Raw genomic sequence first — 142,682 nt, 5'->3', positions numbered from 1 at the left:
GAATTCTGGCTGCTATATGAGGAATAAGTGGGCAACGAAGGGCGTCACTGCACTAACCTAGGAGAGTGATCTGGACTAGCATGGTGGTGGAAGACATAAAGAGAAGTGGAAATGTTTGAGAACATTTAAAGAGTAACAATTTTATTGATTTGGCTTCTGTTTATGGGTATGAGAGAGTAGCTTTTGGCAGACAAAGGCTCCTATAGAGAACAAGAAAAGCCTGATGAAACATGATAAAAGGATTAGTTTAAAGGCACCAGAGACCTATTAAAATACTGAGGACTTGAGGCGCCAACATGCAGGAAAGAAGAGAGCCATGATAGGGTCTGGTAGCACTGCAGACACCTCCAGGTGCAGGGAAGGAGGCTGAGAATTGAGGCTTTATCTAGATGGCCATGGCTGTGGGTCAAACACCCAGCAGAGATTTCCACAGTTTCACAGGGCTCAGGAGACAAACTTGGTGACCTAAGGAGCCGAGATTCCAATGCGAAGTGAGAGGTGGAAGACTGTGTCTGTCACACTGCTGGCTTGCCATGCAAGACCAATATTGAATTATGAAGCTGTATGTAGTAAAAAGGTAAGGAGCTAAGAAGAAAGCCTTTTGAAAATACAACAAGCAAAATAAATAAAAGGCATCCATACCAGAAAGGAAGAAGCACAGCTATCTTTATTTGCAGGCAACACTTTCTGTGTAGGAAATCTGATAGAATCTACCCAAAAGATCTATTAGGACTAATAAGGGAGTTTAGAGTTTAGCAAGGTTGCAGGGTACAGAGAGGGAGAGATTACAAAGAGGCTTGAGGAACTTTCTGAGAGTGATGAATACACTCACTAATGTTGATTGTGGCGATGATTTCACAGGTGTATGCTTATACCAACATTTATCAAATTTTATACTTTAAATACATGTGCGTGAATGATGTCTGGGTAAAGCTCTTTAAATAAAAAGAAACTAGGAGGGAAAGAAGAGAGCTGATAGGTTGGAAAAAATAGAGGAGTCAACATCTGAAGGCCCCAAAGAGGTTGAAAAAGGATCACAGTAGGGAGTCTGTGGTCAGAAAGTGGCATACTTGAGTCACTGATTCTTGAGATGGGACAATATTAAGAGATGACAAAGCCTAGGGTGTCACTGACTGGGAGCAGATAGTAGGGTAGAGGAAGCTTCAAGCATATTCTGTCTCTGTTGCCTGAACATGGTTCCACTCCCACCTCTACTATTTGACTGGCTAACTCCTACTTATTCTCTATGTCTCAGCATTTATGTCTCGTCACCAAGGATGCTTCCTCTGACATGTGCACCCCCTTCTGAGGTCACTAACACACTCTTGTAGCATTCTTGTACTACTTGCCCTTCCTTAGCACTTAACCCACTGATCATACACACACCACACATACCACACACGTGAACGCACACACCACACATACCACACACATAAACACACACCACACATACCACACACATGAACACACACCACACATACCACACACGTGAACGCACACACCACATACTGCACATGAACACACACCACACATACCACACACATGAACGCACACACCACACATGAATGCAAACATCCCACAAAGCTCCGTGAGAGCAGGAACCCATACCATTGTGTCCCTAGCATCTGCCAAAAGGCACAGCAGGGCATAGTTGCTGAGCATTGAATGTATAACAGGATAGCAAATGAGATTGTGCCTGTTTTTCACAGATCTTTAGTTCAAATCTGAGGACAAGAGGTGCTAAGTCCCTGTATGATTTACATTTTCAATGGAAACACTAAACATTGTTTGCTATATAAATGAATCAAAGATGGCCTCTGTGTATTGGCCCCTATGTTGTTTATTTCTTCACTGCAGACTGAGACCTGTTAGCTGAAAAGCTTACTGGTGCCCAACTCATATTTTTACATGCCTGATTATTATTACTATTATTGTTATTCTTTTAGATGGATTCTCACTCTGTCACCCAAGCTGGAGTGCAGTGGCATGGTCTTGGCTCACTTCAACCTCCACCTCCCGGGCTCAAGCGATTCTACTGCCTCAGCTTCCCGAGTAGCTGAAATTACAGGCGTGCACCACCATGCCTGGCTAATTTTTTGTATTTTAGTAGAGATGGTGTTTCACCATGTTGCCCGTGGTGGTCTCGACCTCCCGATATAAGGCAATCAGCCTGCTTCGGCCTCCCAGAGTGCTGGGATTACAGGCGTGAGCCATCGTGCCCAGCTTGGTTATTTTTAAAACATCCCAAATAAGCAGATTTTTAGCCATTTAAAGCCTACCTGCTTTGCACACCCAGAGGCTCTCCAATGTGGTACCGAGTGACCTCACCTAAACACATAACCTCTCTCTTGGTTCCTCGTGCCTTGTGAGTCCCTTTGCCTTCCCTCCCTTCCAGGTAGTGGCCTCTTAGCCCATTGGTAAACCCCTTGATGGTCCTGTGTTGTGAGGACTTTCCATCTTATGCAACCATGTCCAAGTGCCACCCAATAAAGCTTGTTGTGTTACTGTCCCTTATGGTCATATTTTTTTTCCTTTTTTTTTTTTTTTTTTTCCAAATCCTAACCACTAGACCACCAGGCATGGTCATATCTTTTTCCTTGATCAGCCTTTAAATCTCTTGAACAAACTCCCTGAATTTACTAAAAGATGGCAAAACCCATTCAGCAAACACCATCACATCAAGGCTATTGAAGAGATTAAGCATGTCAAAAGTTATTTTTAAAGGGAACTTGTAGGAGCAAAGAGTGCTTTCGTTTTCCCCTACCCTGCCTAGGAGGGAGGATAAGAAGGTGCCCCCTCTAACGCCAAATCAAATGTGTTAGTTCAGGCCCTCCAGGAAGTCAAGATGGAGTTAGAAGTGCAAAAAATTTATCAAGATGAAGGGGAGAGGACACAAAAAGAGGCAGGAAGAACCTTCAGACCACAGGGCAGGTGTAACACAAGTGGAAAGACAGGGAGAAGGAAGAAGGATTGGAAGGAAGACTCTCAGACAGTGGTGGAGCTTTCAGAATCCTTGGCCAGTGTCATGGGGAGCTCTGATGCAAAGATGGCCCATAGAGGAGTTCCACACTAAGCAAAAATGGTCCTAGTACCCTGCTGTGCTAAGCCTCTGATGGGGAGCAGCCTGGGACTAGCATGGTCTCGGCTTAAATGCTGCCCTGGACCCTGAAGGCATTGTGCCTGGATGCTGTCAACTAACTGCACTCCTCATAACAGAACTGTCTTAAAGCGACACCCAAGCAGTACACTTCCATAGCTGCCCCAGGCCATCCTTTGTGCCACACAGATGCACTACTCCATACTTGCTCGGGGAGCAGTTCCTCCTTGGCTCCTGTGGGCCACTCTTTCTGAGGGTAAACTTAGAAGAGAAAAGTTGGTGGGGCAAAGTACAAGCCCTATCAGTGCAGTTGGTCCTGCAACTGCAACAGGTATTCATGATTACCCTCTTCCACTATCCATTCTAGGATTCCCTCACTCTCAACTATAACCTCTGCAGTTTTGGCAGCTTTCCTTCACCCCTGAGTTATCTGAGTCCCTCGTATCCATATCCTTCTTAGGCCATTCACACTGTACTTGATCACTTACAGCCACAATGAGGCACGGTAGTACCAGAAGTCACCGGAGAAGATCATGCGAGTCCCCAACATATTCCTGTCTGCCTCTACTATATAATAACAGCAGTCTTACCTCTTTCTTGATAAGTGCCTATTAGTCCCACCAACATGATGATTCTTCCTGCTTGCTGGTGTCTGGACTGAAGGAACCCCAAAATACCAGGTAGCAGTGGTAGCTATAAGTACAAATGAAACCCAGGCTGTATTTCCTGATAAGAGTACAAAGAACCAGAACCTCTACCCTGCAAAGCCTAGAGGTGAGGGGATGGGAAGCACAATGTTGGCCCCTGAGTAGGTCACTGGGAAAGATGGAAAGTGAGGCCACTTTGGCTTCTTCCCTATGGCTTCCAGACCCGTGTATTCTTCCTACTGGGGACACAGTGCCACATGGACATCTCTGAGTCGTGCATATGCTGCATCCTGGAGGATGGCGCCTCATCCTTGTAAGGTATTGCCTCTAAGCATGTGCTTCAGCTATACCTCCAGAAGGCTGTTCCAATACTTTATCAAGGTAGCAGCTTCTGGGTGGCACAGTGTGATACCAGACTATCCCATGTTCATGGGCTCATGCACATACCTCCTTTGCTCTGAAGTGTGTCCCTTGGTAGGACACCCTCTTGTGTGGGATTCCAGGTCTGCAGGTCATGCACTCTGAAAGCCCCTGGATAGTGGTGTTGGCTGAAGTTCCGCCAGGAGGAAAGGAAACCCATACTCAAAATAGGTTTCTATGTTTGTAAGAAAGAGCAGATGTCTCTTCTAAAAGATAAGGGACCCAACACGGAGAAATGGTGCCATACTGGGGTCTCAGAATTGGCCTCCTTTGCTGAAAGACTGGCCCTTCAGAACCAGCAGCAGCAATAAAGGCCTGGCAAGTGGGATTCCATGCTTCTGGGTCTGCAAGCTTCTCCATCTCTCACACTCTCTCCATCTGTTTATGTGCCAATTGTTTCAGTTCTGGACTGGCTGATGGTGAAGGGTGGCTCATGTCCAACTTGCTGAGCCATTTTGTCTGCTTAACTGTTCAGATCCTCTTCCATTGTTGGTGCTTTCTGGGGGACACTTGTATGTGATGTAAAAATTTCCCTTCATGCTCACTCTCATTTGTCTATCAATGTGTGCCTACCCCAGACCTCCTTGTCTTTAGTATTTTAGTCCTTTCCTTTTTAGGCCTTTGCCTAGGCCATTGACCACTGGTCAGAAATCTGCATATTCCTACCCTGGGCCACTTCTTCCACGCAAAGTGAATGACAAGGTGCACACCTTAAAGCTCCACGCATCAGAAAGATTTTCCATCCCCACTGTCTTTCAGGGCTGTCCCTAGGTGGGTGTGGCTGGAATGTAGCTGCTGTCCATTTTAAGCTCACACCCAAGGAGGAGGAAAAGGCCTGAATATTGCTTATGAAAGCCAAGCCACTACCAGGAAAGGAGGGAAGGCAAAGGGACTCACAGGGCACAAGGAACCAAGAGAGAGCTTATGTGTTTAGGTGAGGTCACTCGGTACCACATTGCAATATTCAGGCCTTTTCCTCCTCCTTCATCTAATCACATGAGATCACACCAGTGCCTCTCCCTTAGCTCACACCTATGGCAGTGTGATAACCATTGCTTCCATTGCTCACTCACACTTCTTTGCCTGTCTAGATGAAGTATTTCCATCCTACAGTGGATTGCCGGAGGGTCATCTGACTTTCACTTGATGGGCTGACAGGACCCAGCTTATAAGGGGAAATTCCAGATTTACAGTCACTTGGTGTCCCATGGTCAAGTGTTGTCTCTTCCAGGGCCCAAAGGTACACCAAAAGCTGTTTCTAAAAAGGTGTATGATTCTCTGATGTGGATGCCATGGCCCTGTTCCAGAACCATAGGAGTGGCGATCTTCCCATGGGGACTGGCCTGAAACCCCGCCCTGCCTCCTTTTTCACCACTGACACCTCTGACACTGCAGGGTCTGTCAGATGAGATGGTCCAAGAGTTGCTTGCACTGCAGCCAGGACCTGCTGCAGATCCCTCTCTTGCTCCCAGCCTCTCTCAAATCTCAGCCTTCTGTGTCACCCAGTGTGTGAACTGGAGAAGTTATCCTATGGGTGGAATGTTTCCTCCCCCAAACCCAAAGAAGTCTACCAGGTGCACCACTTTTTTCTTTGTGGTGGGGGATTCAAGAGGCAGTGATTTGCCTTTTCCTTTGGAGGGGACATCCTGGAATGCCTCTGACCACTGCACTCCTAAAATCTTCACAGATGTAGCAGATCTATGAATCCCCATAGGGCTTGTTGCCCACCCTCCAGAGTGCATGTGTTTCACCGAGGCATCCCAGTGTGTAGGCTGCCTGTTACTCTTCCTGCCCAATCAGAATGAGGATGTCAGTGTAACAGATCCATGTGCCATGCCATTCTATGCACTGTCTAGATGATCCAAATCTCTTTAGACTGTATTATGACAGAGGATAGATATGACACAGGGCAGAAGAGTTAACATGGTCCTGAGACAAAATGTAAATAGAGATTTTTGTTTGTCCATGTGATCGTGAAATGCTTCTATGTCAGTCCATTTTCCGTTGCTTATAATAGAACACCTGAAACTGGGTAATTATAAAGAAAAAAAAGTTCTTACAGTTGTGGAGGCTGAGAAGTCCAAGATAAAGGGGCAGCATCTGGTGAGGGCCTTCTTGATGGTGGGGACTCTCTGAAGAGTCATGAAATGGCACAATACATCACATGGCGAGAAGGCTGCGTGTGCTCAGGTCTCCCTGTCTCTCTTCTTCCTATAAAGACACCAGTATCACTCCCATGAGATGCCATTAATCCATTAATCAATTATTAGATTAATCTATTCGTAAGGGCAAGGAGGAGACAAACATTCAAACAGCAGCGTCTTATCCTCTTTCCTTGATTGGCTGAAATGGAAACGAATGCCTTCATCAAATCAATGGCCACATACTATGTACCCAAGGCCTTATAAATCTATTTGAGCAATGATACTATGTCTGGCACAGAGCATCTGTAACTGGGATTACTGCTTGATGAAGCATGAGGTAGGATACACTCATTCTCCAGAATCCATCCAATTTCTACAGGGTACAGAACTGGCAGATTAAATGGAGATATGATGGGGACCACCATACCTGTTAATACATCCTAGAGGTCTTCAAAGTGGCTCTAATTTCCATTATTCCTCCCTTGAAAATGTTTTTAACCTACAGGGTTTCAGGAGTGGGGATGCAGTTTCATGGGCTTCCATTTGGCTTTTCCCAATGTTAAGGTCACGTTCAGAAGCAGATAGATTCCCCACTCAAAAATTGGCTAGAATGTTAAGACTGATGACACCACATATACACCAAGAGGGCAAGAAAAGTTTCACTACTTATATAATTGAGGGTTTTTGGGAGAGGGGAGCAGTCATCTCCAGCAATTCCAAAATGGCTTCTGGAAGCAAAGGAAGGAGAGTGGCCTAGGTTTTCACTATGGTTTGAATTTACTTCATGCAGCAAAGAAGGGGGCATGCAGGCTTTTTTGCCAGCTTGCTCAGAGGTAGGTCACAATGGTAAAAGGAAAGGTCGGTTTCTAGGGAGAATAAAGGCTGAGGCAGGTGCTTCTCCAAGCACTGATGCTGTTCTGGGAAAGGGAGGCTCTTAGTTACTTGAAAGTTAAACCTTAAAGTGGCCTGTGCTCTGACTGGCCTTCAGTCAGGAAGGGGTTATGTTAGAAGGAATAGAAAGCATGGCCAAAAGGCAGAACCACTGTGAAAAGAGAGATGACATTGGGCCTCTTCAGGTGCTTGGCAACCATGGTAGCACAGAAACTGCTTAACTTAGTACAAGGAGACCAGGAAGATACTCTGGACATAGACCAGACTGGGCAACAGAGCAAGACTGTGTCTAAAAAAGACCCAAAAATGACAACAGGGAAGTCATGACTGTGCTGTCACTGCCTGTGTAATAATTGAGCTTTCGTTGAATACTGAGGGCCTGTCCAGGCAGGAGTAGGAATGCTAGATTTCCAAATATACTAAGTATTTTGGGTGCCATCATAAGCATCAAGGAGGCAGGAGATGGTATACCATACTGGACAGTTTAGGAAAAATTTTGAGTATCAAAATCCGTCAGCCACCTATCCTTCACCTTTGGACTCACTGCCAGAGCAACACAGCCAGCAGGCTCGCTAAGTGTTGACAGAAGGAAGACTCAGAAACTGGAAGCGATAGAGTGTAATGAAAGCAGCGCGGGTCCCAGAATTAACAAGCCTGGTTCTGCAATTCTGTAGCCACAGCAATTCCCACCAATCTCTTGTTCTTGGTTTCTGCCTCTAAACAGAAAGAGGCTCCATGACCTTTAGGGCTAGGGAAAGTAAGGCTCCACTGCCCTACAGGATGTCAGGATAACTCCACCCCAGAGGCCATGGCCGCCAGGGCTCCCTGAGAAACAACCTCAGGCCGCAGGAGCCCCGTTCGGCCCCTCGCTCCCTCCCGCCGGCGATGGTCCACGCCCGCGGTCACCCCAAGGCCCTTACTCTGGCCTCAGCTGTAGACCTTGAGGGAGGGAAAGGGCAGCCGGCGCCTCCAACCCGTTCGTGATCCTCGCGCGCCCTCTGGCGGCCAGCGGGGACATGGCCTCACAAGAATCCCTGCCAGAGCCGAGCTCGCCCCTGGGCGGCCATTTCGCTTTGTGGTGGGTCCCATTTTCCCGGCGGGCACTGCGACGGACTGTGACTGTGGTTCCGGGTGTGGTGGTGCACGCCTGTGGTCCTAGCTACTTGGGAGGCTGAGGCGGGAGAATCGCTTGAGCCCAGAAGATCTACGTTGCAGGGAGATATGATAGCGCCACCACACTCCACCCTGGGCAACAGAGCGAGAGCGTTTCTAAAGAGAATAAAAAGACAGCAGGAAACAACGACCGTGCGGTTGTGGCTGCAGGAAATGGCGGCGTGCCCAGGCGCACTCATCACGGTGGCGCGCTCAACAAGGTGCACAGGCGGGCACGCGTCGCATAGCCTGGTGGCGATTTCACATTCGGACAGGCGAAACGTCCCGCTCCCGCTCCCCAGACCCTGGAGAAGGTGAGGAGTGCCGCTTTGCTCCACCCCTTTTCCTTATCCATCTCTTCTGTCTTCCCAAAGAGATGGTGAAGCTCTGGCACTGTAGTCCACACATGGGATAAACATGAGAAACTGAGGAACTATTAAAAAGATGTCTATGCTGGAGCTTCCATCCAGGCCTGCAACCCTGCCCGCTGTTCCATGTCTTATGCACTTCATTCTGGGAGCCTCTGTGCATGCCCTCGGGAGCCAGTCACACACTGCCCGCACACAGCAGTGTTCTGTCCACTGGCATCATCCAGCGTGTTCAGCTTGGCTTCTTTCCTCAACCCCATAAGCCACTGATTCTGGATTGGAACCACTGTTGCAAATAGGTCATTCTCTACACTCCCTGACCGACTATGCCCAGACCATATCCCAGTGACCACAATAGAGTCAGTATTCCAGGCCACCGTTTTCCCCAGCTCCCATTTTATTCCAAAGAGACGTTCCCCCCGGTTTCCCACAGCAAAGGCGAGAACAGCTGGAACACTGAATGTAATATATTGAATAGAAACACATACCGAAACCATTGAAGAGAAGGGAACCACAACACAGAGAGAAACTGCAAACAGCCACGACAGGCCACAGATCCCGGGCCTCTCCTCCTTGGGTTCCTGGCAAGGTGCCTTGTCTTCCCCCGCTCCTGCTTCAGGCCCTGCGGCCACCTCCCTCCTTCCCCAGGACCCCAGGTCTGCCTCTTGCCAGGACGGTGGACTCTGGCAGTATCCACTGGCTTCAGGAAGCCCCTTCTCAAGCCCATTTGCTGGGGCAGGGCCCTGCATTATGGCTCTCACAGGATCGTCACAGGACACTGGAAGACACAGCAGGGAAGACCCCACCAGGTCAAGGAAACTGAGTCACAAATAACAACAGGGGTGGAACACCAAAGCACAAAGCTCCCTGGGGAGCCTCAGGCAGGGCAGCCCCTCTCTGTCAGTGGTCCAGTTCTTCCTGCCACAGTCACGGTCACCATCGTGGTCATGAGGTGAGCGTTTGCCGTGTCCTGTCACCTCCTTCCCACCATCTCTCAGGAATGTCCTGGGGGCCTCCGGGGAGAAGCTGTTCAGAGAAGAACACACACAGCTCCATGAGTACAAGCAGCCCCTGGCCTAGGTCTACACTGGAAAAGCAGAGGTGGTGCTCACAACGAGAGACAGACAGCAGGGACCACAGTGTGGGCTTGCAGGAAGCTCACAGCACGTGTCCTGGGCCCAGAGGCGGCCGCCCAGGTAGGCGCACAGCACACAACATTTTGCAGGAATGACACCTAGCAGTGATCACTATGGGGCCTACACAGGTGAGGGTGGGATTCCTGGAACAGGGGACAGCCTGCCCTGGGAATGGCAAGTGGGGGAACCCCTCTTGGGAGACCCAGGCAGCTGGAACCCTTGAGAGGGCCTCTTTCCCCCTGTCATCTCTCATCCCAGGACAAGGGGTGGGGGACAGACATCTTCAAGTGCACCCACCCAGGCCATGGCTGGCCTCTCAGGGATCCCTCTAGGCCGGCCCCCCGGGAGGTGGCAAGATTTGGGGCTGGGGCTGGGTGCCGCACTGGGTGCACTGGAGGGGCGCCTTCCCCCATCCCATTTAGTATCAAACATGGTCATCTGAGTCACCGGGAAGCACTGGTGACGCTGGCCAGGGCTCTGTGGAGGGAGGTGGGGGCCCCAATCCCAATGTGAGATGAGGGACCGGCCCTGACCTGGCCTCCCTCCTGCCTCTAGGGCACTGCTGCCCTAGAGGAGAGGCGGCCACGGGGCCCTCAGAGTGTATTTGCCAGGGGAGGATTTGGGCTGCCCCGCCTCCCCCCACCCCATCCTCATTTTCCAACTCCTCCAGGATGGACTTAAACCCCCCTGGGAGGGCTTGTCAGCCTCCTGGCCTCCCGCGTGGACAAGACCCTCTGGCTCACAGACAGGACCTCCTCGGGCCATGTTGGCTGCACTGCCCATCCAGGCTGGAGAGGGGCCACAGGGGCCTCGGGGGGGCCTGTCAGCCCTAGGCCTTTAAGGCCTGCAGGGGCATTTTCATCTTCCTCAGTGGCAGAGGCACCCCTGGCGGCGTCTTTGGTGGCAGAATCAGCCTGAGCAGCATCTTCTGTTCCGGGACCAGCCTCGCTGGCATCCCCACGGGCTGGGGAGGCCTGGGCGACATCTCCTCGGGCAGGGGCCATCTGGGAGGCAGCTGGGTCTTCACTCTCCACTGGGGCCTCTGGCCAGGCTGCACCCTGCTGGCTCCTCGCTGGGGAGGCCGCCCACACCTCCATCTCCCGGATGAGCCGAAGCAGCCCCAGGAAGCCGGGCGGCCTCCTATCCAGCTGCATCCCCCTCAGGGTATCCTGGAGAGCCTCGCTGGGGCGGGCCCGAGACAGCACCTGCCGCAGTCGAAAGCGGTTGGCCAGGGCATGGTGGACGGCCCCCTTCTCCACCGCCCTCTGCAGCAGGCCTTCCAGACGCACCACGAAGGCGAACAGCCCCTCCTGGGGCCCCTGCGTGCAGGTCAGGAACTTCAGCCAAGAAGTCATTCGAGTGTCCCGGTCCGTAAACACCTGCCCCAGCGCCGCCAGGCAGTCCCGCGCAGACAAGTTGGGATCTTCCTCCAGGAGGCCACTCACGACATCCAGGGCCGGGCCGCCCAAGCTCTCCAGCAGCCACCTCCTCCTGTCCCTTTCCAACTCGTGGTACCACAGCTGCAGCATGTCTTTGGCGTGCTCCAGCCAGCTCTCAAAGGACTCTTCCACACAGCCTGGCTGCTCCCTCCCGGAAAAGGGTCTCAGTTCCCGGGAGGCCCTGTTTTCCTGCACAGCCTGCAGGGCGCAGCCCCAGGGCTGGACCCAGGCTCTTGCCATATTTGTCCCTCCTGCCTCACCCGCAGCTCCTGTGTCACCTGTGCTTCCCTCATATGACTCTCTTGCCTCTTCTGCAACTCTCAATTCATCTTCAGCTCTTCCGTCACCTGCGCCTCCTGCCTCGCCTGCGCCTCATGCCTCACCTGCACCTCTGGCCATTGCTTGTCCCTGGGGCCGTGCAGAAAAACTGGCCAAATCCTGAAACTCAACGTCAGTAGCCTGGGACAGGGAGATCACACTCCAGGGTTCCCCTTTGCCTGGTATTTGGCAGGGAATCAAGCTTCGGTTTCAACTCTCAGCGAAATTCACCAAGGCTGCCCTGGCCCGGAGATCCTTTCTGGAGATCTTGCCAAGTACTGGGTGCCTGCCCAGGGCCAAGAGGGCAGCCCACCCGGCCTCCTGGAACTCATGTTCCTCGCAGTCATCAGGGATACCCAGGATGAACAGGGAGCAATATGCATTCACACCCATCCACCTGCACCAGTCCCAAAGCATCGCCAGAGCCATCACAGAGGACTTGAAGGAGAGAGCTTGATCAGACAGGAGTCTGTGATGACTGCTGCAGTCTCTGATGCAGCCTGTGCCTGTGCGTGCAAAGGGGAGAGAGGGATGTTGCTGCCAGTCAGTCCACCCCCACCACACAGCCAGACACCAGCCACTTCCCAATGCAGGGCCTGAAGTGTCTCCCCTGCCGAACGTCACAGCCCATGCTCCCCCACCTCCACTGCTGCAGCTCAGAACCCTTCACTGCGCCCCTCACCTCCACAGCAGGAAGCACCTCGTTCACCTTGGTGAACAGCTCCCAATTGTGGAACTTACAGCTGGAGCCCCTCCAACAGTCATCTGCAACCCTGTAGCTGGATGCGCCCACCTCTTTTTCCCAGCACTTGACCAGGAGCCCCCTCCCTAATCTCATCCTCCCTGCAACCTGGCAACCGCCTCCCAAACCTCCCACACCAGCAGTCCCCTTCCCCCACAGCCAGAGCCCCTCTCTCCCATTGTTCCCTTCTGCATCCAGAGCCTCCCTGCAGCCAGGAGCTCACCCCACCCAGACTCCTGCAGCAAGGAGGCCCTCCTCCCCTCCTCAGGCTCCAGACCAGTACCCCCCTCTCACGCTTACTGCCTGTAAGGACAGCAATCTGGCTCTTGCCCGTGGTGCCCTTTGCCACTCTGGGGTCCCACTGGTGCCTGCTCACTGTCTGTGGACACTGCAACCAACCGCGAGGAAGTGCTGCCTTCAGGCTCCTGAGTCCACTTCGGAGACTGCCTCGAGACCCTGGAACAGGAGGGTGGAAGATCACACCTCAGCAGCGCAGCCAGGGCTGCACTGCACAGGGATATCTCAGGCCGGCTGTGCTAAGGACACATGGGCTTCCAACTTCTCCCAGAAGCCTCAAATAGATGACAGAGAAAAACCTCAGAGTCTCTGTGGGAGGCAAATAGCTAGACAGGAGGAGGCATCCGTGTTGCCCTGGGAATGGGACCTGCATGGTAAAGGCTTGATGTGCCAAGGCTTTGAGCCTCCACAAGCAACAGGCCCAACCATTGACCTTCTACCATCAAAATGGCCTAGTGGAAGTGTGGAGGTGTGGAGAGAGAAAGGCGACTGGAAACTGGCAGAAAGAAAGCTCATGCTTAGGGGCAGGGTCTGGAAGCTGGGAGTTAGCGGACAGCCGGGTACCAGGACTCCAGACTAGGTCCCCCAAATCACTACATTCACAGGCCTACCTCCTCATTCCAGGAACCTCCACATAACTCTGAGGCTACAAAGTCAGCCTTCACTACCTAGAGAGCCATTGCATTGGAAAGAGTGTGAATGGCTTTTGGAAGCAGGCAAAGCCGCTTCACCTTGCAGCTGGGTGGCTTTGCACAAACCAGTGAACATCTCTGTTTCTCATCTGTAAATGAACAAGAACATTTTTCTTGCGGTGGAGCTTTACCTTCCATTAGACATACAGTAAGCCTTCAGTACATGACCACAAGGACGCAGGAATGAAAAGGGTATTGGAGGCAGGTTGTTGAAGCCAGCCCAGTAGTCGCAGGTCTGAGCTCTGGGAAAAAGCAGGATATCGGTGGGAACATTGGAACTGTTTTCCAAGGGAACACAAGGATTGGCCAATGTGACAGTATGACTTTCTGTTTCTGCAGGCTTTGGTCAAGAGAGGCGTTTGGGGAGCTCAGCCAGTCTTTGTCATGTCTAGGACTGGATGTCCTTCTGGCCAGCAGCCTTGGGAGTTTCCTGAGAGTGGACCATAGTTCATCCTTGAGTACTGCTGCACTGGCCACCAATGTGAACCGTAAGAGCAGGAGGGGCAGAAGCAGACCACATCTAACCTTCCTTGCAAAGTGTAGGTGAGGGACTTGCCCATGAACTCTTGTAGTAGATTTATTTTTTAATGTCCCTGGTTCTCCACTGTTCCCTGTATCAACACCATTTGTAATATGATTTCAAAACTCCTTCCATCACAAGGTAGTGTCAGTTTCTCCACCTCTGGAATCTAGGCTGGCCTAGAGACTTGCTTTGAAAAATAGAACATGAGAGAAGTGATGAGATGCCAATTACCGTTGATCGTGGGTCACATTTTCCTGTTGCTTTGCATGTTCTGGATTTTTTAAAGTTGTATGCCAGGCATTGTGCTTAAAAGAACCATAGGGATTAGAGTACACTCTTTCGTTGGTTAGGTACTATAGTTTCCCTGAGGTATATAAATTCAATCCAATCAGAATTCCAACTGGACCATGGCTTGCATACATCTTTAGTTAGTATTAGCTTAGTTAGTATCAGGTTTCAAACACCCTGAAGGTAGGATTTGTGTTAAAAGCTACTTCCTCCAGTTGCTAGAGTCAAGCAGAATTTAGGAGTCTAAATAGAAGATTGATATTCTCTTTCTCTCTCCCTCCCTCCCTTCCCCCCCATTCTGTCTCACCCTACCCTGCCATATGACTTCTGTCACCATGCACTCAGGAAAAAACAAAAACAAAAAACACTCATTGGGAGACTCCATTGATGGGGAGAACTAGCTATGCATTTGGGTCTCCTACAGATTCCAATCTGTCTATCCAGACCACACAGTCATTAACTATCTTTATCCCAGCAATTATTGCGCCTATGGCTGGCATAATCCCCTGCCTTGTAAGCCCATTCTTTTTTTTTTTGTTTTATTTATTTTTATTTTTTTATTGCATTTTAGGTTTTGGGGTGCATGTGAAGAACATGCACATGTACATGTGAAGATTGTTGCATAGGTACGCAGATGGCAGTGTGATTTGCTGCCTTCCTCCCCTTCACCTATATCTGGCATTTCTCCCCATGCTCTCTCTCCCCACCTCCCCACCCCCCACTGTCCCTCCCCTATTTCCCCCCAACAGACCCCAGTGTGTAGTGCTCCCCTCCCTGTGTCCATGTGTTCTCATTGTTCAACACCCAGGCCTATGAGTGAGAACATGTGGTGTTTGATTTTCTGCTCTTGTGTCAGTTTGCTGAGAATGATGGTTTCCAGGTTCATCCATGTCCCTACAAAGGACATGAACTCATCATTTTTGATGGTAAGCCCATTCTTACAAGAGAGAACAATGGACATTGATATGCGCTTGTCTCTCTCTGAAATTTAGTTAACTTGACTTCAGGCTGGGCACGGTGGCTCATGCCTGTGGCTCAGCACTTTGGGAGGCTGAGGCGGGTAGATCACTTGAGTCCAGGAGTTTGAGACCAGCCTGGGCAGCATGGCAAAAACCATCACTACAAAAAACCCCAAAATTATCCAAGCGTGGTGGCGTGCACCTGTAGTCCCACTACTCAGGAGGCTGAGGTGGGAAGATCCTTTGAGCCAGGGAGGCGGAGGTTGCAGTGAGCTGAGACTGTACCACTTCACTCCTGGTTAGGTGACAGAGTGAGACAGTGTCTCAATATATATCAGGTTTCTGACCATCTGATTTTTTTATAGTTGTTACAGTGATATTAATGGTCTGTCACGAGCTACATCCTAACCAGAACAAGTCTACTCTAGACCCACAAAGAAGTGGAGTTCTTGTTTCTGAGACATTTTAAGTGATCTCTTTTAACCCTAGAAACTACCTAAGGTAGTAGGGGTAATCGGTGCATTTGAAATTTTGACATGAGAGGGAAAATGACCCTAGTGGATTTGTAATTACCCTAAGTTCCATGTCTTTAAAACTAGGGATGTTCGTATTGGTGGCTTACTTTTGCTCCCTGACTTTACAAATAACAAGTAGACACAGTTAAGTGCCAGGTTTGTCAATGGGAAAGATGTATAGTCGTGGTTCACTGGACATTTTTCTGAGATGTATATTTGGTTATCACCTATTTGAATAGTAAAAAGTCCTCCTTTCCTCACCTCATCCCAACTGTGATATTAACAACAAAAATCTGAGTTATGATGTAGAATGCCAGAACAATGGGATATTGTACAGTTAGGCTTGAGGACCTAATTTTGGTTCACTGGACAAGGTGTATATGCAATTGAGTGTTCAGTAACAAAATTTATCCTAAAACACAGAGGAATTTTGTATCTATATTTATTACCCTAATTGTCCACAATCCTGGAGATGCCACGTGATGACAGACCAGCAGGACTGCACGTATTTATGCTCACAGAAACATTTTCTGTTCTGTCTGCAGTGCTATCACAGCTTACGTGGTGGCACCTGGGGAAAAGTAACAAAAGCAGCTGACAGAAATAAGGGACATAGTGGATAGTGATATAACAGGGGTAGGTGGTAGGAACTCAGTATAGTTTGCACATGGTAAATACTACATACAAACTCCTAAGAACTGGAACTTCATTACACCAGCCCCCAGGATGAAATACTTCATGGCTCTCCCTCTGTGGGAAGTAGGGGTACTATGACTCATTTGACTACTGATATTGCACCCACTGAGACATGTGGTAAAAGTGCAGCTCAGCTCAGGCTGAGCAAGGCAGAGCCATTCCTGAAAGCCCAAAGCAGTCAAAAGGGTATCAACAGTCATCATTCCCCACTGGCTGCTTCCATCAGCATATGCACTGAGCTTGCCTGGAGGACAGAAGACCTGCAACCCTTTCCTCCCCTTTCTTGATAGTGTCCTTAGATGCACAAAAGGGTTTTTTTTTTTTTTTTAAGTTCAATTTATCTATTCTTTCTTTTGGTTGCTTGTGCTTCTGGTGTCATGTCTAAGAAACCATTGCCTAATCCAAGATCATGAAGATCAACATCTATGTTTTCTTCTAAGAGGGCTGTACCTTGAGCCCTTGGATTTAGGTGCTTATTTCATTTTGAGTTTATATAAGATGTGAAGTGGGGGTCTGAATTAATTATTTTACAAGTGGAAAATAATTAATTTAATTATAAGTTTTGATGGAATCAATTAACTTAATTATAAATTTTAATAAAATTAAAAATAATTAATTTAATTTTGTCTTAGCAACATTCGGTGACAAGATTATTTTCCATAGAATGCTTTTTGGTGTCCTTGTCGAAAAAATTACTTGACCATATATATATGATTTTATTTATACACTCTAAATTCTATTACATTGATACCAGTACCATAGACTCTTTTTTCTTTTTCTTTCCTTTTTTTCTCTTTTTTTCTTTCTTTTTCTTTTCTTTTTTTCTTTTTTTGAGACAGGTTTTTCACTCTGTTGCCCAGGCTGAAGTACACTGATAGTCACAACTCACTGCAGCCTTGACCTCTTGGGCTCAACCCATCCTCCTGCCTCAGCCAACTGAGTGGCTGAGAACATAGGCCAAGTCACCAGGTCCAGCGATTTCCCCCCGACTCCTTTTTTTTTTTTTTTTTTTTTTGGTAGAAATGATGCCTCTCTATGTTTCCTAGGCTGGTATCAAACTCCTGGCCTTAAGTAATCTTCCAGTCTCAGCCTCCCGAACTGCTGGGATTACAAGCATGAGCCACCACACCTAGCCCCAAACATATGTAGCCTCTCTGTACCATGTAAAAACAAGAAGGAAAAATAATATAAATATAAATTTATGCATAGTAATAATGTTTCAATATTTTAACTTAGATATAATCTAGCTATTTAATGAATATCTATTAATTTAGCATAGCATAAAGTTATGAGTTATCCCCTAAAAATTGGAAACTGTTTTTAACCATATTATAGAACATAATTATTGTTGAAATAAAAGTTATCATCAGAATAATGACTCAGTGAAACTCAAATTTATATTTTGTGCAATCTTAAATATCTAATAGGTATGATATTAACCTTTTGACTGGAAGCCTATATAAGCTTGGGAAGAACATGCCCAGCTAAGATAAATACTTAATGCTGTTAACTCAGAGACATCGCTGTTTTTATTAAAGCAGTTATCTATTTACACCTGTATCTATATCTATTTAGACACAGGGTTTTTCTCTGTCATCCAGGTTGGGCTCCAGCAATCCTCCCACCTCAGCCTTTTGAGCAGCTAGGACTACAGGTGCATAACACCATTTCCGGCTGATTTTTAAATTTTTGGTAGAAACAGGATATTGCTATGTTGCCAAGGCTGATCTCAAACTCCTGGCTTCAAGTAACCCTCCTGTTTTGGCCTCTGAAAGTGCTAGGATTACACGCATGAGCCACTGGGTCTGGCCTTAAATGAACTCTTCCCCTTTTACCAAAGATTTACTAAATGATGTGATGTTGAGTTTATAAAACATTTGGGTTAATTTCTAAATTCTTGAGAGTTTTAGTTTAATTTATATAAGTGCCTCCTTATCTCTAGGATACCTATAATGGAACTCCTTTAAAGGATTTATAAGTTAATTTGGTAATACCATCTATAGTGAGGAAAATATCACATATACATACATACATGTACACATAAACATACAGACAGATACAAATACAGATCTTATGGCTTTAATTCTAAATTTTCATCCAGGAGCCAGGCATAAACACAAAAATACAAAACTCGCTGTTTAAGTTTGTTTAATTGGCTTTCATCTTTGACACACCTTTAAATTTCGATGAAGATTTTGTTTTTGGTAGATGGGACAAGTCGGGGTTGCCTGCTCAATAAGAAGGCCAAAGCATCTCACTAATATTTGTAGAAGAGATTTGTAAGATTTTCTTTTGCTCCAATGTATAATCCAATAGAAGCTATAGACTAAATTTTGGTTGAGGGACCAAAGAGACACCAAATGGATGTCTGGGTGTCTTAAAAACTCATCTGAGTAGATATAATATCCATAGTGGTCCCAATGAGCTTTTTCATCCTTGAATGGTTAATTTTCAGGTCCCTCAGCCCGTAGAGAGCCCTCAGTGGGGGAAGGGGGCCTGAAGCTCTAGTGACTATAGGCAGTTAAGAGGCCTGAGTGGGAATGAAAGGCCTGCTGAAGAGTGGACAGAGGGATGCAGGAGGTAGAGGTGTTGAAGGGGACAGATGAAAAAATTCAGGGAGCTGAAGGGAAGGTTCAAGGTGATGACAAGGAGGGAGGAGGGAAGAGGGAGGGGGACGGTGACAGGAAGTGGGAAATCTTAAATGGGCTGGTCTGGGGAGACCCCAAATTCTCAAAGAGATCATTGGAGTTCCAAATTGGCTGTAAAATTTTGCCATTTATGGAGCTAGTGAACTGAGTCAGTGCCTTTATGGCTAAGCATGTAAACAGTGGGGAAGAAAGGAGAAAAAGCGCGTGACACAGTAAGAATTACCCGTGGAATTAACAAATAGTTAAACAAAAGAGAAGAAAAACTTGTAAATAACTGGAAAGTAGTCCCACTTACTTAATTTTTCACACTCCCTGGGTCTGAGATTGAAGAGAACACCCCACACAGTCCTTGAGTTCAGAAGCCTGAGGATCCCTTCCCCAATTTCTGAGTTCTAAGAGCCATTGGACCCACCACCACCCTTCTTGATTTCCAGGTTGAGAGAGACAAGGGAACCCTCTCATTGGATCTCTGGGTTCAGAGAGCCAAGGGAACCCCTCTGAATCTCTGGGTTGAAGAGTGGAGGGAATCCCCTTGCATAGTTTTCAGGTATCAGGTAGGTGATGAAATTCCCACAAAATGCCCATGTTGGGGGAGCCTAGGAATAACAGAAGATGCCTCATGGAAGGTGCAAAGAAAAGATTTGCCAGAATAAAACTCTTTAGTACCATGTTACAAGGGACAAGTATCTGGTCACTGATACATAAGAACATGCGACTCACCACCATGAATCTCAATTTCCCCAGTCAGGAAAGGAGACAAAGAGTCTGAGAAGTTGGTGTGGATATCCTGGTGAAGACAAGAATAGTCAGCCTGCCATCAGAGATGCTGCACCATTAACTAATACATAAAAATAAATCCCTCTGGATATATACCCAGAAGTTGAATTGCTGGGTCATATGGCCATTATATTTCCAATTTTCTGAGGAACCTCCATACTTATTTCATAACGGCTACACCAATCTACGTCCCCATCAACAGTGTACAGGAATTTCCTTTTCTCCACATCCTTACCAACACATGTGGTCTTTTGACTTTTTGGTAATAGCTATCCTAACAGATGTAAGGTGATATCTCACAGTGTTTTTGATTGGCATTTCCCTGATGATAGTGATGCTGAGCACCCTTTCATGTGCCTCCTGGCCATTTGTATGTCTTCTATGGAAAAAATGTCTATTGGGTCCTTTGTGCATTTTATAACTGGATTATTTGGTTTTTGCTATTGAATTATAGAGCTGCTTATATATTTTAGATAGTAACTCCTCATCTGATATATGGCTTACAAATATTTTCTCCAATTCTGTAGTCTGCCTTTTCATGTTGTTGTTTCCTTTGCTGTGTAGAAGCTTTTTATTTTGATGTAGTCACACTGATTTATTTTTGCTTTTGTTGCCTGAGCTTTTGGTGTCATATTCAAACTATAAGTGTCAAGACCAATGTCAAGGAGCTTTCCCCCTGTGTTTTAAGGAATTTTGTGGTATCAGGGCTTATATTTAAGTAATCCATTTTGAATTAATTATGGTGTATGGTGTAAGGGTAGTGTCTAATTTCTCTTTTTTTATGCATGTGGATATACATGTTTCCATAAAAATGATTTAAAAGTTTATATTTTTGTTATCAAACTGAATTGGGGCCCACTCGCTTGGCACAGTTAGACCAGATAGCCACAGCAAGATTTGTAGTGGTGGAAATGAAGGTGTTTATTTGCAGGGCACTAAGCAAAGATGATCAGGCAGCTAATGCTCAAATCCAGGCCTCCCCAGTGGCTTGCAGGTAAGGGCTTTCAAAGGCAGAAGCAAATTTCACAAAAGCAGAAGTTACAGGCCAATTCATAGATTAATACATGGTAGTTACACATTGGTTTTGGCCTAAAAGGATGCGATATCTTTAAGTGAGGGGATATCTTGAAGTGAGGACTTACAGCCCATAAATAGATTCAGAGATATTCTGATTTGCATTTGGTTAAGGAAGAGAAACTTTGTTTAAAATTTTGGGGTCAGCAGAAAAAATGTTACCTCTGGCTCATGGATGTAACTCCTCCAGGCCCCTCATGAAAAAATTCGGAACAAAGAGCAGTGGTCAGAGTTCAGTCCTCAGCTCTACCTTTTCTGAAGTTTGCATGCCAGAGCATCCATTTGGTGGTGGTGGGGGGGTCCAAGTTTCTGAAAAGCAACTCAGAGACATATGTTGAGATATTATCTTTAGTTTCTACAAGGGAACAAAACACCCTGTGATTCTAGCTTCCTCGGCTATTGTGGGAGTTTTTTGTACGTTTTTGTTTTGTTTTGTTTTTTTCTTTCCTTTCCAACCTTTAAGTTCAGGGGGCACATGTGCACGTTTGTTACATAGGTAAACTGTGTGTCATGGCGGTTTGGCGTACAGATTGTTTTGTCACGCAGGTAATGAGCACAGTACTCAGCAGGTAGTTTTTCACCTGTCACCCTCCTACCCTCCACCCTCAAGTAGGTCCCAGTGTCTATTGTCCCCTTTCTTGTGTCCATGTGTACTCAATGCTTACCTCCCACTTAGAAGTGAGAACATGTGGTATTTCGTTTTCCCTTCCTGCATCAATTCACTTAGGATAATAGCATCCAGTCCATCCATGTTGCTACAAAGAACATTATTTCATTCATTTTTATGGCTGCATAGTATTCTGTGGTGTATATGTACCATGTTTTATTTACGCAGTCTACAGTTGATGGGCATTTAGATTGATTCTGTGTCTTTGCTATTGTGAATGGCACTGTAGAGAACATACACGTGCGGTTGTCTTACAGTAAAACTATTTATATTTCTTTGGATATATACCCAGTAATGGGGTTGCTGGGTCAAAGGGTAGTTTGGTTTTAAGTTCTTCAAGGAATCTCTAAACTGCTTTCCACAGTGGCTGACCTAATTTACACTTCCACCAGCAGTGTAGCCCATTATGATTGGTGTGAGAAGGTATCTCATTGTGGTTTGGATTTGCATTTCTCTAATGATCAGTGATATTGAGAATTTTATCATATGTTTGTTGGCCACTTGTATGTCTTTTTTTGAGAAGTGTCTTTTCATGTCTTTTGCCTGCTTTTTAATGGGATTCTTTGGGTTTTTTCTTATTGATTTAAGTTCCTTACAGATTCTGGATATTAGACCTTTGTCAGATGCATAGTTTCCAAATATTTTCTCCCATTCTGTAGATTGCCTGTTTACTCTCTTGATAGTTTCTTTTGTGGTGCAGAAGCTCTTTAATTACATTCTACTTGTCTATTTTTGGCTTTGTTGCAGTTGCTTTTCTGACTTCATCATGAAACATTTGCCAATGCCTATGTCTAGAATTGTATTTCCCAGATTTTATTCTACAGTTTTCATAGTTTAAGTCTTACATTTAAGTTTTAATTCATCTTGAGTTGATTTTTGTATATGGTGAAAGAAATGGATCTTGTTTGCCTTCTGCATATGGCTAGCCAATTATTCCAGCATGATTTATTGAATAGGGAGTCCTTTCCTCATTGCTTGCTTTTCTTAACTTTGTTGAAGATAAGATGGTTGTAATTGTGCAGCTTTATTTCTGGGGTCCCTATCCTGTTTCATTTGTGCAAGTGCCTGTTTCATATCAGTATCACACAGTTTTGGTAAATGTAGTACAGTTTGAAGTCGGGTAGTGTGATGCCTCCGGTTTTGTTCGTTTTGCTTTTTTTCTAATCTGAGAAAAATGACACTAATAGTTTGATAGAAATCACATTGAATCTGCAAATTTCTTTGAACAGTATGGTCATTTTAATGATATTGATTCTTCCTGTTCATGAAGATGAAATGTTTTTCCATTTGTTTGTGTCATCTCTGATTTTTTTGAGCAATGTTTTGTAATTTTCCTTGTAGAGATCTTTTACCTCCCTGATTAGCTGTATTTTATTCATTTTGTGGCAGTTGTGAATGGGATTGCATTCTTGATTTGGCTCTCAGCTTGGATGTTATTGGTGTATAGAAATATTACTGATTATTGTATCCTGAAACTTTGCTGAAGTAGTTTATCACATCTAGGAGCCTTTGTGCAGAGACTATGAGATTTTCTTGGCTTAAAATTATATCACTTGCGAAGAGAGATAGTTTGACCTCCTCTCTTCCTATTTGGATGCCTTTTATTTACTTCTCTTGCCCGATTGTTCTGGCTAGGACTTCCAGTCCTATGTTGAACAATAGTGATGAGAGTGGGCATTCTTGTCTCGTTCCAGTTCTCAAAGGGAATGCTTTTGGCTTGTCCCCAGAGATCACATGTTGAAAAATGTCCTTGGGAGCTCAACTTTGTAACACGTGGCAGTACCTTCTCTTGGTCTCTGCCATCCAGGGAACAGGAATTTTGGGGTTCACATCAATTAGCCTTAAACGAGCAGTTAAAAACTTTTACAATCTCAAAATTGACGGTTCTATGCTCCTTCTGGGAAGGGCAGTGGGAACTGCTCAGTGCTGTAGCTCAGCAGCTAAGGTTTTGTCATATTATAATGGCTACCCGGATTCAATTCCTGCCTTAGGGAATGAGTCCTTTCTGGTTGATATCTGTGGAAGCTTTACTATTTGTTAATTCTCTTCCTCTCCAAGAAGTGTCTTGAATTTTCCTTTCTCTGGGCCAGAAATACTGGTCATTTGGCCCGGCTAAAGTTGGGTAATAAGAAACTTAAAATAACTTTTTAAAAAGAGCACTATGGTTAAAAGTCAGCTTAATTGAAAGCGGATATTCAAGCTCTAACAGCCTGGACTCCGTGGGAAAAACAGAGGAAGTGCCACAGACATTGTTTTGGGAAAAACCTCCTCTGTTTTCCTTATAAATCCCAAGGAATTGAAAGCAGATAGATCCTTTCCAAAATCTAAGGTTCTGCTCTGTTTAGCATTGCATTATCTTTTTAACTTTTGGAGGTATTGGAAATTACTTCACATTATGAGAGAGCTTTGCTATGTAATAACTAGGTAGGAAATAAACTTTTATGGATGGCTAATGGCAGTTATGAGGCGATATCTGGCTCTTGGTATGTTTGGATCAGAAAAGCATCCTCCTGGCTACCTGGAAGGTATGAAGCTATCCCCCAACTGACAGATAAGACTCCCCGGGAGATGGACTGATTCCCTTTTTATGGGAATCAGGATCAGGTATAAAAATGGGACCCTTAATTTTGGAGAATCTGTTTTGCCTTTCAGCTGTGCCTACTTAATGGGCCCTCCAAACTGCATCTTTTAAAGGAAACTTAAGAAACTGGCAAACAAAAAATCTTACAATTACTGGATATTCTTCTGGCTGTGTATTTATATGTGTTGTCTGTGTGATGTTTATATATGAAAGAGCTTTAATTAATTGGTTTAAAAATAGTAAGTGCTTAAATAAAATATTTTGTCAGAAAAATGAAATGCATAATGCCTTTTAGTTCACATTACTTTAATAATCTTTAGGAAATAAAAACAGTTTTACAAGAAAGGTGTATAAGGAAGGTGAAATGTGTTTTTGGTAAAAGAGTATAAGAATGCATGAGAATGTGGATTTTTTTTTAAGTTAGATAGGAAAAAGATGTAGATTTGAGCAAGTTCTGGAAGGTTTGTAAAAAATTAACCTTGTAAAATAAATTCTGTGTGTGAACATATTGGCTAATGTTAAAGGGTATTCAGTTTTTCTGTAAATTGAATATTGGAATAAAAGCACAACAGGTTTTTCTTAAAGCACTAATCTCTTTAACAAAAAATTGTAAAGGATTTATAAGAATCTTACTTTATGGTCAGACATTAAAATTGGATAGATTTGTCTGTAAGGTTTTTTTGAGAATTGGGTTTGATATCAATAGTGCACTAATGCAAAGAGTGAAATGTGGCTTTCTCTCTTGAACAGGATTTTCGTGTTTTATTAAAAAATAATGAAAGATTTTGTTTGCCTTTTAAATAAACTACTGGAAAAGAAGGGAAAGAAAAGGGACATTGTTTGGAAAGCTAGATCTTCCCTCTTCATGAGTGAGGGATTTTGCCTTTTCGAAAATTTTTTAGTTATTATTTTGGTGAAATGAATGACTTATGGTGACCTGGGATTCTATTTTGTGATATCTAGTGTTTTATTTTTCTAACCTAATTAATCTTTTAGATATTAGGTCATCTAAAGGCCAAAAGTGACATTTGGCTTATCTGGTATAAAAGTCATACAGGAAGTATTGTCAAATATGAAATAGTGTTTGGCTTTCTTTGGGCAGTGTTTCTATAGATATATTATTGGTGTGTATTCCAAAATTATAGGAAACTCCTATAATTCTGATATAACTTAGTGTATGTTATTAGTAGTTATACTTGTTATGTAAAGTTGTTGTATACCATAGAGGTGACCAAAATTTTTTGCCAATTGTGGCTTTAATAGAGGCTGTCCTAAAATTTTGTCATCCACAGACAATTGTTATCTTGTTTTAATACTCTTCAGAAGATGGTTTTATAATCAACTATAGGACTAACAGGTGTTGTTAAATGCAGGTTTTCTGATAACTTTGGCGAGTGTGAAGTTCAGATAGAAGGAAAATTTTCAGGACTCATGGACAGCTGAAGTGTTCATGAATATCAAACAGGACAGGAGTTAACTGCATGGATTGAGCTAATATAAGACTGAAGTAATCTTCTTGGCTTTTTACTTAAAACATTGCTGATCCTTTGTTTAGTTTTCCAGAGTCAAGGAAACTTTTGAGCTATTTACAGCTTTTAGCAATTAAGTAAAGTATACACCTATGAACAAAATTTGGGGCATATTTGATTCTTTCTACCTGATTTCTCCAAAATCTGTAAACTAATTGTGAGTATTCTAAACTTATGGCAATATAGTTATTTGCATAAGTGCAATAAGAATCTGTTTTCTTCAGTGAGCCGAGATTGTGCCGCTGCACTCCAGCCTAAAAAAAAAAAGAATCTGTTTTCTTTTGCAACAGAACACAAAAAGAACACAATTGGAGAAACTGGTTATTTTACCAAGACTTTGACTAGAATAGTGTGATTTATTTTAAGGAGCAAAACTTGACTTATAGAGACAATAAAAGTCTCTTAGGAAAACTTTCCTCATACCTTGCCTATACTGTCCCTGTACAGGGTTCCTGACCCGTGGTAAGTAATGAATATCACTTTCTGACAGGCTCAGGAACCCCAAGTTATCTTAGGACCTCAAGAGGAGAGGAATTTACCCAACTCATAGGTATTTGAGGGTATAAACTCATGGCTGAGCTTGGCTTTTAAAAAAAAAGTCTTATCTGAGATTCTTTCCATGGAACAGAGTTCCATCAAAGCTAATTTTAAAAGACCTTATGTGAAGAATAATTTTTCTTGTTGCACTTCATATGAATGATCAGGCCAAGTATAATAAAGTAAATCGGTCTTACCATTATTTGTTTTTAATAAAAATGGGAGACTAGAGATAGAAAAATTATGTTTCAAAAACTGTGGCACCCATATTATTAGATTCTAGGTGCATCAATTGTTTTGGGGCTTTTCTTCTGCAATTTAGACTAACCCTGCTTATTCCTGTGAACCAACCAGTGACCTCTGACTGCTATTCAGAAGAAACAAGAGGGATGGGTAATGTAAAAATCTGGATCAATATTCTAATTCTGGGCATATATTGGGATCAGCTAGCAACCCCATATCAACTCGGTTCCAACAATTGCCCAGTTGATGGAAAGCCTTTTCTAATTTAATTTACTTGAGATAATTTTACTCATTTTGCTTTACTGTTGTGGAATATATTGCTGTTGTACTCTTTGTTCAGGAATGCAGGACACGCTTACTGAATGTTTTCATAAATTGAACACATTAATCTTCCAGATATCACCTTGTGATATATTGGATATATAAATATATTGTGATTTATAAATACATAAATATTTATAACTCAAGAGTTATAAATGGCCTTCACCATACCAACATTTTCTAACTGAGCTCCTCTCTACCCTGAATGCAAGAAACCCAATAGTTAGGTAGGAATACCATCTCCCCTGTTCAGCATAAAGAAGCTACAAAAGACATATCTTCATCCATCTGCAACCCTCAGGATTAAGGGTTTTCTTGTAAAATGAAGGAAGGAAACGTCAGAGGCATTTGAACCAGAGCAACTCCATCTTGAATAGGGACTGGATAAAATGAGGCTGAGACCTACTGGGCTTCATTCCCAGATGGTTAAGGCATTCTAAGTCACAGGATGAGATAGGTCAGCACAAGTTACAGGTCATAAAGACCTTGCTGATGAAACAGATTGCAGTAAAGAAGCTAGCCCAAACCTACCAAAAACAAAATGGTGACTGTGGGAGTTCAGTCAGGGTGGTGGGAAAAATTTTAAAGGAAAAATTATACAGATAGTTATAGGAAATAGTCACAAAACTTCTTGGAAGGCCAGGGGTGGGGGTTGCATAGCCTCAGTAAAAGGTTTGGCTGAAGGCAGCCTAATCCTCTTTATCTTGATAGCAGAAAAGCAAATAACAGGAATATAGAGAAGTTTATCCAAATAACTTGTTTACTCATGTGGTCCTAAAACTAACTTTTGATCATTCGTGGGCAGGATGGCTTTCTTGGGGGGAAGGGCGACCAGGTTAATTACCCTCTAGTGATGTTGATTCAATGCCTTTGTCATTGAATGTGTGCTGAATAAATGCTGGGAGGGCCAGTGAGTCATGGCCACAGTGGCTGCTACAACTCTGTTAGTGACCTGGTCTGCTCTTTCACTGAATACTGGTGTCTGAGTACATTATTCATCCGTCGTGCAGTTAGGGTCTGTGGGCCAGACCCTGGCAGGTGATGAGAGTGACCTCTGGTTGTCCTCACTGCTACACTCCTACTGGCACCATGACAGTTTATAAACGCCATGGCAACGTCAGGAAGTTACCCTATATGGTCTAAAAAGGGAAGGTGTGAATAATTCACCCCCCCTTGTTTAGTATACAATCAAGAAATAACCATAAAAATGGGCAACCAGCAGCCCTCAAGGCTTCTCTGCCTGTGGAGTAGCCATTCTTTTTTTCTTTTACTTTTCTAATAAACTTGCCTTCATTTAAGAAAAAAAAAAAGAAAGAAGAAATTAAACAGTTGGTTAATTATAGTGAAATCAATAGGCTTAGAACAGTTCATAACCTTAGAGTATAGAGCAAATCCCACACCCCTCCACAAAGGAGTTAGGAGGAAGCAGGGAACTGAAGATGCAGGGTCCTCAGTTGCTACCTTTGCCCTATAGGTTACCCAAGAGGGCCTTTTATTATATTCTATGATAAAATTGGGAACAGCTGTAAAGTTAGTTGCAGGCATGATTAAAGGTTTAGTATGGTCATGAAACCAAAACAGTTTGGGATGACATACAAAACAGTTAGTTAAATTTACTGAAAAGACCAGATATTAGGAAAATCTAACCATGGAATTATCTCTCTATGTGAGTGGAAGGGTCAAAGAAGCAATGACATAAACCAAAATCATGTTTATTGGTTCCTAGAGGGGCAATTAGAATGATACAGCAAGTAACACATACACCTAATTCTATCCAGTCTCCAAATTGAAATTCTTGTGTATCCTTTTTGGTGAAATAAGGATTCCTAGATTGCTGACAAATTACTACAATTCAGCTAACAAACAAAACATAATCCACATAGGTTTAAAATGAACAAGAAGTTTGATTCCTGATTACACATTTTCAGGTGAAGTGGTTAAAATATTTTGGCCATAAGCATAATGAGCTGAGCAAATTAGAAATCAAGAAAATGCTCAAACATATGCAATATGTAAGTATAAAGAGCCAGGAATCAGTCACTACTTATCTGTGGATTTTTAAAGAATTTTTAATTTGAGGCTGGATCCTGGCTCACAGGAGCAGCTGGAGCTAGCAAGAGCTGGGTCTTCAAGGGTCAGGTTAGCTGGGTCTTGCAGCTCTGCAGCTGGATCAAGAATGGGGGCTTTATTCAAGAGTGATGAATCCATGACTTAACTCCCTTTAATTTCACAGAAGAGTGTGTTATTAGCAAAACTTGTAAGGTCCTACTCACCATGGTTTAAGTTGGTAGATGGGATGAGCATTTCTACAAATTTTGAGGAGCGCCCAGTTTCATGCGTCAGTCTGATAGAGGCAAATTCATGGGTGGCATCCGTATTAGGCCATTCTTGCTCTGCTATTAACAACTGAGACTGGGTAATTTATAAAAAAGGTTTAATTGGCTCAGGGTTCTGAAGGCTGTACAGGCAGCTTGGCACAGTATCTTCTTGGAGAGGCCTCAGGGAACTTTTACTCATGGAAGAAGACAAAGCAGGAACAAGTACATCAAATGGCAAAAGCAGAAGCAAGATAGGGGAGCAAGGGAGAGGAGCAAGGGAGGTGCCACACACTTTTAAACAACCAGATAGTGCAAAAGTTCCCTATCACAAGGACAGTACCAATGGCCATGGTGTTAAACCATTCATGAGAAAACCACCCTCATGATCCAATCACCTCCCACCAGGCCCCACCTCTGACAGTGGGGATTAAAATTCAACATGAGATTTGGGTGAGGACACAGACCCAGATAATATCAGCATTTAAAGTTAGATCCAAAGGTTGTACATACTTGACAGTGTCCAACTCTGATTTTTAAATTTTATTTTATTTATTTTTTTACTGTATTTGGGCTCTGGAGTACATGTGCACGTCCTGCATCCTGTAGGATTGTTGCATAGGTACATACATGCCATGGTGGTTTGCTGTCTCCATCCCCCTCCCCCTACGTCTTCTACATCAGGCATTTCTCTCGGTGTTATCCCTCCCCCTCCTCTCCACCTCCCACTATCCCCCTCCCCTCCCCTCCACCACCCCACCTCGCCCAGTGAGTGTTGTTCCCTTCCCTGTGCCCAAGTGTTCCCATTGTTCATCACCCACCTATGAGTGAAAACATATGGTGTTTGGTTTTCTGTTCTTGTATCAGTTTGCTGAGAATGATGGTTTCTAGGTTCATCCATGTCTCTACAAAGGACACAAACTCATCATTTTTTATGGCTGCATAGTATTCCATGATGTATATGTGCCACATTTTTTTTTTTTGTTCAGTCTATCATCGATTGGCATTTGGGTTGGTTCCAGGTCTTTGCTATTGTAAACAGTGCGGCAGTGAACATACATGTGCATGTGTCTTTATGATAGAACAATTTATAATCCTTTGGGTATATACCGAGAAATGGGATTGCTGGGTCAACTGGAATTTCTATTTCTAGATCCTTGAGGAGTCGCCACACTGTTTTCCACAATGGTTGAACTAATTTACACTCCCACCAACAACTCTGATTTTTCAATCACTTACCTGTTTGCCTAATGGTTCAGAATATAGAAAGGGTCTCCCATATAAGATTTCATAAGCGCTTAATTGAAGCCTGCTTCTAGGGCCTACTCTAATCCTGAGCAGTGCAACTGGCAATACCTTGTCCCATGTCAGATTTGTTTCCTGACAAATTTTTGCAACAGTATTTTTAGGTGTGGTTCACCTTTTCAGTCTTTCCAATGGACTGTGGTTGCCAAGAGGCATGTAATTTAATTTCCAGCCATTTGGACATCTCCTAGGTTATCTTGGCAATAAAGACTGTTATTGCTCTGGATGGTGAATGGCAACCCACATCTGAGGATAATTTCCTCCATTAAGATCCTTACTACTTCTGAAGCCCTCTCAGTGTGGCAAGAAAAGCCTTCCGCCTATCCAATAAATGTGTCCATTATTACTAACAAGTATCTAAAATTCCCTTTGGCTCTTGGCATTACAATGAAATCTATTTGCCAACTTTCTGCTAGTCCATCACTTCTTGCATGTATTCCCTTTGGTGTGGATGAATCTGATTTTGGATTATTCCTGGCACAGATTACACATTTCTATATGACCTTCTGTGCAATACTTTGCATAAGACCTATGATGCCATTCTGAATTCACTTAAGTGTGGCATCCCTTCCATAGTGGGTGCTCCAGTGAACCAAATTAATTATTTTTCCATTGAAATCTCAAGGATCAGGGCTGGGCAAGGTAGTTAACGCCTGTAATCCCAGCACTTTGGGAGGCCAAGGCAGGAGGATCGCTTGAGACCAGCCTGGGCAACGTGGCCTTGGGAGATCATCCCTCGAAGAAGTATGCTGTGGATGTGGGACATGGAATCAAAGGAGACTGTTTTGAAGTTTTAAGAATCAATGACTGCCCTGCTGAGTTTCAGACTTGGGTGGCTCCTGTAGCACCTTTCTTTTGGAATGGAAATGTTTACCCACTGCTTGTACATGCATTGTATCTTGGAAGTAAATAACTCATTTTGATTTTATAGACTCATAGGTGGAAAGAACTCATTTCCAGATAAGATTTTGGACTGGGGACTTGGGACTTTTGAGTTAATGTAACCACCCAACAGGTTCACCTTGCCTGCTGCCTAGATACAGCTGATTTATTAAGACAGGGGAAATGCAATGAAGAAAGAGTAATTCACACAGAGCCAGCAGCAAGGGAGACTAGAGTTTTATTATTACTCAAATCAGTTTCCCTGAGCATTAGGGGGTCAAAATTTTTAAAGATAATTTGGTGGATAGGGGCTTGGGAAGTAGGAAGTGCTGACTGGTCAGGCTGGAGATGGAATCATGGTGGGTTGAAGTGAGTTTTTCTTGCTGTTTTCTATTCCTGGATGGGATGACGGAACTGTTTGAGCCAGATTACTGGCCTGGGTGGTGTCAGCTGATCCATCGAGTGCAGGGTCTGCAAAATACTTCAAGCACTGATCTTAGATTTTACAATAGAGATGTTATCCCTAGGAGCAATTTGGGGAGGTTCTGACTCTAGTAGCCAGAGGCTACATGTCCCCTAAACTGTAATTTCTAATTTTATAGCTAATTTGTTAGTCCTGCAAAGGCATACTGGTCCCCAGGCAAGAAAGGGGTCTTTTGGGGAAATGGCTATTATCAATTTTGTTTCAGAGTCAAACCATGGACTGAAGTCCTTCCCAAAGTTAGTTTGGGCTGTACCCAGGAATGAAGAAGGACAAAGGTTAGAAGTAAGATGGAGTTGGTTAGGTCTGATTTCTTTCACTTTCATAATTTCTTTAGTTATAATTTTGCAAAGGTGGTTTCATTAATGCTGGAATGTGTTGAGACTTTGGAGGACTATTGGGATGAGATTATTGTATTTCTCATGTTGAGATACAGTCCCCAATGTTTGAGGTTGGGCCTTATGGGAAATGTTTGGCTCATGAGGGTAGATCTCTTATGGTTTGGTGTTGTCCTCATAATAGTGAATTCTCACAAGATCTGGTTGTTTAAAATTGTGTGGCACCCTCTCTGCTCTATCTCTCTCTTGCTCCTGCTCTTGTCATATGATGTGCATGCGCCTGCTTTGCCTTCCATCATGAGTAAAAGCTCCCTAAGGCCTCCCCAGAAGCTGAGCAAATGCCAACACCATACTTCCTGCACAACCTGCAGAACAGTGAGCCAAATAAACCTCATTTTTTAAAAATAAATACCCAGTCTCAGGTATTTCTTTATAGCAATGCAAGAATGTCCTAACACAAGCAGTCTTAGTCCTTCCCAGCCTCCCATCACCCCAAGCATCTGGGCTTATCTGCTTTATGATGTTCTCCATATTGATGGTGTGTTTTTCTGCTCTGTGGTCAAAAAAGGCATTTTGGAGTGCACAAGCTTGTTCTGGTAGCACCTCATTTTCCCCAAAGCAAAGGTTACTGTGGCAATTCACTTAGTTAACAAGTCCTGTCCCAATGAAGGGATTGGGCATTCTGGCATGTACAAGAACTGTGCTTTGGTTTGACTGTGCCCAGTTGGCAATCCATAGGTTGTTAAAAGGACTTTTTCATAGGTGTTCCAGACACCTGTGACAGTCATACTGTTGGGTGACAATTCTGTTATTTAGGACTGTATTAGTCTGTTTTCACACTGCTAATAAAGACATACCCAGGACTGGGCAATTTACAAAAGAAAGAGGTTTAATGGACTTACAGTTCCACGTGGCTGGGGAAGCCTCACAATCATGGCAGAAGGCAAGAAGGAGCAAGTCACGTCTCACATAGCTGGTAGCAGGCAAACAGATGGCAGCAGGCAAAGAGAGAGAGAGAGAACTTATGCAGGGAAATCCCCAAGATTCAATTGTTTCCCACAAGGTCCCTCCTATAACACATGGGAAATTATGGGAGCTACAAGATGAGATTTGGGTAGGGACACAGAGCCAAACCATATCATTCTACCCCTGATCCCTCCCAAACCTCATGTTCTCACATTTCAAAACCAGTCATGGCTTCCCAACTATTCCCCAAAATCCTAACTCATTTCAGCATTAACTCCAAAGTCCACAGTTTGAAGTCTCATCTGAGACAAGCCAAGTCCCTTTTGCCTATGAACCTGTAAAATCAAAAGCAAGTTAATTACGTCCTAGACACAATGGGGGTACAGGCATTTAGTAAGTGGGTCCCATTCTAAATGGGAGAAATTGGCCAAAACAAAGGGACTATAAGCCCCATGCAAGTCTGAAATCCAGTGAGTCAGTTAAATCTTAAAGCTCCAAAATGATCTTCTTTAACTCCATGTCTCACATCCAGGTCATGCTTGTTGAGATTCACTTGGGGTGGCTGGCAAAATATTAGAGAAATATTAGGAAAAGTTATAAATTAGTCTCAAACCTTTTGTAAGGCTGAAAGGTTTCATTGGGACAGGCTGAAGGTAGCTGCCTCATTTACATTAACACAGAAAAAAGAGAGAGATAATAAAAAGGTTTCCCAGTTTAAGTCTGTTTACCCCACATCCCTTTGTCACTACTCTGTTTACTTATGTAAATTTTGTGCTGGATGGTCCTCTCAGAGGGAGATCAAAGGGGAATTACCTGTTAATAGTATTTACTTTGGGCCTGGAACCTAAAGCTTTTATCAATTATAAAACCATTCTTTTAAACATGTTAATTATTTGCAAGCATGTTGACTTAGAACCTCTGTATGAATACATGTGTGGATGTACAGGGAGTCTTGGTCGATTGGTTGCTTTTCACCCTTGGAAAGCAGACGACAGCCATCCCTACCCCACTTGAATCACGGAAACAGGTGTGAGAATGCATTCATTCATCCGTCACTGAGTCAGGGTCTGCAGGCAAGACCTCCGCAGGTGGTGGTCAATGTCTCACATGCTGATGCAAGAGGTGGGTTCTCATGGCTTGGGCAGCTCCATCCCTGTGGCTTTGCAGAGTACAGCCTGCCTCCTGGCTGCTTTCATTGGCTGGTGTTGAGTGCCTGTGACTTTTCCAGGTGCACAGTGCAAGCTGTTGGTGGATCTACCATTCTGGGATCTGGAGAATGATGGCTTTCTTCTCACAGCTCCACTAGGCAGTGCTCCAGTGGGGACTCTTTGTGGGGGCTCCCATCCAACATTTTCTTTCTAGACTGCCTTAACAGAGGTTCTCAATGGCCACCCCACCCCTGCAGCAAACATCTGCCTGGACATCCAGGTGTTTCATACATCCTCTGAAACCTAAGCAGAGGTTCCCAAACCTCAATTCTTGACTTCTGTGCACCCACAGGTTCAACATCACATGAAATCTTCCAAGGCTTGGGGCTTGCACCATCTGAAGCCACAGCCTGACTGTACCTTGGCCCCTTTTAGTCATGGCTGTAGCAACTGAGACACAGGGCACCAAGTCCCTCGATTGGACACAGCATGGGGACCCAGGGCCCAGATCATGAAACCATTCTTTCCTCCTAGGTCTCCAGGCCTGTGATGGGAGGGACTGCAGCAAACGTCTTTGACATGACCTGAAGACATTTTCCCCATTTTCTTATGGATTAACATTTAGCTCCTCATTATTTATGCAAATTTTTGCACCGGCTTGAATATCTCTTCAGAAAATAGGATTTTCTTTTCTATTGCACTGCCAGTCTGCAAATTTTCCAAATTTTATGCTCTGTTTCCCTTTTAAAACTGAATACATTTAACACACCCAAGTCACGTCTTGAATACTTGGCTGCTTAGAAATTTCTTCCATCAGATACCCTAAATCATCTCTCTCAAGTTCATAGTTCCACAAACCTCTAGGACAGGGGCAGAATGCTGCCAGTCTCTTTGGTAAAACATAACAAGAGTCACCTTTGCTCCAGTTTCCAACAAGTTCCTCCTCTCCATCTGAGATTACCTCAGCCTGGATGTCATTGTCCATATAATTATCAGCATTTTGGTCAAAGCCATTCAACAAGTCTCTAAGAAGTTTCAAACTGTCCCACATTTTCCTTTCTTCTTCTGAGCCCTCCAAACTGTTCCAACCACTGCCTCTTACCCAGTTCCAAAGTCGCTTCCACACTTTTGGGTATCTTTTCAGGAGCACTTCACTCTACTGATACCAATTTACTATATTAGTCTGTTTTCATGCTACTGATAAAGATATACCTGAGACTGGGCAATTTACAAAATAAAGAGGTTTAATGGACTTATAGTTCCATGTGGCTGGGGAAGCCTCACAATCATGGCAGAAGGCAGAGAGAAACAAATCACATCTTACATGGATGGCAGCAGGCAAAGAGAGAGAGAGCTTGTGCAGGGAAACCCCCATGATTCAATTATCTCCCACGAGGTTTCTCCCACAACACATGGGAATTATGGGAGCTACAAGATGAGATTTAGGTGGGGACACAAAGTCAAACCATATTAAAGACAGAATACATGTCTCCAATATCAATCAAGAAATCAATTTGTCTTTTTCCCACCAAAGAGTTACCCAGGGTTCCAGGTGGGAGATGGGGACGCAGCCTTATTCCCCTATTGTACTCCCTGAGCCCTCATCACTGTCTTGGATACCTCCAACATAAGTAAAGCCTTTTCTTCTTTCTTTCTCCTGGGATTGCCCTTTTAAACTCAGAAAGTCCTTTTTCCAATGGTCCTCTTGTTAACAATACACACACTGCTTGGGTCCCATCTATGGATCCCTTTTCTGGAGGCCTTTCTTGTTTCCAGGGGTGCCTATCTTTTCAGTGGGCTTCTTTACCTCAAGTGCTGTGGACAGAGCAACAGCCAGCAAAGATGCCTGTTTTTCCATTCTCTGTTGCTCTTTATGATGCAATGCTTGATCTCAGGTTTTGAATACCTTAAAAGCAATCTATACAGTTAAGACATAGAGACTCCAAAAGCACCTTCTAATTTTTGTAGCTTTTTCTGAACGCCAGGAGTGCTTTGACTAACAAAATTTATGTTGTGGAGAAAAGGAACATTTATACACTGCTGGTGGGAGTGTAAATTAGTTCAACCATTGTGGAAGACCATGTGATGATTCCTCAAGTCCTAAAGACAGAACTACCATTTGACACAGTAATCCTATTACTGGGTATATACCCAAAGGAATATAAATCATTCTAAATAAAGACACATGCACACGTATGTTCACTGCAGCACTATTCACAATAGCAAAGACATGGAATCAACTTAAATGCCCATCAATGATAGACTGGATCAAGAAAATGTGGTGCATATACACCATGGAATACTATGCTGCCATTAAAAAGAATATCATGTTCTTTGCTGGACATGGATGGCGTGGGAGGACATTATTCTTGGCAAACTAATGCAGGAACGGAAAATCGAACACCACATGTTCTCAATTATAAGTGGGGGCTGAATGATGAGAAGACATAGATACATAAAGGGTAACAACAAACAAACACTGGGGTCTATTGTAGGGAGGAGGGTGGGAGGAGGAAGAGGATCAGGAAAAATAACTATTGGGTACCAGGGTTAATACTTGGGTGATGAAATAATTTGTACAACTCCCATGACACAAGTTTACCTATATAACAAACATGCATATATGCCCTGAAACTTAAAATAAAACTTAAGAAAAAACACAATTCATTTGGGCCTAAACTCAAAAAAAACAAAAATAAAAAAAAGAGTAAGTCCTGCTGTGAAAGCCAGGGCTTAGCAAGCTTTGAACAAAGGAATCATGGCCCAGAAGCAAGAGCCTGGACTTCATGATCTGCTCACAGCTCTCTTGGTTGGAAGAGTCTACGAATTGACTGACTTTGAGAGACCAACAGGTTTCCAGGAAATTTCTTTCCCTCCTCTTGATCCTTTAATGGTAACAAAAACATGACAAATAAGATGATCTTGGCCAGTTTAAGCCCAAGGAAGCTATTTTTGCATCAGCACACAATAAATGATGCTGCATATGGAAACGTTTTTTGATCCCTTGTTACAAAGTAGCATCACAGCCATAAATGGAGGGAAGTAAACAGGTTGATTCATTGACCCCAGGACACCAAAGGAGCATTCTAAAGTTAGAGATGCTTGTTCTGGATTACAAGATGGAAATACTGCATGATTCCAAGCCCTCAAACCTGAGGATGTGGATGATAGAAGAGTTAAGAGGTAACCTGCTTACTTCTGGAAAAGTCTACAGTCATGCTGACTCTGGCTCCTAGGGAAATAGTATGTCAATTGAGAACACTGCAGTTCCAGGATCTGTGGCATTGAATTGTCCGTTAGCTATTGTGGAAATCTGTCATCTTTTAAATGTTTGCCTCACGCCTGTAATCGCAACACTTTGGGAGGCCGAGGCAGGTGGATCACGAGGTCAAGAGATCGAGACTATCCTGGCCAACATGGTGAAACCCTGTCTCTACTAAAAATACAAAAATTAGCTGGGCATGGTGGTGCACGCCTGTAGTCCCAGCTACTCGGGAGGCTGAGGCAGGAGAATTGCTTGAACCCAGGAGGTGGAGGTTGCGGTGAGCCGAGATCGTGCCACTGTACTCCAGCCTGGGTAACGAGGATGAAACTGCATCTCAAAAAATAAATAAATAAAATAAAAAATAAACGTTTACCTCTCACTCAGCCCTTTGGACATATTTACTGATCTCCTCATGCTCTGTGCTGACTTTGCCCTCTGTTTTAAAATGTGCTCACCCTGCCCTGTGACTCAGCATCATCCACTGGTAAAAACACCCTTATATTTGGGGAATAAGTAAATAAGGAAACCCAAGTTCTACTTATGACTGCCAATAATTTTTCTGTACAAATGTTTAAAAAAAAGTTATGTGAACTAATCTGAGGTTCTAGGGGCCTCAGGATCTATCTTCAACTGCCAGGAGGCTTCAAAAATTCTCTCCAAAAACTTTCAGATGAGTTTTCATTTGGCTTCTGTCATATTTCCTGAACTTTACTAAAGTTACACTGCTTTGAGACCCCTTTCTAAGGACTGCTAAAATTCGATCTCTTTAATGCTCTACGTGAGCTTGACTCTCATGATTTGGATCCCATCAGGATCTAGTACATGTCAGAATGCCCAAACCCTTTGTTGGAACAGGACTTGTTAACTAAGTTAATTGCCATGGTTACCTTTGCTCTGGGAAAAAAAAAAAAAAAGTGGATATTGAGGTGCCACCAGAACAAGCATGTGCACTTCAAGATGCCATTTTGACCACATCAGTATTATTGAGAACACCTTAAAGCAGATAAATCCAGACACTTGGGCTTGTATGTACATTCAGAATTTCATCCCATTTACCTTCTTGTTCACAAAACAATTCTAATTAAAAAATTGTAACATAATTTAGATATCTAAATTCTGGCTACAATTCCCTGGATCCTAGGGGACACTGTGGTCAGGCAGAATTTCAATATTAAAACCATATTTTTCTTTTTCATGGGCTCAAAGCTAAAAATGGCCCAAATCTGCAGAATGCACCATAATGGGCTACAAGGAGAAATAGAATTTGTAGTTCCCATTTTAGGTGACAAGACCTTAAGTGAAAAACCCTCATGCCTCAGCTGGGCTTTAGGCAGATTTTGAAGCAAGCAAATCGAAATCAAAATGTGATTTCTCAAAGTCTCCCTTCCTTTAGTTGTTTATGGAGTATTCCTTACTAAATGCACTCTGATGAAGCAGAGTCCAGTAAATGCCGAAGGCCAGATGTCCTGCCAAAGCAGAACGCAGTGTTTGAGGAAAATATACCTTGGGGCTATTGCCCACAAATTTGCCACCTACCAAAAAGTATCTTTCCAGCCAAGTGTCTCATTTCTAATGCTGCAAAAGTAAAAGCACCACAGGCCAGTGATGCCTGGGCGTCAGTCAAATGCACAGATCCGTCCCTGAATCAAATAACTCAGGCAGCTACTGGACAGGGTCCAAGGGTGTCTATAGCCAGGGGCTGATGTGCCATTGGCAAGATGCCCACTCAGGGCTTTCGTCCTTTTGCATTGTAGCCAAATGTTATTGAACTGAACTGGAGTTCTCTTGCCCATCACAGTAAGATCAGATATCCACACAGGTTTGCAGTGATAGAAGGGAAGACGTTTATTTGCAGGGCACTAAGCAAGGAGGATGAGGCAGCTAATGCTCGAATCTATACCTCCCTGACGGTTTGCAGGTAAGGGCTTGTAAAGGCAGGTATAAATTTCAGGAAAGCAGAAGTTACAGGCCAATCTATAAATCATTACACAGAGGTTACACATTGGTTTTGGCCTAAAAGGGTGGGATATCTTGAAGTGAGGGCATACAGGCCGTAAGTAGATTCAAATAGTTTTTGATTTGCAGTTGGTTAAGCAAGAGAAGCTTTGCTTAAAATTTTGGAGTCAGCAGAAAAGAATATCAGTTCTGACAAACGGGTGTGATTTCCTTCCGGCTCCTCATGAAGAAACTGGGAACAAAGAGTGATGGTCAGAGTTCAGTCCTCAATTCCCCCTTTTCTGGGGTCTGTACACCAGCAGGTCCGTTTGGTGGGGATCCAAGTTTCTGAAAAACAACTCAGAGACATATGTTAACATATTATCTTTAGTTTCTGTAGGGAAAGAAAGCATCCTGTGATTCTAGCTTCCTCAGCTATTGAGCTATTATCTTATTGCTTATCAAGTTGCTTATTTACTTCTCAGGGCTAGCTGGGGGCCTGGCATTTCTCCTGAAAGAACTCAAGTTTTTCCTTTATTTACATGCTTAAGGGGGCCTGCAAGCCCCTAAGACAGGGTCCCTGCTCCATCTCACTTTCCTCATTGAGTATTCTTGGCAGTTTTGTTGAAAATTAGTTGTCTACATAAGCCACTATATGATCCAGCAATTCCACTACTGGGTATATATTCTAAGTGGCATCTGGACTCTCGTGTTCATTTCAGCATTATTCACAATAGCTAAGATAACAACCTAAGTGCTCATTGACAGATTAATGGAAAAAGAAAATGTGGTATATATATATATGTATGTATGTATATGACCAAGCGGCTTTAAAAAAGAAGGAAAAACTGCCCTTGGCAATAACATGAATGAACCTTGAGCATACTATGCTAAGTGAAATCAGCCAGACACAGGAAGACACTGCATGCTCTTGTATGTGAAATCTTTCTTTTGTTTGTTTTTTCAGACAGGGTCTCCTTCTGTTGCCCAGGCTGGAGTGCAGTCACAGCTCACTACAGCCTCGACTCCTGAGCTCAAGTGACGCTCCTATCTCAGCCTCAGGAGTAGCTGGGACCACAGGCATGTGCCAACGCACCCAGCTAGTTAAAAAAAAATTTTTTTTTGTAGAGACAGGGATCTCCTTATGTTGCCCAGGCTGGTCTTGAACTCCCAGGCTCAAGGGATCCTCTTGTATCAGCCACCCAAAGTGCTGGGATTGTAGATGTGAACCACCACAGCCAGCCATATGTGAAGTATTTAAAAAATGAAAGTCAGGCCAGGCATGGTGGCTGACACCTGCAATCCCAGCACTTTGGGAGGCCAAGGCAGGCAGATCACAAGGTCAGGAGTTCGAGACTAGCCTGGCCAATATAGTGAAACCTTGTCTCTACTAAAAATACAACAAATTAGCCGGGTGTGGTGGTGTGTGTGCCTGTAATCCCAGCTACTCAGTAGGCTGAGCCAGGAGAATCATGTGAACCCAGGAGGCAGAGGTTGCAGTGAGCCAAGATCACGCCATTGCACTCCAGCCTGGCCGACAGTAGGAGACTCCGTCTCAAAAAAAAAAAAAAAATGTCAAACTTATAGTAACAGAAAGTAGAATGGCAGTGATCAAGGGCTAAGGGCTAGGATATGAAAAAAAGGGGAGATATTAGTCAAAGAGTACACACTTTCAGCTATAAGATGAGTAAGTATAGTACGTGTTGGAAACCTAATGTACAGCATGGTGACTCTAGTTAATACTGTATTGTGTACCTGAAGTTTGGTAAGAAGGCAGAGCTCAAGTGTCTCATCACACATACAAAAAAAGGAAGTATGAGAGGTGGTGAGTATGCTAGCTCATTGTGGTAATCATTTCACAATGCATACATATATTCAAACATCATATTGTATGCCCTAAATATATACAATCTATATTTGTCAATCTTACCTCAATAAAGTTTGAGAGGAAAAAAATCACAGGACTTAATAACAGATACATTATTTGAAAGGATTCTTGCAACTGGGGGAGGGGATGTTTCAATCGGTAGAATAGTCCAACTGTCAGTTCCACAAGCAACTCAAGGCTTAGGCGAAAAGGGGCTTTCTTTCAAAGGGAGGAGCAAACAAGCCTAGAAAGAACTTGGTGTGAGGATGTGGAATGACCAGATGTTAGAGAATGTTTTACCTGGGACCAGCCTATCAGAAGGGCCTGTTAAGATTATCTGTTGGCTCAGACAAATTTCGGGGGTCTAGAGAAAGAAGAGAAGCTACCCAAACTTTGGCTAACAAGCATCTTTTTTTTTTTTTTTTTGAGACAGTTTCGCTCTGTCGCCAGGCTGGAGTGCAGTGACGTGATCTCGACTTACTGCAATCTCCGCCTCCCAGGTTCAAGCGATTCTTCTGCCTCAGCCTCCTGAGTAGCTGAGAGTACAGGTGCACACCACCACGCCCAGCTAATTTTTGTATTTTTAGTAGAGACAGGGTTTCACCATGTTGGCCAGGATGGTCTCAGTCTCTTGACCTCATGATCTGCCTGCCTCAGCCTCCCAGTAAGAGGGGAGACCCCCTTGCCTCCTTCAATTTCACCTCCTCCCTCCTCCCTTCCAAATGGGAAGGAGAGTGAAGAAGAAAAAAATGAAATAAAATACCAAAGAGCTGGGAAAATGACTCCCTTTTTGGTTCCCAGCGTCTTTGCTATCTGTTAACCTTGAAAGAGCTGCACATGAATGCTATCTCTGCCGTCTGGAGCCCGGCACTGGTTCACACCCCCACGTCTCCACAGACCAGGCTCCCTCCTGGAAACGCCTCTGCCAACAAACAGCTTGTTGCTTTTGTCTTGTCTCTGTAAGCCCCCTCCCCTACTGGTCCTTGCTCAGGCTGCATATGAATCAGCAAATCAATGAAGCCAAAAGATTGTCAGGTCAGACGTCCAACAAATGGACAATGACATAGTTCTGCCTCAGTTTCCCCTTTAGTGTTGTAAGCCTATAAAAGGGGAGAGAAGCTGAAGCTTGGAGAGCTCGGTGAATGAGTCTATAGACCCTCGCAGCTGCCCACTGAATAAAAAGCCACTTCCTTCCTCAGCTTGGTGTTCAATAGGCTTGTTACCCGAAGCTCCTCTTTCACCAAAGTGCTGGGATTACAGGCATGAGCCACCACGCCCGGCCACAAGCATCTTGCACCTATTCATCAGTGAGAATAAGCAGTTCAGCTCATCATTTATTAAGTAAAGAATGGGAATGTGGAGGGTCTCGTGTTGATATTGTCATGCATAAGCAAGGGTGACATCTCTTAAGTCTTATGTAAGTCATATGGAAAGGATTCTTTGCAGGAAGCTGTTTTCTGGAACACAAAGGGCTGAGGGGTTTCTTAACCTTCACTGTTTTCCAGGATCACAGGGCTTAGGAAAAATTCAACATCGTCACTATCCCTCAATAAATTATTATTTTTTTTGAGATGGAGTCTCACTCTGTTGCCCAGGCTGGAGTGCAGTGGTGCGATCTTGGCTTGCTGCAACTTCTGCTGCCCTGGTTCAAGTGATTCTCCTGCCTCATACTCCCGAGTAGTTGGGACTACAGGCACATGCCACCATATCTGGCTAATTTATGTATTTTTAGTAGAGACGGGTTTCAACATCTTGGCCAGACTGGTCCTGAACTCCTGACCTCATGATCCAGCCCCTCAGCCTCCCAAAATGCTGGGAGTACAGATGTGAGCCACCGCGCCCAGCCCCTCAATAACTTTTTTAAAGGAAAGTGCTATGGTTTAAATGTGTCCCCCAGAGCTCACGTGTTGGAAAGTTAATCCCCAATGCAACTGTTGAGAAGTGGAACCCTTATGAGGTGATGAGGTGAGGAGGACTCTGCCAGTGTGAGTGGATGAATGCTCTTGTTATTGTGGGAGTGGGTTCCTGATTTAAAAAAGAGTTTAGGCCCCTTTCCTCTCTTTCACTTGCTCACTGTCACACACGCTGTCTTGTTCTGCCATGGGATGATGCTGCAAGGGGCTGGCGATGCAGCCCCTTGATCCTGGACTCTTCAGCCTTCAGAGGCATGAGCTACAATAAATTTCTGTGCATTATATGTTATCTGGTCTCAGGTGTTTGATTATAGAAGCACAAAACAGACTGAGATAGAAAAAAAGGAGAGGAATGTAGTCTTCCAGTGACTAGTAGAATGAGCTGCAGTACACGTCTGGCCAGGGGAGCACTCAGTATCCCAGAGGTGACTGTGAGGCAGAACCTCTTCCAAGGCTTCAGCTTCTGTGATGTTGTGATACCAGGTAGCTAGGAAGTGGCTTCCAGCACTATTTTCTCCTTGTCACATGAAGGAGATTGATTTAATGGGCTCTCAATTGTCTAATTTTGTCAAGTAGGGAGTATGGAAGTCTGTGTTTTCCTGTCTCAGACATCAGGAACATCTGCAGTTAAAGGGGAAGAAGACGATATCCCTTTTTTTTTTTTGAGACGGAGTTTCACTCATGTTACACAGGCTGGAGTGCAATGGCGCGATCTCGGCTCACCGCAACCTCCGCCTCCTGGGTTCAGGCAATTCTCCTGCCTCAGCCTCCCAAGTAGCTGGGATTACAGGCACGTGCCACCATGCTCAGCTAATTTTTTGTATTTTTAGTAGAGATGGGGTTTCACCATGTTGACCAGGATGCTCTCGATCTCTTGACCTCGTGATCCACCCGCCTCGGCTTCCCAAAGTGCTGGGATTACAGGCTTGAGCCACCGAGCCCGGCCTTTTTTTTTTTTTTTTTTTAAGGCAGGATCTCTCCCTGTCATCCGGGCTGGAGTGCAGTGGTGCAATCTGGGTTCACTGCAACCTCTGCCTCCCAGTTCCAAGCAGTTCTCCTGCCTCAGCCTCCTGAGTAGGTGGGATTACAGACCCACCTCACCACACCCAGCTAATTTTTGGATTTTTAGTAAAGACAGGATTTCGCCATGTTGGCCAAGCTGATCTCAAGTGATCTGCCCACCTCAGCCTCACAAAGTGCTGGGATTAGAGGCCTGAGCCACCGCACCTGGCTGAAGAAGGTGGTATCTGCAAATATCTTACTCAGTGACCTTCAATGTAAAATGTTTTCTGCTTTTAACACATTTATTAAAACATTACCCAAGAAAGCTGTTCTTTTTTTAATCACAAATAAAGAAAAACAAATATATTCTGTCAGCAAATTTCCATAACTTCTGGCCCTGAAGTGTAATCACAGGCTTCAGACTCTTGCTACACACAGCGTGGGCAGGGATAGGCAGCACGTAACCTCCCTTTCAGCCACAGACATCCTCACTGAGAACCTGCATGTTTTAAAGATTACCAGGGGATTTGTGTGCATCTTGAAGTAGGCTACCTGTACCGAACCCACACCCTTTTTTGAAACAGCACTTTCAGGCCCCTGTAGGCCCCAGGATCTTCCCTCTGGACCTTCCCCTCTGAATTTTCCATCTATGGAAGAAAACTACTTTGGGAAAAAAGGGAAGCAGTTTGGGTACTGGGTGCATAATGTTTGCTCATGAAATCAGGAGAATAATGGGAGAATGGAATATTTTCAGTCATCTGGCTGTCAGTAAGCAGAAAAAAAAAAAAAAACAACAACTAATGTCCTTGGGAAATGCAGGCCGTAGCTATATTTTTTGCCCTCCTCCCCCAGAACACAGTCCAATAAAAAGTACAGCTACTCGGGAGGCTGAGGCAGGAGAATCGCTTGAACCTGGGAGGCGGAGGTTGCAGTGAGCTGAGATCATACCCCAGAACACAGTCCAATAAAAAGTACAGAGGTGCTATGACTTTCAGGTAGTACGTAGGCTCACACCGCCTATTCATTATGCGTGGCCTATATGTTGCACCCAGTGATTTGCACCCGGCCCTTCACCCACAGCTTGGGACACCACAGCTCCCTTCCAATGGAAAAGAACCAGAGCGGCTGCTGGGCCACATAAACTACGGGCTTGGGAGCCAGTCTGCAATGGAAGTGGCACCCAGCCGTTTGTATTCTCTGTTCTCAAAGGTGCGGGCTGGCACAGGGTGGCACGGGTGGTGGAGGGGCAGTGAGGAACCCTCACGTGGGAAGTAGGAGGGTTTGTGTCACCAGTGCGCAACTATGAGCGGGCTGTGTGGAGTTCCGCTGGGGGGGGCGGTTATCAGTCGACAGCCTGTTTCCCCCACAGCTTTAAACGGGGTCTGTGAGTTTCAGGTAGTACACACACTCATGTGGCCTATTCGCTACACATGGCGTATATGTTGTACCCGGTGATTTGCACCTGGCCCTTCACCCACGGCTTGGGACGCCAGAGCTACCTTCCCGTGGGAAAGAACTACAATGGCTGCCGGGCCACGTGGCAAGTGGCGAGCTTGGCTGCCACTGTCATCCAACGAATAAAGTACAGGCTTGGGAGCTAGTCTGCAATGGAAGTGGCTCCCAGCTGTTTGTATTCTCTGCTCTCAAAGGTGCAGGCTGGTACAGGCTGGTATGGGTGGGAGGGGTGAGGAGCTGCCTGGCGCGGGAAATAGGACGGTTTATGACGCCAGTGCGCAGCCGTGAGTGGGCCGTGTGCAGTTCTGCTGGGCGGGGGGTCTTCACCCGACAACCTCTTCCCGCCACAGCCTGGTGGCGCAGTCAGTACAGAGGCGGCAGCCGCTATAGACGTGTGGTGGTCGTGCTGCGCGATAACTCCAGCTTAGAGGCCTCTCTGACAGGTACGGAGCTGGGCCTGGTCATACACAGCAACCCAGATTATGGGGGATACCCGCAATAACCCTTGCTATTTTCCACAGGGCCTAGAGGCTGGTGGCAGAACTTCTGGGAGACCTTAGGCTGGGCAAGGCGGCTCAGGCCTGCAACCCCAGCACTTTTGGGGGCCAAGGCGGGTGGACTACCTGAGGTCAGGAGTTGTAGCCTAGACAACATGGTGAAACCCCGTCTCTACTAAAAATACCCAAATTACCCGAGCGTGGTGGCGGGAGCCTTTAATCCCAGCTACTTGGGAGGCTGAGGCAGGAGAATCGCTTGAACCCGGGAGGCGGAGGTTGCAGTGAGCTGAGATCATACCTGCTGCACTCCAGCCTGGGTGGCAAAACCAGACTCCGTCTCAAAAAGAAACAAATAAAAAAAAGCTTCCGGGAGGCCTGTTCCACCCTCGACCCTGTGCGGAGACACTGCAGTCAGGACCGTGCCTCCTGACCCTTGCCCTTGCAGGAAAGCGGCTTCGGACCTTCCCTCCTATATCCTGCCGGCTTCCACTGGTGTTGATAGTGGGTTTATATAGATAACAGGGTGCAGATGGAGGGGAACAGGGGAATGGAGGTAGGGGGTTTGGGGAGAGGGGTTAGACTTGCGTGGGGTAACGACTTGGGCTTGGTGACGGGGCAGGGCTTCAGGTAGGAGTTCGACTGGGGGTGGGGGCAGGGTTGAGGCACGAGCTAGACTTGCGTGGGGAAAGGGGTTGAATTTGGTGGGGGCTGGGCTTGGGGTAGAGGTGCATCTTGGGTGTAGGTGGAGCTTGGCAGCAGGGGTGGGAGTTATGGTGAGGTGGCGCTTAGTAAGGCATGCAACATGGCTGCAGGGGCGGGGCTTGGGACCGAGTGGAATTTGCAGTGAGGGTGGGGCAGCAACCTTACCCTAGAATCCCTTCTGCCCTAGCAGCAGCCCCCACCAGCCCCCACCCTCCACCTCCCTCACCATTCCTCCCCACACTCCCTTTCCCCACCCCTCCCCCTTCCCCCCTCCTCCTCCCTCTGCCTGTTGAACAGTTTCTTTTATCTCTGCACCAGAGTACTATTGGACACCTCTGCAGAATCACAATTGGCATGGCCTGAGCAGAGACATGTGCGTGGGACACAATCACAGCAAAATACCTCTACTTTGCTTTGCACAGATCCAGTGAATCAGGACCCGTCACGCCTAAGTCTGTAGCTGCCTAACAGGACAGAGCTGAAGAGCCCAGCAAGTGTGAAGTGGCTGTTATTGCAGCCTCCACGCCGCCAGCAAAGCCCGCCCAGCAAGGTGAGCATCTGTGAGGTGGGCTCTGGTGGGAGGGGCTCTGGAACCCTGGCAAAGAGTAAGGAGACACGACTGCCTGCAGGGTTCACAGACTCTGCAGGATAGGGCCATCACTAGGGCAAGAGTTGTTGGTTTCCTGCAGTCTGACAGTGGGCACTTTATATGGGTCCCTTTTCTGCCCGATTTCAGCTTCCACGAAATTGAAACCATGAGCTCCTGTCCTTTGAGCACTCATTCCTCATGCCTACCTCCCCTTTCCTCTCCCACCCTCCTTGTTGCTAGGATGCTTTATTGGTTGGAGACCAATGACATCACCTGTTGCTTCTCAAGGCCCTTAGCCTTACCACATGACACTCCCCTGCAATAGCAACCCATGGTCCATGGTATGCTCTGTATCCATGGCAACACTGCAGCTTCTCACACAATCTCCACACCCACCACTCTCATTTCATTGCGCAGAGCTCCGGCCATCTTTCTCCTCTGTCGGGCATTTCCTGAGAAAGAGGGCCACTCCACCTCTCCCGCCGCCAGCCTTCACTTTGACTCCAGCAAGGAGGGTGCCAGGTGACCTGAACCCACATATCCCTGAGTGGGCAGTGGGGCACTCTCCTGCCTTCTTTTGCCTGGAGGGCTTGTCATTGTCCCCAGGTGTCAGGCCCTGCCTCCTGACATTGACCTTTTCACTACAGGCACCTGCAGTAGACACGGCTGAGTCCTCTGGACATTGAGGAAGAACCCACAGCAAGAGGAGGTCAGCAGGGAGTGTGGCGAGGTGGGGGGATCTTTGCCTGGGGAGACCCTCCACACTCTATCCGCCACACAATGACGGGGAGCCTTGGGAAGCAGGGAGTCCATCCCTGCTGGGGGGTGGGGGCAGAGGGAGGGGCACTTGGGGGTATACGTTGGGGTGGGCATTAACACTGCTCTCATCCCATTTCCTTTGCAGGCTGTGGAAACCTGGGACACTTCTGCCTTCCTACGTGGCAGTGGCTCAGAATTCTTTGAGTGCTGTCAAACTGACCTGATTGCTGCTCTATTATTAGATCGGTCCATAGAAAGTGGGAGCAATGGCGGCGACACTGCTAGAGGATTGGTGCAAGGGGATGGACATGGACCCCAGAAAGGCCCTGCTGGTCGTGGGTATCCCCGTGGACTGCAGTGAGGCGGAAATTATGGACACCGTGAAGGCAGGCTTGCAGCCCCTGTGCGCGTACAGGGTGGTGGGGAGAATGTTCAGGAGGGAAGACAATGCTAAGGCAGTCTTCATTGAATTGGCTGACACTGTCGATTATGCTACTCTGCCCAGTGAGATATCGGGAAGGGGGGGCTCCTGGGAGGTGGTGGTAAAGCCCCGTAACCCAGATGACGAGTTTCTCAGTAGACTGAACTACTTCCTGAAAGATGAGGGCCGAAGAATGATAGATGTGGCCAGAGCCCTGGGATGTGGCGGCTTACCTGCCGAGAGCCTGGAGGCAGAGGTCATGCCCCGAGTTAGACCCCCACCTTTGGAGCCTCTGAAAGAAAGTATGTGGTACCGGAAACTGAAAGTGTTTTCGGGAACTGCTTTCCCTAGCCCAGGCGAAGAGACCTTTGAGGTCTGGCTAGAGCAGGTCACTGAGATCATGCCCATATGGCAAGTGTCTGAAATGGAGAAGAGGCGGCGTTTGCTGGAGAGCTTACGCGGGCCTGCTCTGTCAATCATGCGGGTGCTCCGGGCCAACAATGACTCCATAACTGTGGAGCAGTGCCTTGACGCCCTAAAGCAGATCTTTGGGGATAAAGAGGACATTAGAACCTCCCAGTTTAGGTTTCTGCAGACCTTTCCGAAGGCTGGAGAGAAAATCTCGGCTTTCCTGCTGCGCTTAGAGCCCCTGCTGCAGAAAGCCGTGCAGCACAGCCCCGTGTCAGCGCGCAGCACAGACACGATTCGCCTGAAACATATCTTAGCTCGGGTCTCCCTGACTGCTGCCCTCCGGGGCAAGCTGGAGCTCCTGGATCAGCGAGGGTGTCCTCCCACTTTTCTGGAGTTAATGAAGCTCGTTCGAGATGAGGAGGAGTGGGAGACCACTACGGCAGTGATGAAGGATAAGCAGAAGCCTTCAGGGAGAGGCCGGGGGAGACAGGCAAGAGCAGAAGTCAGTGCGTCTGCCCCTCAGGTCACTGTGCAGCCGGGGTCTTTTACGGACAGCAGCACCCAGACCATACAGGGAGGCTTACCTCCGTTAGTGAAGCGCAGGCGGCTGTCATGCAGTGAAAGCCCTGGGGAAGAAGACTGCGGCCAGGCCATGTGTCCCAAGGAGGAAAACCAGACTCCAGACAGGGAGGGGCCACAGGCTGAAGGAGCGGAGTCGGGAAACTAGGCAGGGGCTGGGGCCATGAGCCATCCCAAGCCCTGGGAAGCATAGGCTCACAAGATCCAGGCACTCCTTCCCCTGGCACGCAGCAGGGACATTTTAACAAGGGGAAAGGACAGCTTACACAAATAGGGAACTTGATTGGGGCAGAGGGACAGGGAAGCCAGGTTGAGACCAAGTCCCCTTACTTTCTACCAATTGGAAGGGACTTTACCAACCAAGACCAAATAGCATGTGGTTCAGTGGGGGCCAGGCCCATGGCCCCTAAGAGGTATAGGAGACACAAGCGGGGAGCCGCTACACTTAGCACATGGGGTGCCTGGGCTTTAGATGGGGGCCCCAACATAGCAGAGGCTGAAGAAGGTATGTCTGAGGGCTCTGGCCTGTTCATCTGGCCACCCCCAAATACCCAGCCTGTGGACTTCGATCCCCAGGCCATGTGGGACCTTGAGGAGCCTGCCTGGGGCCTGCCCCTGCCGGGAGCCAGGGCTGGTGAGGAAGAGCTGTGGGGCAGAGAGGTAAAGCCCCGCAGGGGAGGCCGCAGGGTTCAGCCCGTCTACAGGATCATCTACACTGCACTAGGGGAGCCCCAGGAAGGCAGCACCCATGAGCCCCTGCGTCAGTGAGGAGGAGAAAGAGGAGGACAATCAGAAAGAGGTGGAGGAGGATAAGGAGGAACAGGATGAGGAGAAGGGAGGACTTGGGGTTTTGTAGTTTTTGGCTTGCATCATCACTGGACCCAGTTTCTGCTCACTGCTGTTCTGTGTCATGAACTCCACCTCTTCTTTGCTGGCATAGATCTCAGCCAGGTACTGCTAGTTCTCTTGGGGGTGTGTGTGTTCTTATCTGAGCAGCTCCTTTCCAGCGTACCCCAGCGCAGTTCCAGGAGACAGTGGGAAGGAGGCATGGCAGATGCTCACCTTGTAACTGTGACCTCGACTGCCGGAGGATGAAGTGGACCTGGGACGGAGCAGGGCTGCCTGAGGCTCCCAGGGAAACTTTGTGCTTTGGCGTTCCACCCCTGTTGTTATTTGTGACTCAGTTTCCTCAACTTGGAGTGGTGTTCCCTGCTGTGTTTTCCAGCATCCTGTGACTGTCCTGTGCAAACCGTAGGGCAGGGCCCCGCCCAGGTGGGTGGGCTCAGGAGGGGGTGACCTGAAGCGAGTAGACCTAGCCAGAGTCTACCACCCTTGGAAGGAGGGATGTGCCAGGGGGCGCACATTGAGGAAGGTGGCCTGAGACTTGGGACCTGTGGCAACTGTTTGCAGTTTCTCTCTGTGTTAAGATTCCCTTCTCTTCTGCGGTTTCCTTACATGTTTCTGTTCAATAAATTTCCATCAGTGTTCAGCAGTATCTTGCCTCTGCTGTGTGAAACTGGGGTAGGGGTGGTATGCTGGGGACGGGGCCACAGTGGCGGGGGCTGACATTGCGGTGAGTGTGGGGCAGGGTCCATGAGGGCCTGTGGGGTTCCTTGGGCTGCATGGAGCCTGGCGACAGGATGCTGGTGGTCACGAGCAGTGACTGGATGGGTACTGAAGGCACTCCAGGTGCCCTCAGGAATGGGTTGGACATTGAAGGCTGGACAATGGGCAGCAGGTTGGTCCCCAAGCCCTGATCCCTGGCATTCTATAGGGCTGTGGCTCAAGGCTTCTGGAAAGGTCAGAGATGCCATGTGTGTTACCCTAGGCCGGCAACCAAAGAGAAGAACCCCAGAAGGGCCTGCAAAGAGCTGTGTGCAGGACTCGGGGGTGGGGGAGGGCCTGTTGTGTGCCCATCCTTTCAGTTCAGGCGGCAGGTGGCCAGCCTTGGCCTAACCACTGAGGGATGTTTGGGGACAGGGTGTGTGTGACAGCCAAGGGACAGAGTGTGGGCCAGGCAGGGATCCCACAGTGCTCATGTCTCGGGTAGGAGTAGGGGAAGGGCAGGGAGAGCTGCACTTCATCCTGGGTCCTGTCCGGCTCCTTTCCCAGTGTGTTGGGAGCAGCTCCACTCCTGTGTCCAGGAATTGGGCAGTGGGCCATGAGCAGGAGGCCCAGATGGCCCTGGAGAGTGGCCCCTTTCTGTCCCACATCCCCAAAGCCTTCTGAGCCCTGGATGCTGCCTGAGAAGGGCTCCCCTAGGGTGGAGGGTGCTGCTAATCTGGACACCCCTCCTTCAGCACTGTGGCCAGAGGGGCAATTCTTGGTGGGGGCCTGATGATCCTGAAACCCGCCCCCCTGAGCCCTCCTGGGACTGGCTCTTCCTCCAACGGGCCAGTGAGATCGCCACAAATTGAGGGCAGTGCTGGGTCAGCCATTTAACTAACCCCGAGTCTGTGGGGGAGGGGAGTGGGACAGGTGATAGGCCCCTCTCTGCGCATGTGCGAGGAGGGGACGGGATCATGGACTCGAAGGTGGCAAGGGTCTCCCAGGAATCGCTCAGTCTGGGCCCACACGCTTCCTCCGGCTCTTCTGGAGCAGAGCCTTGGACCATCCCCAAGGCTCAGATGACAGCCAGGATCCCCCGAAGCAGCCTCGGAGCCAGTGCTGGGCGTGGGTGTAGGCGACCTGTCTGCTTGAGCACAGCTGCAGTCAGCAGAGCTGCAGGGCGGCAGAGGCCCTGGGAGACCCTGGGCGTACACGGACGAGTGCGCGCCTGGGACCCGTAGTTTTGCAGGGCTGTGGGTGAGGGGCAGGGGGCGGCAGGTCCCTGGGGCCGGGCCTGCACCCTCCTCGGCCTGAAGGCACTTGACCAGTGTCTCAGGGACCCTCGGAGTGTGTCCCATGGGGTACCCTGCGGGCATGCCTGGGGCCCCCACTGTGCTCTGCTCTCCCTGCGTTCCTCAGGCTGAGCACGTCCCCAGCCTGTCTGTCCCGTGTGTCTCCGCAGGGCCAAGCCAACCGCTCACTTTCCAAGGGCCCCTGCAGATCTGGGGGGCAGGAGGAGAGGAAAGAGGATAGAGACTGGCTGACCTTGCCAGGGCCTGTCGGGGCTCCTTGGTTTTCCCTGTTCAGAATGGACCTGTGTGTGCCGTGATTCCCCAGTAGGCGTGAGTGTCTGAGCGGGTGTGTTTGGGCGTGTACATGTGTGTGTGTGAGCACGTGCACACGTTTCTGAGAATGTGTGTGCGTGAATGTAAGTGACAGCATGTGACTGCATCACTGAACCTGCGTGAGTGGGAGTGTGTGTGGGAATGAGTGTGTGCCACTGAATGTGAGCAGAATGTCACTGAATGTGTGTCGAGAGCATGAATGTGTCACTGAATATGTGTCAGTGTATGTGTGTGAGTTTGCGAGTCATTGTGAGTGTGCTGACTGCAAATGTGGGTGGGTCAATGAGCATGTATTGTCAATGTGTGTGAGCATGTGTGTCACTGAATGTGAACAAGTCACTCAATGTGTGTGCACGTCTCCAGAACGTGAGCGTGTCTGAGTGTGTGTGTGTGTCACTGAGCGTGCGAGCACACATGCTGGACAGTTGGGTTGTGAACCCTGGAAGGGGTCTAGCCAGGGAGTCTGGAAGGAGGTACCGGGAGGAACCAGTTGCTTCCCCACCAGCCCAGAGCAAGGAGATTGTGTTGGACCTGAAGGGCGGGCCCCACACCGGGGCCTCCCCCACGCTTCATCCCCACAGGCCCTTGGCGCGTTCCAGCTTGCATGGCTCCCACCAAGCAATGTGTTTCACCGCACTGTCCTCACCAAGTGCCCCTGGTGGGGGGGAGGGTGGCCTGGGGACAGAAAGGTCCACCAAGGTGCCTTCCTGGGCGCCCAGGGACTGACCAAGCCCCTCCAATAAGCAGCAGCCTCCTGGGCTCGCAGAGAGCTTGAGCAGTGGATGAGTGAGCCGGATCAGAGCCCAATCATGGCGGGTGAAGCTGAGCAGAGAGGACTCAGACAGGTCCCGTCCTTGGGAACAGACAAGACTGAGAGGGGTCCCATCCTCAGGCCTGTCCCCTGAGCTGAGGGGACGGAGAGAGTTCCTGTTCTCATGTTTGCTGAGTAACACGTGCACGTGGAGAGGCGTCCCTTTATGAATCGCCCCTGAGGAGAGAGTACTGAGTGAGATCACGACCTAAGATCTGTCCCTTGAGCAGAGAGGACTAAGAAGTCTCCTGCTCCCTGGTTGCCTTGGAGAAGAGAGGGCTGACAGATGCCATGGCCTTAGCTGTTTCCCTTAGCAGTGGGGACTGAGTTAGGTCCTCACGTGTGTTTCCTGAACACAGTGGATGGAGAGAAGTCCCATCCTCTGGCCTTTCCCCTGAGCAGAAAGAACGAACAGGGGTCCCATCCTCAGGTCTGGCCCTGAGCAGAGAGGGCTGACAGGGGCGCCGTCCTCAGGCCTGTGCCCTGGCCTTCTATGGATGGCACCCCCAGGTCCGTGGAGGGCCAGCATGTGTTGTATTCATTTTAGGCTCATCTGAGTAGTAATTGCCTGCCGACTCACTGCCTTGGAAGGGAAGTCTGTGTGCCATCGCAGTTGGTTGGGAATGACAAGGCCAACCTAGGGGCATGGCCGGGACCCCCTGCTGCTTCTCCCAAAGGCTCCAGCCCTCTTCTGTGGCCTTTCTGGACTCCTGGCCTCCACCTGTTCCTGGCCTGGGATGACCTGCTCTCGGTGAGCCTCGTTGACGGGTTCCTTTTCCTGACGATGAAGATGGCACAGAGCAGTCGCTTTCCCGGCCCCTCCCATGGCAGGGTGCCGGGAGGAAGGCCACGCCCCGGGCAGTCTGGCTCTAGACGGGCTCTGGGAATGGGCCTTCTGGCTGCCAGACACAGGAGCAGGGCCTGGCACAGAAGACCGAGACCCCTGGGGGCCGCTTTTTTTCCCAGCCCTCTATCTGTGGCAGGTCAGGTATCAGTAATCAGCCTCCGTAACAACTGTTTCAGCACTGACCCAGTGGTGAAGTTAAATAGTAAAAGCTGAAAGAGCCAGCGCCCTTATACAAAGGCTGGAATGTAACGAAAGCCCACCGAGAGTTTTTCCCAGGCCTTTCCTGGGCCATGAGGCATGCGAGACAATGAAAGAATTCTTAACAGGACCCGTTTAGGATCAAATACGTTTTATTGAGGGTCTGAAGAAACTCACCAGGTCTCCAGAAACAAGTTTTATTGGGGATTAAAGGAACTCCGCAAACCTCCATGACTTAGCAGGAGACAAGATACGGGTAATCACTCCAGCGCCTGGACCCATTTAGATCAAATAAATTGACTGAGGCTCCAGAGGGAGGTCCTCAGGACTCAGATCTTAGTTATAGATTAAAAGAAGTTAACTGGCCGGGTGCGGTGGCTCACACCTGTAATCCCAGCACTTTGGGAGGCTGAGGTGGGGGGGATCACGAGGTCCAGGGTTTGAGACCATCCTGGTCAACATGGTGTAACCCCGTCTCTACTAAAATACAGAAAAACAGCTGGGTGTGGTGGTGCGCACCTGCAATCCCAGCTACTCGGAGGCTGAGGTAGGAGAATCGCTTGAACACGGGAGGCGGACACTGCAGTGAGCCGAGACCGTGCCACCACACTCCAGCCTGGGCAACGGAGCGAGACTCCGTCTCAGAAAAACCAAAAGTTAATCAGTTACGTCTTTTTAGATGAATGCACACTAACAGGTAGACATACAGCTTAGAAGGGATATAAGCTCTGCAAAACTTTGCAATTTTGAGTTGGTCTGGCGATATTTTCCAGGCCTTCTCTCTGTAACCAGTTACAGAAATAAAAACTCGCTTCCTCCCCAGTTCATCTGCATTTCATTATTGAGCCACAAGAAAAAGCAGCCTGACCCTCAGTTTGGTCGGGGAACAAGTCCTCTCCCCCTGAGCAAGATAATCTGGAAAGAGCAGAATGTGAGCTTTTCTCTCCCCCTTTCTCTTTGCCTGTCCAAACAGGGCCACCACCCAGGCCCCGACTCCTTCAACCACAGTAGGTTGTGCAAAGGCCAAAGCCAGGCACCTGCCAGCTGCTTCCCTGGGCCTGCAGGGCAGACCCTGTTCCCCTGCTGCTGCGGTCCCCTGAGCCATGGGCCCCAGGGACTCGGCTGGCTCTGGGCCTGGACTTACACTCTGCCCTCTGAGTTGTTCCCCACCCAAAGACCCTGGCATTTGTGGGGGAGCCTCTCTGAAGGCTACCATCTTCCTCCAGATGCTATCCCCTCCTCAGGGAGCCTAGAGTGGGGTCTGCCCCCCAGGCCTGCAGTCTGCACAAAGCAGTCAGTCCCCTGAGCAGTTTGGCCTCCAGCACCTCTGGCTGCCCTGCTCCTGGCCCCAGGTGCCTGCTGACAATGTTGAACTGTACTCAATCCCTGTGATCCTTGAAAACAGCAATGGTAACAAAACTCCCCCCCATCCTTTAGTGTTCCTGAAAATGATTACTGGCAAAAAAAAAAAAAAAAAAAAACACTGTTATGGGTGGGCTGAATTTTATTTAACCCGAAATCCAAAATCCATATGTTGAAGTCCTAACTCCAGTATCTCAGAATGTGGCCTCATTCAGAGATAGAATCTTGAAAGAAGTAATTAAGGTTAAATGAAGGCATGATGGTGGACCCCATTCCAATATGACTGGTGTCACTATAAGAAATTTGGACACATAGACAAACAAACAAGGAAGATAATCTGAAGTGAAACAGGAAGAAGATGACCATCTACAAGCAAAAAAGAGAGCCCTGGAACAGATTCTTCCCTCACAGCCCTCAGAAAGAACCAAGCCTGCCGACACCTTGGTCTTGGACTCCTGGCATCCAAAACTGTGAGAGAATAAATTTCTGTTTTTCTCTCTTTGTGATAGGTGCTGTGGCTCCCAATGAGGCTTGTAGTATTTTGTTATGACAGGTTTAGGAAACTAACAAAATACACCTTCCCCATAAGACTTACTTAGGACTCATTGCTCTCCTCGTTTACCTATGGCAAGGACAGACACAAACCCTCCAAATTCCCATTTGCATTAATCAGAGTTCTCCAGAAAGGCAAAACCAGTAGGAGATGATAGATTTATTATTTTGGGAACTGGCACACATGATTATGGAGGCCAACAAATTCCATGATATGCCATCTGCAAGCTGAAGAATTGGGAAAGATGGTGATGTAATTCAGTCCAAGTTCAAAGGCCTGAGATCCAGGGCTGAAGGAGTGGGGAGCGGGGCCTGTTGGTGTACGTCTTGGAGTCTGAAAACCTCAGATCCAGGAGCTCTGATATCGGAGGAGAGGAGAAGATAGATGTTTCAGCTCAAGAAGAGAGAAAAAGAGAGAGAGGGAGAGAGAGAGAAGGGGAGAGAGAGACAGAGAGAGAGAAAGAGAGAGAGAATTTGCTCTTCCTCCATCTTTTTGTTCTCTTTGGCTTCCTACAATGCTGAGGGTGATCTTGATTCATTCTACTGATACAAATGCTAATCTCTCCTGGAAACACCCTCACAGACACACCCAGAAATAATATCTGAGCATCCCTTAGCCCAGTCAAGCTGACACATACAATTAACTAGTGCATCCCTCTACCTCTCACCCTGTTCTGTTCCTTTCATGGCAAAGCTCCTCTGAAGACTTGTCTGTGCCTATCAACTACACTTTCTCAGTTCCCATGCTCTCCTTCATTCTCTGTAACACTGGTTTCACCCATTGTGCTACTGAAAGGACTCTTAATAAAGTGACCAAACAACCTAAATCTTGATGAACCCAAAGGTCAATTCTCTGTCCTCATCTTGCCTACACCAATATCTCAGTAGAATTTGTCCCCGGTGAGTTTTCTTCCTTCATGAAGCACGTTGTTTTCCCTGGTCTCCTGGGATATTACGTGCTTCAGGTGTCCTCCGATTTCACTGGCCATTCCTGGTAGAATTTTCTGGTTCCTCCTTCTCTTCTTCTCTCCCCTAGGACTCAGTGCCCTGGGTCCTCTTCTCTTTACTATCTACATTCACTTCCTTGGTAATCTCAGCCTGTCCATGCTTTAATTATCATTGACAGGCTGCTTTCAGCCCAGTTCCCTCTTAAGCTCTTATGTATCAAAGTGCCTAACCCACGTCTCTACTTAGGCAACAGAACATCTCAATCTCAACTTTCCCAACACAAAACTGGATCCCAAGCCGCACCATTCAATCAGTGCCAAACTGCTCATAAGCTCTCCCAAGATACTGGCATCACCATCTACTCAGTCGCTTTGATTCCAAACCCAGACTCAATTTGGCTTCTTCTGTTTCCCTCATAGATTTATATTCCATTATCAGCAAGTACTGCAGTTCTACTTCCCAACACATGTAAACTCCATCCACTCTATCTCTGCCACTGCCATCATTATCCAGGCCACCGCCATTGATACTTGCAGAGCAATAGCCTCTCTCTCTCCTCCTGCTCCTCTGTAGTCCATTCTCCAAATAGAACTCAGAGTGATTTTTCAAAATCAGGTATCAAATGACATCATTTCTTTGCTCAGAAGCCATAGATGGCTTCCCATATCACTTAGACTAAAACTCAAACTCCTAACCATGGCCTACAAACCCTACATGGTCTGGCCCCAACTCTGCTGTGTGTTTATCACACTCTAGCTCCACTGGCTAGTCCCTCAAACACATCTGGCTCTTAACCATCTCAGGGCCTCTGCCCTTACTGGCCCCTCTACCTCAAAAACTTGTGGGAATGGGAATGTTCTAGACCTGTGCTGTCCAATGGAATAGTCTCTAGCCACGTGTGGATACTAGGCACTTGAGATGGAGCTACTGTGACTAAGAAACTGGATTTTTAAAGTGTTTTTCAGTTGATTTCTATTTAAACACAAGTAGCCTAATGTGACATGTGGAGACCATACTTAGCATGTGGAAACCACAGCTCTAGCCTGTTCTTCATAATTTTCAGAACTTGTCTGAAATCATCTACTTTATGCATTCATTTAGTCAACATTTACTGAGCACCTACCATGTGCAGGGCACTATTATAAGCACTGGGAATATAGCAGTGGAATAAAAAGACAAAAATCTCTCATGGAAATTTCATTTAAGGAAATACAAACAATAAAATAAGTAGAAAACATATAGTATGTTAGATGGTGATAAGTGCTACAGAGAAAAAGCAAGGAAGCAGGTATACGAGTGGTAGGGTTGCACACAGAATTTTAAATTGGATGGCCGATGAAGGTATCAGGGAGAAGGTAGCATCTGAGCAGAGATGTGAAGGATGCAAGAGAGATGGGCTCATGGGCATCTGGGAGATGAGCATTCCGGGCAGAAGAGACAACCAGCACACAGCCCAAGGCCAGAGAATGCCTGGAATGTTGTGAGTAAGGAGGAAAGGTAATGGGGGCTGAATAAAGCAGAGCCTGCTTGGCCAGCCGCCTTGGGGACTCAGGCTTTTAGTCCAAGATGAGGTCAAAGGAAGGTATGGAGCAGAAGAGGGACATGATCTGATTGATGTTTCAAACTCTTCACTCTTGCAGCGGTGCTGGAGTATACTTCAGGATGGGAAGGAAGGAAAGATGTTTGCTTAGGTTACTGCAATCATCCACATGGGGGATTAAGTGGCAATGTGTTTATGGTAAGGTGGGGAGAGAGAGTTTGCCTCTGGATCTCTTTGGCAAGGAGAGTTAACAGGCTAGGCTGATAGGCTGGGACTGCAGCAGGAGAGCAGCAGGTGATGTGTAGGTTTTGGCCTATGCAAGCTGAAGAATCGGACTGCCATTTACGTGGCTGTGGATGGCAATGCATAAAGCATGGCTTCTGCATGAAATGACTATTAGATCCCCCAGGTGGAAATGAGCTGTACAAAGTTGAAACACAAGCCTGAAGTTCAAGAGGATGACATGGGATGAAGCAGCTGCTATTCCAGAAGGAGGCAGTGTGTATCTGTTGAAACCTGGACCCCAGTGATACAAGGGAGTGAGTGCAGATAGAAGAGTGAAGGGGTCCAAGAACAAAGTCCTGGAGTACTCCAAAGTTAAGAGAATGGGGTGATGAGAAAGAACCAGTAATGGAGATAGAGAAGGAGTGACCAGTGAGGTGGAAGGAAAGGCAGAATGGGCTGACAGGCCTAGCAGAGGGAATGGAACTGACATGCTTTGGCTCTGTGTCCCCATCCGAATCTCATCTCAAATTGTAATCCCCCACCTCAAGGGAGGGACCCATAGTCCCCATATGTTGAGGGAGGGAGGTGATTGGATAATGGGGGCAGGTCCCCCCATGTTATTCTCATAATAGTGAGTTCTCAGAGATCTGATGGTTTTATAATCCTCTAGCATTTCCCCTGCTTGCACTTCTCTCTCCTGTGGCCTTGTGAAGAAGGTGCCTGCTTCCCCAATGCCTTCTATCATGATTGTAAGTATCCTGAGGCCTCCCCAGCCACGTGGTACTGTGAGTCAATTAAACCTCTTTCTTTTATAAATTACCCAATCTCAGGTATTTCTTTACAGCAGTGTGAGAATGAACTAACACATGCCCACTGGACCAAATGTTGCTGCTCATTCAATGAGGCCCGAGAAGCACGCATGGGGTCTAGCAATGTGCAGGTCACTGGGGACCTTAGCAGTAGCATTTTTAGCACCATGGTACAGGTTAGAGCCTGAAATAAGTGGGCTCAAGAGTAAATGAGAATAAAGGCTTTCACGTTTATTTAGCACCTGCCTCCCATCATTGACCAGGACAGGGTCCCTGTCTGATTTGTCACTGGTGTGTCCCCAGTGCCTACCATAGTGTGTGGCCCACAGTGGGTACTCAGGAAATATTTAAATTATTAAATGAATGAATGAATGAATGAATGATTCTTCCTCATCCTTCAGGTTTCAGCTCAGAAGTCACTTCCCCCAGAATACCATCCTTAGCCCAGAAATCCAGGTGACACACTTCTGTGCTCCTTTAGCTATTACTACTGAAATAGGATTGTTGCTTTGTCTTTCTCCCCATGAGATGGTCACTCCATGAGTTCACAGATTGTCTTGCTCATTGATATATATTCCCAGTGTCCCACAGAAGGCTTGACACACTGTATAAGGAAAGTGAGTTTCCTTAAGGGGTGGAGCTGAGTGTAGGGGACTATTAAAGAGGGGCTGGAAGACAGCCTCCTTTTGTTTAGCAAACTCATACTAAAGCCAAATATCTTGTCTTTGTGAAAAGCTTCCCTGTTAGGGGTGGTGGTGTGTGTGTCTGCAGTCTCAGCAACTCAGGTGGCTGAGCCTGGATAACTGCTTGAGCCCAGGAGTTTGAGGCTGCAGTGAGCTATGATCATGCCATTGCTCTCCAGCCTGGGTGACAGAGTAAGAGTTTATCTCTAAAGATAAAAAATTAAAAAGCTTCCCTGGCTGGGTGTGGTGGCTCATGCCTGTAATCCCAGCACTTTGGGAGGCCAAAATGGGAAGATCACAAGGTCAGGAGATAGAGACCATTCTGGCCAACATGGTGAAACCTCACCTTTACTAAAATACAAAAAATTTGCTGGGTGTGGTGCTGAGTGCCTGTAGTCCCAGCTATTCAGTGGGGAGGCTGAGGCAGGGGAATCACTTGAACCTGGAAGGCGGGGATTGGAGTGAGCAGAGCTCGCACCAGTGCACTCCAGCCTGGCAACAGAGTGAGATCCTGTCTCAAAAAAAAAGCTTCCCTGAGTCTACTTTCCTTGGACCACATGTCTGGCACACGGGTAGGAGACAGATAACCAGTCAATTATTGTTGAATGATTAAGTGACCAATTGGTACATCAAGGTGCTGATCAAAAGAAGACATCAATGGGCAGAAGGCATTCGTGGGAGGAGATACTAAAGCAGGGGGATCTGCCAAGGGCACTACAGGCAGAGGACATAAGGAGGTGACTTAGCAGCAAAGCATTATGCATGCCATATTGTGCCAAGCTCACAACTGCACAGCTTGCACGATGCAGAGCACAGTGTATGGTGAACCTCAGAAGTGAAGGGCAATGTGCAGCAGGCTTTCAGAGAGAGCGAGAGGCAGTTCTCAAGCAGGTTTCATTATTCAGAGGCTGTGAAGGCAGAGGGCAGGGTGGAGAGTGTTCACAGGTAGTGACCCACCAAGGCAGCTATGCAGGGAGAATCCCATGAAAACACATTCACAGCAAAGCACAGGGCCATAAAACAAGCCTCCACCAATTTAAAAAAGTTAAAGTTTGTCATCTGAGGGCTCTAGAAGAAAAGAAAAAAGAGAAAAAAAAAAGAAAAGAGAAAAAGAAAAAAAAAGTTGAAGCTATGCAAAGTGTAATAACCTACCATAATGGAATGAAATTAGAAACTGATAACCAAAGGAAATTTTGGGAAACCACGTTAAGCAAGAAACTCCAAAATAACAAGTGAATCAAATAAGAAGTCACAAGGGGAATTAGAAAACCTTTGAGATGAATGGAAAGGAAAACACAACATGCAGCTAGAGCAGTGCTCAGAGAACAATTTCTAGCTGTAAATGCGTACGTTCAACAAGAAAGATCTTGGCCGGGCATGGTGGCTCACACCTGTAACCCTAGCACTTTGGAAAGTCAAGGTGGTAGGACTGATTGAGCCCAGGAGTTCTAGACCAGCCTGGGCAATATGGCCAAACCCTACCTCTACAAAAAAATCCAAAGAAAAAAATTAGGTGGTCATGGTGGCATGTGCCTATAATCCCAGCTACTCAGGAGGCTGAAGTGGCAGGATTGCCTTTGCCCAGGAGGTCAGGGCTGCAGTGAGCCATTATTGTGTCACTGCACTGCAGCCTGGGTAACAGAGATACACCCTGTCTCCCCAAAAAACAAAAAAGAAGAACAAAAGAAGGATCTCAAATCAATAAGCTAACTTTACACCTTAAAGGAACTAGAAAAAGAAGAGCAAGAAGAAAGGAAGAAATGATAAAGATTAAATAAGACATTAATGAAACAGAGATTAGAAAATTATAGGAAAAAAATCAATGAAATGATTAAAAAAAAGCCAATGTTGTTCTTTGAAAACAATAAAATCAACAGACCTTAAGTAAGACTAACTAAGCAAAGCACACTATGGAAAGGGCACTTACAGTCAGAAGGCTTTATTGGCTGAGCCCTAGATGATGAAATAATTCAGCAGCAGATATCAGAAAGCAGAAGGCATCTGCAGGTAGAAGGCACTGTGCAAGGAGCCAGGAGCAGAAGGCATTCTGAGGCAGAGGACAATGGGAAGAAGGCATTTGCAGGCAGGTTTGAGACCTTTGCAGGCAAAAGATACTGTGCAGAGAAGTTTCACCAGAAGAATATGTTCTGGGGAGTAAAATCCACAGGCTGAAGACATTCATAAGCAAGGAGCAGTCCCCAGAGAACATGGAGATGCATGGGGAGGGGGCCATCACAGATACATGAACTGTCGACCAGCACCTGCAGAGGTCTCTCCTGCAGACCCTGACTTAACAACAGATGAATAAATGCACTCTCACACCTGGTTCAGTGATTCAAGTGGGCTAGGGATGGTCGTTGGCTGCTTTCCAAGGGCAACAGCTGCCAACTGACCAAGACCTCCTGTTTATCTACATATTTACTCAGTAAAGATTTCATAACAGAGGTTCTAAGTTAACATGTTTGTGGATAATTAACATGGTTAAAAGAGTGGTTTTACGAATGATAAAATCGTTAGGTTCCGGACCCAGAGTAAACACTATTAACAGGTAATTCCCCTTTGATCTCCCCCTGAGGGGGCCATCCAGCACAAAGTTTACATGAGTAAACACAGTAGAGACAAAGAGATGTGAGGTAAACAGACTTAACCGGGCAAACCTCTTATCATCTCTCTTTCCTATGCTAATGTAATGGACCAGCCACCTTTGGCCTGCCCCAAAAAAACCTTTCGGCCTTCTAAAAGGTTTGAGACTAATCTATAACTTTCCTTAATATTTTGCTAATATTTTGCCAGCCACCCCGAGTGAATTCCAACAACAAACCCAGGACAGGAAGCAGGAGTCATGGTAACAGAGGAGGCCCAATACTAGCACTGACTTGCTGTTTCAAAATGACACTCCCCTATTTTTCCTTTAGGTCTTTGTGTCACACACTGTTACCAATTGAGAGTCCTACAAATATACCTAGTTAGGAGCTCCTGTGGCAGTCCTTGTCTTTTGAATCAGCAAAAGCTCTTCCTCCCCAGTGTAACAAGATGAAGTTCAAGGTTGGGGTGAAAAAATAGCTAGAAGAACACTAGTCCAATGGCCCCATGGTCCCTACTTAGTGGTGGAAGGAGTTCTCTGAGTATCATGTCTATCTTTGGACTTCCTGATCACCCTTTCCCGTCCCTGGGTTGAATCAAGACTTTGATGGCATGTAGATTATATTGATATGCATCTAGAGGAATGAGTTGGGGTGTGTATTGGGGTCACCTTTGAGGAGGGCCTTGGAGAGATGTGTATTAAGAATTACTGTCAAGGAAGAGGTGGAGGGACTGGGAGTGTTTAAATGTGAGAAGAGTTGACCAAGACAGAATCTGAGAAGTATTTTCATCTATTATAGGGGCTGGCATCTAGCAGAGGGATTAAAGGCCACCAGTGGCTGACAAACAGAAATGGACTTTAACTCAACTGAAGAAGGCATCATCTAAACCCAAGGCTGTCCACAGACAGCAGGGGCTTGGAAGGAACTGAGCTCCTAGCCACTGGAGGTGTGCACTAATAGCTAGGTGGCTGTCTGTCTGCAGTGGTAATGATGAGGAGAATGGACCCCCCCACAATACGGGATTCCTCATTAAGATTTGATGAGTCTAGAATTCCACACTTCCTGTGCATGCATAGTGTGTTGATCTTGCTATTAAGTACTTGTTTACTTTTGTACAGAGAAATGGCTGCAGGAAATAGGAATAAAGAAATCACACAGCTGAATACACCAAGTTATTACACTTAAAAAGGAAACCTTGATGCTGACACATGTAGTATCTTACCATTTATTATAATTGTGTACATTATTGTGGATTAAGTATGATTAGAAACACTAAGCAATAAAAAAGAAGCAAAATGTAATGCAACCATCCCTCTTCCTTAGATCTGCAAAATTCTGTGCCTTTTTAGACATGAAAGAAGCTGTTTTGGATCAAAATCAATAATGCTTTTGCAACAGTTCTTTCATTATCTTGCATGTTTGTTCTAAAACTCCCTTAAAGGCAGATTATACCTTGAAGTGAGGAAGCCAGCCTTTCTTGGGCCTCTTTACCTTGCATTCCATCCCCTGGGCCTGCAATAAGACTCAGGGATAGCACCTCTCACCAAGGGGGTGACATTTCTTTCCTTCACTCATGCATTGAGTAGCTGTGTGTTAGTATACACCATGTGCCAAGTTTGATGCTGGGGACTACAGCTGAGGGAGAGCAGTTGGTATTTAGTGTAGGTACATGCTCTCCAGAGGAAAATCCAATGCAAATAAATGGAGTGTTCCTCTGTGATCATTTGCCAGGAAGAACAAGTCCACAAGCCAATGTGCATAGGGCTCAGAAGCTGGAGAAAGATGGAGACCTTTTATAATTAAATCAAGAGAAGACGCCCTCATTTTGTAACAGAAATATTCTAAGGTTGTTCTTCCTTTCAAGGAACTTACTAAGTGATGCTGGGCCCAAATGTGGCAGAGTCCAGCTGAACCTGAGCAGAGGGTCAGCTGGCTACATGAACAGGCTTGTATCTGCCCAGCCATCCAACGAGTTTCCATGTCCCAAGTACCTGGGGCTCCAGCAGTTGTCAGTAGCTTGAGGCAGAGTCTTAACTGGAAAATGGGTCACTGAATGCTCTCTGCTCAGATCAGCTAGCCCCCTGGAGCTTTTCCTGGATTCACAAGCTCCTCTTTGGTAATATCTGTGAGCCAAATCTGTTCTCAGCTGAAAGCATCTCAGTTTGCAGGCATTTTCATGGGCAGAGGGGAGGGAAAGAGACAGCTTGGCCCTTGAAGTACTTCACGGAGGAGGGGTGGAGATCATTCAGGGATCCAGAATGCCCAAAGGCAGAGTGTGATTTCACACCTTCCGCTCTTAGGGAGGCCTGAAGGGAGGGTATAAACCTGGCAGGAACTATGTACCCCCTGCACAGTGCTTGGCACACACTCAGCACAAAATCAATGCTTGCTTTGGTGGGTGCTGCTCTGGGAAGAGCACGGGCTCTGTAGAGTTCTGCACAATGTAATGAACACCTCTACGAGTTCCAATATCCTCATCTCTAAGATGGGGACGGGAATGTCGCCTTCACGGGATTATTATGGGAACTAATGCCATCACTTTGTGATAGTGCCTGGTATGTGGTAGAGCCTCGAGAAATGTTAGCTGCTTTTCCCCTCCTTAATCCTGCTGGGATCTATACACCCTAAAACCCACCTGGGAGGATTTCTGTGTGAAGTTCAGGGAGCAGAATTGAAGGCAAGTTAATCAGCTATCAAGATTTCAACAGACACAGATATCACTTTGGTCAGTAGCCTCCTAAAATCACATCCTACTGAATTAAACCTAATCGTGTAAACTTTCCAATACATGCCAACATACCAGCAGGGGAAAACTCAAATATAGTGAAAGGTGGGTGGAAGACAAAATGAAACACTGCTATATAACCCAACAAAAGCAGCTAACTACTTTTTAAAGTGTATGGAAATTTTAAAAAAATAGATATGGCAAACAGACAAGCTAAACACTAGCCTATGCCAATCCCTAGCATTCAATGTCTGCAATTCACCCACAAGGGATCATCAATAGTCTTCAACTTGGCCCCTCAGAAGCTTCAAGGGAGTCAGGACATACTGAACCCTATACTTCTGCTCACCTAAACTCATTAGAAAGCCAATCTGTCTTAGGGAAGGCAACATGGAATTCTTGTTTGATCCTCTTTTGTTGAACCTAAAATGAGATCATGGATGTAAAGTGCTTTCTAACCTATGAGAAGCTCCACACACAAGCAATTATCTAGCATCTTTAAGATAAGACTTCAACTTGAGAAGGGCAAAAGCACGAAGAAATCAAACAGGGAAGGGGAGCCAGCAACTTGGGGCAAAACTGGGGACAGTCAAACTTGTCCAGGAGTCATCAGCTTCTGATCAGCCTGGGGTGGGGCTAAAAGAAAACAAGTAGCCATGAGACTGGAAACACATCAGCCAGAGGCCTCAGGGTGGGTGACTGCTTCAGTAATCAGGGGTTACTGCCTAGCTCAAGGTGATTTCTGGAGAGAAGGCCATCAGCATGGAGCTGGTTTAAAGCCTCGTTGCTATCAATCCCGATTACCTTCAGGGGATATATTCTGCTCTGTGCTCAGAAACTGTGCTAAATTCCACTGGCTATGAGAATGCAAACACGTCTTCAGGCAGTGCTCATAATGTGGCCCAGAGGCTTCTTTTACTGAGCACCATGGCTATGCAGTCCTGATCTGAAGTTATGCAAGCAATGGTGGAACGGAGAGCCCTGGACAAGAATCCAAAGACCTGGGGTGAGATCCTGATTCTACCTGGGTTTCTCCAGGCCCCCTTCCTTTCTACATCTTTATTTCCTTGTTTCAAAATGGGGCTAACAACAGTGGCCCAGCAAGCATCCCAGGACAGCTAGAGGCCTTGGCTCAGGTGCTGGATGGAAGGTGTGATATGGAAGTGTCCTCACAGAGGGCCTTTGTCCATGCCACCTAATATGTCAAAGTACCAGAAGGCATAAGAACATGAGGACACAGGGCCTCCTGAACATAAGGAAGAGCCAAGAAAGGCAGCAGTGTCTGGGGCTGAGATTCCAGGAGAGACCAGGACACATCTCTTCTCCTTAACTAGTCTCTTGGCCACTTGTCCTCTGCAGTGTCAGCACTCACCTAGAAGAGCTTCTCATAGCATTTCCCACAGTGAATGGTGTCACGGTGAATGAAGATTTGATCCAGGAGATCACCCATTGGTTTACTGCAAATCCCACACTGAAAGAGAAACCAATCTGGAGGTCAACACACAAAGCAAAGCAACAGTGAGTGGAGTGGGAAGGGGATGCCTGAGCAAGGTGGGCAAGCAGATGCTGTGAGCCCATGGTACATCCTGGACCTCCAAGAGGTCAAGAAAAAATTATGAAAAGGGATCACTTGTACACCAAGCCTCAGCGACATACAATTTACACATGCAACAAACCTGCACGTGTAACCCCAACCCTAAAATAAAAGGAGAACAATGATGAAAACCAGAAGTAAAACACAAACTCAAAAACAATACAAAAACAAAAAACTAAAAAACAAAAAAAGTCCCATAAAAACTAGCTGGCAGGATTATCATGTGGTGGTTAGGAGGTCAGGTTCAGAATTCAGCCTGGCTTTGAGTTGTGAGCCCCAGTTACTGAAACTCTCCCAGTCTCTGTTTCCTCATCTGTAAAGTGGGTGCACCAGCAGGATGGACTTCTCATGATTACTACAAACATTCAGTGATGTAGTCCACAAAGAGCACGAAGCCTGGGGTCAGGCGTCAAGTAAGTGTGCAGTAAGTGCCAGCGGTCATTGCTGTTGTAGCAGGGGTTGGACAATATTAAGCGTGACATTTAAGGAAGGTGATAGTACAGTCCCATAGAAAGGAAAGATATCTCAGCAGTCCAGCTCCTTCCTCCAATCTCACGACTTTCAAACTTGTCTCCCCAGGAATGCCTATGGAGGAGACAGCGCTCTCCAGGCCCCAGGCTGAGTCTTCTGGCTCCAAGCTTTCACAGGTGCTGAGACAGGCAGAGAAGGGGTACTAGGATCCTCCAAGCCCCTTTGCTCATTCTAACCAAGCACCTTTCTGATGGCAATGAGGCTATTTCGATTTCTCAATTCCCTCCTCCTGGCAGTTTGGTTCACTATAAATTAATTAGCCCTCTGATTTATGTATTATGCCTCTCTCATTACAGTTATTGTGAACCATTATAGTACTTTGAACCTCAACTTCGCCGACTGATGATTCCAATCCATTTAGGGAGTCACCTCTGAGTGCACAGAAAAAAACAACAACCTGGGGTTACAAAGTGCTACACATCATGGAGAATGGGGACCCCAATGGCAATTACAATAAAATCCAAACTCTGTGCCCTCCAAGGCTTACACGATCTAGAGCACCCAGTCCCTCATGCCATTCTACCATGCAAGCTAGAACACTCTAGTGCTCCTGCCCCAGGTCCTTTGCACTTGCTGGCCCTCTGCCAGGAACAGTCTTTCCTGAAAAGACCTCTTGTGTCTCCCCGACAGTACTAAGCATGTGGAACCACCAACACTCATCCACTCTCTTAGATTTGGAAGCTCATTCAGCTCCCAGTTGTGCAAAGCCTCTGTGACTGTGTACAATTGTATATGGAGATCAAATCTTCTCTGTATTGTCTGAACCCATAAGACTCCTGCTCTCTACAAAACGTTCTTAGCAGCATGGCCCCACTTTCTTACCTTAAAGCAATATTCATGGCAGCAGATGCCAAGATGTTCTAGGGTAATCTTTGGGCAGTCTCGGATCTCATGGTTGCAGTAAGTACAGATCCCTCCAGTTGTCCTGTGAGATGAAGAACAATAATCTGGTGGTCAGGCTGGTGTAGACCTCTGATGCGACAAAGCCAGACCTTCTGGTTTTGTGCAACCAGGCCCAGCTTTGCTGCTAGGATCCCAGGCTGCAGTCTTTCTCTGTGGTGTGCAGCATAGCCCTGGGCCAGATCAGTTCTCAGTCTGGGCTGCAGACCTAGACTCACGAGGACTCTTGCACTGCTCTTATTCAAGGCTGTCTGCAGGCCACACTGCCCCAGTGCCAGGAGGGTCCCCTGCTGCAGACCTTTGCATTATTTCCAAAAATTAGTCATGTATCTTTTCCTGACTCACTACAGTATGTGTGGACACCTGATGTGGTACTTATTCCACACAGTTTGCCACCCTCTGACCTTCTGCTTAGAATATTTGCTAGAGGCCAGGTGCAGTGGCTCATGTGTATAATCCCAGCACTTTGAGAGGCCAAGGCGGGTGGCTCACAAGGTTAGGAGTTTGAGACCAGCCTGGCCAAAATGGTGAAACCCTGTCTCTACCAAAAATACAAAAAATAGCTGGGCATGGTAGTGGGTGCCTATAATCTCAGCTACTCAGGGGGCTGAGGCAGGAGAACTGTTTGAACCCGGGAGGCAGAGGTTGCAGTGAGCCAAGACTGTGCCACTGCACTCCAGCCTGGACAACAGGGTGAGACTCCATCACAAAAAAAAAAAAAGGAGTATCTGCTGGGGCCTATTACCTTCTACAGCAAGAAGACCAATGCCTTCTCCTGCAGGAGACATGTCATTGTGTGCCCTGCCTAGGCCCCTGTCTTGATGGCCCTTCTCCTCATGCCTGGGCCAACTGAACCCTGCCCCCACCTACACTGCTGGACCCACTCTGCCATGCTCTGTCTGTAGAGCCTACTCAGATCCTATGCTGAAGTTCTAGATACCGAATCCTGAGGTGAGCATCCTTACAGTTCCAGGATGCCTATTTTTGTTTCTGAGAGTCACCTCTGCTTTTCCTCCTCAGACAAGACTTGCTGAAAGTGACTGCTTGATCTGACCCTCCAGGCCATAATTTGAGGTACTTTCTTCCAGAGATTTGAGTCTGCTTCTGACAGGAGCCCAGAGCCGGGGGAGGCATTACCAATGTAGATTCACTTTAGCTCTGTCACAGGACCTAGAAGTGCCATGGGCAGGTTACTTGTGGTGTGCCATCTGGCTGCTGGCCCAGGGTTCACTTGGACAGCAGTACTGCTAACGGCCCCTGCACCAGCAGCCCACCAGCTCACAGTTGTTTTTCGTGCACGTGCATGCGTGTCTGTGCATACACATGTGTGCAACTGACTGAGATTGTCCTTAGAGAGTCCCCTTCCTTTCTCCAAGCCTAGCAATGGATCTGTAATGTCCGATTCTGGATTTAGTAGCTGTGCAATGGAAAGGAGGGTCCCTAGGGTATCTGGTCTGTCACTCCACTAGAAGTGGAGGCCTCATTCCATTCACTCCGATGTAGGTGGTTAGCTCCCAGGTTTCTGACCAACCTGCCCTTCTCTCCTAAGACTTCAACTGATGTGCCTCACCGAGTCATCTGTAGTTACCCAGAACCAGCTGCTTCTTCAGCTACAGTGGAGGGGATTCCCTAGCCCCATATGCTTGCCTGCCCCTGTATGTTTGCCCTTGAGGCCCAGCAAGATTCTCTTTATCTTAACCCTCTTTCTTCTTTCGTTTTCCTCACCAGTGTAGCTTTGGCCTCTGAATGTCATCCACAGGAATTTAGATCTATCAATGAGAAGCCAGATGGCAGAGTAGAAACATCCCTAACCTGGGAGTAGTCAGGGCCCTGGGGTTGAGTCCTGGGTATGCCATATCCACTCACCGTGGACTGAAGGCTACTTATTCTGCCAGCTCTGTTTTCTTCACAGCAGCCTGAGTGAACTCAATCTCTGAGACTCTCTTCTCCCCATTCCAAGAAATTTAACATAGGATTTATTTGTCATTAAGATGGTCTGGTGACTGTGGCATCATCTAGTGACAGCTTTCACAACTGCTGAACGAGGTGCTCTCTGTCCTTGCTTTCAATTTGGTGGCTCCATAGCATGCAGCATGATGCCAGCAGCCCACTTTTCTTCACTCTCTGCCCACTACTGTCCTGTCTTTTGTAGTTATTTTATTTTGACTTCTGGTCAGATTTGCAAGTTAATTAAGTGATGGATTAGGTTCTAATCTGAAGGGCCTCTCCTGCTGACGTGAGTCCCCTGGGCTGTCAGACACCACCACTTCCCTTCTCAGTCACCCTTGGCGTCTACCCTCTGGTCTTGGCTCAATTCAAAGGCTTTAGTTGTCACAAGTGTGACATCCCAACAAGGGAAGCACCAGCCTATGTCCTTCATCTTTCTGCAAATGTAGTGGAGGCTGCAAAGCAGAAGACAAAAGCAAACAGGCTCAGCAGGAACTCTCCCTTCCCTGTTTCTTCTCTGTAGAACTGCAAGCTCCATGCTAAGAAAATCAACATACCTCTCAGAGTATGGAGTTCTGACGTATGGGGGCTTCTTCTCTACGTCGAATGTGTCCTCAATGCTGCTGACACTACAGGGAGTGTGATGGGGGAGAGCCAAATCACTGTCATAGTTAATTTTCTCATTAACCTTTGGCCACAAGCTGAGACATAAGTACGCTGCCAATTGTCATCCATCACTTGGTGCCATAAAGGCCCTTCTATGCCGTGGGGGGCGGGGGTGGCAAAGGAGATCTTTCACAATGAGGGAGATGATCAGGGCTGGGTGGCTAGGATTCCTGTGGTTGTATATGCCAAGGTGCCCCAACTGACCAGTGGGAAAAGAGTAAAGTTTCTTTCCCGCCTATGTTATAATGTGACAGTCACCAGGAGCCCACTCAACAGAAATCAGATACTGGGAATGAGAAGAAGGAAGGGAATGTTCTGGCATAATACCTGTGCTCAAGTTATGGGTTGAAATTAGGAGGTACAGATGGGTTCAGGGTTTCTTTTGGGGGTGACAAAGGTGTTCTAGAATTGGATAGTGATGTTTGCATAACTCTGTGAATATACCAAAACTTTGGGACTGTACACTTTAAAGGGTGAATTATAACTCAATAAGCTATAGAGAAAAACCACCCTAAGGGGCTACAGATGGTGAAACCGAAGCTCAGAGAGGTTGAACATCTTGTCCAAAATGATCCAAACAGGGGGCCTGAGCTGGGGTTTGAACTTGACCTCCACAGCCATGCTCATCATTCCACAGCACCAGTGAAAGCCAGCTCAGAAGCCCTAGAGGCCCGATCCTGAAATAAGGCTAGGATGCTCCTCTCTGTTACTAAAATCCTCCAGTGGTGTGATGTGTCATAAGAAACATTCCGAGGGACCTCATCTCAGTGTGGTAGGTGACAATACACGGAGATGACATGGAAGTACCCCTCCACATGGCATCAGGAAGCAAGCAGATGAAGAGATGATCAGTGGAAAGGGGAGGCTGAGGTGGGTGGATTGCTTGAGGTCAGGAGTTCGAGACCAGCCTGGCCAACAAGGTGAAACTCCGTTTCTACTAAAATACAAAAATTAGCTGGTCATGGTGGTGGACACCTATAATCCCAGCTACTAGGGAAGGAGGCTGAGGCAGGAGAATTGCTTGAACCCAGGAGGAGGAGGTTGCAGTGCACTGAGATGGCACAACTGCACTCCAGCCTAGGCAACAGAGCAAGACTCCATCTCAAAACAAAAATAATGAGAATAAATAAATAAGTAAATAAAACTAAAAAGCAAAGTCACATATGTATCAGGAACTGCAGTCACATGTGCATTAAAATGAGGTAGGCTGGCATGACAGAAAAGAACATGGGGCTCAAAAGAAGAGCTCTGTGATCTGAAAGGAAATAGGATGAACTAGTTGGTCCCCAGGGCTCTGCCAGCTCTGCCAAGAGGGATGCTCTCAGCATTTGACAAAACAATATAACAAAGACAAGCAGAACAGGATGGCAGTGAAAATGGCGTGCAGGATGAAGTCACTGTAAGGGACAACCCAAAGGTGCCCAGGTAGGCAGAACACCTGAAAATCCATCAGTCCCATCAGAGGGCCATTATATCACTCACCCACTCGACCATTACCAGAAGCTACTCTGAGTCAAGCCCTGGACAAGGACCTAGGAATGTAGGGATGAGAATATGGGAGCCAGCAGCAGAAGGCCAACGTGGAAGGGTTTGGGACTCACTCTTACCTGCTATAGCGTGTAGATGCTGGCTTCCCAGAAGACACTTCACTAGCATTCACATACTCCTTCACGAAGAGAATCCCTTTGCTGTAGAAGGAGCACAGCAGAAATCAGAGTGATATAAGAAGATTCCAGGGAACCAGGCCTGGCCCACAGGAGTGGTTCGGGGCTGGAGAAGTCCCAGCCTGGTTTGAAGGAAGTGAAACAGCTCATGGGAAGGCACAGGACAGAGGCACTGGCATTGAAGTGGACTTGGGCTACAGTCCCAGCCCATGAGCGTTGCTCGTTGTGTTTGGACTGAGATTTACAGTAAGGGGCTTCCTGCAACCAATGGCAATGTGCTGTCCTTCTCCATGCAGACCTCGGCACTCCATCTTCTCCCCAGGCTTCAGTCCCGTGAGCTTTCCACCCCTACCTCAGGGCTGCGTAACCTTTACCCTCTACCCACAACCAAGATATCCCCCAAGCCTTAATTCTATGGTCAGTCTTCGCCACTCAGCAGCTCCCAGAAGGCACTCAGCTACTGTGCAGTTTCCATCTCACATCTAATTTCTCCCTTCTCTCTCCTGGAGTCCAGAGACCTAGAGGGTGCCTCATCCTGGACTGGTCTCTGCAGGACAGGAAATAAGATCTGCCTCATGCTGGGCTCAGCATGGCCCCAAATTTGCACCCCCCTTTTCATGCTGCACACTCCAGCCTGCTGACCTGACATATGCAGAGGTCGCCTTAGATATGCTCCCCACCCCCAACACACACACCTCACTGAGCAGCGTTCCTGCAGGAACATCCCTTCCTGCACCCTGGCAGGTGGCCAGGGATGCAGGTGAAGCAGTGGGCATGTGAGAGAGACAGACAAAACTCATGTTGAACTGTGAGTCCCATTACTGGAGGTGGGGCTTGGAGGGAGGTGACAGGATCATGGGGGGTCCCTAATGAATGACCAGCATCATCCCCTCGGCGGTAAGTGAGATCTCACTTGGTTAGTTCACATGAGGTCTGCTTGTTGAAAAGTCCGGTCCTCCCCTTCCTCACTCTTGCTCTTGCGCATGCTCTGGGATGTGCCTGTTCCCACTTCACCTTCCACCATGATTAGAAGTTTCCCGAGGCCTTCACCAGAAGCCAAGCAGCTGCTGCTTGTGCCATGCTTGTGCAGCCTGCCGAACTGTGAGCCAGTTAAACCTCTTTTCTTTATAAATTACCAGACTCAGGTATTCCTTTACAGCAAGACACGAATGGCTTCACACAACTGGCCTTCACGGACTTGAGCTGGCTTCCCAGGCATGTTCCACAGTGACATCAGCAAGTACTCATGGATGGCACAGCCCACATCCACTAGAGCACTAGGAAGTACCACTGCAGCCTCTTGCAGGGATAAGAAAAAGGAAATGTGGGAACATCTAGGCCTGCAGATGGGCATTTATACTGGGGGACTAACACTGTCCTGGGTGGCCCCTTGCCTAATGGCCTTCTGGGAATTGGGGAAGCAACATGGAACAAAAGCCAAGTCCTTTACTGCCAAGGAGGAAGTGGGTAACCCCCATGCCCAGAGAACATCTCCCAGGTTGCTAGATAGCCCTTCTTACGTGGCGGAGCTGGAGTCCAATTCACTTGGCGGGGCTGGAATATAACTGTGAGGCTGCTCAGAAGTGGCAGTGACAGTAACGGTGACCATGCAGCTTGGGGGGCTTCTCACCCTGAAAGAAAGAAAACGAGGGGTGGGGTGGACATGTCAACCCTGAGAGCTGACACCTTCCAGGGCCAAACAGGCTTTTCTGAGCCTAATCCTTGAGCACTGCTCTTGAAATTTCCTCTGAAATCAACAAATGGAACTTCTCACTTTACACATCAGAAAAGCCAGGGCAGGGGAGTTGAGACCTATCCCAGGTCACATGGTGGGTTGGTAGCAGGACCCCAATCTCCCTGATTGCAGCCGAGCGCCCTGGCCTCTGTGACTCACTCAGTTAGAGTGGAATCATGGGCTGCCGAGGATGTGAGAGTCAGAAGGGAGCAGAAGGGGAAGACACCGCCTCACTGGATGGGATAGTCCCTTACTAGGATCAGCTTCTTCTGCCACCCTGCAGGGGACTCTCCAGAGAACACAAGGCCAAGGGGCAGAGGACCACATGAAACTAGGCATCACTGAGGAGGAGAGTCAGATGCACCTCATTCCCAACAGAGGCAGGAAACTGACAGCTGTCGAAACTTTTCTGAGTCTCCACACTTCAGCTGTCACAGGCCCTTGGCCTGGAACTCAGCCTCCTAGGCAGCCCAAAAATGCTTTTCTCTGGCTAAGCCCATACTGGCTCTCACTCTGCCTGACCCCAGGCTATGAGCCTCGTTACCAAAGCTTGAGGGCATGGTGTTGGGCAGCACCACCAACCACTTGTCTGCACCTTCCAACTTCAGTCTGCCCACCCTCCAGTGGCCTGCACTGGGCTGATTCTGGCTTCCTCCAACATACCACGGTTCACATCATACTCAGATATGGCTGCCTCCATCTGTCCCAGGCTATGGGGTATTGTCCCCTTGCCAGAGAATCCAATCCCCAAGATTTCAACTCGTTGAAGAGTGGGGAAGGGGAAGAACAATCACAGTCTAGCATCTGCCTAACTCTCCTGCCTCATAGGCTCCAACTAGATCACAGGCTCACACTAGTGCTACCCACGCAGAAGCCATACAGACCAGCCTGCAGTTCCCCTGGACTTGCAGAGCTCTCACATGCCTTTGCAGACAACATCAACTTCTCTTCTGGGAAGCCCTTCCTGAGGACCTGCCCTTCTACCTAACCTCAGTGTGCCCAATCATCGTGTGCCTGTTCCTGGTTCAACCTATGACAAAGCAATGTGCCACAGAGACTGGGGGATGGGGACTGGATGGGAGAGGAGGGCCCCACGAAAGCCTGCAAAACACATAGGGGATAAAATGCAGAGCCAACGAGTGGGAAGGGGATTGATTCTAAGAGGAAGGAAGGCAAGACCTCATACTGACTGAACAATTACCAGGTGTCTGGTATCCTGTGATTCATGTCAGCAGAACACTGAAGGGGACAGCAGAACTGAAGGGGCAAGGTAAAACAGAAATCTCCTGGAGCTACTTGGGAGGCTGAGGCAGGAGGATCACTTGAGGCCAGGAGTTCAAAAACAACCTGGGTAACACAGTGAAACTCTGCCACTTAAAGAAAACCCCCTGGGGATGCCCCCAGGACTGCAATGTGAGCGACAGGAGCTCTCCCAATAGCCTTCTCTCCTTCACCTACAAGTGCCTACAGGGCCCAGCTCCTGCCCCCTGCTCACACTCACCCCTACCCTCCAAGCACAGGGCTCATTGCTCAGGCCTTCCTTCCGATCTTCCTTGTCCATGGTGCATCTCCCCAGGCTCTTTGGAAGGCAGGCTCCTCCAGATGTTTCAGGTCTCAGCTGGACTGTCTCCCCCTCGATAGAAAAGCTTTCCCTAAGCATCCTTGCTATCACACTCTGCCCTAACCCCTCTCCATCAGAGCACCTGGTTTCTTTCCTTCCTGGGCTTATCACAAATGGAGGAGCAGTATGGATGCCACAGCAATGGACAGTATAGGCTCTGAGCTCTGTCTGGATTCTAATCTCGGTTAGGCTACTTCCTGGCTGCATAACTGCTGGAAAGTTACTTAACCACCATCTGCCTCAGTTTCTCCATAATAAAAGTACCTCCTTCCTAGAGTTGGTGTGAGAATTCAATGAGTGAGTCCACAGGAAGCATGGAGAACAGTGCCTGCATATTATCAGCACACAGCAGGAGCTATCGGTTATTACGATCGTGCTTATTCGTCAGTGGACTGTGTGCTCTTTGAGGCTGGGTGGATGGGGCCTTAGCCGTCATGTTCACTGTGTACATGGCTGCTCACAGGAAGCTTTTAGTGTGCAGCATCTCCAGCTGGCGGCCCATTGTGCCTGCTTATTCTCTAACTCATGGCCACTTTGGGAAAAGATCTCTGGGGAACAAAGGGAGCTCTCAACAGACACCTACACCTTTTTTCACCATTGTCAACTGCAGCTCCAGGCAGTGATAAGGGAAGGGCCTCTGGCCTCACACAAAAAAGGACCAGAGTGACACTGAGGCGACTGCTGCCATGCATCCCATCTGTTAGGTCTGACAGACCAGAGCCAGGCTGAGAATGCAGGAGGTCAGCAAACACTTGCTTTGCTGAGTTTCTTGGCAACATGAAGCTAGCATAGCCCTCCCCTCACCCTGTTCCTGGAGCCATCCTTTCAAAGCAATGGACCATGGCAGGAGAGTGAAGGCAGGGCCGGAATACTTCATTGGCAGGGACAAGATGAGGAAAGACCAGAAGCTGGTCAAGGGAATGACCTGGAACTGAGAGACAGAGAGAGGATAGAGGTCGCAGCAAGGCAGCGGGTCAAAGTCGGTTAGGGGTATGGGACAATAGCCACAAAATACCAGAAATAAGGACATCTTGAGAATGCAGCCACATGTCCTGCTGGTGCAAGAGCCAATGGGTGGGTTCCTAGTTACCCAAGCTGGATGTGAGCACCACACAGTTGTCATAGAGAGAGAGAGGAAGTTCACCTGGCAGGAATGGGGAAAATGTCATCAAATCATGGCATCCTCTCTTGCCCTCTAGGTCCTGCCCATGTTGCAATGGCTGTGAAGCCCTTCCTGAGGCCACACTGTTTCCAGTCTAACAACTCCAGCTTTCCGTGGATTTTTGCAAATGAGAATTGACAGAATGTTTCAGGGTGATATAAAATCTGATACTACATTGCCTGTAAAAACATTTTAAAAACTCAGTTATTTCCAAATGTGAAAAAATGCACCACAAGTCACCTAGGATTTCAAAATTGGGAAATCTCTGACAGCCACCAAAAACGTCATAATTTGGTGTGGACCCACACTGCTCTACAGAGGCCAGAAGTCAGGAAACTGCCACTTAGGGACACCTGAGCTGCTCACAGAAAAGCACAAGTGTCTGGTGCGGTCTGTTCCCTACTACTTGGCTGCTCCTTGGTTCTTGGTCTCTCTCAGAAAATGCAGAGCCCTGTTTTCTCAGGCTACTGCTGCCAACTTCTTGCAACCAGTGAGCAACCCTGGGTCAGCACTGTGGAGCTGCATTACCACCCAAATCCATGGCCATCACACTGCTGACAGCAGTGGAAATGCTCATCCAACTGGTACAGTCGTTATTTCTGGCAGTGAATCCCATCCACACCGTGGCACACTTTGCTCAGCGAGCTTCCATCTCCGTGACTGGAAAAAGCAACCATATCCCTTTTCTGACTCAGCTATCCAGGCTCCAAATGGCTACCAGACAACATGGTTCTCTGTGCACCTTCTCTGTGCCAGGTTTAGTATAACAGATTTGATGTTATGGCTCCAAGCTGAAACCCATGAATATCTAACCCTGGGATGCTGCTTTCTCTGGTTTGCTTCCCTCCTAACCACACTCACCTGCAGAGGTAACAGGCATGCCTAGTGTGTGGGGCTTTGTCCTGGGTTGCTGCCCTGGACAAAACCACTGGCTCTAGCAGGCAGGGGTCCAGTGCAGCTCGGCTCTTACCTGCTGGTGCAGGTCTCTTGTCTGACGAGTTGCTCAGATCCGCTGGGGCTGCTCTGCCGTTCTGGGGTGCTAGGTTCTGCTGGTTGCTGAGTGTGTACAGCTGGGTCTTCTTGACCACCTCCTGGGGCTCCAGGCATGTCCTGCCAGGCCTCTCCGACCTCGGTGGCCATATTCTTCACCTCATAATCAGCCAACACACTGTGGAAGAATAAGTATCCTTATGAAGCGAGTGCCCTGAAATTAGCCCTTGTTCGCACATGGCAGGTGGGCTGGCTGTCATGTCTTGTGGACTTGTAGGGACTCATCTCCCCAAGGGTGGGGCAGACAGGAACCAAGCACAACCGCAACCCCAAGGAGCAGGCAGTCTCCTCCTCAGCAGGACCCCAGCACTGCTGCTCCTTTCTGACAAGGACAAAGTCACCCGACGATTTCAATGAAGTATTAAAAGACATAGTCTCCTGGCTGGAAACACACTGCCATTCCTGTCCTGGTCTTCCCACTGCCATCTCTCCTTTCTCCAATCCTTTCCTGCCTCCCGCCCGTCTAGGAAGACCTAAACCATCCAGCCTTCTTCACTGACTATGGTTCTCAAGAACGGGGTGCTGGCTAGACTCATCAGGGGCCCAGCAATCTAAGGAGGGGCTTCTCCCCCAAGCTACCCTGGAGGGCTCGGTAGGAGCAAAAGTAGGGGAGTGGGTACGTGTTGTTCGCCAGATTCCCAATTCGCTGTTAAGCCCACAAACAGGGGGAAGGGTCATGAGAACACACGATTTCTCGGGTAGGGCCCATAGAAGAATCCAAGCCCATTTGTGATCCTCGAGCGCCATCTCGCGGTAGGCACCGGGACTGCGACAGAAAAAAGCCTCACCAAGGTCGCCCAAAACCACCATTTTCTTTCTTATCTCATTTCGTGGCGGGTATCGTTGGCCGAGTCCGTAGCTGCAGGAAATGGCGGTGCGCGCAGGCGCACTCACGCCGGTCGCAGGCCGACCTGTGCACGCGCAATCTCAGCGAGTGTGTGCGCACCCGCCCACTTATTGTTGTGATGGCGTGTTTTTCACAGCTGGAACCTTCTTGTCTTCTTTATTGTGAAGTAGTTATAGCTATTACTACAAAGCAATAGCATTTTCATCTTTTTTATTTTAACAGATGAAAAAGTTGATGTAAGGGTTCAATTGCCACTAGTACATGGTAGTCAAAATGGAACTTCGTTGTTCCTTCTGCTAAGCTTACAGTATCTAAACTTAGTTTAAAATCTCTCAACTTAGTTACCCCCACCTCACCCCAGCTGCTTCTCTTCCCCTTCCAGCAGCCAAACTCCTTAGAAAGAGCTGTCTACAGTCAGTGTTGTCACCTTTTTCTTCCCTTCTTACCATCAACATTCCATGGAACCTATTAATTGCTTCTCAAACATCTGCACTGAATGACCTCCATTTCCTACCTGTCTGGGACTGACATGCGGTGTTAAGGTGCAGCCCCCACACAATGGGACTCACCACAATACCTGAATAGTCTCTCTACCCTGTTCAACCAGAAAGTCTATTGATCACAAGCTTACATGTCCTGGCAATGTCAAAGTGCTACAAAAGTATAAACATTCTCAATTTCTGTACTTGTCTAAGGTAATAACAAATTGTTGATGGGGAGTTAGGATGTTTTAATCACAGGATCACTGTGCAGATCACACACTCTAGACGTTCTTGCAGCTAAGTCCAGTTAACTGGCATAGTTGGTGACTCTCCTTCTTTTACATTTTTCTTCCACAGCAGCACACTGGTTGGCCTCCTACCTCTCTGGCCACTGCCCACTCATCTGTTTCACAAGCTCCTCCTGATCCATCTTACCTCTTAATATGGGGTGCTCTTCCTGTATGTCTTCTTTTCTCACTTTATGCATGCCTCCACAACAATATTACCCATTCCCCTGGTTTCAGTTGCACTGACATACAGAGGACTTTCAAATACCTATTTTCAGTCAAGACCTCAACCCAAAGCTCCAGTTCCATTTCTCATTGTTAAAGCAAACTAAATATGACCTGAGAAGGACTCTGTACTTCTACATTTGAGTCCTTGTAGATGAAATGTAACCTAGCTTAACAGGCAGTTAAAATTGAAAAGCTAAGTTAGTATTATGTGCCTGTAACAATAGCTAAGTCTTGGCTAATCCCAGCAGCCATACTTCAACCATTCATACACTGCTGAGTGTTCAAATTGTTCAAATAAGGCATACACCAATCTGTAACCAAGCCAGCCATTCTGTACCTCACTTCAAACTTCTGTATGTCATTTCCATTTTTTTTGTCTATAAATCTTCCATCATGTGTCTGTGCTGCAGTCTAACTCTGCTGTGATTCTGGAAGCTGCCCAATTCTCAAATCATTCATAGCTCAATTTAAAAAAGCTGGTTTTTCTTTTATCAAATGGTGTCAGAAGTATGATCCAAAGTGGAGCTTCTACTGACTCCCCCCCCCCCCCGAGGAGTGCTGACTGAACACACAAGGTACCTTCAGGACCCACTTGTGTCCATTGATCTCTCAAAGCAGCTGGTGGTCATGGGTAAGCTCCCTCTCAGATTTCAGAGCTCCAAGGATTTGTGTTTTGAGCAAACTCTCCAAGTTTCTTTGAGCAAATTTCTGATCCAAACTGGGTTTGGAAATTTTGACAGAAACTGGGCTAGGTCCAGGAATGCATTTCATCTGGGAATTAACTGGCTTGGATCCAGTTAGAGGCCTCTCACATCTGACTGGGTCAGAAACGAACCAGTAGTAAGCAGTAATATTGCAGGGGTTATAAAATTTGGCTTTTAAAAATTCACAGAGATTGTGTTCTACCCTTTAGTTTCATTTTTGTTGCATGCCTTGGTAGGAAAAATCATTGGCTAAGTTAATCAAGAGAACTTGAGAGTAAAGCCAATATTTTAGGTAAAAATAAGATACTTAATTTCTGGAAAACTGAGTTCTTACAGCTTATACATTAGGCCCTGGAGGCAGCAAAGTCTTATAGAAATGGTGAAATCTTACGGAAGATAACTTACAGTGGAATGTTCCAAACGAATGACAACACAATGAAGTGCATTTTAAAAAAATTCTTTTGTGTTGTGGTTTGGCCCCCAGGGTGATGGTACGGATAGCCAGATCACCTGGGCCACTCAGGGAAAGGGAACCCAGAAGCCTGGCATGCCAGCAAAAGGGTAAGAATTTCTTACCAGTCCAATTTCAGGCTTTTCTCTCTCTCTGTGCAAACTGGTTGTATGAATGGTAAAAATCACTGTTTATCTCCTCTGTAAAATTTTAATTAATGCAAAAAAGAAGTCTGAGACTAGTCTTAAGCTGTAGTCAATCTGGTGTATTCTGCGCTATAAATTCATTTTTCTGTGTTGCGGGGTACTTTAGGATAAAACATGGGCTTAGGCCCCCATAAGCTCACTGCTCAAGATGGCCCAGCAAGGTGGTCAGTAACAAACTTTGCTGCAGGTCCCTGAAACAAACAAAAAACTGGATGAGGTCTCCATCTTGCTTTATGTCCTTGGTAGCTTGACCTTGTAACCATGTGGCAGTACTTTCTCCTTGTCTCCAGCTTCCAGGGAACAGGAATTTTAGGGTTCATATCATAGCTAGCACTAAAAATTATCTTGAGTAATTAAAGGCCTTTGCAAGCTCAAAATTAACTACTCTAGACTCCTTCTGAGCTCAGTAGTTAAGGTTTTGTTCTTTCACATTGGCAGTGCAGGTTCGATTCCTGGCTTAGGAAGTAAGTTCTTCCTGGTTTAATATCTGCGTGACCTTGTCCATTCCCTTCTCCTCCATGGACTATCTTAAATTTTCCTTTCTCTGAGCACCTGGGATGTTACCTTTGGTAAAGTTCAAAAGCCAGGAATATTGGGCATGTGGCCTGGCTGAAGTCGAGTAATAAAATATTTTAAAAGGACTTTATTAAAGAGTGTGATGGTTAAAAGCCAGAATAATTAAAAGCAGATAGTCAAGCTCTAACAGCCTGGACTCCTGGAAAAACAGGAGGCACCAGAGGCCTTTTCCTGACCTTGTTCTTCCAAGGACTCCACCCTAAAGCCGATAACCAATTGAGAAACTTAAAAACTGGCAAATGAAAAATCTTAAGGCTGGGCATGATGGCTCACATCTGTAATCCCAGCACTTTGGGAGGCTGAGGTGGGTGGATCACGAGGTCAGGAGTTTGAGACCAGCCTGACCAACATGGTGAAACCCTGTCTCTACTAAAAATACAAAAATTAGCCGGTGTGGTGGCAGGCACCTGTAATCCCAGCTACTCAGGAGGCTGAAGCAGGAGAATTGCTTGAACCTGGGAGGCGAAGGTTGCAGTGAGCTGAGACTATGCCATTGCACTCCAGCCTGGGCAACAAGAGTGAAACTCTGTCTCAAAAAAAAGAGAAATCTTACAAGTACTGTAGTAATCTTCTGTCTATCTGTGTAGTTATATATGTGTTGGGTGTAATATTTATATAAAAGAGCTCTAATTAATTGGCTTAAACAAAAATAAGCACTTAGGTCAAATTTTTTTTTTTAAACTGTAGTGCCTTTTAGTTCACATAACTTTAGTAATTTTGGGGAAATAAAAATAGCTTTAAAAATTACTGGCAAAATAAAAATATTTGGTCTAAATTATGCAGGTCAGATATTAGGTTTGCTAAATTCTTTAAGGTCATAAACTGCTTTGACTTTTGAAAGCTGCCCAGTTTATTTTGGGTCATTAGATCCTAGATGAGGCCCTGGGACATGTGGAATTAGCCAAGCTCCCTACCTATGCAAAGAAGGTTATAAAGAAAAGAAATTTTACATAAGAAAGGATCTTGTATGGTAAATTCTTGTCCTAAAGTCAAATGACTAATTGTTTAAAAAGAGGGATGTTTAGGGCAAGTCAGAAAGTCCAAGAATGTCTTAGGTGGTCTGTATAAGTCATGAAATAATTTATAAAAGGGGATTTACGCAAAAAATATTGTACAATTTAAAGGTGTTTAGGACTCCTGAATGCTTCATAAAATGTTACTATAACTCTTAACTGTACAACCTGTCTGATTTACAGTTAGGTAAGGTCTGAGAGACATGGAGTGAGAAGCTGGAAAGAGTCAGACCTTATCTGCATTTCTGTCTGGGTCCTAGGCTCCACTAAGCACACAATTAAAATCCTGAACTTATCAAGGTTTTTACCAAAAGCAAAAGTCCGTAAAAGTTAACACTGTAACATGTAATTGAGACTACTGAGGAAACAGTTTTACATGCAACGTGCGTAAGAAAAGTGAAATGTGTTTTTGATAAAAGACTATAAGAAGGCATGGGAATATGGAGTTGTTCTGCCTAAAGAGTGAAAGGATTGTTTTAAATTAAATAAAGCTAAAGGTTTAAACAAGTTGTGAAAAGTTTATAAAAATTAACCTTGTAGGCCAGGTGCAGTGGCTCACATCAGCACTTTGGGAGGCCAAGGTGGATGGATCACCTGAGGTCAGGAGTTGAAGGCCAACCTGGCCAACATGGTGAAACCCCCTCTACTAAAAAAAAAAAATTAGCCAGGCATGGTGGCACACACCTGTAGTCCCAGGTACTCCAGAGGCTGAGGCAGGAGAATAGTTTGAACCCAGGAGATGGAAGTTGCAGTGAGCCAAGATTGTGCCACTGCACTCCAGCTTGAGCAACAGAGCAGGACTCCATCTCAAATAAAACAAAACAAAACCAAAAAAAAATGAACTTGTAAAAAATTCTATGTATGAAAATATTAGATTTAAATTTTTAATCTAAATTTAATCTAAATTTTTAATCTAAATCTAATATTTAGATTAAATATTTAAATCTAAATTTAAAGGGATATTTGGTTTTTCCATAAATTGAATCTTGAAATAAAAGCTCAACAGATTTTCTCAGAGCACTAATCAGCTCTTTAACAAAAATTGTAAAGGGTTATAGAAGGTTTATAACATTCTTACCTTATGGTCAAACTGATTAAGATTGAATATATTTGTCTACAAGGTTTTATTAAGAATTGAGTTTGACATCAATAATGTACTAATGTAACAGTGACATTTGGCTTATTTGGCATAAAAACCATGGGAAGCATTGTCAAAATAAAAATAATGTTTTCTTTTTTTGAGATAGTCTCACACTCGTCCAGGCTGGAGTGCAATGGCATGATCTCCGCTCACTGCAACCTCCACTTCATGGATTCAAGCAATTCCAGCCTCAGCCTCCCAAGCAGCTGGGACTACAGGTGCCTGCCATCATGTCCAGCTAATTTTTATATTTTTAGTAGAGATGGGGTTGACCAGGCTGCTCTTGAACTCCTGACCTCAGTTGATCTGCCTTCCTCCTCTTCCCAAAGTGCTGGGATTATAGGCATGAGACACCATGCCCAGCCTATAAAAATAATGCTTAATCTTCAGGTTATATTTTTAGTGAATGATATTAATATATATTCCAAAATTATATGGGGTTTCTAAAACTCTAATATGTTTGAGTATATGCTATCAATCATAATTAAGGTTATTATGTTAAGTGATTGTAGACCACAGAAATAACCAAATTTCCTGGTTAATTGTGTGTGTGTTTTTTTAAATGTAACTATTTAAAGTCATTTACACAGTTAACTACTTAATGCTGATGCAGTTTCTCAAAACTTCACAAGCATGCAAAATCCTAGAATATGGTATGTTTTAGAAGGCCCATGAGGGCCAGGCATGGTGGCAAAGGCCTGTAATCCCAGCACTTTGGGAGGCTGAGGTGGGTGGATCACAAGAGTAAGAGATAGAGACCATCCTGGCCAATATGGTGAAACCCTGTCTCTACTAAAAATACAAAAATTAGCTGGGCGTGGTGTCACGTGCCTGTAGTCCCAGCTACTCAGGAGGTTGAGGCAGGAGAATTGCTTGAACCCAGGAGGTGGAGGTTGCAGTGAGCTGAGATCATGCCACTGCACTCCAGCCTGGGTGACAGAGTGGGACTCCATCTCAAAAAAAAAAAGTTTCATGAAAGGATGGAAAGAACCCTGAAAAGCAGTCTTGAATACAGGTTTAAAATCATATCATGGGTAAGAATTCCTCATGAATTACCCAATTCCAAGAATTGAACTGGGTAAGAATTCCTGAAACTTTAACAAAAAGACTGATTGGTTTATACAACTGCTAACCCAAGTAGAACAAAAATTAATTAAATACCAAGAAAATGCTTTACCAGCCTGTCATGCTAAATCAGCCAATACTAAAATTGTTTAGATATACAATTTGAATGAACTCCATGGTCTAAGTCAAATTACCTATGACAATCCATCAATTATCAGTACTATTCACCTAAATTGGAGAAACAACTGGTATTCCAGAAGGACGTAAGTTCAGTGTTAAGCATGAACTCATGGAGAACTAGGACGGCTGCCTTGTCCTTCCTGGTTCCTTAAAGCTTTTGTTATTAAAGGTTCTGCATTCCATGACTCATCATGGAAAAGATAAAATAATCCAAAGTGAACATATTGGTGTGGTGACTTATAAATTGTGGAAATAGTTTAAAACCAATGTTTAGTTCAATATTCCTGGGAAAACAATCAAAGCTTCACATACATTTGCCTACCTTATGGCCCATTTAAACATTTATAAAGGGATTTCATTCAATTGTCATTTTCGATGCATGTTTTATGGTTGTATAAAAGCTCTCCCATGCAAGAGGGTTGATGTTGTAATGGTAGATTATTATGCTACAGAGTATTTTCACCAGGTAAAGAAAGCTTTTTATGGTTCACTGAGGACAACCCCTTCACAATCTAGAACCCAAAGACTGGATCTTCTAAAAACATCAGAAAAAGACTGTCCTTGCAATCCACATTGCAGCAAAACTTTGGAACCTTGAACTTTGGGTTCATAATTCCACAACTGAGAAGGGTCCCTCCACATTCTTGGAACCGTACACCCACTGGAACCCTTAAGGTAAAACTAACCAGGGGAGTCTCTCTCCAGAAGAAAATGGCATCCTTAATGTGAACAGCTTTTCCCAAGATCATGGATCAAGGCTTTTGTATCATGAGACTTTTATCTTGGAATATTTTTTCTTGCTTATGCCTCTATAAACAATAGAAGTGGAAAAGGGGTTTGTTATGTGCGCTTACGGGGTATACTTTTATTTATAAAGGAGTTTGCAGCCAGCTTTATGCATGGCTAAACTTATACTTTAATAGCTAAAAGATGAAGGCCCGATGTAGGTGAAAAACTTTAATGGTACATACCTTGCCTTATAATCAGTTAGAAATAGAACATTGGTTCACTCCTCTTAACCCACATCATGTGTTAAATAAAACATTGCCAGGAGGCCTTCACTCTTCTGGAAGGACATCATTTGTTAGGTCCTTTTTCCATGGTTTAGAATGAAAGAGGCCATAATTAGAAATTTATCTCTTGTGATGGGCTGTATACCAGATTCTACTATAAAGACTATGGTTACACAACAGACTTAAATTCTCTTGTGAAAGTTATGCTAAATCATAGAATTAGCTAAACAGAAAAGTACCTGAGCAGCTGCTGGGACTTGTGGCCTATGGAAAAATACATCAAATGCAGATTACAGAAATTCAGTTGTAGGGGATTAATGAAAAGACCACTTAGTCAAGCGAGCAAACTTTTCATCTAGTTCATTCTTTAGTATATTTAATCTTAGGTGGTTTGGTTTATGAGGACTTTGTGTAAGGAGCATACAACAAACTCTAGGTAGTATCCTATCAATAGTCATAATAGTCTCCTTGGTGCAGTATTCTCTTAAAGGTTTTAAATGTTTGCATGCTGCCATCTCTAAAATGTCAAATGGTGTCTCTTCAACTGGAATAACGGAACTGAATGAAATGTGCAATTATGAGGATACCATAACCTATGAATGACACACTGAGACTGGAAACCCAAAATGATGATAACTAAAGTGGTGCTAAAGCCCTAAGTTTTGGTCACACTCTCACCTAAGTGAGAACCTGGCCAAAAAGGGGGAATTTTTTAAACAAAATTATGGCATGCCATTGTTTTGAACTGAGCTCATGCACTAGGCCCTAACAGACCAAACCAAACAAAACAGAGTCACTCATGCTAAATGTAACATAATCAAACTAAGACTTAAAAAAAAAAAAAAGAAAAACAGTTCCTAAAACAGACCAGGTTTTGATTTTCTCCTATAAAGAGAACATTCTAGCATAAAGAGGTACCCTCTACTCAGTCCTTGTTCTCTCCTTATACAACCCACTGTCCTCCTGTTTCCCAGTGCGTTTCAAGACCATGTAAGTATATTTACAATGTTAATAGTGATACCAATAACTAAAGTTTTGGTCAATCTCTCAAAATTGAGAAAATGACCGAAAGGGAGGAATTGTTAAAGCAAACTAAATATGGCCTGAGAACGACTCCATACTTCTATATTTGAGTGTTTGTAGATAAACTGCAACCTAGTGGCAGACAAAATTGAAAACCTAACTTAGGAGTGTGTACCTGTAACAATAACTAAGTCTTGGTCAATCCCAGTGGCCATACTTCAACCATTCATACACTGATGAGTGTTCAAACTGTGTTCAAATAAGGCATATGCCCAAGCTGTAACCAATCCAGCTGTTATGTACCTCACTTCCAATTTGAGTACGTCATTCCCCTTTGTTCAGTACGTATTTCCACCATGTGGCTACACTGGAGTCTCTGTGAAGCTGCTGTGGTTCTTGGGGCTGCCCTATTCACAAATAGTTCATTGCCCAGTGAAACTCCTTAAATTTAATTTGGCTGAAGTTTTTCTTTTATCATCATGCATCTGCCTCCTGCACCTCACCTCTTACATGTCTCATAGGTATCACACTTAACATGCCCCCAAACATTTCTTCCACCTCCCTGGTTGAGAGTCTGAGCCAATGATGTGATAACACTTTTTTCTGAGATGAGGAACACAATGGGGAGATGCATAATTACTACATTAGTTAATTTGTTTTATTTGGCTGTTTTTGGTGAGAAGGTGTGTTGGTAAAGATGGTTTGGGACATGCTGAGTTTTGGAAGGTGGCAGAAGTCCATAAAGCTATCTCGTGGAACTACACATATGAGACCCTGCTGCTCCTACCATCTATGTTTTCCCTTGTTTCTCAAGAGTCTTGAGCCAGAAACCCAGAATGGGTTATTGCCTGGAGGATGACCAAGTGTTCACAGTTGTCTGCTTTTTACCCTCTCCTTTGCCTTGACAGAATGTTAGGCAGGTTTCTCTCCTCCCCACAGGTCCTGAACTTTGCTTGCTCCTGGTTAATTAAGTGCTAAAATGCAGAATATGTCCCACTTAGCAGCTTACCCTGAGAATTACCTGACCACAGGAAAACACATTTCTGGTCAAATCATGCCAAATAGGTTCCCCTTTGCTTGCCCACTGTCCTTTGAAAGTAGCTCCTAGCTCTACTTACTACTCCCTACCAAAGAAAAAAAAAGCCTTTTTTTTTTTTTTTTGGCTTTTTTTTCTGTATTATTTTGTGATGTTTGCAAGTCCTGAGGTTGCAGCATCGTTCCTATTGCAATGGTCTTTTTAAATAAAGTTTTGACTGGGTGCAGTGGCTCACACCTATATTCCCAGCACTTTGGGAGGCTGAGGCAGGTGAATCACTTGAAGTCAGGAGTTCGAGACCAGCCTTGCCAACATAGTGAAACCCCATCTCTACTAAAAATACAAAAATTAGCCAGGCGTGGTGGTGCACGCCTGTAATTCCAGCTACTCAGGAGGCTGAGGCAGGAGAATTGCTTGATCTTGGGAGTTGGACGTTGCGGTGAGCCTGGATAGCACCTGCACTCCAGCCTGGGTGACAGAGTGAGACTCTGCCTCAAAAATAAAATAAAATAATAAATAAATAGTCTCTCCTTATCTGAATCCATGTTTTTTTGTGTTCTTGTGGCAGGGTCTCACTCTGTCACCCAGTCTGGAGTGCAGTGGCACAATAATAGTTCACTGCAGCCTCAAACTCCTGGGCTCAAGCAATCCTCCACTTCAGCCTCCCAGGTAGCTGGGACTATAGGCACACACCCCCACGCCTGGGTAATTTTAAAAATTTTTGTAGATATAGGGGTCTCGCTACGTTACCCAGGCTGGTCTCAAACTCTTGGGCTCAAGCGATCTTCCTGCCTCAGTTTCTCAAGTGCTGGGATTACAGGTGTGAGCCATCACGCCCTGCCCAGAGTTGGTATTTGTTTTTATTGGACACTTTTTATGGTCCTGTGATTTGGTTACTTTGATCCTGTTAAATGAGCTCTTCCCAGTTCTTTTTTAGGTGAGCAAGAATCTTCCCAGACAGAAGTCTTCCTAGCTCTTTTGAGTGTGGATTTCACCCCTGACTCTGTTGAGCAGAACTCTTCCTGGCTCTTTTCCATTTGAGCTAGAATCTTCCTGGATAGAAGTTTTCTAGGTTCCTTTTGCGTGGAGATTTACTCCCTGACTCTTGAGTGGGACATTTCTGGCTCCTTTTTGAGGCCTCATTAATTCTCTTGATGCCTGGTGTAGAGATTGCACAGGGAAAGCTTCAGCTCCTCAATGAAGACTGAAGAGAAACTTTGGCTCCCAGATGAGAACTGTGTGCAGAACTTTCTAATGAGACTGTCCAGCCTGGCTCCTTTCTCTATTTGATCTGCCTCTTCCCACGGTAACTCTCAATCTACTGGGTTCCCTTCCTCCTCCTCCTCCTTCCTTGCTGACTACATGCTCTGCCCCATGGCACTCATTCTGTCCAGTATTTCCGAAGCTGGAAAAAAAGGTAATCACAAAGGGTAATTTGGAATGTCAATGACTTCACTGGGGAAGTTGGGGCCTCCCCAAACCTGCTCATCTAAGATTCTCCCTTCCCATCTTCCCACCACATCCCTCCTCCCTCCTTTTCACCACCTTGGGCCTTTCTTTCAGATCCCTGAATCTTTTCATCTGTCCCTTTCAATGCCTCTACCTCCTACATACCCCTATCTACTCTTCACCAGGCTTTCCCCTTCCCACTCAGGCTGCTCAACTGCCTATAGCTTCAGGCCCCTACCCCCATTAAGGGCTCTCCATTAGATCTCTATTTGTGTCTGTCTGCATGTTTAGTATACCTGTATGTTGTGTATGTTTAGTATTTCAGTACCTCCAGATGGTATTACCAAATTAATTAACGAAATCTCCTCTATTCTATTTGACTTAGAGATAAATAAGTATCTATGTAAATTAAATAATTATAAAACACTCGTAAATTAAGGAAACAAATTCTAATACTTTCAATGTAAACAACAAAAAAGTATTCTAATAAAAACGAACCCAAATGCTTTTAAAATTCAGGTTCACTGAACTTACGTAAAATTTGGCAAACAAGACTATTTTAATATTGTTAGTTTAATAGACAGCTATGTGTCTTGAGTTGTCAGCATTACATACAATGCAATAGAATACAAGCATTTATTTTTACTCTACTTGAGTATAGTCCTCCTAAACTTAAACAGGTTTACATGTTGAATAAGTTCGTGTTATATCTACTACATGTTCAAGATTATAAAAATTTAAATTTGCTTTTTACCAAACTGAGTCATTATTCTGGCAAACTTTATTTCAATAGTAATTATGTTTTATAATGTATCAGCTTAAAGGCAGTTTCTAAAATCTTTTTGGTAACTTGAAACCTTATACTTATGCTGAATTAAATTAACTGAATTCATTAAATACCTAGATCATTTATAAAGAAGATAAAATACATAGTCACTAGACCTAATTTTAAGTTTGTATACTTTTTGCTTCTTTTTTTATGGTACAATGTGACTGTATTTGGATCTGTTAAATGTGTTCATTTGTCCACATTGCAAAATTGTACTATAAAAAGTATATAACTATAAAAAGTTATAGGATGTATATTCATAAGCTTTACTAGTCTGCTACAAAATGCTGGTATATGATATTTCAAAATTACCTATCTCCTGTTTTCTCTATAAAACAGAAGTTATTAATGGTTAAAACTATAATAAGTAAATAAGTATCTATCTATATATATATAAATGAGACTACTAAAAGTAATAATGGCAAAGGAAAAGGTATGCAAATATGCTTTTATTAAGGAAAAAAAGAATAGCTTTGTCCTAAATTAAAATGACAAATAATTTTAAAAGGTGTAAGTCAAAATGTAAACATATGTCTTTGAAATTAGAAAATGTTCACAGAAAAGGAATTTTATTTGTCATGGTTAAAACTGCCTAATATTTATTCAGTGTATTTATAAGATTTTCAAAAAAGAACTAATATCAAATATTATACTTGTATAAAAATTAAAATGTTGATTTCTCTGTTAAAATAACAAAGTTTTCTTAGGCTGGGCACAGTGGCTTATGCTTGTAATCCCAGCACTTTGGGAAGCTGAGGTGAGCAGACGACCTGAGGTCAGGAGTTCGAGAGGTCAGCCTGGACAAAATGGTGAAACCCTGTCTCTATCAAAAATACAAATATTAGCTGGGAGTGGTGGCATGGACCTTCCTGTAGCCTCCCAGGTACTCAGGAGGCTGAGGCAGGAGAATTGCTGGAACCCAGGAGGGGGAAGTTGCAGTGAGCCCAGATCATGCCATTGCACTCCAGCCTAGGCAACAGAGCAAGACTCTTGTCCGTCAAAAAAAAAAAAAAAAAAAAATTGATCATTGGTCTGTCCCTAATAAAAAGTTATAAATGGTCTGTTTTTCTTCTGAGTAATCTACCTAAATGTCAAAGATTTTATGTCTTATCAAAATACTGTAATGCCCTATCTGTATGTTGACTTTATTATGTCCTTAATTATTTTTTAAGTCTTTTCAATTTTAAATGAAATGAAGGTTCTTTAAAATTTTTATACTTCTAATTCACTAACCAAGTATTATTTTTCACTGACCCATAATCCTATTCAATCAAATGTTCAAGAACTCCTGACAACTCTTAACATCTGCCTTCCCACAGTTAAATCTTAAATATATTTTACACCTAAAACTGACTTTGGGATTTTCCAGGGACTTTCTGGAAAATCTCAAAGTTCCTTCACCTTGTAACAAGAAAGGTGCAAAAATGAATTAGTCTTATTTAATATTATATAAATCGCATTGGAAGCATTGTCAAATCAAAAAAAAAAAAAATGCAGAATCTTCGGACCAGGTGTGGTGGCTCACAGCTGTAATCCTAGCACTTTGGGAGGTCGAGGTGGGCAGATCACCTGAGGTCAGGAGTTCAAGACCAGCCTGATCAACATTGAGAAACCCCATCTCTACTAAAAGTACAAAACTAGCCAGGCATGGTGGTGCATGCCTGTAGTCCCAGCTGCTCAGGAGGCTGAAGCAGGAGAATCACTTCAACTCGGGAGGCACAGGCTGCGGTAAGCCGAGATCACCCCTTTGCACTCCAGCCTGGGCAACAAGAGAGAAACTCCATCTCAAAAAAAAAAAAAAAAAAACAACCAGAATCTTTCCTAAAGTAGTCCATAATGGGCAAAATGTTCTTAATATAAATATTCTAGAGATTCCATAGAATCCTAGTGGGTTTTCTGTGTCCTCAGTGTACATGAGATATTGCTCTTTATCACAGCCCCAGTGCCGCTTTACCTTATATTAGACAAGAACAATACAAGGTTATCAGTCATTATGTCAATTATTTTTTAAAACGTAAACTTCATTGCAATTTTGCTTCTTTGATTTGTATCCAGCATATTCTAGGCCAGTGGTTTTCCATTGGAAATTCACATTGCTCACCAATGGAATATTGTTAATATACAGACGTTTAGGACCTTTCTTTAACTTCCAATTTCATTTTATTCTGCACCCAAATCTCATGGTTATAAATATGTTCTTACTAGGATATTTATGTTTTTCTCGCTGGCTTGAAGCTTTCCCTTACATAAAAGGAACATTGCCACTAATGTCACTAAGCTTTTGTTAGAACAAGTATTTCCCCATGTGGGGAATTCTACCACTTCTTTCAAATGACTAAGGAATCCATTTCCCCAGTAAAATCATTCAAGAGATATAATGAGTTCTTCCTTTATCCCCCATTACATTGTCCTTATCATCCCCAGTCATCTGAAATGATGGAACCAATGGAGTATTAAAATGAAAGCTTGCCAAATTGATGAAAAACTCAATCTCCCATGGCCTAAGGTTTTATCCTTAGCACTGACTGACCTCTGGTCCTCTTGTGCTGGGTGATACCTACTGTCCCCCCATACGAAATAATAGCTGGCCTACCCATGAGAACTTCCTAGCGTCTAGACTCTCCAAGATTTGAACCTGGTCAATTCAGACATTTAAAAATAATGACAAGGATTTTTTTTCTATTTTTCCGTCTACTCTTCCTTGAAGTTCTGCTACTATCATTGCCTACATCTCTGAAGGCTCTCACTCTGCCTGCCTCTGCCCTTCTTGGAACTCCAGGCTAGTTATCCACTAGGAAAGCACATCTAGTGTCTTCCTTCCTAGTGTATGCTCAGACTAGGGCTGAGGGAATGCTTGCTACTTAGAATTATTAGCAGTAAGCAGCCCTTAAGCCCCTGGTCCATAGACTCCGAATGCTGCCCATCAAGTGGCATAACATAGTTGACACTTCCTGACGAACCTAGCCTACTGGGATGCCATGCCAGCAACCAGACCCAAAGACTGCAAACAGAGAACTCAGCAGGTCTGGAAAGGGGATTTGTCTACAGTCGCACTCCGGCATGCTAAGGATTTAGACCACTAAGAGGAAGAGGAGAAGGGTACTTGCAGAGTGCTGCTGTCCACCTCGGAAACACAGCACAGTGTGCCAAGGCAATGCAGCCAGGCCAGCCTAGGCAGGGCCTCCACCTGAAGGCCAGAGGCTTGCCTCAGGTGCCCTTGTTAGCTTGGGATCTCCATGGACCAGGCATTTGCTCAGTCTGCTGCAGGCAGCATAGTGGCAGGTTAGAGATACTTTGGCCTCCCCTAAGCCAGGAGGGGTCACATACTCCACTCAGTCACTAGACCAGAAATGTGGTTTTTTAAATTGTCGCTTCCCTCTCCCTCACTGCCCTCCCAAGTCTTATATGTCATCCAATTTGGGATCCATTCTACTTATTTTACAGTTTTCTCTATCTCCATCTCCACAGCTAGGACCCTAGTCCAGCCCCATAATTTCTTATGTGGAGGATTCTGTAGCCACTTCCTATTCTCCCTGTCTCCACTCTGCCCACTTCAGTCCACTCTTCTCAGTGCCACTGAAGATCCCACTGCAAAGCAAAACTCTCACTGGATCATTATCTGCTTCAAAACTTCCTGGCTCCTCTTTGCCCTTGAAAGAATATCTAAAGTCCTTGTTATGGCATGAAGTTCCAATCCTGCCCATCTGTGTCAGGGGTCCCCAAGCCCATCCCTGGGTTTGGTGGTTCACAAGGAGAACTCACAGGACACAGCACACTGTCATACTCAAGGCCATGGTGTATTATAGTGAAAGGATACGAAGCAAAATCAGCAAAGGGAAAAAAGTATTAAGGCAAATTTCTGGGGAAACCCAGGAACAAGCTTCCAGAGTCCTTTCCCAGTGGGTCACGCAGGATGCACGCAGTTCTCCTCGGCAGTGAGTTGTCACAGCATGTGTGAAATGCTGTCGACCAGGGCAATTCATTAGACGCAGAATCCAAAGATTTTATTGGGGACTGGTCACATAGGCACCCTCTGCTGAGCCTTTACCTAACATGCACATGTCGCTTTCACCTATAGGAAACCTTCTCCATTATCTTGTAGCTGTAATTATCTACGCACCCCTCCCACATCCATCACATCATGGCCAATTTCAGAGAGTTGTGTACCGCACCAACTACACCTCCTTATCTTCCACTCCCTCCTCAATCCATTATAATCCAACTACAGCCTTTCTCACTGCCCCAACCTACTCCCATCAAGGCAGTCATGCGTTCCACATCGCCAAATCTGATGGGCTTATTTTAGGATCTGCAGTGCACTGGAAAGTTAGCTCAGTGTGGGTTGGTTTCCATGACTATAGTCTTTCCTGATTCTTCCATTTATCCAAACATTTCCTTCTCAATACCTCTTTGCAGCTCCTCTTCATCCTTAGGACCTTTCAGTATTATTTTCCTTTGCTTCCCTCATATTTTTACTTCTTTTCATTTCATATATTCAGCTAGGGTTTTAGGGGATCAATAATTAATACCCCCTCTTTTTTTCTTTTTGAGACAAAAAATAGAGAAAATGGAGATAAATGTCAGCTGATGAAGCAGATGGCTATAGATGTATACCCCAAAAGGAAGCCTCCCTCGGCATCCCTGAATCACGTGGACTTACCCACCCAGCCAAGGGCCTGGCTGGACAAGTGGCCCTGGAAGCTTGCAGAGAAAAGCAGAGAACACATGGTTTATGCATACTGGCTTCCAAAGGTATTCTCCAGGCAACCTCATCCATTCCCTTCAGTAACTTCCTATGAGCTGGCAACTCCCAGCTCTCTAGCCCCAGGTCAGATCTTTGCTCAACTCCAGATTTGTCTACTCCGTAGCCTACTGGACATCATTGGCTGGAGCCCCTGCAGGCACTTCTTATTCATCATGGCCCAATGACCTTATCATCTTTGCATCTCTCAGCATCCCTGCCCACAACCTCCTCACCCTCAGCTAGTTCCTGTCACCATCTATCCAATTGCCTAGCCCTGAAATCTGGGGAGCAGCCTTGGCTACCACTTTTCCCTCACTGTTATCTTTATTTCTTTAATTTTTGTTTTGGAGACAGGATCTTGCTTTGTTACCCAGGCTGGAGTGCAGTGGCAGGAACGTGGCTCCATGTAGCCTTGACATCCTGGGCTCAAGCAATCCTCCTACCTCAGTCTTCCAAGTAGCTGATACTACAGGCACATGCCAAATTTTTTGTATAAACAGGTCTTGCTATGTTGCCCGGGCTGGTCTCAAACTCCTGGGCGCTCAAGTGATACTGCCACCTTGGCCTCCCAAAGTGCTAGGATTATAGGCATGAGCCACCACACCAAGTCCACTTTTACCTTTAATAAGTTAAAACTACTTGTAGCCTTATCACCTCACTCCTGGTGTAGACAGTCTCCTGCCTTGTCTTGTTGTACACTCCCCTGGCCTAATCCTCCACAGGACAATGGAGGGATCTTCTTTGGACTCAAGTCTGGCTGTGGCACTCTCCTACATGAAAACCATCCGTAGCTCCCAGGCCCCACAGGATGTGGGTCATGCTCCTTGGCCTAGGAGCAAGGGCCTGTACAGCCCCCACTCAGTGCTTTCTGCCAAGCCAGGCTGGATTAACCATCCTTTGCTATGGCTACCCTGACTGAATGTTCCCCGTGCACTTTTGTGAGCCTCTACTTGCAATGCCTTCCCAAGCACATCCATCTGGCAAAGTCTCCCTCAGCCTTCCAACTCCAACATCAGTCTCCCTGTAAAGAAAGCCTTTCTTGACACTCCCCCTGAAAAACCAAAGTTGTTCACTCCGTGTCTCTGGACTGGGCCCTTTCAGGGCCTGGGGCCAAGGAATCAAAGATCGGTTAGATATTCTTAAAAGGCAAAACTTGTTATCTAACAGTTGAGCCAGGCCCTAAAAATAACCTCCGGTCTAACTATTAATAATTATGGAACCTCTGTGGTACAAGAAGCCCCAGAACAAAGAAGGTGGATGACCGTGTTTATTTCATCCCTGCAAAAGGAGCCCCAGGCCCCACCTGCTCCCCCCAGCAGATGTGTTGCTGGACTCCACCAAGTCCTTTCTCTTGGGGCAATGTGAGTCTTAGCTCTCTCCTTCTACATTTCTATCTTGTGTAAGAAACTGTTCGCTTTCCAGCCCCAGAATCACTGGCCTGGTGACATGTCCAGAGTTGTACGGACGTGTAGTGTTGGCACTGGTAGGCGAGATGCCTTCAAGAGAGCCTGAGTCGAAACTCTCACACCAATGCCACATGGTCAGCTACAGGCACAGGCACGCTTGTCCTCCTGCTCATGCACCTGCACACACCTGCACACACCTGCACATGGCCACCGCATCCTGCGTCACTCTCTCACTCTCTCATGCCTCCTCACATGTGCTCCCTTTCTCTCCTTCTGGCCTCTCTCTCTCTCTCTGCTTCACTCTGTCACTCTGCACTTTTACCCTCTCTTTTTTGCTCTTTCACACTCTGTCCTTCTCTGACAATGTCATTTTACCCACACAAATAGCCCTTACCCTTCCCAGGACGCCCCCTGTAGAGCATCTGGACTCTGGGAGACAGCCTTCCTTTCTGTCCCATGCATTGGGAATTAGCCCGGACTTCTCACACCTGGGGACAGACACATCCTCCTGTCACAGTTCCCTCCCAGCTCCTTGAGCCACAGGAAGCACAAGGATAGTGCTCTACTCCCAGGGAATCACTACCATTACCCACTCACGGAACAGGAGCCCAGGCACCTGGGTGCACAATGTGTCAGGTACTGGTACGAGGTGTGGGGAAGTCGTTCCTCCCCGGGTTGCAGACATCAATAAAAACACTGGCTCTAGAGGCAGAGCCCAGTGCAGCTCAGCCCTTACCTGCTGGCGCAGCTCTCTTGTCCAACGAGTTGCTCACATCCACTGGGGCTGCTCTGCCGCTCTGGGGTGCTGGGATCTGTAGGTTGCTGAGTGGGTACAGCTGGGTCTCCTTGGCCACCTCCTGGGGCTCCAGGGCTCTCCTGCCAGGTCTCTCTGGCCTTGGTGGCTACATTCTTCTCCTCATAATCAGCCAAGACACTGAGGAAGAATAAGCACCCTTATGAGGCAAGTGCTCTGAGACTAACCCTGGCTCAGCCGCAGCATGCAGGCTGGCTGTAACCTCCTGTGGACTTGGAGGGACTTATCTCCCTGAAAGTGGGGCAGAAAGGAGCCAGGCACAGCCCCCATTCCAGGGAGCAGACAGTTTCCTCCTTGGTAGGAGCCCAGCACCACTGCTCCCTTTTCACTGAAAAGGCCTCCATGTGTAACAGATGAAGCTGAAGCCTCCGATGCTTTTTTTATTTTCATTTTTATTTTTTTGATGGAGTCTGGCTCTGTCACCAGGCTAGAGTGCAAGTGGCATGATCTCGGCTCACTGCAACCTCTGCCTCCCAGGTTCAAGCGATTCTCCTGCCTCAGCCTCCCAAGCAGCTGGGATTACAGGTGCCCACCATCACGCCCAGCTAATGTTTGTACTTTTAGTAGAGACAGGGTTTCATCATGTTGGCCAGGATGGTCTCGATCTCTTGATCTGGTGATCCGCCCACCTAAGCCTCCCAAAGTGCTGGGGTTACAGACGAGAGCCACTGCACCCAGCCACCTCTGATGCTTTTGTGATTGTTGTTGTTTGGAGGCAGGGTCTCACTCTGTGGCCCAGGCTGGACTGCAGTGGCACCATCTCGGCTCACTGTAACCTCTGCCTCCCAGGCTGAAGTCATCCTCCTGTATCAACCTCCCGAGTAGCTAAGACTACAGGTCCACACTACCACGTCCAGCTAATTATTTATTTATTATTTTAATTTTTGTAGAGATGGGGTTTCACCAAGTTGCCCAGGCTGGTCTCAAGCAATCCTCCCACCCTGGCCTCCCAAAGTGCAGGGATTGCAGGCATGTACCACTGCACCTGGCCCTCCAATTTTTGGCTTTTGCCACCCCTGAATCCAGCAAAAAGGGCAGGGCATCCCCAGATGTCTCAGGCATCCAGTTCTGCATGGGTCTTCCCTGGCCTCACCCCATGCTTGCATTGCACCCTCAAGGCTGGGTGCCATGGGAAACAGGTTGCTAGTTGATTTTCTACTTGCATACCCCTCCCACCACCAGCCCCGCCCCGAGGTGCAAGGTACTGCTTCCAGAGTCTACTAGGCCAGTGGCAAACACCAAGTTGGGTTACTAAGAGCATGAGCCCAGCATTTCAGAATGAAAATCTAGTTCACCATCACCTCAATCCTAGATCACTCTGAATGTAACTTTCCCAATATTATCAGCTTGCCTTCAATAGCTAGTGGGGACTTCCCAGGACAAGAACACACTACCAACTACCCTGGGACTCTTTATATATAGGAGTTAACTTTGTCTATGCAGACTCACAGCCTTCAAGCTGGAATAACAAGGCAAACAGTGGCCACACTTTTTGGAAAGTATGCCCTGAAAGCAATGTGATTCTTCAGCCTCAGGTGGAGGTGGGGAACTAAAATTCTCCAGCAGCGACAACAAGCTAACTGCCACCTCCAGCTGCACCAGGCAGAACTGCAGGCAAGTGAATGTGCCGCCATACAGTAACTGTGGGGAGCCCTCCCATGGGACCTGTGCTTCTCTGTGCAGCTTCCTCCCTTACGGTGTGCTGCAGCCCATGTAGATGCCAACAGTGGTTTGCACAGGTAACACCAGTCCCAGGGTTGCCAGCAGGCTGCCCTGACACACCCACTTTATCACTGTCAGTGACATGCTTGCTTGAGCCAAAGACAAACATACAAGGCCTGAAGAGCTTGTCTCCCTCCAGTGATAGCCCTGAGCTAGCTTTACTATGGATTTTATCAGAGTCTCGCCCTGTCCCATGTCCTCTGTAGAAATAGTCTAGTAGAGGTTGCCCTCACCAAGTTTGTGGATAGAGCGAGGATTCTCCACAAAGGGAAATTTGGGCTCCACTGTGACACAAGGACAAATGGATGAACAAGGCTTCTTCATTCCTAGGCCTGTTTAGGAGATATGACCTATGTGGGTCATAAAAAGGAAATCTTAGGCAAACATTCACAGGAAGCTCTGCTGGACAATGTAACATCCAGGGGAATGACTTCCCAGCTATCCTGTCTGAACCACTCATGAACTGCCTGGAAGTCAAGTGGTTAAAGATAGGCAAGGTAACACATGGGATGGTGACCAATGGGGCTTGGATTTGCGATTAATTTCTCTGAAGCCTTTCCTTCTGAATGTAAGTGAACCAGAGATCCAGTAGCCTAGTACAGCCACTGTCAGTTCCTAACTCTACACACTTCCCTTCTTGACCAAAAAAAAAAAAAAAAAAAATTGTACTCCTGGCATAGTGGTTCATGCCTGTAATCTCAGTACTTTGGGAGGCAGAGGGGGTGGATCAGTTGAGGTCAGGAGTTTGAGACCAACCTGGGAAACACGGCAAAAATTCATCTTTACAAAAAATACAAAAATTAGCCAGGTCCAATGGGGTGTACCTATAGTCCCAGCTACTTGGGAAGTAAAGGCAGAAGAATCACTTGAGCCTGGGAGGCAGAGGCTGCAGTAAGCTGAGATCAACCCCACTGCACTCCAGCCTTGGGCGACAGAAGTGAAACACTGTTTCAAACACACACACACACACACACACACACACAACATATATGAAAATATGTATCATATACATTATATATATTTAATATATATATAAATATTTGTAGAGATGAGGTCTCACTATGTTGCTCACGCTGTTCTCAATCCCCAGAACTCAACTGGTCTTCGTGCCTCGGCCTCTCAAAGTATAGGATTACAGGCAGGCCTGAGCCACTGCACCCAGCTGATACTCCCACTCTTGTACTACCTCCGCTAGGCTCCTCCACTGGCCAACAACGTTGCCAGTGGTGAGGAAATGTGGTGGCTAAACTTCACCTGATCCTCATGCAGAAAAAACATAAGCTTGAGAAGCCCATGCTGGCAACATAATGAGGAAAACAGCATGTTCTAGATGTAAAATTTGATGACAAAAGTTTAGTAGGAAGGAGATGGGATATTGTGTCTTGTCAAATGAAATCAAGCCAATAAAGCTGACAAAGTCAGCTTTCTAGGTGTCCCTGAACACCTCTGAGAGAGGAGGTATTCCTCTGGTGCTGCTTCACTTAGCTCACAGGTTTAAATATCCTACATGCTTTACATATACAAACTCATTTAACCATTTCAACAACCCTTTATGGTAGGAAGTATGATTACCACTATTCTACAGATGAGGAACCTGGGGCACAGAGGAGATGAGTAACATGCCCAAGGCCACGGAGCTTCTAAGTGACAGAGCTTGTATTGGAACCCAAAGAACCAGAGTCCAGGCTCTCAACCACAAACCATACCCTCTCTCCCTATAGTGTGATGGGGTAGCCCAAGGTAGAATAGAGCAGGGTCCCTACAGTTTGGGACAGTTGAAATTGTGTTGTAACCTGTGGGGGTTCAGTCAGGATGGTGGGAGAAATTGTAAAGTTATAGAAAATAATCACAAACCTTCTTGGAAGGCCAGGGGGTTTGCATAGTTTCAGTAAAAGATCTGGCTGAAGGCAGCCTATTCTCTTTACCTTAAGTTGATAGCAGAAAAGCAAATAACAAAGGAATGTAAAGGAGTCTATGTAAATAGCTTCTTTACTCATGTGGTCCAAAGACTAACCTTTAACCATCCGCGGGTGCATGATTGCTCTCTACTCGGGGGGTCAGTAATGTTAATTACCCTCTAGTAGTCTTTACTCACGACCTCTGTCATTTAATCTGTACTAAATAAATGTGAACTTTGCCAATCTAGGCCACGCTGCAGACTAAGGAGCAGAGACCTTTAGTAGGACTGACAGGTAAGATATCTGTGTCAGTGTATGTTATTCATCCGTCGTGCAATACTGGGTCTGCGGGTGAGACCCCAGCAGTAACCTAGGGAAAGTAAGTCTCCACTGCCCTGCAGGATGACAGGATAACGCCACCCCCATGGCGCTCCGTCATCAAACTACTAGGGAAGGAAACCCCTCCTCACTGACCCCATAGCCCAGCGCAGTCAGCCCGAGGGCCCAGCGTGGTTGGACGGTCCAGTTGCCCTCCCTGTCCTCACGTCCACACCCACTTCCACTGGACAGCCCTGAAGACCTGTGTCCGGTGTTCCAGAAGCCATGGCCGCCAGGGCTCCCTAAGAAACAATCTCAGGCCTCAGGAGCCCCGTTCAGTCCCTCGCGGAACCGCGCTTCCTTCCGCCGGCGACGGTCCACGCGCGGTCACCCCAAGGCCACTACGGCCGCGGCTGCAGACCTTGCACATAAGACCGGGCAGCCAGCGCCTCGGACCCATTCGTGATCCTTGGGCGCCCTCTGGCGGCCGGCGCGGGCACGGCCTCATGAGAATCCCCACCGAGGCGGAGCACGCCCCGGCGGCCATTTCGCTTTGTGAACGGTCGCATTTTCCCGGCGGGCGCTGCGACTGAGTTCGCGGCTGCAAGAAATGGCGGCATGCGCAGGCGCACTCACTACGGGCGCGCGCTCGCCGAGGTGCACTGGCACGCACGCGTCGCGTACGCTGGTGGAGAGTGCGCATTCGTGCAGGCGCACACGTCCTACGCCCGCTACCCAGAACCTGGGGAAGCCAAGGGATGCCGCTGTGTTTCATCCATTTTTCTCTCCCATCCCTTATGTTTTCTCAAAGAGATCGTGAAAGCTCTAGAGCAGAGGTTGTCAATCTCAGCACTATTACCAGTTTGAGGCAGATTAATTCTGTGGTGTGTGAGCGGGTGCTATCCTGTTCACTGTATATTTAGCAGCATCCAAGATATCTATACATAAGAAGCCAGTAGTATCTCCTGCTCGATTTTGACAACCAAAAATGGCTCCCAGACATTGTGCCGTAGCAGGCTGGAAGGTTTGGGAGATTCCTCCTAGTTCAGAACCATTCACTGAGAACAACGGTTCTCAACCTAGCCTGGAAGGAGATTAAACTGGGGAGCTTTGAAAAAGACACAGATGATGGCGACCCTCCCCAGAAAAATAATATCCAAATCTCTATCTGGGGCTTTAGGAAAGTTTTTGTTGTGTTGTAAACCAAAAATAAAATTCTGAGCTCCCCAACTGACACTTCTCTCAGCCAAGGGGACACAACGTGAAAAACTAGTTCAGGTCATGATGAGAAAGGGGAAGGTCGGACATGCCTCAATATATTCTCCTCCCTTTGGAATTTAGGCACAATTGACCAGCATTAACATTGAGAGAGAGATTCAGACTGACAAAACAGATTCCTTGAAGCAATAAGATGCCAAATTCCAACTTGAGTCTAGTATAGCATGACAGAGAGCAGGTAATGAAAGAAATTGAAGCATTTTACACGTATATATATATAGACATATTTTGAAATTACCCTGCAAAGCTGTCTCTCCTGGGGGAAATGTACATTTTGTAGAGAATCTCCTTCCCTTTCCAGGACTTTTTCTGATCTCAAGAGTTTAGCTGAGAGTCTAGCACCCGTTAAAGTTCTCAATAAGAAACATTTGCCGGCCGGGCGCGGTGGCTCACGCCTGTAATCCCAGCACTTTCGGAGGCCGAGACGGGTGGATCACGAGGTCAAGAGATCGAGACCATCCTGGTCAACAAGGTGAAACCCCGTCTCTACTAAAAACTACAAAAACTTAGCTGGGCATGGTGGCACGTGTCTGTAATCCCAGCGACTCAGGAGGCTGAGGCAGGAGAATTGCCTGAACCCAGGAGGCGGAGGTTGCGGTGAGCCGAGATCGCGCCATTGCACTCCAGCCTGGGTAACAAGAGCGAAACTCCGTCTCAAAAAAAAAAAAAAAAAAAAAAAAGAAACATTTGCCATCTATTGCTTCAAAGGGCAGCCACCTATTAGACTTCATCTATATAAGAACCTTGGTCTCCACAACCCCTTATCTTAACCCAGGCATTCCTTTCTATTCATTCCAGGTCCTTAGATAATAGCAACTCTTTCAACCAATTGTCAATCAGCAAATCTCTGAATCCACCTATGACCTGGAACCCCACTCCCACCCCCATCACATCCCAGCTTCGAGGTGTCCTGCCTTTCTGGACCTAACTAATGTATACCTCACATATATTGATTAATGTCTTATGTCTCCCTAAACATATAAAACCAAGCTGTAACTGAACATGCTCTCAGGTCATGGTCCTCACATTTGGCTCAGAATTTCTTCATATATTTTACAGAGAATGGCCTTTTTCATCAGCAATGTGTTTCAGTACTTCCTAGTTGATTATCAAGTACAGCCAGAGTTGTGAAACACCGTAATCAAGAAAGTCTGTATTGGCTGTGCACACTGACTCATGCCTGTAATCTCAGTACTTTGGGAGGCTAAGGTGGGCGGATTGCTTGAGGTCAGGGGTTCGAGACCAACCTGGCCAACATAGTGAAACCCTGTCTCTACTAAAAATACAAAAATCAGTCAGGCATGGTGGTGCACACCTGTAATCCCAGCTACTCAGGAGGCTGAGGCAGGAGAATCACTTGAACCCAGGAGGCAGAGGCTGCAGTCAGCCAAGATCACACCAGTGCACCCCAGCTGGGGCAACAGTGAAACTCCATCTCAGAAAGAGAGAGAGAGAGAGAGAGTCTGATTTTGTAGACATTTAAACGTCAGAGGAAAGTAGTTTGAGCCTGGCTCTAGCGTTGGCTGGAAATGGACTCTGTTCATAGGTGTGTTCATCACAGGAGTGAGTTCCTCAATCTTCTCCTCTGTCAAGTTGCATACTAAGAAGCCTTATCCTTTTCCAGGTTTGGGGAGAATTAAGTGCGATCACACAGCATGTTAAACATGTTAACCAGCTCTAAGTTACTGATTCTGGGTCTTGAGACTAGGCTCCAAAGACAAGATTTCATAAAGTAGTTTTTCGTTGTTTCTCCTGAGGATTTTGTTAGAGCCTCTTCCCTTGGAATTCAGCTCTGCCACTTGTAAAGCCTTAGCTAACTCACTTAATCTTTCTGTGCTTCAGTTTCCCACCTCACTCATCTCACAGGGTTGCTAAGAAGGCTGTAAGGCATCTAGAACAGCACAGTATTGGTGTCAGCTACTGTTTTCACTCTGATTATTAATTGTCAGTGCAATTTGAAAGAGAAAAGAAACAGAATAAGACCCCACACCTTAGAGATCCATTGCCTACCCCAGCCACCAGCATCTTGGTTTAAATAAAATAGCAACAGCAATGTGGTGTGAAAATGCAAACATGCATTTACCTTTTAAACACCTAAATCACATCAGGCTCCCTTTTGGCTTAAAACTTGAAATAAGATCCTATCTCTTAATCATGGCTTACCAAGGCCCTGCTCCATCTATGCCCCTCCTTGCCGGCCAGGCTCCAGCCACTCTGTCCCACCTCAGGGTATCTGGTTTGTGGTTCCTTATCTACAGCTCCCTCCATCATGCTGTTTGTAGAGTTGGCTCCTTCTCCTCTTTAGAGGAGCTCGCCTGAGTTGCCTTTTCCACCCTCCTCACCACCATCACTGTATCTCAGTTGTGGCTGTTTTCCTCAGAGCACTATCCTTCCCAGGAGGCACAGAGACATAGGCTCCAGGCTTTTGGGTTTTGTTGTAATTAGGCATAAACCTTTGAGAGACTGTGAAGAGGACTATATGAGATACTGTGAGTAGAGGGCTGTACACACAGTAGGCTCCAATATCACAGCACAAAGGCCCAATCAAGCCCTACCTAGTTCACTGAGCCTCCTCTGCCAGCACTCCCCCACAAGGACACTCATCGCTGGCCACACCCAGCTACATACAGTGCCCAGGAAACACCAGGATCTCTTGAGCCCTTTGCGTATCCTGTTCCCTCTGCTTGAAGGACTCCTCCTCACCTGTCAACATTCCATTCAAAAGCCACCTTCCCATGAAGTTCCCTTCCCCTGCTCTAGCGCTGGTGTATTGCTCTAATCTGTACCAGACTTTGCCCACTACCCTGCCTGAGAGCTCCTGGAAGGCAGCGGTGTTTCTGATTTGTTTGTGTGCATCAGCGTCCAGTAAAAGGCAGGTGCTGTCAGAGTGGTTGCTGACTGAAAGATCCTTTCTGACTATGGGGTACATCCTGGTCAAGGCAATAGTGTTTCGTGGAAAGCTCCCTGGCCCCAGAAGCAAGAGGGTTCCAGTTGGGGCTTCTGCCTTTGCTATGTGCCTCAGAGCAGCTCACAAACTTTCCTGGCCTCACCTTCCCAACCAAAGGCCAATGGACACACAGCCTAAGCTGCCTCTCTGCACCCAAGAAGCTTGGCACTGTCTGCTCATGTCTTACCCCTTTGGGTCTGCCTTTGCATTCTCCAGGGCTGCTGTGCTGTTGCTCTTCCTATCAGCAGGGACAGCAGAGACTGAAGCGGCACTGGAGCTGAGGAAGGAAACACAGGCCTGCTGAGATCTCAAACCAAAGGAGGTTGCGGCCTAGGTCTTCCCCCTCTAGGCTGCCTTCTCACCAGAAAGGGAGGAACTGTGTCTTCCAGTAAAGGCTGGTGTCAGTCCTGGCATTAGTGTGGCACTGATGCCACTGTGTGTGACAACCTCGTGTCAGCTTTGAACATGGCCTTAGCACTTGACCAACTTTGGTTCCCTGGGGAATTCTCCTGGTTTTTGGTTCTAGTATCCTGTAAGGTACATGGATGTTCTTTGGTCAAGGAATAGGCGGAGGGAGATATCCAGGCCTACATGACTCAGTGAGTCCGGCGTGCAAGTGCATACCTCCACTTGTTATAAAACCTGTTTAAGTTCATACTTGGCTCTAAGCCACAATTGTCTGTAAAAGGTATAACTGCCCTGTTGACGCTGTGCACGGGGGACATGGCTCTTGGGCTGTTGGGGCTCGGCTCAGCTCAACATGTCAGCTCGGCTTGACATGGCGGGTGCGCGGGCATCCAGAGAAAGAGAGACAATAAGAGCTGTTCATCTTTGCAGATGGACACAGTGTAGCCAGGACACAGCTTGGCCTGCTCGTGCTCAGGGAGAGGAAGAATTAAGCTGCTGACCCTGATGGCAAGGGGGCCTCTGGACTAAGCAGCTGAGACCGGGCAGACAATGTGAGAGAAAGCTGCTCATGAGAAAGCTAGTTTGAGAAAGCTGTGTAAGAGAGCTGCTGCTGAAAAAAGCCATGTCTCATTTACCTGCTATCTCTCGAGTTCCAGCTCCCTGCCCCATGTCCACCCGCTCCCTTCAGCCCTCAGCGGGGGCTGGAACCTGACCCTGAGCATGACATATTCTTACCTGACCTATACCTCCTTAGGGTTTGTGAGAGTCAAGATTGTTTCTCACTAGGGTTTGCCAAATGCTCCACATACCCATAGCAAAGTGGCCATGCCCACTGGTGGATTGGTGGGTGAAACAGGGCAGATGCCTACAGCGTGGGAATCCATAGCTTCTTCCATTATACCTTTGTGCCCCGGGAGTCATTTGCCCATCCCAGCCACCTATCGCATGCTCCTGGGGACTGAGCCCTCTAATTCTGGCTGCCCCTGGGAATCTTCTCCCTGACTCCTGCTTGCTGAACCTAGCTGTAGTCCCAACAGCAGAGGTTCCTGAGACCTCCTAGCAGGATCTTTTCCCAGGCTCTGCCTTCCAGTGCCTTCCTCTCTGCCACCTCAGCTTGGGTCCATGTAGGTTGGTGCTGGACTCTCTGAGTGAGCAGACATATCACCAGTCCCTGTTCTTCCACTGCCCCTAGTCAGGGCTCCCCTTGGGATTCCCTGTCTTGCTGTGATCACCTGATGTGAAAGTGGCATGGAGCTGAGAAGTTTGAGGGGGACCTTGGGGTGCTGCGGCTGAGGCTGAGCCCTGAAGGCTGTGCCTGGCAATGGGATAGGGCACTAGGGCAGTTGTCCTACCCTTACCTGATGGCTGCCGGTCCAGGCTTGCAGGACTGAGATTTGGCACTGTGCACATCCAGGAAAGAGGCAAAGTTAGCAGCTGAGCATGGCCCGGTTCAGGTTCAGGACTGTGTCTGTATGTCTGCCCTCTCCTGAGAGAGTGGCTCCTGCCCCGATAGATCATGAGGACCAAGAAAATGCTCAAATGGACACTTGGGGCACAATATTTATCTCTCAAGGCAGCCTGGCACCTCGGGCTCTGTGACATAGTGGTTGCTCCCTGGCGTTGCCTGCATTCAAATCATGGCTTTCCTATCTCCCAGCTGTGTGACCTTGGGCATGTTACCTGTCCTTTCTGGGCCTCAGTTTTCTTATCAGTGAAATAGGGATGATAATCATGTCTGTCGCGTAAGTACTCTGAGAAAAGTAAATGAGTTCATAGATGCCAAGTACTTTGAATAATGCCCGGGCCGTAATAAGTGCTAATGTGTTCCTGTTACTAGTGGGCCCTGTGGTTGTTTGTGGAAGCAGTGTCCCTTCCCAGTCCACCTGTATTCACCCATTCAATACGGATTTATTGGGGACTTTCTTACTCAACCTTCCCAACCTTCTCTGTGTCTCTGTAAACCGGGCAGACTGATGCTCACAGCATGCTCAACAATCACTGCCTCTGCAAGCCTGTGCCCTGCACTGACCACTCACTAAGAGGCCCTCTTGTTTGGTCCCAGACCTCTTTATACCAGTTGTATTTGCACAAGAAGAGGACAGCAGGCCCTGGCCTCTGAAACCAGTGTCTCTAAGCAGGTCCAGGCAAAGGTCCCTCAGCCAGGGACTTGGTTCTTGGTTCTTTGAGCTGCCACTACTGGGAAAGAATCACTAAGTTCAATGATTAAGGAAATCTGTGAAAATGAATGGAAAAGAAAAGTGGTTGTTTCCACAAGAAACAGCCTTTCCTTTGGAAAAACAGTAAAGGATTTTGTTGAAAATCATTGTCAAACTAAATGCGGTGAGCCCTCTGTGTTGTGAGTTCCACATCTATGGATTCAACCAACTTCAGATTGAAAAGATCTGGGGCCGGGTACAGTGGCTCATGCCTGTAATCCCAGCACTTTGGGAGGCTGAAGTGGGTGGACTGCTTCAGCGCACGAGTTTGAGATTAGCGTGGGTAACATGGTGAAACCTCGTCTCCACCAAAAATACAAAAATTAGCCAGGCATGGTGGTACACGCCTGTAGTCCCAGCTAGTCTGGAAGCTGATGTTGGAGGATCCCTTGAGCCCCAGAGGTTGAGGCTGTTGTTAGCTGTGATCATTCCACTGCAGTCTGCCCTGGGTGATAGAGAAAAACCTTGTCTGGAAAAGAAAAGAGGAGAGGAGAGGAGAAGAGGAGAGGAGAGGACAGGAGAGGAGAGGAGAGAAAGATATTTGGGAAAAATTTTAAAAGAATGAGTGCATCCGTACAGAACATGTACAGGCTTTTTTTCTGTCATCATTCCCTAAATAATACAGTATAACAACTATTTACATACCACTTACATTGTATAAGGTATTATCCTAATCTAGAGATGTTTTAAGGGGTACAGAAGGTTGTGCATAGATTACATGCAAATGCTACACCATTTTATATCAGGGAGTTGAATATGCATGGATTTTGGTATATGAGAGAGGTTCTGGAACCAATGCCTCACAGATGCCTAGGGACGACTATACAGGTAAGACAACTGTAAAAGACTGGGTTAGGGTGAGCGCGGTGGCTCAAACCTGTCATCCCAGCACTTTGGGAGGTCGAGGCGGGCAGATCATTTGAGGTCAGGAGTTCAGGACCATCCTGGCAAACATGGTGAAACCCTGTGTCTACTAAAAATACAAAAATTAGCCAGGTGTGGTGGTGCACGACTGTAATCCCAGCTACTCGGGAGGCTGACGCAGGAGAATTGCTTGAACCCAGAAGGTGGAGGTTGCAGTGAGCTAAGATCGCACCACTGCACTCCATGCTGGCTGATAGAGCGAGACTCTGCCTCAAAAAAAAAAAAAAGAAAAATTCCAGAAGATTCTTCAGATAATTTTACAAGCTACTTTGAGGCGTGGTTTCACTTTACGGAACAGTGGAGAGCACAGGCTTCTTGTTATGAGGGTGCATAAGTAGGAGGGGGTGACGTGGAGGAGACAAGACCCACATACAATCATGGGAGACCAGAAGTCTTTTCTGTGACAGCCGTCAGCAAAGCCAGTCAAGCTGCGCCACCATGGGGAGAGCGGTAGGAGCCCAGACTGGATTGACGGCCATGGGTTCTGCCACGCAGGACCCAGTGGGCCATGGGAAAGTGTTTGGGCTTTATTCTAAGTCAAATGGAGAGCCACTCGAAGGTTTTAGCAGGGGAGAAATGTGATCTAACTTTATTTTTAAAAGATCCCTCCAATGCCTCTGCAGACAGTAAAAAGATGCAGGCTGCATGGACAGGGCTCTAGCACACTCCTCCCCATTAGTGGCAGCTCCAAGAACACAGTCTTAGGTGGCCTTTCCTTGCCTGCTCAGAGACACGGGTTTCAGATGCCAGGACCAGCTCTCCCCTTCCTGTGTTGACTTGTGGACCTGGATTTAGAAGCCAGGCTCAAGCTCCAGGCATGAATTGTACACTATTGAAGTTAGTGAGGGGAAAGGGGCCCAGGTGTGCTGAGGGAAGCAGGAAAGCAGTCAGTGGGGTCTCCCCAACAGGACTCCCTCTTTGGCCAGACTGCAGTAGGATTCAGGAGGCAGATGGTATCTTGCGGTTGTAGCTCTTTGCAGACGCTGGCTTTGCCACTCTTCCCTAGCCATCTTCTCTAAACCAGAAGGGCTCTAGCACAGTTTGGAGCTAAACTATTTATGCCAACATCTGCATACCTAGCCTTTGCCCCTAAGATGATTCAGGCTTCATTTGGAACCATTTAGGGACAAGTGATTTGGGACACTCCCCAAATCACCTGAGAAAGTGGCCCAGGTCCAGCTGTTTTTCCTCACCCTGAACCTCAGAGCAGAGCTGGCTGGGGGAGGTGTGGGGCAGAAAAAGGGGAGAGGGGACAAAGCAGGAGCAAAGGGCCTCCTAGCTGGTCCTCAGAGCAAAACCAAGAAGTAACAAGGTTCCGACTCTTCCATCATTAAATCATTCACTCATTAGTTTGTCCCTTCATGTATCCCCCACGCATTTATTGTACCAGCCCAGGACCAGCACCATGTAGGAGAGAGGGCTCCAGCTGTGAGTGAGCCTAGTGCCCACTCTGGAGAAGCTTGAGGGCCAGTGGCAGGGGTCAGAAAAAAGAACAAGATTCCAAGAAGTGGAAAGCCCAAGGACATAGGATGTGGTGGAGGGCAGAAGTGTAAGAGAAGCAGTAGACAGGGGCCATGGTAAGTGACCAGTGGCCCACCCGCAGCAGCCCAAGCAGCCTGGCAGCTTGACCCTGGACTGTCACCAGGGGCATGAGAGAACATGCCTCCCCTGGGCAGCTCACCTTCCTGTCTTGGAGCCGATGTCTACTGCAGCCACGCCTTCAGGCCGGGAGCCTGGGGCTCCGGATCCCACATTGCCATCACTCAACTGTGCACTTGACCTGTTATGAGAAGAGGAGCATTTGCTGACTCTGGTTGCATTTTGATCTCAGCTAACCCAGATGCCATGGCAGTGGGCCTCAGGACCAGAAGCACAGGCCTTTGGCTGCTATTCTGTGTTGCTCTGACCAGAGCTGAGGCAAGCCCAAGTTGACTCTAACAGGAAGTATTTATGTGTTTTTCACAAACCTGATGGGTTGGTTGGGAGCAAGGTGGAAGATAGGGAGGAGGCCAGATGCTTGGGGGGCTGATTGCCAACAGAGCAAGGGGCGAGGCATGTGAGGCTGGTAATAAGCCATAGAGGACTCCCCTTCCTCATTCCCAGGGCTCAGTGTCCCAACTGGGGGCTCCAGGGATGCACAATGAGAAGAAGGGTGTGTGGGTTCTTAGCTGTAACTTGCCACCAGGTTTGCATTGAGGAAATGCCCAGTCTGCAGCCACTGCTCACCAGACATATTTGGCTCTGGTCTGACTTCGAACAATCATCCCATCAGGACTCATCCTCCACTGCTATGGCTCCAACTTCCCATCCTGGACCCCTCACCCCTTGCCACAATGTCTCCCATAGTCCACAGGTCATCTTGACAATCTCTGCCACATGCTCTATGGGGGCCCGCATACTTTGGTCACTGAGTCTCCCAGACTGCCAGCTAGGTGGTTTTGCTTTGCCCTAGCCATTGGCAGGACTGCTTTACCCTACAGTAAAAGCATAGTGAATGTGGAAGCTTCAGGGGAATGGAAGGAACCCAGCACGGGCCAGGAGCTGGGGGTGGCCTGCCCTGTAGTTTGGTCCTGCTCTGCAACTGGCTCCCTGAGGAATCATGGCAGGGGCCTACACCCCTCCAAGCCTCATTTATTTATTCATTAATTCATTCTTTCAACAGATATTCATTAAAGAACTGCACTACAACAGGCACTGGGGGCACAGCAGGAACAGGACCATTCTGGCCCCAGTTGCATCCATTGACATTGCACCAGAGGCCATGGAAGTCCTTCAGCTGGGTGTATATGGGCTCCATGTTCTGGGAATGAAGTGTCTGACTTTACCTTTCATCATCTGTGTTGGGGCCCCTGAAGGCCTCCTCGTCAGCCAGTTCCCTCTGGAGTTCTCTGGAGCAGGGAGCCTCCTTGTCTTTGTGGCCTGGGGAAGACCTATGGAGGAAAAAAATGGAAGTCAACCACACGGCAGCCATTCACACTGAGGTGTGGGCTGCTACCTTATCTGCAAATGTCAGCTGTCTCCACAGAGCTTAAAACCTGCTATGGGCTGGGTGCAGTGGTTCACGCCTGTAATCCCAGCATTTTGAGAGTCTGAGGCAAGAGGATCACTTGAGCCCAGGAGTTCAGGACAAGCCTGAGAAACATAGCTAGACTCCATCTCTAAAAAACATATTTTTGAAAGTTATGAGTGCTGGTGCGTGCCTGTGGTCTCAGCTACTTGGGTGGTTGAGGCAGAAGGATCAGTTGAGCCTGGAAGGTTGAGGCTGCAGTGAGCCGTGATGGGTACACACAGCAAGATGCTGTCTTAAAAAACAAAAGCAAACCCTTCTGATTGACAGAGTGGTCAGTTCTCAAAACCTCATTATTAAGAGCTACTGGTTTTCGTTTTTGTTTTTATTGATTTTTTTTTTTTGTTTTTTGCTGCTATGCTGGAATTACAGGCATGAGCCACTGTGCCAGGCATAGCTCAGGCGCTGGAGCCTGTTGTCGTGACAAATCAACCCCAGGTTATGGGCACTGTTACTGCCCATGCACATTTTTCAGAGGAGCAAAGAGAGGCACACAAAGCTCATGTGATTTGCCCCAAATTTCACAGGTAGTAAGAGGAGTAACTGGGAATTGAACCCGGGCTGTCTGACTTCAGAGTTCTGGACTACATTCCATTATAGTGTAAGACTGATCCTCCTAATTCGAGTCATCAGGGAACCCCATGTTGTCAAATCCAGCAGAGACAGTCTCTGTTCAATACTGCCGACCTTCTCAGTTTCTTCATTTGTAAAATGGGCATAGTGACTGTATGGAGGGCCATGCCAGCCTTCTTGCCAGCCCTCCTCCCTTGACCCTGTCAACACCTCCTACCTACCTCCCTGGCCACAGCCGTTCCTGGTCTCCACCTTTTTCTCCTCCCCTTCACGTGCCCCACCACATGCTGGGCCATCTCCTCCCCTCCCAAAGCGTCAACCGCCAGCCTTGAACCAAGGATCTCCACTTGTTCCCTCCCCTCCTCAGGACGGATGGCCAGGTGGCTGCCACCTGCACACTGAGGACGGTGCCCAGCTTACATTGGTTCGCCATGATCCCCATGTAAAGCTAGTTTATGCTCATGATTCCAGCTCTATTCTGTCTGCATATAACGTGGAAATCCCTTGATCCTTGATCACTCTCTCAAACCTCAATCACAAACCTTCAAATACCTCCCTCCTGGAAATTTTTACTTGAATGCCTGCGAATAAACTCATCAAATGAGTTCACTCAGCAAATACCAAGTCTTTCTATCACTGCTCCCTGATCCAACTAGTACAATGAGCTGTGGTACAGAAGGTGGGAGGTGGGAGTCAGGCAGGCTGGGCGGATCTGCCTGCTCTGGACCATGTGACCTTGAGCAAGTTACTTAACCATTCAGGGTCTCAGTTTCTTCATTTGTAAAATGGGCATAGTGACTGTATCTACATCCATGCGCAATGGAAGCTGTGATGCCTGGGGAAGAAACTTAGGAGGAGGAGGTGACCCAGAGGACAGGACATTTGAGGTGGGGCAGAAAAATGAACAGGGGAAAGGGCATCTCAGGCAGAGCCACCAGCCCGCACAAAGAAAGGCCCAGGGAGGGAGGAGCCTGAAGGTGGGACCAGATACTGAGTTCAGGCTGCAGAGGATAGTGGGCTTTCTGCAGGGGCTGGCATAACTACTTCTGCTCTTTGAAACATCATCAAGGTAGATGTGGAAGGCAGTCCCGGGATGGGATAGTAGGAAACGGCTGCAGACAACTAGGCGAGTGGCAGGGAAATAGGGATGGAAACATCTCTAAACTAAAATGGATAGGACTTGGTGCCTTGGGGGTGGAGGTAAAGTGGGAAGAGCCAAGGGGGCGTGTAAAGGGACCTGGAGACAGCTCAGGACTCATCTTGAATGTCACTTCCTCTAGGAAGCCCTCCCCAAGCATGCCCACCCACCACACTGTTGAGAGGCCTCTGTTCAAAGCTCCTGCCACCCCAGAGATTAAAGGATGACCTTCAGTGTACACTCCCACTTCGCTCCCCGGTCTCTGGACTTCATAAGGTAGGGGCCCAGCCTCCCTGCTAGGATGTGTCCTAGCCTCCACCCCAGTCCCCAGATCCTGCCTTCATGTTACCTGGCTGTCTGTCCCCTGCCCCAGGGCAGGGGCTGAGCCCCTTGTGCTCCCTGATGGTGGCCTCCTTGACCCACCCTTCCCCAGCACAGAGCCCAGTGGCATGGAGTGCTGTGGACTCTGACCCAGTGACCCCAATCGATTCCCAGTGGCCCTCTTACACAGGCAGGGCAATGACCTCAGTGGCCTTCACGGGCTCCTCAGACCCAATCCTCCTCCCACCCCCACCGAAGTCCCCAGCATGGCTTGCTGAGCCCATCTTCAGGGATTGGCAGGGTTGAGCTGTCACTTCCCAGCGACTCCTATCACACAGCAAGGTCAGCAGCTCTGGCTGAACTTACTCATGCTCATGTTAACATCTGCCTTTCCCCACCAGGCAGACGGCAATTCCAGCCGAGGGTCCTATTCACTACTGTGTCCCAGGGTTGGGCTTGTGGCCTTCCACAGACCAAGTGCTTACTCCATAATGATTTTCTGAGTGAAAGAATGAGATAGGGCAGAGAACCCAGGTCGACCATGCCTCCCACCAACCTGTTGGCCCTACAGTGGCAGGGCCAGCCCTAGGCCTCATCATTTGCCAGCTGAGGCTGCTGCCTCCATCTCTAGAATGTGTGCAGGGAGCCAGGACAGCAGCAGGAGCCCCATACCTCATGCCTTCCAGGTCTGGGGCCACTAGGCGGAGTCCTGCCCTGGGTGTCAGGATCTGCAGGCGGACAATTTCCTCACCTCTGGAGCTGTGGGCCAAAGGAGAGACCCAGAGGGTTGCAGGTAAGAAAAGTGCTGAGCTCGGGCCTGGGTGTCAGGATCTGCAGGCGGACAATTTCCACCCCTGCCCAGGCACCGCCCCCTTTCGTTTTGCTCTCGTCTCCTCCTTGGTCTTGAGCCTTGTTGCTGCTGCAGCTGAGCTCGGGCCACTGACCTGCAGGCCCCAGAGGAAGGGGCATCAAGGGCCCCTTCCCCAGTCTCCCACCCCTGCCCTGAGCCCAGCCCTGCCTCAGGCACAGCAAGGGTCCTTCTGGGTAGAAATGAGACCTCCTGACCCGTGATTCTACCAACCATTTGCAGGGGCAATCCCAGCCTGTGGCCCCACCAGGAGATTCAAAGTGGCCATTTGCGAGGCAGGGGTAATTCTGCATTTGCGGGCTGGTGGAGACTTAGGGGTATGAGAGGCTGAGAAAACCCAAATGTGGAATGAGACCCGGTGGGAGTGGATGTCACAGAGTCAGGGGTGAAGACAAGTGCTCAGGGGTCTGCAAGCCCGGCCAGTTCACAAAGGGCCCTCGTGAGGTTTCCTCTTGCCATGCTCAGAGCCTTCCCCCAGGTGACCACAGGCCACCCTGGACATACATCCTCCAAATCTGATGCATTCTCTGGCTGCACTGCAAGGCATGACGCCCAGCAGGTTTGGATATGGTGCTGGCCAGGGCCAGAGAGAATATACAGTTCACAGGCGTTGTGGGGTAGACACTTCACCCCAAAGCAGACCTCTTTAGGCTCGTGGAGCAAAGCCTAATCCTAAGCCACATTGCAGTCACTCCTGCCTTTGACTGTCTGTGGCTGCTCATCTCTGTCCCTCCACTTCCACCCTGGCCAGGGCCTGGAGCACTCAAAGCTACCAGAGGGAAATGGGAGGGCTACCAAGGAGAAGGCCTTTCCCAGTATGAAAGCCAGGAGGGGCCCTATACACACAGACAGCTCTGGCTTCTCCCCATCTTCTTTCATGATAATGATGACATCGTTGTTGAGGATGATGTCATTTATGATGACAGTATAAAAACCCTGGCTGCCCTGGCTGCCACAGAGAAGCACAACATATTTTCTCATTGGCGTTTGTGGTTCTGTCACGGACGAAATGGGAACAAAGTGTCACCCCAGCCTGTTCTCTCTTTCATGCCCTTGTGCCTCTGCCCAAGCTGATGTCTCTCCCTCAATGGCTTCCTCCTCTATCATCCCCCAAACTCAAATGGCACCTCTCCCAGGAGGGCTGTTTTGGAGTTGAATGGTGTTCCCCCAAAAGACATACTGAAGTCTCAACTCCTGAGGTTTGTGATGTGATCTCACTTGGACAGACGGTCTTTGTGGCTATAATCTAGGTAAGATGAGGTCATGCTGTAGGAGCAGGGTGGGCCCTCACCCAGTGACTGGTGTCAGACCAGGGACATTTGGACACAGACATGGAGGGAAGACGGAGGCTGAGATGGGAGTGAGAGGGGTGCAAGCCAGGAGGCAGCAAAAGGGAAGAGGAAGGTGTGGAACAGATGGTCCCCCAGAGCCTTCGGAGGGAGCATGGCCTGCCGACACCTTGATCTCACACTTCTAGCCTCCAGAATTCTGAGAGAATCAATGCCTGTGGTTTTAGGACACTGTTTCTGGTACCTTGTTACAGCAGCTCCAGTAAACTAATACAGGGGTCTCTCCTCCCCTGCAAGCTGCTACCAGTCCCACCACCACCCCAGACTCTCAACCACAGGCAGCTCTAGTCCATCTGAAGTCCAGGACCACACTGGGAGGCTGCCCACCCTTGGAAGGCACTCAAGGAACAGAGGCATCTGCTGAAGCCGGAGGCCTGAAACCGATCACAGCCACCTGTGGGAATGCAAGTAACTGTGGCCTGTGCCAAGTGGTGTGTGACTTGTGATTCATCCTGCCAAACAGCAGGGACGCTGGGGATGTGGGGGCAGGTGGAGGGGAGGAACCTCATTTTCACTGCTTTTGGCTGCATTTCCCTCAGATGCCAGCAGGTGGAGATATTGGTCTCTTTCTGAGTTTGAATAAGGGCCCCTGTAGCTCAGCAGGACTGACTGGGAGCACCTGAGGATCCAGCACCCAGGCACTGTGCTAAGTACTTCAGCTGCATTATCTTACTTAGTATTTGGAAAAGCCTTGGAAAGTAGCTACTACTGCTCTCCCTGTTTTACCCACGGGGAAACCGATGCACGGAGAGACAGAGACTTGCTCAAGGTTACACAGTCGGTCTGATGCAAAGCCAGGGTTTTGTCCTGTGCCCGAAGCTCTGCTCCTACTCCCTGCTCCCCAGACCCACTGCCAGGCAGCATTCTGGGCACAGCCTAGGACCAGGACTCAGGAGGCCTTGCCCCGGTCAGGTGAGGCCAGCTTGACCAGTGCTGCGGATAAAACAGCTCGCGCAGAACCAGTTTCTCCAAGACAGGGTCCCTAGAGTGCGTGCGCTCAGGTCACAAGGGGGGCAAGAGTTCTGAGAAGCTGAGAGAGACAGGGCAGGGCCAGGGGTGGGGAGAAGGCCGCCTTGATGGGGTTATGCCTGGGGATAGGGCTATGACATTCTCCTCTTCCACTGTGCCACAAACCAGCCTTTTCTGAGGCGCTGCAGGCCTCTGAGTTTGGTTGAGTCATTGCTCCTCACGGGTTGGGCTCCTCAGACGCCAGGCAGATGGGAGCTGGGCCTGCAAGGACTGATGGTGGCTGCCTGACCCAGTGCAGCACCTAACGGGGTAGGGTCAGAGAAGACGGCCCTCCCGGGTCAGGATCAGCCAGCCTCCTGGAAGCTGCCTGGTGGGCTCCAAATATTGAGTGACCAGAATCGGTGGGAAGAACTATCAGAAGCATCAAGCTGAGCCTCCTTTTGGGAGCTTCCCCTGGACCCTGAATCTCTAGCCTGTATGTGCTATGGCAGCCTGAACAACCTTAAAAAGCCACCCTGCAGTGACAACCATATGATGGGTGTTAAACATCCAAAGGAAGTTTTTGGAATAAATGTCAGGGTGCCTCTTAAATCTATAATAGAATCTATAATTAGAACAATCTAATTATCCTCCATCATCTCTCTTGTTTCTTTTTTTAGAGACAGGGTCTTGCTCTGTCGCCCAGGCTGGAGGGTAACGGTGCAGTCACAGCTCACGGCAGCCTCCAGCTCCTGGGTTCAGGTGGTCCTCCTGCCTCAGCCGTCTGAGTAGCTGGGACTACAGGTGTGCATCAATGCTCCCAACTAATTTTTATTTATTTTTTTTGTAGAGATGGGGTCTTGCTATGTTGCCTAAGCTGGTCTCAAACTCCTGACTTCAAGCCATCCTCCTGCCTTGGCCTCCCAAACTGTTGGGATTACAGGTATGAGCCACCATGCCCAACCTCCTATATTATCTTTTAAAAGACACCTGAAACCATTTGTTGCCTTTCTTCAGCAGAGAAATAAGGAGAAATGAGAAGTGTATACTGCTATGGGCTGACTTGGGCCCCTCAAAATTCATACATTGAAGTCTTAACCCCAGTACCTCAGAATGTTACTGCATTTGGAGATGAAATCTTTAAAGAAGTGATTCAGTTAAAATACAGTTGTTAGGCTGTGCCCTACTCCAATAGGACCAATGTCCTTCTAAGAAGTGATTAGGGTCTGGGCACGGTGGCTCATGCCTGTAATCCTAGCATTTTGGGAGGATGAGGTGAGCGGATCATGCGGTCAGGAGTTTGAGACCAGTCTGGTCAAGATAGTGAAACCTCATCTCTACTAAAAATACAAAAAATTAGCTGGGTGTCGTGGTGTGTGCCTGTGATCCCAGCTACTTGGGAGGCTGAGGCAGGAGAATCTCATGAACCCGGGAGGCGGAGGTTGCAGAGAGCCGAGATCATGCCACTGCACTCCAGCCCAGGCAACAGTGCGAGACTCCTTCTCAAAAAAAAAAAAGAGACAGTTCTGAAATCTCCCCTTCCACATCTTCAAAGCTTCTTATGGACGGAAGTTCTTATGGGAGAGTCAGGCAAGCAGAGAAGATCAAGAGAGGGAGAGAGTGAAAAGGAGGAGCACTCGGCAGTCTGCTGCCCGGGCCCATGGAGGAAGCTGGCCTCGTGCTCCTGGCTCCTGCTGCAAGCATTTCTGTCTCCCTCCTGGCACTGAGGAAGTAACCCTGAGAACAGCGGTCACCTGTCTATAAATCACTGTGGAGCTCAAATTGGGGGATTGCTATGATATTAGGACACGCACTCTTGCCTTCCGGCTACAGGGGTCTTCCAAGGGTGCTACAGAGATGTGGCTCTTAGGAGACCAGGATTTGAGCAAAGGTCTCAATCCAGGCAGACACCTTAAACAGCAGCAACAGCAGGGCGGTGGCTCTCCCTGCAGGCGTTAACACGTTTCCACACAAAGTACAAGAAAGTATTAGTTGTCCACAGACAAGAGAGCACCATTATCTGCACAGATTCTCAGGGATCAGAAATCAGGACAAATCATGGCCCGTCCTGGAGTGAGATCACCTGTGCTCAGCCTGTCCCTGCTCTGTCACCCCACTGTCAGACCCTCCCCAGCTGGCAGAACCAGCCAGCCAGGCCGGCGGGAAGCCATCACACCTGCTCATAAGCAGAGTCAGCTCTCGGCATCCACCTGAGCCTCTGACTCCCAGTGGGACTAGGCATGCTCGGCAGGCACTCGATCCAAATTGCCCGAGATGCTTTGGTCCTGCCTCCATCCGCACTGGCGAAGGTGGCTGTGAGAGGCTCTGGAGATGTCACAGCCTCCCCCTGGGCGTGCTGGAGTGTGAGGAGCAAGTCCGATAGTGGCAGGCTACTGCCATGGTGGCTGGCCCTCTCAAACCCCAAGGTTGACTCACTAGTGCAAGGGTTAAGGTGACACAGACACATACTCGACGGACAAGAGCCAGGCACTCTGTCTTTCTGGAGGCTGGACTGTTTTGCTCCTTTCAGTCCTGGGACATTCAGCCAGATGGGCCCTCACTGACTTCTGTGTCCCATCTTGTCACTGGGCACACAGGGACGCTGATCTCGAAGCCCAGCATGGAGGTCCCCTGACAGAGGTTCCTCAGTGACTGAGTGGCAGAGATGAGTGCAATGGATTACCTGTTTGAGCTAGGGGTAGATCTTGCCAGAGCAGGTGGGCTGCGGCTCTTCTCTGAAGGCCCGTCCTCTTCCACCACCTCCACCCTTTGGGCAAGAAGATAAATGGAGCTCGTGGTCTTCTTGGCTGCCCTGGAGCTTGCAGGCCTCGAAGGACATGCTTTCAATGGTGTCTAACTGGCCCAACCCTTCAGGATCAGGTCCAAGAGGCGGCCCAGGAAGGGGGCTCAGCAACTCCAGCTCAAGATAAGGACAGCATACTGGGTTGAACAGTGTCCCCCCAAAATTCATGTCCCCAAGAACCTGTGACTGTAACCTTATTTGGAAAAAGGGTCTTTGCAGGTGTAATCAGGTAAGATGAGGTCATACTGGAGTAGGAGGGTCCTAAATCCAATGACTGCTGTCCTTCTAAGAAGAGGGAAATCTGGACACAGACACACAGAGAAAAGAAGGGCATGTAAAGACAGAGGCACAGACTGGAGTGATGCAGGTACAAGCCGAGGAACGCCAAGGATCGCCGAGCATCGCCAGAAGCCAGGAGAGTGGCCTGGGATGGTGTCTCCCTCAGAACCCCCAGAAGGAACCCACCCTGCTAACACCTTGATCTAGACTTCTGGTCTCCAGAACTGGGAGAGAATCCCTTTGTGGTGTTTGAAGCCATTCACGGGAACCAAATGGGGCCAGCAAGACCCCCACCCGCCATTCTCTGTCACTTCCTTTGTGCTGCCACCAGCTCTACTCACTGGATTCCTGCCAACCTTGTCTTCCAATGCAGCAGATAGTCCGACCCTGGGCCTGTGCACCGTGGGGCCCTCTGCCCTGGGCAGTGGATATGCTGGCTTCTCCTGGGTTTTCAGTCCCCAGCTAGCCACCTCAGTGTGGAGAGAGGCCTTTCCTGTCCACTCAACTGGAAGTCCCTCAAGTTCAACCTTCCAGAAGTCTCTTTCCTGCTTTCCCCCGAATATTTTCCTCCTCCAAAAGGCAGCCTGTCTCAACTAGTGGTGACACCCCTCCTTCACTCAGCTGGAATGTCCTGACTTTCTGATCATTCCCTGGTAAGCCTTGTTCACCCTTTAGGGCCCATCTCCAATGTCATAGTCACGTCCCAGGGGAAGTTCTCCTGATGGCCCAGGTTTTGATTCTGGATGACAGCGAAGGCAAGGCAAGAGGCAAGCAACAGGGGCAGGGGAACAACTCCCAGAGGGCCTTGGAAATGCTTCATCTTGGGTCAAGGGTCCAGCCCCATTAGCCATATGCTACCATAGCCACGCAGGTGCTTGCTTGGCCTCCAGACAGAAGCCACCAGCCACTCACAACTCCCCTTGCTCAGGGACAGTAGTGTCCCCACCCACATCCTCTCTGCACAGCTCCCACACTACACTCCTGCGGACGGAAGGCCTTCCTGTGGCCAGTAACAGGCTTCCAGGGTGTCCCTTGATGACACTTACCTCTTTGCAATAAACGGAGCCTGTGTCTCCTGTGTAGGAGTACTGGAAAGGAAGCAGAAAGGCAATGTGTTGGGCACAGCCCGTGGGCAGGTGACATCACGACTGCTCTGCCACAGAGGGTCCTGGGCCCTTTCCCACTCCCGTCACCTCACCTTCCCTGACGGTAGCTGCCAGACCTCTCCATTTTCTAGAAAGTGCATCTGAGAATCTGAGAAGGGTCAGCTAGGAATGCCCTTGGGGGTGACCTCTCCACCCACCCTTTCATGAGGCAGAGAAGACTGAACCCTAAGGAGAGGAGAGTTGTCCTTGCGTGCGGAGCCGGATGGCGGCAACTCACCCCGTGCTCTTCTTGGCTGCTGACAGCACGTACGAGTGCTCCCGGGGAGCTGTCCTCCTCACAACACTGCTCGCAGCCTGTGACCTGGGGTGACACGGTGGGGAGAGAGCATCTGATGGGTGCCAAGCTGGACATGCACTGCCAGCCTAGCCTGGGATGGACTTGGGATGGCGAGGGTTCAGAGAAGCCCGATTTGTACCTGCTCCAAGGACCATTCAAAGGAAATGTAGAAACTGAAGGAAGGGCAGCCCATGTTTATTGAGTGTGTGGCGTGTGCCCGGCCCTGCCCCTGATGCCAACATCCTCACATTGGCTTATTGCTCTTCTTAGTCCAGGAAGGTAGGCGCTAGTATCCTCTGTGATTTACAGATGAGGCAACTGAGGCCAAGAAGCTTTCATCACTTGTCCAAGAGCACTCACCTAGCAGGTGGTAGAGCCGTCATTCAATGCTAGGAGGCTCCTAGCTTCTGGCTCTTTTCCTTGCTCCACCCAGGCCTGGGGGCCCTGCCACTGTGAACTATCCCCTGAACATTGCCAATCTGCCAGGGCCTTTGGCAATAGGGCTTTGCTGTGCTTCCTGAGCCACAAGATGGGTCAGCAGATCTGGAACTGGGGGCAGGCTGAGCCCAGGGAGGGAGGGCGCTATTTCCTCAGGGCCCAACTCCGTCCAGGCCCCAAGCCGAAGGCAAACAAAAGGTGCTCGGCAAAGCCTTCCCGTCACAGTTCACCAGCACTGAGGGGTGTGAGGTCAGTACCCATGGACAGAGGGCTGAGGAGGGGCAAGGGCTGACAGATGAGCCTTTCATCCGTTCGGGTCCATGGAGCTTTGCTGGCCTGTGTGGATGAGGCCAGTTTGGCATAGAGGCTGGGGTAGAATGTCAGCAGCATGGGGCCCGCTCCCACTGCTGTCCATGCCTAGACCTAAGTTTGGGATCCAGGGGCATTCGGAAGTGTGGCGTCAACCCCTTCCCCTAAGGCATGCAGATCATGCAAGTAGAGGATGCTGTGCAGGCAGTTTCTCCCTGGATGTTTTTGTCCAACTGTCTCAGGGCCCTTTCTAACAAACTGAGGCTTTTCCCTGGACCCGCATTACCTAGGGTCCACACCACAGAAGGCTCTCAAGGGCCCCTCAGCTGGCCCAACACTGAGTGGGTGGCTCTGGTACTCAGAGAATGACACCTATTCTCATGCCCCGTGTGCTACCGCGGATGGCCGTGTTGTGCATTTTGTCGCCCCAAGCAGTATAGTTCATTCCAGCAGTCTTCAAAGACTCAGGCTCCTGCCCTGCCCCCAGATGCCCAAAAGGCACCATTCCATTACCTCCGTTTCTGTTCATCTGACAAGAAAGGCACCTCCTCCTCCTCCTCGATGTCCCCTGATGTAGAGCTGCACCTGACATTGTAGGGTGCCCTAAGAGAGGGGAGAGGTGCCTTCCTGTCATAGGCTGTCGCCCTCAGCATCTGGGCTCCCCAGTTTTCAACAACAGTGATGCGGCAAGTCGGTATCTTTGGACCTTAGCTCATGCCACTTGTTCCTCCTGAGAGCCAGCTCTCCCCTCCTTCCCTGTTCGAGCCTCCCCTGCTTCCCCAGAAAGGTTTCCCAGCTGCTCCCCATCCCTGGATGATGGAAGCAAGGGACAAACAACATCAAGATGTGGTCCCCTGGGAACTGGTGGCACCATTTCCATGTCTGTCCAGAGACTCCCCTCTCTGAGCATCCAATGGGGGTGGTGTGCTTTGAAAGGGACCCCAAGGGGAGCACTAAGGGGAACCCCAAAGGTTTCTATCCAAGAGGCAGCTCAAATTTAGGCACATGATGCTCAGGCGGCAACAGCATCCTGAGGATCCCCAGGCCCCCAGCCCAGCCAGGCAGAGCATCTGACGCTCGGCGGAGGGCAGGGCCATGGCCAGGAAGCACGGCCGGGCAGCAGCAGCCCCATGACCCATGACCATTTCCCCAGATGCGTGGGGACCCTCCTACAAGCTTCCTGCAGTCACTGCCCTGCCTCAGATCAGACGTGCAATGTGAATGGCCATCCAGTTTTTTGGGGCTTGTTACCCTCTGGTGGGCTCCAGGCCACAGCTGCAACTGGCAGGGAGTGTCAGGCAGGTGGGACCTCCTGGGCTGCACTCGGAGGCAGGGAAGCCAGCCGCCTTCAGTGGACCTAGAGTTTGGACTGGTTCCTTGCAGGAGGGAACCACGCTGAGCCTGGCATTGCATACTCACAGCTTCTTGTAATCCTCAGTGGTCATCTTGTAGCCAGAGGAGGAAGGGTGGGGAGGACCCGTGTTAGCTGTTCTCACCGGACTGGCAGCACTAGAGAGCAGAAGGTTCCATGTGTTGACCTGCAGGCCCCCTCTTGCCTCCAGATTTGGCCACACAGCCCAGTGGACATGTGACACATGGACCAGGAGCTGCCTGAGGGCCTTTTCTCTTTGCTTTTGGCCCTGGCAGACACCCAGAACTGCGCCACTCAGAGCAGGGCAGCCCCGGCTGCCACAGACAAACCCCAGCGAGCTTCAGGGAACAGCCCAGTGGGTTGCTGCCTGTGTCTTTGCTTCCTGTCTCCTGGTCCCCTTGGACTTTCCAGCTTGATGGAGCCCCAGGTGGCACCTGATGCCAAGGTGCTCGAATGGCATGCCACATATGCCTTCTCAATGCCATCAGCAAGCCAAATCAAGGGTGCCCACTGCCAGGCCACGGAGACTCTACACCCAGCCCCTCCCAAACTCCTGCACCTCTCTATCCCAGTAGCCAGACCTAGTCAGGACTGACCCCAGGACCAGGACACTGTGAGTGGCCCAGGACCTCCCAGAGACCCACCGCAACTCATCTCCTCTGTCCTCCCTGCCCTGCTCTCCAGCATCCTGCCCTACAGAAGATGAGAGCTGGCACCTCCAAGGCCTCACACCCCTGACAGGCAGAGCGCTCTCTCTGCCACGAGTCCAGGCCAGGCCCTCACACCTCCCCACTGGCCGAGTAGCCAACACCCCCTGGATGCACCTTTTCGTAGTCCCATTGGCCTTGGGGAACTGCTGCTGGGGCTGGGAAGAGCTGTCTATAGGCTTGGTGAACACTCCCCTAAAAGAGAGCACAGGAGATGTTGCTGAGCTCCCTGGAGAGGCTGGAGGGTAAGAAGTCAGGGGGTGGTGCGAGGGGACATAGGAAGGCTGGCAGAGTCCTGTGGTCACTTACCGGATGATGTAGCCAGTGGGAGCCCTGGTGCTCGGAGGCCTGCAGAAGGGAAGGAGGGGTGGAGTGAAGCGAGGCTTGCTGGAGGGCTCAGCTCAGTCTACTTTATTTATCCTGCCCTTATCTATAGCAAATAAGGTTGGCTGACAAGTGTTCCAGCTGTCCCAGTGCCAACCCTCTGTGCCCCTAGCCAGGTGCCCTCATGCTTCCCCAGGAAAAGTGCCCAGGGTGACTCCTCATGGCAGGTGCCAAGGAAGGCAGTTCAACAGCCTCTCCAAAGTCCAGCTTCTCCTTGGCCGGCCGGGCCCCAGTGCTGCGCCGAGGGAGCGTTCCCACCCTCTGGGCAGAGCCAGCGCAGGCTCCAGGCTCCCAGGTCAGAGCCCGAGGCTTCCCCTCAACCTGGGGCCTGCCCTCATCTCCCCGCCGACAGCCTCTACCAGGAAGGCGCATGAGGGCTTGAGGGGAAGAGGCCAGGCAGCTGCCAGCCAAAGTCAGTTGTCCCCTTTCCTGTCCCTCAGGCCCTCTGTGCTCCGCCTCCTACCATGTCCACATCCCAAGTCTTGGTGGAAGTTTGATACGAAAGGGCATGGCCAGGGCTTACTCAGTGGCTGGGAAACGTTAGGCTCTGGGTGCTGGGGACCTCCTGCGGGGCAGCAACTGAGGGGGCTCAGAGAACTCCACGGACTGGGAGTGGGATGGGGGTGAAGCCAAGGCAAGCAGGCTGGGAGCTAACAGACAGGGTGGCTGGCCTGGAAGTTCTGGGCTCAGGAGTGAAGGGTCCCTGCAGAGTCCTCCTCAGGGTTTGGGGAGGAGCCACAGGGTCAGGGTAGACCTTTCTGTCCAGCAGTCGAGGAGATTTGGGCTGGAACATCGGGATTTGGGTCAGGGGTAGCGCAGAGCCCCAGCATTCTCCAACCCCACAGCCTCCTTCCCTAACAGGGGACAGCCTCCCAGAGGTAGCCATGTTGCAGCCACACTTGGGGGTTCTCTCTTTCATATTGGGCTGTTTAGTGGGGTCCTCCCTGAGTCCCCTGCTGGGATGTCAGTTTCCTGAAGACATGGCCTTTGTCTTGACCACTACTGCATCCTCTGTGCCCAGCAGGGGACCTGGCAGGTAGTAGGCGAGGAGTCATTGAGGGGTGACAGAGAGACGTAGTTACTAAGGGCAGCCCCGAGGGCCGGCTGTAAGCTTGAGACACTCCCTTCCAGATGCCACTGCCTCTACCACCCCTGAAAAGCCACCTGCCGGCTGTTTGGAGCAAGGAGTGAGCCTGAATTTCAGTTCCCTTTCTGTGAGGAGCAGTTCCTCCAGATGCCAGCAGGGTGTGCCCACGCTTCAGAGTTCCCCTGGACACTGTTATGGAAAAGTACCCAAAAGAGAGAAGCCAGTTCTCCTTGGTGGACTGCCAAAATATGTCACGGTCAACTTGGGAGACAGAGCAAACTCGTCCCAAGTACAACCTGCAGGAGTGAGTCACTGTGACACAGTCTCACTCCCTGCAGAGATGGCTGGGAGGTCAAAATAATAGTCTTCTTCTTAAAGACAATTGCAATCCTAGTTGACAGCGGGAGCCATGGAGGTGCAGCAGGGGAGCTGGCTTCCCCACAGCCACACAGCAAGGCTAAGGGCCTGGACCGAGTGACTTGTACACTCCCCTTCCCAAAAGGAAAGTGCAGTGGAAAAGCCCCTCCTTCCTGCGGATTTCAAATGACTCACTGCAGACCCTTCATGCTCTCTCTTGGCTGGCGCTGCATCCCTGTCCCCTGCGAACTGCCCGCCCCTCCCAGTTGAGGTCTGGCCCCAAGCTGCAGGAGAGTCCCTGGGGCTGACCAACCAGCCACCTGGGCAGCAACTCTTACCTGGACTTCGGAACCTCCCCAGAGGATGAGAAGGAAGTGGTGCGACTCCGGCCTGAGGGCAGCTCTCTGGGGGAAAGAGGTGTCCTGAAAGACGCTCCCAGCCTCCCTGCTGCTTGCCATTCTGTGGCTTCCATTCTCGAGGCTGCCCGGCAAGTCCTGCCATTTCTGCCTCACATTTTCCTTCCCCAGCACCCAGGGGCTCTCCCACCCTGTGACATCTGTGACATTCCTGGATAGGCTTTCCCATGCTGTGCCCTCTATAGAGCCCAGCAGAGCTCTGAATGGTGGAAGCCCCTCCGCATCCCCAGGGAGGGTCGGGGCCCCTGCACAGCATGCCCCCATGTTGCTGTGCTCCCTCCTGGCCTCCTTGCCTTACATGGTGCGGCCCTCCGATTCGTCCTGCTTGGTGATCCAGCTCTTGTCCCCCTTCAGCGTGGTCCGCACCTTCATCTGCTTGAGGACGTTATTGCGCTCCTCCTCACCAGGTGGCAGAGGCTTCCCTGCAGTGGGCAAAGCCAACCGCCTCAGAAGAGGAGCCCAGCCCCAGGACCCTCCACCTCCTTTCTAGTCCTCCCAGTATGCTGCTCTCCCTTTGCTGCTGGGACAGTGCTTGTGGCCTGTAGGGGCAGGCTTGGAAGAAAACAGCCCCAAGCAGAGCCCAGGACAACAGGGAGTCCAGCCTCACCTTTGGTGCTGCCTCCGAGAGCTGAGATACTCATGGTGATTGCTCCGTAGGTCTCCTCAGTTATTCAGCAGGGCTGCTGCGGACAGAGGCAAGCAAATGCTGTCCCTTCATGCATTTCTAGTGTCTTGCAGGTGAGCATGAGGGTCCTGGTGCATTCAGATCATCCAGACTGCCCTCTGGACATCGGGGCTGGCAAGAGTTGTCCACTAAGTGTGGACAGAAGCCAGGGGCGAGCAATACTGTACCTGCTGCCCAGCAGCGCACCCATCTGCCTGCCCAAGACTGCTCACCTAAAGAATGTGGAGCTCAGGGGTTGCCAGGGACTGTCTGTTCAAAACGATCTCTGATAACAGGAGAACATGAGCTCCTACAGTGCCAACAGCCTGGCTCAGACTGGGGAGTGTGGGGCAGGAAGCTGGCACTGGTGAACTCAGGGCAGGCAGATGGCCTGTAGGGAGGGACAGGCTGCGGGACCAGCTGCTTTGGTGTTGGACCTTGATTCTCGCCCCTTAGGAGTTTTCCAACCGACCTTGGGTGGGTCAGCTAACCTCTCTGAGCTGCCTCAGTTTCACCATTTGCAAAATGATAGTTTTTAAAAAAAATCTACCTTTTATGGCCGCTGTGAGGATGGAATGCACTGATGCTCCTCTAAGTACCGGCACCACCTGAACAGGAGTCAACTGGCGGTAGTTGTCAAGTCATCAGCTAGGAGAGGGGTGGTGGGCGGACCTCAGCCAGCACTAGAATGGTCTGGGCTGTGCAGCCCTGTTTGCTTCGGGGGTTGGCTCCGCCTTCAGTGGGGGAGGCCCACAGCCATGCTGCCAAATCCTAGTGGCCCTCAGGGACCAGGTGAGTGTGGCAATGTGGTAAGGGCTTCCTTTCACCCCTGGGTCACGCCTGCCTCACGCTCTGCTTCCTCTTCCTCTGCGTCTTCTCGCCCTGCTTTGCCCCCTGAGCCTGATGCTGCTCATGCTGCCCAGAGGGTGCCGCACTGCCTGCTGCCCCCCTGCCCTTGAGCCCAGTGCTGCCCTCCCGTGCCCATGAGGGGTGAGCTGTGGTGGTCTTGAAGGCCTTTGCCCTAGAGGAGCGGCCAAAGTGATGAAGCTGGCTTTTCAGGCTGGGAGTGACCCAGAGCTGCTGGGAGCCCTGAGTGGCCACAGCCAATCCCTTGGGCCTTGAGAGAAGGGCTGTGGGCTCAGGTTTGTGGACATGACAGGAAGCAGGGCCCTGGCTGTGCTGGCATAGTTGCAAAGTAGAAGAACCTTTCTCTCCAGGGCTGTCCATCTCCTGGGCCCCTCCAGGGCTAGGATCTGACCAGCTCAGCACTGCTGCCAGCTGGCAGGGCCTGGGCACGTTTCTGTGGAGGTCAGGGGCACACTCAAATGGACAGGGCAGGGGGATGAGAGCTAACCAAATTCGCCACGTCAGCAAGAGCTGGCTCTCCCATAAACTGCAGTGAACGAGCAGCCCAGACAGGCCAAGCCTGCTGTGTGCCAGGAATGGCACCTCATCACTGTGAACAGGAGTCCCACGTGCCCAGCCCTGCACCAAGGCTGCCACGTTAGAGTTCTTTTGAGAGGCGCTCATTCCACAGGTGATCCTAGGGCCACACAGGCCCAACTGTCCCCATCCACCGACCTGTGGAGTGGCCCCATAGGCGGGGCACATGAGCAGGGTCTCTGGGTGCCACTGACTGGCTACAGACCTTGGGAGAGTTCCTCATTTCCTCTGAGCTCAGCTTTTTACCTGCAGGAGGAGAATCTCCTAGTCCTTAGTCTTTAGGTTCCTTCTAATCTTGCTACACTGCACCGGTCACCTCAAAGATATACTCCTTTCTAAGGCCTCAAGGACTGCAGCCACTGGCTTTCACATATGAATGTGGCAAGCAGGTGACAGTCATCCAATTTTGGGAGTGGACTCCATCCCAGGCCCAGTCCTAGATACAGGGACTCATCAGTTTCCCCTTGTCAAAACTGATGGCTACATTACCTCGAAGTTTCCCAATAAATCAGAACCAAATAAGCCACTTCCAAAGTCAAGACAGACACTTCTGCCTATGTGTAATGACAGAGGCAGAGGGGCCCATAGCAAAGGAGGGCAGGGCTGGGTGGAAACGCCATCAGTCCCCTGCAGAGGGCACCATGCTGCCTTCAGTCCCTTCTTTATAGCTGAGACTCCAGCGAGAAGACTTGGGGTTTACTGCCACACAAAGACCAGGGCTGTGTATCTGCATGGACTCCTTTCCCTCATGCCTGGCTGTGTCTCACAAGTGAATTTTCTTTTTTGATGAGACAATAAATATGAAATGGTCAGAAAAATCTCTGCCAAAGTAGAGTCTTTCCAAACGATGAAGTGTCAGGCACTTCTCTGAGACAAGGAGGCTTTAAAGTGATGAGTGTCAGGCAGTGGGATGGGATGGGGTGGGGTGGCATGGGGTTGGGTGGGGTGGAGTGAGGTCTGATGGGATGCGATGAGATGGGATGGGATGGGGTGGGATGGGATGGGGTGGAATGGGGTGGGGTGGGGTGCGATGGGATGGGAATGGGGTGGGATGGGGTGGAGTGGGGTGGGATGGGATGGGATGGGATGGGGTAGGATGTGGTGGGGTGGGGTGGAGAGAGGTGGGATGGGGTGGGATGGGATGAGGTGGGGTGGGGATGGGGTGGGATGAGGTGGGGTGGGGATGGGGTGGGATGGGGTGGAGTGGGGTGGGGTGTGGTGGGATGGGGATGGGGTGGGGTGGGAAAATAGGGTTAGAATCTATGTCCCAGCTGGAGAGCTGGCTTATCCCTCCACTTTGTCCAGGTCTAGGCAACAATCCTTTGTGACCTTCGCCCTGGTCCCTGGCCTGCTGCCTTTATCTGCACCTCCTCCAGTCAACACTCATTGGTCTCTAATTCCACTTGGATCACATCAGCCTTCAATTCTCACTCAGCACCTGATGGTTCACCATTGTTTCTAAGACTGGGAGCAAAATCCCCAGTCCTCTGAGCCAGCTTCTTTCCTCGCAATACCAACACTGTGCTCCAAGCAGACCACGTGCCTTGGAGTCCCTGGAAGGTAGCCCTGCCAAGGGAAGGCTTACGTCTTGGCTTATGCTGGCCCACCCACCTGAAATGCCCTCCCAACTCCCGCCGAGCTAAGCCCTGCTTCTCCTTCAGGGCCCAACACGTCCAGGCCAGTCCTGCTCCTACTGGGCACTCCCTTCCCCTAACTCCCACAGCCAGGCACAGACCTGCAGACCCAAGTCTTCCCAGACAAGCCCTGCTCCTCCCCCATGCTCAGCAAGGATCAGGCCCAGCACCCTGTGACAGCCCAGCACACCCCACTGGGAGTGACTGCCTGAACCCACCTACCCCTCCTCGGACCCAGGTCTCCTCCCAGACCCACTGCCCCCTCCCCTTGTCCGGCCCTTCATGGAGAGCAGGACAGAGTGATCCTCCACTCAGTGATAGCCACGAAGACCTTTGCTACAGTTGGAAGCAGCCTTGGAGAATGGAAGGTGGACCCCTCCAGAGGGGACTTCCTGGTGGCTCTTGTGGGAAGGAAAACCAGGAATCTTTTGACAGGATGAGTCTCTGTACATATCAAAAGGCTTAAGGGCAGGCCCACTGGTCCAGGAGCTCCCGTTGCAGCCAACTAGCCTGAGGAAGAAATTGCATGAGTACAGCAAAGATGTATAGGAGACGGGCGTTGTGACAGTGTGGAGTGTTGCAGTGAAAATGTGGCAATCATTTAAATGCCCAACAATCATATTTAAACATATTGCAGTGTATCCATTCAAGCAAATACTATGCCCCTATTACAAATCATACTGAGACATGTAGTATTTCACATGCTTTGTAAACCTGTACTGTGTACAGTTTCTATACATCACTGAGTGAACAGCAGCCTGTAAAGCAGTATGTGTATGATGGTGTCACCTAAGTAAAAACGTATTTACATAAAAATGCACAGGGAAAAACATCTGAAAAGATAAACAGCAAAATATTTTGCTCTTCTGTGTATTTCTAATTTTCCTGTCATGAACGCGTATCGTCTGTGTGTTAAAGATGAGACCAACAGTGGTTTACCCAAATGAAGTGGGAGTGAGGCCTCCTTGGGCAGCCAAGGATTGGTCTCCAGAGTTGATGCCAGAGCCAGCCACTGTGGCTCACACCTGTAATCTCAGCATTTTGGGAGGCCAAGGTGGGTGGCTCACCTGAGGTCAGGAGTTTGAGACCAGCCTGGCCAACATGGGGAAACCCAATCTCTACTAAAAATACAAAAATTAGCCAGACATGGTGGCAGGTGCCTGTAATCCCAGCTACTCCGGAGGCTGAGGTAGGAGAATTGCTTGAACCCGTAAGGCGGAGGTTGTAGTGAGCCAAGATTGCACCGCTGCACTGCAGCGTGGGCAACAGAGTGAGACTTCATCTCAAAAAAAAAAAAAAAAAAAAAGAGTTGATGCCAGGCAGGCAGTGCCCAGGAAGGACGGGAAGGTGAGGAGAGTGAACAGATGCAGGGACTGGATGCCCTTCCCAGGGCTGCACCCAGGTCCTAGCAGTGCAGCCGGAAACATGGTCACTGGGACGGTGGCCTGGGCTCTGCTATGCAATGAGAAGCATGCCTTCCTCTGGGAAGGAATCACAACACTGGCTGCCCTCGCTGGAGCATGGCCCTGGTGCCAGGTGGGTGCCCCGTATGCACACTCCCAGGATCAGGTCCCCGAAGGCACAAGAACGGTGTCAACGTCCCTGCTTCACCTCAGCCAGGAGTGGGTCCGTGGCAGCCCTAGCCACACTCCCAGGGTTCTGAGCCCCAGCCATGCAGTGGCCCAGGTAAGCCCATGCACGATGGCCTCGAGTGCTCCTGGGGCACAGGAATGAGGCCCCAGGTGCCCAGGCACACCCACTGCCAGTTGCCTCTATGGCTTCCTGCAAACCGCTGGGCCCCAGCAGCCATACCCACCCGCTGGAGGGAGGAGACTCTTCAGACTAGAGCCACTCACCCCATGCCTACCTGTGCTGCTCGGCCTGCTGCACCCACAGAGGCCTGCCACACATGACTCCAGGACCCCGCGGAGCAGCCTACCCACCCCCACTGCCCTACACTCTCCGTCTGAGTCCAATATGGCAAGCTCTCTCATGCCTCTGGGCTTGTGCCTGAGATCCAAGATTCAGAAAAAGCTCCTGAAGAAAAAGAAACTGCTGTAACTCGGGTCCCTGCACCTTCCCATTCACCCTGCCAAGAACATGGAGAGCAAATGTCCCTTCCTTAGCCATCTTTGAAAGTGGGCCGAGGGACCTGTACCTGCCCAAGTCTACCTGTCCTCCTCTTCCTCTGGGAATTCAGGCTTCTTCCAAAGTCCATTAGCCCTGACATTCAGAGAGGCCACACAGCCCGAAAGCAAACACTGTCCCGTGGGCTGTGGCCCGTGCCTACATCTCTGCTCCTCGTCCCTGAGTGGCCTCACATGGCTGTGACATCCCACTGTAGAGCATATGCTTGTCTGGATTTCTCAGACCACGGCACGAGCATCTCGATGGCCTGTGTGAGCACAGTTCTGGTCAGGACAGCGACTCTAGGCTTTTCAGTGCCATGGCCCTCATTTCTACCTTGATTGGGAGAAGGCTTCTGGTTTTTCAGGACTCTCCATATCATTCTGCTTAGGCCTGGCCTGGGCCACCACAGGCATGGCTGGCTTATCTGACACCTTCTGCATGAACTGTCCCTCATGGTGAACCCCTGAAGCCCCACTAGATGTGGCCACGCCTCACAGCACCCATCTCTGTGCTGCCTCTGAGCAAAGCCCTGTACTCAGACAACACCGGCCTGTCCCAGGGCAGTTCAGGACCAAGTCCAAGTCCTCTTGCACAGGCCCAGCCGCCTCAGACACCAGGCAGGAGCCCCGGCCCACCCTTCATCCCTTTCTTTCTCCTTCTTCCTGTCTCAGGTCAACCGAGCTGAGAGATGGTAATCAGGGGAAGTGTCCCTCGCAGGGCTGGTTGGGGGAGACGGGGATCGGGGATCGGCCTTCCCTGAATTCAGATGGCCGCCAAATTCCCATGGGCATATTCCTGCTCCACCTCCTCCCTGCCGCTGTCTGCCTCGAAAGAAGGGGCCCCTGGACCTGATTGGATGGATAGGAGCGAGGAGCCAATGAGGTGGCAGCACGGAGCCTGTTATCCCGACCACAGCAAGCCTGGTGTCATCAGCCAGTGGAGTGAGAGGGGAGCTGACACAGGGGGCTGATGCCTGCAGATTCCCCTGGCTGAAGGAGCAGGGGCGGCAGCAGGCAATGACGCAGGTGCTGGAGTGGGAGGAGATGGACGCAGACGGGAGCAGGAGAAGAGGCTCCCTGTCACACCACAGGACGTGCTCAGCCTCCAAGATGAGAGGACTAACTCAGAGAAAGTTTTGTAGAAGTTCCCCACCGCCTGACTCCCAAGCGCGGCACCTCCCAGAGAAGCTGGCTCGCAGGGGATTAGGATGGCTCCCAAATTGTGCAGAAGGGAAGCAGGGTGCCAGGCAAGGGCCTCCTAAGCAAACTGGGAGGGCAAAGGAGCGAAATGCCTTCAGCCTTGCCATCCCGGAGCACTGAATATTGCTGCACATGAATAAGATGCAGCCAGAGGGCACGGATGTCAGGGTTTGTCTCAGTGTGTGTGTGCCGGGCACTGGTCACCATGCACAGGCAGGAGCGGGTGTGCCACAGGCAGAGGTGCAAGCGGAAGGGCTTTTTTCCCAAAGGTGAATTGGGATGCTTTGCACCCAGCAGCTGAGCTGATGCTCAGCTCTGCCTCCGCACATGTGCCAACCTCAGCTCGGATTTGTGTGATCCCTTCAGGAGGGTTAAGCGTCAACATGAGGAAACAGCTGTTCAGGGCAAGAAGGGGGGCACAGCCCAAATATGGATGTGGCAAGTACCAGTAGATGAAGCCATCAAGACTGTTGCTATGTTTTAGGAAATCTCTGGCTGTTTCAGGAAAGCTCCATTTGCAAACACCTTCATGTGACTGTGGGACAAGGAGCTTTAATGGAGGTAGAGGCCCAGAGTAGAGCTGGGGACCAGCACCTGGGCCTGCCCCCATCACTTCCACAGAAACATAAGCATTCCCATCTGTCATGAGGGAAGTAGTGAAGGGATAAGGCCCTTGTCTCCCAAGAACTTGTTCCTAGAGATGGGTGGACCCAGACGGTGCTGATCCCTCCACTTGGATGCCTGCTAGGTGATTGCCTGCTGGGACCCTTGGAGAAGATGGCTGGTCTGTGGGAAGGAGACTCTTCCCAGGTTGCCACCCTGAGCAGATCCTTTCTGCCTTCAGGGTGCCTTGGTTCCGCACCACTCAATCAGGGTGGCAATGACCAAACCACAGAAAACACATGTGCAAGGATGACCCCAGCTATTACACCTGTCCCCTCAGTTGTCCTACAAGAGCTTTACAAATGCAAGGTTCCAGGTTGCCCAAGCCCCAGAGCCCAGTCAGTCCAGGTAGCTCCCCTGGCCAGAGTCCGTCCACCCCTCCGTTCTGGTCCAGCTCAACCTGGGAACCAGCAGCACCAGCACCAAGGGGTGAGTGGGGGCAGCTCTGTCCCAGACTGTGCCCCTCCCAGCATGTCTGACAGCTTTACTTGCTGGAGGACTTTCCTTGGTAAAATAGGGGTGAGTTGAATTCTGCATAGGGTGGGGGTGTGGAGGCTACTACCCATTTCTCACTGTAAGCATTCCCTTTGGACAAAAAGCCTTCAGTGGCCCTAGTGTCAGGAAAAGGAGTCAAAGAAAAGTCCCCATGTCTTAGGTCCTCTTTCGCTGTCTTTCAAGCAAATGTCTGTGAGCTCAGAGTAAGGGTCCTCCCGTAGGGATCCTTCACAAACTCCTCGCAGTGTCATGAGCTGGCCTAGGAACAGGGAGGGCTGGGTGACCAGGAGGAGGGTGAAACAGATCATCACAGCTGGCTTGCTGGAGAATGTAGCCTGCTAAGCAAGGGGTCACAGATGGCTTCTGCCAGCCCATTGTCCTTCCTTAGAGAGCTTGCCTCTCTGCAGCCAGACTGCAGCCCTGAGCCACATGGGGCAGCAAAAACAGATGCTGAGAGCGTGGTAGGGGCACAACATGTTCAGAGGCCTGCGCAGAGCCAGCCATGTCCCATCCTCTGTCATGTCATGAGACGGGCAGTGGTGCTCTCAGAGCTGGGGAGGGCTTGGTCAAGGCTGCAAAGCCACACATCCATGCTGGCTCTTCCAACTCTGGAGCAAAGGAAGGTGGACTGACAAGGAGTCCAAGGAACTGGGTTTTAGTCACTGGACACGTCACTCACCCTCCCTGACCTTCATTTCTAGCTTTTAGGGTAAATGAGAATGTTCTGTGCACATGGGAGGGGTAACGGACTTCAGGAAGCCGTATTCTCACAATGCTCCCTGGTCCCTGCACCTTGTCGTGTGGGGGAGGTGGAGGCTTCAGTGCAGCCCCTCCAGTCATCACGAACGCCGCAGGACCCCAAGCAATGACACTTCTCTCCCGGGGAGGGGGCTGAGGTCAAAGGCCTAAGCAAAGTAGTGAGAGCCTTGGCTGCGGTACAGACTCCCCCTGGAGGCGGCCGTGGGAAGTGCAAGGACAAGCCTGCGCGCTCCAAGTGCTGGTCATGACAAGGAGTATGAGGGCGCTGAGGAATGATAAAAGCCCAGAAGCGCGACCTCCATCCCCGCTCAGATGCCCTCGCCCAGTCCCTTCTCAAGGCACGCACTTGGCTGACTCACTTTGGACCCAGGCTGATTGAAGCCGGCGCGGGTGCTGATGTTCCGGACCGAAACGGCTGGAATGATGAAACGTTCCATTTGATCAAGCAGCCCCCTGTGGCCAGGTCTGGTGAATCAGGACATTCTGATTCCCAGTGTCCTGCCCTGCAGTCTCAGCAGCTGGCAAGGCAACAGTCAGCAGACAGGTTGCTTTCCTCTGGGAAGGGAATGGAGCAGGCACCACCACAGCCACCGCTGCAGTTCCAGGAGTTGCTGAGATCCAGCAACTGGGATGGGCCCTTCAAAGGTGATTCAGTGACCGTGGGCAGGGCTGAGCAGCTGGGCCCGGTCTGAGCCTCCTAGTCTGCTGCTCCTCGTGTAGCTCCCAGCAGGCCCAGGGTGGACCCCTCTTGCAGAGCCAGCATGCACAACCTGCCTGGGTTGCTCCAGTCCCAAGGGCTCTTGCCTGGAGGCCAACAGGGGGGCAGGAAGAAGGCGCAGCAAGTGGAAAAAAAGAGCTGGAAGCGACTTAGGGAAAAAACAGAATATGGAAAAAGACGCATGGGGGGTGGTATTTGTAAATGTGCTTTACAGGTAAATGACTTCTGCATGAAAGTCTGGAATTTCACCTCTCCCCATCCCGCCCCTAACAGCACAGCATCTAGACATCCTGGCGTCTGCACTGGAGGTGCCCTGGGAGGCAGACGTCTAAGGCAGGCCAGCTCCTGCCCAAGGTGGTGGGGAGTTTAGGGCAAGGAGGAGCAGAGAAGGCCACCCCGGCCACCTACCACTCCTTGGGGCTCCATGATTCCTCCTGGCTTTCATGCACCCATTTTCTAGTTATCAGAGAGCCAGATACAAGCGACTGTTCAGGGAACAGGGCCATTTCAGGGCTGGCTTGGCTTCAAGGGCCTTCTAAGATGTCTGCGGAGAACAGAGGGCTGGGCGGGGACCCTCTTGTGGGGGCCTGGCTGCTTCTGCACCCCTCGTTCTGCAGCTGTCTCTGCAGCCATGGAAGCAATGTGGTCTTCAGCCAATCCCAGTCACGCAGACATGCTAGTCCCATTTGCAGACAAGGCAGCCAGTGGGAAGACGAGGCTCAGGGGTTATGGAACCCACTTCCCCTCCACAGTAACTCTCTCCCTCTTCGCCTACTTCCTTTTGTTTTTTTTTGAGATGAAGTCTCACCCTTTCGCCCAGGCTGGAGCATGCAGTGGCACCGTCTCAGCTCACGGAAACCTCTGCCTCCCACATTCAAGCAATTCTCCTGCCTCAGCCTCCCAAGTAGCTGGGATTACAGGTGCTTACCACAATGCCTGGCTAATTTTGTATTTTTGGTAGAGACTGGGTTTCACCATGTTGGTCACGCTGGTCTCAAACTCCTGAACTCCAAGGATCTGCCCGCCTTGGCTTCCCAAAGTGCTGGGATTCCAGGTGTGAGCCACCATGCCAAGCCACTTTCTTTTACCCTCTTTCCCTCTCCCCTAGGAACACCTCCCCCCCCCGCCACGCACACACCATTGCTGCTTTCCATTCAGTCTTTGCCAGAGCAGGGCCAGTGACAGGAAGTCACCCCTACTTGCCCTTGACTAACATCAGCCAAAGCTAATCCTTCTGCCCCAGATGTGGGTGATCACTAGTGAGGACCAAAAGGAACAGAAGAAGCCAGCCGCCTCCCCACCTCCCCCGAAGCTCTGACTCCCCATCCTCCTTCTCCCCTCCCACAACTGTCATTCTCATCTTTCTGCCTGCCCTAGGCCCAGAGTCCTCTCGACTCTACACTTACCACTAACGCGGCCCGTATTTTTGGATGAGAAAAAGGAAGTCCAGAGAGGAGAAAGCACTTGCCCAAGATTGCATTGCTGTGTGTGCAGCAAGCCTTTTCATAGTGCTAACTGCTAGGCCGGGTGCTGGGGAGATCTGCCTAGCGCAGTGTTACCAGAGCACACATTTTCCAAGGAGGTGCCTAGGCTCAGACCCGAAGGAATGAAAGCATGGGTAGGGGATCACTGGCACGAGTGGTGAAGCAAGGCCTGGTTTTAGGGTTTGGTATTTTTTTTCCAGTTTAAAGCACGCACTGCCTGATGTAAGCATCTTCACCAGGGATGCTGGTTCTTGTGATTAAAATCCTTGTGCCTGCTCTCTCCATAGCAACTCTCTGCCACATCAAGCTGTCTGGGAAACTGACCTAGTCATCAGAAACTGGCCAAAGATCACAGGGACTACACCAAGAGACCTGGACTGGGTGCCTGAGCTGGGCCCACAGATGGGGTCAAAGCCAGGGACCACCGCCAGCAACCACCAGCAGCTTCAGGCTTGCCCACCACTGACTCCAGAGGCGATATCTCCTCTCTGACCCAGGGCGTGGCTTCAGAGCTCTGCGGGAAGAGGAATGGCTCAGTGGGTGTTGATGAGTGGGTGAGGAGCTGCTCTCTTGGCTGGCCTGGACTCATCTCCCTGCTCCAGGCAGGCACCCTTCCAGTTCCCAGCTCCCTTTTGAGATGGGAAATGAGCACACTCCCCACAGGAAAAGCCCAGACATTGTTTCTGAAAGTGGCCTCTGGGACCGCCTGGCAGTCAAATTCCCTGGGACACACACTTAAGCTGCAGATTCCTTCTGCATTCCACTTCCGACGTTGAGAATGATACCCATAGAGCTTCTTGGCTTTTCCTTTGCCAGTCTCTTCTCCACGCAGACCTGTCCTGCCCACATCCCTGTCAGTTCTGTCATTCCTGCACCCCAGCGCCCAACGCAGAAAGTGATCAAGAAAACGCCTGCCAAATGCATGCATGTGTGTCACTGAGAGAAGGTAATCTGGTTCAGTTTCTAATCAAAGGCACTTGAGCAAGTCCCTCTCTGTGCCTCAGTTTCCCTTTGGAAAAATGAGCTGACACCAGCTTTGCCCACCCTCTAACCCCTCCAAAGGCTACAAGTGAAGAAAGCTAATGAGAAATGTGGCAAAATGTTAACAGTGGGAATTCAGATAAGGCTTCAGGAGTTCTCTGCACGATTCTTACAACTTTTCTATAAGTTTTAAATTAAGATTAAAAAAAAAAAACGTACAGATGAAAAGTAACAACAGTGCTGGCATGATGGCACTCACCTGTAGTGCCAGCTACTCAGGAGGCTGAGGCATGAGGATCACTTGAGCCCAGGAGTTGGAGGCTCAATGTGTTATGATTGTGCCTGTGACTAGCCACTGTACTCCAGCCTGGGTGACAAGGCAAGACCCTAGCTCTTAAAAAAAAAAAAAAAAAAAAAAAAAAAAGCGAAAACCAAAAAGAAAATGAATCAGACTTTTTGGTAGGCATGAGAAATCACCCTAAGAATTAAGTGTTCTTTAGTGAGTCATTTGAAATGTGGGTAGATACCGTTTGCATCAGCAGCAGTAATTTCTAAACTGTCTTCCTCAGGTGGGGGCCCACATCCCAGCCAGCATCTCTCTCTCCACCTAGTCCCACCTCACTCCTTGCCACCACAGCCCTGGAGGAGGGCACCACAGTCCTGGCTCAGCCACCTTCCCTGCCAGGCACCTGGCGCTTGCAGGCACCCGGTGTAGCAGGTGCTCCTGGCTTCAGCCGCCCTTCTGTACTGGTGAGAAAACCAAGGCCTCCAGGGGTTGCAAGACGGGCCCAAGTTTGCACAACTGGATGGCGGCTGAGCTAGAGTTTGAACCCAGTCTGACCTCTGAGCCATTCTCTTAACCACTAGGCTATAAAGATGCCACCCTCACCTGCCACACACCTGACCAGGTGTGGGACAGTTCAACACCTGCTCCTCTTCTTGGTCTTTGGAAGCAATGATGGCAACCTCTCCTGAGCATGTGTCAGGGACTGGTCCCTCCATGGCACTGCCCTTGTCTTGGCATCAGCCGGTTCACTATGGGCACAGTGGGAATGAATGCAGAGCCCCTGGACTGTCCCTAAACATGAGTACCCAAAGGCCTGGACTGCTGCGTGGTTGTCACTCAGGGCTCCAGAGCACTGAAAGGCAGCTCTCCACTCTGGCACTGGCCCTGTCCCATGCCACCAGGGACTGGCAGTGGGGGCAGCCTCAGGGCTGAGCAACAGAAGGAAAGCTTGTGTTACATGTGACCTGGCACCTTACGAGTTGTGGCTTGAAACAAAACCCACACCAAAGTGATCAGTCACCTGTGGAGGCTGGAGTGGGGAAGCAGGAAGGCAGGCCTCTGGCCTCCAGAATGCACTGAGCCAGAATTGGGGGGCTTTGCTTGCCATGCAACTGAGGACAGTTCAGAGAACATGTGCTGACGCCTATCATGGCCAGGTCCCGGGTCCAGTGCAGGGGACCCAGAGTCCCTGCCCTGCCAGATCTGAGGAGTCCTCGGGGACAATGAGGGGGAAGACAAGGAGCACAAGTCAGACTAAGGGAGGCTGGCATAACTGCCCTCACGTGGGAAAGGCTTTTTCTGGAGTCTGGACTTGAGCTGAGCAGGAAGTGAGGTGGACAATCACTGCTGCCATTTCCCTTCAGATGGCAACTCCTTACTGACAGATGGCCTCTCTGTCACTCCTCAGGGCAAGGCATGGGGCTGATTTCTCTTTGGGCCCCCATGTGCAGGAGCTCAGCAAGAAGCAGTCTATGATGTTTAAAGAGTAAGGGGGAGGTTAGACTCGAGCAGCCCCAAAGGACATGCGGGCCTTGACCTGGTGGCTGCTGAGCTTCTCCTCCTGCTTCCAAGCCCTTCTCCTCCAGGAAACCTTCCCTGATCTTCCCAGCTAGGGGTGCCTCAATGCTCCGGGACTGAGGAGTCCCTAATGTTTTCATGCTACTCAGAGCTGCAACACCCTAAGTACCATCTCTGTTGCTTGACTCGTGAGTGTCCAGAGGATGGAAATGAACAGATCTTGAGCACCTGCTGCATGCCTTGCCCTGTGCTGAGTGCCTTCGGTCACCTCCACACGGCTGAATGTACTGCGCCCAGCCAGGGGCTGGGAATTAATGGGAGGGGCAGGAGTCTGAATGGCCATGAGACCAAGGCAGGACTTAGTCCAGGTTCTGAGTCCTTGAGCACTGCTGGATGGAGTGTGAGAGATTCTGTCTTGGGGCTCCCAGCTTTGGGTCGAGATGGTGCTGCACAGCCTTCCACACTGTCAAGGCTCCATGTGCATGGCTCAGCAAGAACACAATTCCTACCATGCCTCAGGTGTTCCAAAGCCGGGGCACACCCGCCACCTACCTTATCTAAGTCCCTAGCAGCCCTGGGTGGGAGGCAGCTTGATGTGTCACCCCCTTAAACTGATAGGGTACCCAGGTGTCCCCAGCTTAGAAGTGGCAGAGGAGGCAGGAGCACCTGAGCTTTCGGCCTTTTTCTAAGGCAAGGTATCCCTCTACCTTTCCAAAAAGGACAGACTCTTGGCTCCCCCTTCCCCCATCAAAACAATCCAGCCACAGAGCTGGTGCACTGCTGAT

At 48.3% G+C, this 142,682-nt stretch overlaps 3 protein-coding genes across 9 annotated transcripts; 1 reads left to right on the top strand and 2 right to left on the bottom strand.

Annotated features, from left to right (window-relative positions):
* Positions 1–7,982: 7,982 nt before the first annotated feature.
* On the bottom strand, positions 7,983–11,567 carry LOC116540600 (paraneoplastic antigen Ma6F-like). The gene is given in 6 exon segments (XM_032264156.1): positions 7,983–8,024; positions 8,120–8,197; positions 9,208–9,497; positions 9,579–9,745; positions 10,499–10,656; positions 10,659–11,567. Coding segments are annotated over 6 exon segments (1,611 nt in total). The 5' UTR covers positions 11,535–11,567.
* A 35,487-nt stretch (positions 11,568–47,054) lies between these two features.
* On the top strand, positions 47,055–51,020 carry PNMA5 (PNMA family member 5). Of its 4 annotated transcripts, XR_004264499.1 has the most exons (4): positions 47,747–47,908; positions 48,009–48,070; positions 48,266–50,191; positions 50,225–51,020. XR_004264499.1 is itself a non-coding variant. In XM_032264118.1 (3 exons), exon 3 carries the CDS (start codon positions 48,387–48,389, stop codon positions 49,677–49,679), a length of 1,293 nt encoding a protein of 430 aa, XP_032120009.1. In that variant the 5' UTR covers positions 47,055–47,322; positions 48,009–48,070; positions 48,266–48,386; the 3' UTR covers positions 49,680–51,020. The 4 variants fall into 4 exon arrangements, 3 of the variants coding, with proteins under 3 accessions (XP_032120009.1, XP_032120008.1, XP_032120007.1); XM_032264118.1 differs by lacking the exon at positions 47,747–47,908 and adding an exon at positions 47,055–47,322 and having other exon boundaries at positions 48,266–51,020; XM_032264117.1 differs by having other exon boundaries at positions 47,747–47,883; positions 48,266–51,020.
* Positions 51,021–64,463: 13,443 nt separating this feature from the next.
* Positions 64,464–128,730, bottom strand: ZNF185 (zinc finger protein 185 with LIM domain). Of its 4 annotated transcripts, XM_032264166.1 has the most exons (23): positions 128,531–128,730; positions 128,222–128,345; positions 127,846–127,911; positions 125,989–126,027; positions 125,797–125,874; positions 125,020–125,109; positions 124,114–124,203; positions 122,794–122,877; positions 122,457–122,498; positions 121,012–121,095; positions 120,539–120,628; positions 115,836–115,922; positions 112,890–112,994; positions 111,746–111,844; positions 106,704–106,793; positions 98,276–98,473; positions 78,780–78,977; positions 74,812–74,922; positions 73,235–73,315; positions 71,519–71,590; positions 68,937–69,039; positions 67,362–67,460; positions 64,464–66,625 (listed from the first exon to the last, which is right to left on the bottom strand). In XM_032264166.1, exons 1-22 carry the CDS (start codon positions 128,562–128,564, stop codon positions 67,362–67,364), a joined length of 2,064 nt encoding a protein of 687 aa, XP_032120057.1. In that variant the 5' UTR covers positions 128,565–128,730; the 3' UTR covers positions 64,464–66,625. The 4 variants fall into 4 exon arrangements, with proteins under 4 accessions (XP_032120057.1, XP_032120054.1, XP_032120055.1 ...); XM_032264163.1 differs by lacking the exon at positions 120,539–120,628 and having other exon boundaries at positions 128,531–128,729; XM_032264164.1 differs by lacking the exon at positions 120,539–120,628 and having other exon boundaries at positions 115,836–115,926; positions 121,043–121,095; positions 128,531–128,728.
* Between the last annotated feature and the right edge of the window lie 13,952 nt (positions 128,731–142,682).

Source organism: Sapajus apella, unplaced genomic scaffold (assembly GCF_009761245.1).
Source record: "Sapajus apella isolate SASKATOON/1434 unplaced genomic scaffold, GSC_monkey_1.0 scaffold142, whole genome shotgun sequence".
Classification (NCBI taxonomy): Eukaryota; Metazoa; Chordata; class Mammalia; order Primates; family Cebidae; genus Sapajus; species Sapajus apella.
Note: the sequence above shows the minus strand (reverse complement) of the source record. Positions and strands in the feature narration are given on the sequence as shown.

Excerpts from the sequence above, each read along its gene's own strand:
- PNMA5 (XM_032264118.1), top strand. The coding sequence starts at position 48,387 with ATGGCGGCGACACTGCTAGAGGATTGGTGCAAGGGGATGGACATGGAC.
- ZNF185 (XM_032264166.1), bottom strand. The coding sequence starts at position 128,564 with ATGAGTATCTCAGCTCTCGGAGGCAGCACCAAAG. Across the intron at positions 127,912-128,221 it reads GAATCGGAGGGCCGCACCAT|AGAGCTGCCCTCAGGCCGGA; the intron begins GTAAGGCAAGGA and ends TCTTTCCCCCAG. Across the intron at positions 106,794-111,745 it reads ATCGGCTCCAAGACAGGAAG|CTCCAGTGCCGCTTCAGTCT; the intron begins GTGAGCTGCCCA and ends TTCCTTCCTCAG.